Genomic DNA, 144,179 nt, shown 5'->3' with positions numbered 1-144,179 from the left:
ACACAGGAAGATGATACTTATAACTCTTGAGAACTATATCTTTATTATGGCATTTGCAAGGGGTATATATAGACAGAGTGTATGGGAATAAGTTAAATTTGAGGTGATGATAAAATTAATTAATTAATTAAGGGATGAAAAGGCATTGTACTGGGAGAAGAGGAAAGGGGGAGACAGAATTGAGTAAATTACGTCACAAGAAGAGGTGCAGAGAACTATTACAATAGAGGGAAAGGAGGTATGGGGTAGGCATTGTTTGAACCTTACTGTCATTGAATTTGGCTTAAAGAGGAAATAACATACACATTCAGTTGGCTATAGAAACCTGTCACACACTCTAGGGAAGTAGGAGGGGAATGGGGAAAGAAAAGGGAGGGGGTGAATAGAAGGCAGGGAAGAAGGGAAGGAAGAAGTAGTAGGGGAAAGGGAAAAGAAAAGGGAAGGAGTATGATAGAAGGGAGGTGAGATTAAGGGAGACAGTGGTCACAAGCAAAACACTAGTGAGGAGGGAAAGGGTGAAAGAAGAGAAAAAAGTATAAACGGGAAAAATAGGATGGAGAGAAAGACACAGTTAGTAATCATAACTGTGAATGTGAATGGAATGAACTCTTAAAACTTAAAACTCATGGGGCAGCTAGGTGGCACAGTGGACAGAGCACCGGCCCTGGGTTCAGGAGGACCTGAGTTCAAATCCGGCCTCAGACACATAATGCTTACTAGTTGTGTGACTTAACCCCATTGCCTAACCAAACAAAACCAAACAAAAAAAAACAAACCAAACAACTTAAAACTCATAAAACAAGCAGATGGCAGAGTGGATCCTACCGCATGTTGTTTACCAGAAACACATTTGAAGCAGAGATACAGACAGAGTAAAGGTAAAAGACTGTAGCAGGATATATTATGCGTCAGCTGAAGTAAAAAAAAAATAAAGCAGGGGTAGCAATCTTGATCTCAGACAAAGTAAAAACAAAAAATAGATCTAATTAAAACAGATAAAGAAGGAAACTACATCTTGCTAAAAAGTACCATAGACAATGAAGTAATTAATATCAGTACTAAACATATATGCACCAAGTGGTATGGCATCCAAATTCTTGGAGGCGAAGTTTAGTGAGTTGCAGGAAGAAATAGACAGCAGAACTATACTAGTGGGGGACCTTAACCTCCCCCTCTCAGAACTAGATAAGTCTAACCACAAAAATAAATGAGAAGGAAGTTATGGAGGTGAACAGAATTTTAGAAAAATTAGATATGATAGATCTCTGTAGAAAATTGAATGGGGAATATGCCTTTTTCTTGGCAGTACATGGCACCTACAAAAAACTGACCATGTACTAGGGCCTAAAAACCTCACAACCCAATGCAGAAAGACAGAAATATTAAATGCGTCCTTTTCAGACCCATGATGCAATAAAAATTAAATGTGAAAAGGCCCATGGAAAGATAGCCTAAAAATTAATTGAAACTAAATAATCTAATCCTAAAGAATGAGTGGGTCAAACAACAAATCATAGAAACAATCAATAACTTCATCCAAGAGAATGACAATAATGAGACAACATACCAAAGCTTATAGGATGCAGCCAAAGCAGTTCTTAGGGGAAATTTTATATCTCTAAATCCTTACATGAATAAAACAGAGAAAGAAGAGATCCAGGAATTGGGCATGCAGCTACAAAAGCTAGAAAAAAAGAACAAATTAAAAATCCCTAATTAAATACCAAATTAGAAATTCTGAAAATCAAAGGAGAGATTAATAAAATTGAAATTAAGAAAACTATTGAACTAATAAATAAAACTAAGAGCTGATTTTATGAAAAAAACCCCAATAAAATAGAAAGCCTTTGGCTAATTTGATTAAAAAAAAAGAAAGAAAACCAAATCACCAGTATCAAAAAAATGAAAAGAGTGAATTCACCACTAATGAAGAGGAAATTAAAACAATAATTAGGAGCTATTTTACCCAACTGTATGTCAATAAATCTGACAATCTAAGTGAAATGGATGAATATTTACAAAAATATAAATTGCCCAGGTTAACAGAAAAGGAAGTAAAATACTTAAATAAACCTATTTCAGAAAAAAAGAAATTAAACAAGCCATCAATGAACTAACTCCTTAAGAAAAAATCTCTAGGGCCAGATGGATTTACAAGTGAATTTTACCAAACACTTAAAGAGCAATTAATTCCAATACTATATAAACTATTTGTGAAAATAGGCAAATGAGACCTACCAAATTCTTTTTATGATACAAATATGGTGCTGATACTTAAACTGGGAAAAGCCAAAACAGAAAAAGAAAATTTCCCTAATGAATATAGATACAAAAATTTTAAAGAAAACATTAGCCAAGAAATTATAGTCACTTATCATGAGGATAAAACACTATGATCATGTAGGATTTATAAGAGGAATGCAAAGTTGGTTCAATATTAGGAAAATGATCAACATAATTGTCCATAGCAATAACAAAATTAACAGAAATCATGTGATTATCTCAATAGATGCAGAAAAAGCTTTTGAAAAAATATAACACCCATTCCTAATATAAACACTGGAGAGCATAGGAATCAATGGAGTTTTCCTTAAAATGATAAGTAACATCTATCTAAAACCATCAACAAGCATTATATGCAATGGGGATAAGATCTGGGATGAAACAAGCATGCTCATTATCACCATTGTTATTCAATATTGTGCTAGAAATATTAGCTTTAGCTATAAGAGAAGAAAAAGAAATAGAAGGAATTAGAATAAGCAATGAAGAAATGAAATTATCACTCTTTGTAGATGATATGATGGTATACTTAGAGAATCCTAGAGAATTAACTAAAAAACTACTTGAAATAATTAACAACTTTAGCTAAGTTGCAGGCTATAAGATAAATCTACATAAATCATTGGTATTTCTACATATTACTAATAAAGCCAAACAGCAAGAGATAGAAAGAGAAATTACATTTAAAGTTACTGTAGACATTATAAAATATTTGGGAGTCTACCTGCCAAAACAAACTTGGAACTATATGAACACAATTACAAAACAGTTTTCACACAAATAAAGTCATATCTAAACAAATTGAAAAATATCAGTTGCTCATGGGTAGGGTGAGCTAATATAATAAAAATGACAATTCTACCTAGATTAATTTGCTTATTCACTGCTGTACCAATCAAACTACCAAATATTATTTTATAGAACTAGAAAAAATAATAACAAAATTCATCTGGAAGAACAAAAGGTCCAGTATATCCAGGGAATTAATGAAAAGAAATGCAGGGAAAGGTGGTCTAGCAGCACCAGATCTTAAACTGTATTATAAAGCAGCAATCATCAAAACTACTTGGCACTGGCTAAGAAATAGAGGGGTGGATCAGTGGAATAGGTTAGGTACACAAAACACAGTCGTCAATGACTATAGTAATCTCCTGTTTGATAAACCTGAAGACTTCAGCTTCTGGGATAAAAACTCAGTATTTGACAAAAAACTGCTACAAAAATTGGAAAACAGTATGGCAGAAACCAGGCATGGACCAACATCTTACACCATATACCAAAATAAAATCAAAATGAGTACATGATTTAGATATAAAGGCTGATACTATAAGCAAACTGGGAAAGCAAGGAATAATTTACCTGTCAGATTTATGGAGAACAGAAGAATTTATGACAAAACAAGAGACAGAGAACATTATGAAATGCAAAATGGATAATTTTGATTAAATTAAATTAAAAAGATTTTGCACAAATGAAGCCAATGAAACCAAGTTTAGAAGGGAAAAAGAAAGCTGGGAAGCAATTTTTATAGCCATTGTCTCTGAAAAAGGTCTCATTTCTAAAATATAGAGAGAGCTGAGTCAAATTTATAACAATGTAGCCATTTCCCAATTGATAAATGGCCAAAGGATATGAACATGCAGTCTTCAGATGAAGAAATAAAATAAAAATTATAGTCACATAAAAATGCTCTAAATCACAATTGATTAGAGAAATGTAAATTAAAACAACTCTCAGGTACCACCTCATACCTAGCAAATTGGCTACTATGACAGAAAAGGAAAATGATAAATGTTGGAGAAGCTTTGGGAAAATTGGTACACTAATGTATTGTTGGTAGAGTTGTGAACTGATCCAACCATTCTGGAGAACAATTTGGAACTATGCCCAAAAGGCTATAAAACTGTGTATACCCTTTGATCCAGCAATATCACTTCTTGGTCTGTCTCCCAAAGAGATCATAAAAATTATCTATATCCATATCTATATCTATATATTATATCTATATCTATATATTATACATATAATATATACTTTATATATTATACACACACACACACACACACACACACACACACACACGAGATCTATATCCCAAAGAGATTATATGAAAAGGAAAAGGACCTACATGTACAAAAATATTTGTAGTAGCTCTTTCTGTTGTGGCAAAGAATTGGAAATTGAGGGGATGCCCATCAATTGGCTGAATTGGTTGTGGTATATGAATGGCTGAATAAGCTGTGGTGCATGAATGTAATAAAATACTATTGTTCAATAAGAAAGGATGAGCAGGCAGACTTCAGAAAAACCTGGAAAAACTTGCATGAACTGATGGTGCGTGAAGTAAACAGATGCAGGAGAACACTGTACATAGTAACAGCAATGTTGTGTGATGACTGGCCTTGTTAGCCTTAACTCTTTTCAGCAATGTAGTAATTTATGACAATTCCAAAAGACTGAAGAAGGAAACTGCTACCCATATCCAGAGAAAGAACTATGGAATCTGAATGCAGATTGAAGCATACTATTTTCTCTGATTTTTCCTTTGTTTTTTCTCTCTATGGTTTTTCCCTTTTGTTCTGATGCTTGTTTGAAAATATGACTAATGTGGAAATGTTTAATATGATCATACCGTATGACCTATATCAGATTGCATTCCATCTTGGGGAGGCGGGAGTGGAAGGAGATAGGAAATTAGAACTCAAAATCTTATGAAAGTAAATATTGAAAACTAAAATTAAATAAATGAATAAATTTAAAAAGAAAAATAGGCATGCATTTAAGAGAGGACTTACCAATTTTTTTTCTTTCCTGCTACATACTTTAGTCAGGGTTCAGTCCTTAGCCATCATGCTATTATGATGCTTGTAAACTATAATAATCAAAGTCATTTGAATAGAGGAAAGCAGCTGACATGAGGATGTCTAGTTTTAGTCCTATCAGTGGCTAGCTAGTAGATTTATATGTAGGTCAGTTTCTAAGACAAGAAATACCACTACAATGGAAATATCTCTGGGACAAAACAACCTTATCCATTGCTCATTTATCTCAAGCAATAAGGTAAGATTCTAGTAAAACAACAAAACTTGATTATTCCCCTGGAATTGTTACAGAATTTGGCCTGTATCACTATTAAGGACATTCCTTTTTTGTGAATATGCTTTTCTCTTGAAGTTATTTATAGCCCAAGCTGAATAAAGTCTCTTTATCTTTTAAGGGCAAAAAAAAAAATCAATCTGGTAGTTTAATTTTGTCCCTGTTCTTAATATTAAGGTTCTCCCAGTGAGGACAGTGCCTCAGTTACTTATGTGTTCCACTTCTCATCATCACATTATGTTCTAAACACTTTGACAAACAAAATAAAGAAGAAATTTCAAAAGAATTCCCCTTATGCTGTCTCCTCAGCCCTCCATTCAAAAATCTCTTCTTCTATCAATAAAAGCCTGGAATTGGTACAGATGGTAGGAACCCTCCTGGTTGCCAGCATCTGTGGCCTTGGATCCTGTGGGTGAACTAGGAAAACCTTCTTTCCCCATTCTTCTCTCCCTTCTCTTGTCCCCACTTTGCCACTGTTCATACTTCAGCAAAAAGCAGACCCTGGCCTTCAACAGCTGCAATGCTTCTGGAGTCCTGGCCTATACCCAGAGGATGTAGAATTCCATTGTCCACCCTCCTGGCAAACAGTTGTGTACTTCCATGATTCCATTACCTCCCACATGTGCACCATCGACTTTTGCTTTAGAATGAGCACATCAGAGTAAAGAATGGAAAATATACAAAGGTATCTTACTAGGCTGCCTTCTTACTCGAAAGTAAGTCTCATGGAGAGAAATGATTTTTTTTAATTGAAGAGAAATTATATTTAAGGAGATATAATTAGATATATTGTGATGTATTTATTTAAACACAAATACACATATGTGTGTATGTGGTGTATATGTGTATTTATATGTTTATATGTGTATGATACATACATATGTGCATGTACAGGTATATGTATATATGTATTGTATTCTTTCCTATATTCTATTGTTTTCTATATATATGTATACGTGCATTCTATTCTTTCCTTCTCCACTTATGGTAACTTGTGATACCTTGCTTATCTCTACTCTGAACTGTGTGTCTTCCTCAAAAAAAGCAAGGTCAGGACCCTAGGTTTCAGAAATCTTGCCAAGGCTGTCATTGCTAGCCCAACAGAATAACATCTGCTCAGGATCACATAGCTAGTAAGTGTCAGAGGCAAGATTAGTACTCAGATCTTCCCAATGTTATACCAACAGGGTAGGCGAAAACAGAAATAATTATTTTTATTAGTGTATGTTCTCCCTCCACCAGAGCAGGGCACTATTTCTCTTTGCCTGAGTAGCATACTTTGTACCATGGGTAGAGAGGGCAAGGCATAGTGGTCAGAGAACTGTCCTCAGAGTCAGGAAAACCCAGGCACTGTCACATATTGACTGTGTGACCCTGGACAAGTGACCTAATTCTCTAAGACCAAAGGTTGAACAAAAGTTTTGATCATTTTTGGAAGAGAGATGTTCTTCTTTGGAGATCCTTAATAAAATTGCAGTTCTGGTTCCAATATGTACACCAGGGGATTTCAGATTCATAGCCAGAAGAGACTTTCAGGTTCTTTAGTCTAACCCCCTCACATTTTACAAATGAGAATACTGAGGCCCAGAAATTATATGTATCTTACCCAAGTTGAGTCCACAGGAAGTAAGGTTTAGAATTTCAACTCATGTACTCTGATTTCAAATACTAGGAAAGTGTCAGAGGTGGAATTTAAATTAAAATCTTCCCGGCCACACTTTTTCTACTACATTAGGCTGTCATAATGGAAGTAGATAAGAATATTGGCCTAAGAACCAGAATTTAAACCTGGGTTTAATTCTCACATATGTATACATATGCATACACATATACTTATATATTAATGTACATGAATATTTATACATGATACACACTCCAGGGATACACCCAAAACTTGCATTCAGTGATTGGGTCCACGGGTAATTACTACTTCTTGTGATAATCTTCCTAACACTATAGCTCATGAACCCTCACCAGTGTGCTTCTCATTAACAATAAATGAGTAGCCTTAATTAGCTTTCAGTAAAGATAATTAGTAAGATCTTTACTAAGAACAGGGCATCTATATGGCTTAGTGGATAAAATGAGCTGGAGAAGGAAATGGCAAATTACTCTGGTATCTTTGCCAAGAAAACCCCAATTGGGGTCACGTAGAATTGGACATGACTAATCAATAACAACAGAATATTAAAAACAATTGGTATAAAACATTCCACCCCAAAGCCTGAAGTTTACTCTCCCACAAAAAGATGTAGTGTTTGTGGAAAGAGTGGGCTCAAAATTAGAGCACAATGGTAGTGAGATATGAGGAATATGTGTGGCAAAGGGGTGAAATAATTTCTGATGATATTATCTTTTCATAAATCCATAGCTGAAACACCTCTCCACCATTAGGAGTCATACTATCTGAAGAGGTTTCTTTTACCTTCACCTTTCTCACTTTAGGTAATTGCTTCTCTGTATCTATCTTTCATTGGTATACCTCTCTGCTTCCAGCTAGAGGCACTGTTTTCTTCTACTGATCCTATCTCTCCAATAACATCGCCATTGGTGGAGAGGTGGAGGTGAAAGAGAGAAAATAACCTTTTCTCCCAACTCTCTCTCCCAGAATTATTCTCTCTAATGAGCCTCCTTCCTTTATTTCTAGCTCCAACTCCCAAAATAATGAACTTCTAAACTTGGAGTCCTCCACCACTGGCCTAACCACTTCTGAGTTTTTTAGACATTTTTTATACCTAGGCCCAGAGGCCTGATATTTACCTTCTTGTTTCCTTTATTCTCTCAACCAATCACAAGATGTTTCCTGTATGGTGTAAGTTACCTTTTTTCTAATGACTTTTAAAGCTATAGACTGCTTTCAAATTGATTAAGGACTTATTTACATATTATGTTGTGGTTATAGAAAATTCCTTACAACTCTTTACTTGCTTTGTGATTACTTTCTGAAACTTCTGAGAGATTGATAGATTTTTTTTTAACTCAGTCAAAGAAGCTTTTGCACCTGATAAAGGTGATTATTAAAATTTCATCCTTATGTGAATATACATGTATATGTACTTGTATTTATGAAGCAGCCTAATGTAGTAGGGACAATATTAGGCTTGGTGCCATGAAGACTCAGGTCCAGTTACCACCTCTTATACTTCCTGTGTGTGCCTGACAGAATTACTTACACCTTATATACCTGGGCCAGTTTCCTAAGACTTATGCTCTGTTTGGCATTCAAAGTCTTTCATGATCTAGCCCTCTTCTACTTTTCCAGTCTTCTTACACCTTGCTCTCCAACACGTATTCTTCAGTCCAGTGACACTAGCCTCCTAACTGTCCCAAAGAACCAAATGCTCCATTTCTCAGATCTAGGCATTTTCTTTGGCTGTCTCCCATGCCTGGAATGTTTGCCCTCCTCCACTCCAACTACTGACCTCCCTGGCTTCCTTTAAGTTCCAACTAAAATCCTACCCCCTACAGGAAGACTTCACCAAACTTTCTTAATTCCAGTGCCTTCTCTCTATTAATTATTTCCTATTTATCCTGTATATAATTTTCCTGGTATATATTTGTGTGCATGTTGTCTCTTCCCTTAGAATATAAGCTTTTTGAAGGCAGGGACTAGGTTTTTTTTGGCACTTTATGTATTGCCAACACTTAACATACTGCATGGCACATAACAAGCAATTAATAAATGTTTGTTGAATTGAATTGAACTTGTGAGAGGCAGTTTGGCTTAGGGGAGGTAGCACTGTACTTGGAATTAAAATATATGAGTTCAGATTCTAGTCTGCTATTTGTACCTTGAGGGTAGATCACTTTCCCTCTCTGCATCTAAGTTTCCTTATCTGTAAAATGAGGAGAGTCTGGAACATGTGACCTGTAACCTCCCTTTTAGCTCAGATCAGTGATTTTGTGATCATCAAAGTCACAGATAGATTGTAATCCGTATCAGTGGAGGGGATTACCATGCTAGAAGTTCAACATGGTTTTCTCCATATGAGAACAACCATTCTATAATTTAGTAGAAAAGTCCTAGAGAGTTGCCTAAGACCTTTCAAATCTAAATGGCTTTCTCAAGGCAATCATAATATCAAGGCAAGATCTGAAGCCAAGTCTTCCTTTCACCAAGGGTTCTATCTACCGTATGTTGCTACACAAGTTTATCCATATAATACTAGGTGTGCATTTATATCATATGCATGAAGCATCATATCACAATACATCATATAATAAATTATCTTTACCTTTATTGTTGAGGTGACATGGTACATTGGAAATGATACTAGATTTGGACCTGCATTTGAATCCCACTTGTCACTTCCTTAGTAATTCACTTGACATCGTTAAGTCTTGGTTTCTTCAAGTGTAAAATGAGAGAGTTGGATCAAGTGGTACCTTCTAGCTCTCAATCATTGACCTATCTCTTGATCTAATATGTATAGAAAAAAGCCTGATAGTGAGAACTAAAGTGAAGTTGAAAGCATAGACTGCTGTGCTTTAGATGTGGTAAAATGGGGTTCCCTGCTTACACAGGGAACAGACAAGAGGAATCTTTTCCAGTCAATGGCTTTTTGTAATAACATTCAAAAGATGATGAATATAATCATTTTCCTAAAAAAAATCTGAATCACAAAAGGGTCCTATTTAAGTTGGTCATGTGGCATATCTGCAAACACTTTCAGGTGCTTTGATGCCTGAATATAATGATTTTTGAAAACCTGCTGGTATAGGAGATGGAAGATATTGTTTAATAAGCAAGAAAGGTTTGGAAGTGTTCATAATCCAACTGCTCTTTGCCTCTTAAAGTATTATCTACCTCATTTCTGAATAGCCCCAGACAGAGAACCAGAGGAAAAACTGAGATCATTTAAATCTGTCAGACATTAGTGGGGGTGGGGCAGTGAGGGGTGTAGAAGGGGGGTATAATGACTTTGCCTTACACCTTTGGTTCTTAGATAAGGACTAAAGGGAAAAAGTGATTTTTCTAGAACCCACCACATATTTCTCAATCTATTTTCACATTTCTCTCTTAGTTTCAACCTTTAAAAAAACATGCAATGTTGTAAAACTGCCAAATTAACCATTTTTTAAAAGTTTGGGTAGTTTATTTTCCAGTAGGATTCCCAGACATATGAATCATCAGAAAAGAGCCTATTGCATGGAGAATTTCTGGGAGTGGACAGTGTTGCTAAAGTATTGGGTCAGTCACAGTCTAACTTTCATAAAGGCATTTAGGGAGGATTTTATTATAAGTATTCAAATAGTTGAGATGACTATGTAGAGAATAAAAAGCAAGAAGAATCAGTTTGCCTATAGTACCAAGGGAAACATTTAAATATGGAAACCAAACAGGGCTATTCAGTTTTATAGCAATTGATGCCATTTAGAAATGACTAATTGCACATTTAAATCCTTGATGATTTCAAAGACAGACATTGAATAGTCAAATTATTTTTGGCAGCTGAAAAATCATGCCTCCTTAGAAAAAATAAACAAGAAAGCATAGAAGTGATTTTTCCCGTAGCTTTGCTTCCCTTCCCCCTCAAGAGTTTAAAAAAAAAAACAAACCAAAAGCAAAAACTTTGGTCCCCTTTAAGAAAAACATAATATTAGCATTGAAGGTTAGTTGTCTCACTAAGCAGATCTAGGACCTCAGATGTCAATGCAAACAGATCAATTTTTGTGCAGGAAGAAGCAGAGTCAACAAAAATGATGGCAACACTATATGGAATCAATTTATACCTGGCATGGAAACCAAGAGGATAACATTTCTTGCACAAAATTTTTTCCATATTGGTTCCAGCGATTTATATGTCATTAGTAACATCTGTGACAAAAACATCAGTTAAAGCTAGCCAGGAAAAAGAAAGAGAGAGAAAAAAACCCATCTTGGCTAACCTATTTTATTACTTCATCTCCAGGGTTTGCCCTGTGCTGTTTTCCAGTAACATGAAGTAAGAAAGGGAGCTGGCCTAGGACCTGGGACATGCAAAATGTTCATGCTTTGTCTGTAACTTGTAGTTTATTGCAGGCATTCAGATACTCTCTCCTCAGCAGGAGGGGAAGGTGATTTATTGTACGACTTCCTACATAAAAGCAGGTTGACTAAACAAAGCTGTGGTTTGCTTGCCTAGTTCAATCTATCTAGAATTATTTGCAAATGCTAAATATGTAGCAAGAAGTCGTTCTTGCCCATCGGTTGTGAACGGTGTCTAATTGCAACTTAATTCATTCCATCAAAATAAGAACTGCATGTGTGTCACATTAGTTGGAGAGCTGGACCATTATAAAATTTCAATGCAAAGTGTGAGAGCCTTGCTTTGATTTTTTTTTTCCCCTTCTAGACCAAATTAGCCTTTAATTGTTGACACCCAATGTGAACCTGGGCTAGCAGTCCACACGTTGGCAAAAGGTCCATCTCCCATACCCATGAGTGCCTGGATGTTTTCTTTGAAAATATTATTTCAGATTTGACTTTTTTTCATAATACCAATACTTATGCTTCAAGAAATCCTATCTGTCTTCAAGACTTTCACAAGAAGGCCACCAGATAGCCCTTTCAACATCTTGAATCAATAAGACAATAAGTTTCAATGTGCAATTTGAGAGTAAAAAAGTACATCAGCTGACTTTCCCATCTTAGTGGCCTTGGCCTAATGATGCAAACCTGTTGAATGCTGGGCTTACCCTTATCATAACTGTTTGATAGAGTCTATTGTTTTTCACATTTCCTGAAATAGTGTCCCTCAGAATTTCCCAGGAGAAGGGGACACCAAAGGTAATTGTGGAATAGTTAAGGGTTATCAATGGGTCTGTTGTCACTCATCATCTATAAGAAACCAGCAAAAACTTCTTCACTTAATAACACAAAAGTTAAAGGGGAATAATTACCCATACTGGAAGGAGGAGAAATATTCTTCTATAGCCCTAAGTGGGAGAGGATATTCACATTCCCTCATCATTACTCATACATTATTAGATTTTGTTGCTGTTGTTCATTCATTTCAGTCATGTCCAACTCTTCATGACCCCATTTAGAGTTTTCTTGGCAAAGATACTGGAGTGGTTTGCCACTTCCTTTTCCAGCTCATTTTACAGATGAAGAAACTGAGAAAATAGGGTTAAGCGACTTTCACAGGAACACACAGTAGTAAGCATCTGGGGACAGATTTGAACTCAGAGAGATGGGTCTTCCTGATTCCATGCCAGGCACTCTAAACACTCTACTATCTACCGCTCCCCAGGTATCATCATTGCATAGCATAATAGAAACTGCAAACACAGCCAGGAACAAGTGTTTACACACACACAGACACACATGTCAAGCACATATATACAAGCAAATATGTATATATGTTTATAGTCTCATTAACAAGGATCCCTCAGTTTGAGTACAGGTTTCTATAAATTTTGGAAAATTACATAATGTTTCAGTTATGTATGGCTCTAAGCCATGAAGTAGGCATTTCTATTATTTTGGCACCTTATAATTTTGTTAGTGGAGAACAGAAATTATAGCTGATAGATTAATCTAATTCACAAAATGGAAAGTGATCAATTTTCTTCCCTTCATCTATGAATAGGAATTAGCAAGAGTAGAAGCAGGTATGAGGTAGGGAGAAGAGTTCAGTTATTTTCTCCTCTGCTCAATGCTCAAATGCACTTAAATGTAGTATTGCCTATTAAAATGATAGATGTTTGAGTCATTCCCTTACTTGATTGTAAATTCTATGAGGGCAGTGGTGATATTTATTTTAAATTTTGTATTTCCCCTACCATCCCACATGCAGAAGGAGCTTAATAAATGTGACTTTAATGAATGAAGAATGATCAATTTCAGTTTTTGGCTTGTTGATAAGAATTTTTTTTCTGTCACATAGGACTCAAATGTTCTAATAACAACTGAAGACTTAGCCATGTTCTATTTCTACTAAAATCCTTAAAATATGAATATGAAGGCAATTCTTTCAAGGTGAAGAAGCCATAACAATCATCAGAAAAAAAAAGTACAGGGGGAGTATTATAATCCTAAATAACTGTCAGCACTGCCACAGGAAAAATTGACTAACTTGAAACAGATTACGGATCTTGCCAAGATTACCATTCTTGCCAAGAATATTAAACTACAAGAAGTTTGCTAATGTTGAGCCCAGTTGAAAATTATCTTGAAGCTTTCTGTCTATAAGAATAAACTTACCTCCCAACCTACAAATACTTAACTTTGATCTACATTATTTAATTAAGGAAATTCCATTGATATTACAAACATGCAATTAAGATGCTATGCTGGTTAGAACTAAAACCACAGATAAAAGCTGATATTTTAATCTATTATATTTCAAATAATATTATTTTTATCTATTCTTTATTAAAATTGTGAAGTGTACCCATTTTCTTTTTTTGGAATACTGACTAGTAATGATAGTCAGACTTAGAGGAAATGGTGGAAGAAATCTAGCTGCTCAGAGCGAGACATCTGAAAGGGCAATTATAGTAAGTCAGATCCAAGTTTTGACTTATGTATGTTTGTAATTGAAGTTTTTAACATCTACAAATTGAAATAGCATCTTCTACAAACTTTTCCCTCTGAGTAATGGCTATGTACAATCCCTGTGGTTTGAAATTTGTCTGCAGAAAATGGTTCCAGTTAGTAAACCTATCTTTTATAGGGAAAAATTTACAAGGAACAATGCATATGAAAAAAAAAAACCTACCTGCTGAAAAAATAATTGAGATGAGAATGTGTTGTTCTCAGTTTATTTTCTTGATTTCTGTACTGTGGTTTTTAAAATGATGCTCCTGAATATTGATCTGAATAAAAGGCTGTCCTAGAGCTAAAGAACGTCATTTTTATATCCCTCTCTTTTGCTGTGTAATAAGGTAAGGAATAAGAGAAGATATAAGTTGTTTGGTCTGGATATGTATGATAGGAATTTGTATTCTGGTTGTCCACAAATAGAGGAAAACCATGGTGTGTCAGAGCAAGAGATAAGGAAATTCCATCTCCTTCCAGCAGCCACCTCTCCATGACCAAGCTGGAAGATCTGGTTGTCATGTTTGAAAAACAGAACATATCCCTTGGAGAAGACTTGTGCAGCCACAGAGGTAAGCTCATGAAAGTATTTTCTCTTGTAAGGAAAAAATAACTAACATTTATAAAGAAGTTTGAGGTTTGCAAAGTACTTTAAATCCATTATCTCATTTAATCCTCACAAAATGACAGAATTTGTAAGTTTGAAGAGGCCTCAGTAGTCATCTAATTCAACTCATACATGAAAGGAATTCCCAGACTAAGATATTTGACAAATGCTTATCCAACAACCCTGTGAGCTAGGCACATCATTTCCCTCAATTGTGGAAGATGAGAAGAATACTCCACGGACCTTGTAAGAGTGAACTACAGTTATCATCATGATTTTCCCCATTGTGGTTTTGATATCTCATAGGTTGGCATAAGAAATTAAATGGGATTTTCGGGGGAGTTTTGCAGAAGCCACAGATGATAAACAAAGGCCAGCATATAACAGAGAAAAAATTTAGAAACTCAGAAATGTATAAAATATATGTACAGTATTGTATAATATAAACCCAAATTTTACAACAAGGTACTATAAAGATCCCACAAAAGAAAAAGAAAAAATTCAAATTTCTTCTCTAGTATGAAGGACGTATCCAAAAATTTTACATGATTTTCCAGATCTCAGGTGTGCCATACCCCTAACCTCTGCCATGTAGAAAGGATAACTGTGTTTCTTCTAGTGCCACAAGACCATCCATGGGTGTCAGTCTTTGTTCTGATCATAAGAAATGAAGGAACCCATACAATGATCCCAGAAATGTAGATTTGCCCATAAGTCAGCAGTGTTTTGAACTCGGGAAGACAAAGGGAGGTAGAGCCTTTTAAAATGCACCAAGCTATACTACCTCATACATATCAGATTGGCTACTATGACAGAAAAGGAAAATGATGAATGTTAGAGAAGCTGTGGGAAAATTGGGACACTAATGCATTGTTGGTGGAGTTCTGAACTTATCCAATCACTCTGGAGAGCAATTTGGAACTGCCCAAAGGGCAACCAAACTATGCATATCCTTTGATACACTCCATACCACTTTGATCCAGCGTATCCACACTACAAGGTGTGTATCCCAAAGATATGATAAAAAAGAGAAAAGGATCTACATGTGCAAAAATACTTTAACAGCCCTTCATGTGGTGGCAAAATATTAGAAATCTAGGGGATGCCCATCAATTGAGGAATGGCTGAATAAGTTGTGGTATATGAATGTAATGGAATACTATTATGCAATAAGAAATGGCAAACAGGCAGATTTCAGAAAAAACCTGGAAATACTTGTATGAACTGATGCATAGTGAAATAAGCAGAACCGGGAAAACATTGTACACCATATCAACAACATTGTGTGACAATTACCTGCCACTTTAAGAAGAGGAGAAGGTAGGGAAGGAGAAAAATTTGAAACTCAAAATCTTGTAAAAATGAATATTAAAATTGTCTTGACATGTAATTGGGGAAAATGTAATACTATTAAAAAAACAAATGTTAAAAATTGTTTAACGTGTAATTAAGGGAAAAAAATAACATACACTAAAAAAAAAAAAGAAATCTGCTTACCAAGTACTTGTTAGACTATGTCCAGCTTCCCTGTTCTTCTATATCCCATATGTTAAGTTATAGTAGTTACTTCCTCATCATGTTCCAATGCCTTCTACTTCAATAGTCAGCTCTTCCTTGTTGATGAGAGTCAGGTAGAGAATAGTGGTTGGTTCTTTTTACCTTTTGAAGGATGAAATTACCATTAAGGCGAATCAAAATGTTATGGTTTTTTTTGGCACAGATTGCTCCTGCCAATAAATGAAGTTTGGTTAATTGAAGTCCCCATATTTAATCTGTTCCAAAGCCTTCTAGTTGTACTTTTATCCATTCCTATACCTCTGCCTTTTATCCACATGAATATCATGAAAAACATTGTCAAATACTTGCTCGAAATGTAATATGTATGGCCAAAGCATTCCCTGGCACTATTTGTCTAATAACATTAGCAACATTGGAAACAAGTACAGCCTGGCATGATTCATGCTAAATGAGTATGCATTGGTTTATAGCAAACACCTGTTTCCTTTTCTAAATATTCACAAATGATCCTTTTAGTAATCTGTTTTACCTTTACTAGGAATCCAAATCAAGCTCATGCACCTATAATTTGAAGTTTCTGCCTTCTTCCTCTTTTTGTAAACCAGGACAGCTTTTGCCTACATCCAGCTCTGCAGCATTTCTGTTAAGAATCAGGTATCCTGATTCTTCCCACTGAATGCATATTCTTTTTTTTTTTAATTAATTAATTTATTTTTAGTTTTCAACATTCACTTCCACAAGCTTTTGAGTTTTAAATTTTCTCCCCCTCCCTCCCTACTTCCCTCCCCTAGATGGCGTGCAATAGGCTCTACATATACATTCCTATTAAACATATTTTCACATTAGTGATGTTTTAAAGATGAATGAGAACCAATAGGAGGAACCATAAGAAAGAAGAAACAAAACAAAACAGAAGAGAAAAAGAAAAGAACAAATAGTATGCTTTGATCTGTATTCAGACTCCACAATTCTTTCTCTGGATGAGGATAGCATTTTCCACCCTGAGACTTTTTGGATATGTCTTAGATGCTTGCATTGCTGAGAAGAGCTAAGTCTATCAAGGTTAGTCACCGTACAATGTGACTGTTCTGTTTACAAGGGTCTCCTGGTTTCTGCTCACTTCACTCAGCATTGGTCCTTATAAGTCTTTCCAGGTTTTTCTGAATGAATGCATATTCTTTACCCTTGATTATGAGCCCCATGTTTCTGACGCCATTGGATAATAGACCCCAATTTCTGATTGCTTCCTTGGACCGAGTATTTTGATCCTTCAGTGTTCCGTGGGGGAACTCTCTCCTCTCTCAGTTCATGTGGTGGCTAACTGCTGCCAAATACATATATAATACAACACAGAAATTATGGAAGTAAAAACCTAAGTTTTATTATTTATTTATTATACTAAATGTTTTAAGTTTTATTATTTATTATTATACTCAGGCAGAGCCTCAGAGAAAACCCGAACTATTATGAGGATTCTGACAAGGCTTTTTATAGACAAAATTACATTAAAGTGACAGAAAAAAATCATTTACATATATTGAAATCTTGTACGTTCCTCTTTGACCAAAAAAGCTCAAGAGAATATGGGTCCATAACTCCATACTTCCTTTAATGTCATAAAAGTTGCACAAATTTAGTTAAAGAGTAATAATCTCATATACCCCCTAAGAAAACAAACTTTATCAAACAAACTCTAGGCAAACTAAGTCAGGCTACAGATTAAACTACATTTAGAAGATTCACAAATAGACTGATTGAGGAGGAAGATTTACATGTTGTCAAGGAGTTAGGGACAGTTGAAATTCTTCCTTCTTATCTAAGGAATGTTTAAGGCTCTTAAGTAAAATTTTACATCCTCTGGAACAGATTTTGGGCAGGTGAGCTTAATATTAAGAGAAACTTTTAGTCAACCAAAACTTGCAGGAGGAATGTGCCTGACTCCTGAATAATAAAAGGAAAATAAAAATAAAAAATTTCCATAAAATCCCAATTTTGATTGACTAAGCAATATAAGCATAATCCATGCCCCTTCCCCTGATAAATACAATATGTTATGAATCACTCCATAGATATGACAAGAAAACAGCACTGTGCACATTTTAGGCATTTAACAGGCTCTTAACAAACACTGTCTTCACTGACCTGCAGTGGAACAGGCCACAACTGGGGACTTACTTCTGACTTCACTGAAATTCCAGGCTTTAATGTGATCTAAAGCAGGGCTTCTTCCACTGGTGGCCTCTTCAGCACTTCTTAAACTGTAGGTCATCACCCCTTATGGGGTATCTTTAGTCTAAAGAATTGGTAGATGAGGACCCTGGTAAGAGAACCATTTTGAATTATTCAAAATCAACCAAGTGTCAACCCACTTTGTAAGGGGACTGTTAATAACAAATACAGCCATTGTTATAGCTGAATTTAGCTAAACAGAATAGCCAAAATAATGAACTCTTTAGAAGATACATTTGAAATATTCAGCCTTTTAAGCTTTGGCTTTGAAGCCTTTGAAAGGCAGAGAAATAGTTCTTCAAAGGTTGAACTTTAGATTAGCTGGAATGGAGAGCACATAATGTTTTTACATATCTATAATTGTTTCTTCAAAATTAGCAGTCTACTTGGCCCACTTAGGGATTTGTTGTTTTTTATACATGAGATCCAAAATACCTATATTAATACTTACAGAAATATGTTTTTATTGCTAACCTGTGCCCATGTGTCATGCATGCATGTATATATGCATATATATGTCAATAGATAGATATATATATACACAGATCAGCTTATCAGCTCCGTGTTTTGTATTTTGATTTCCTTGCTTCTATATCCATATCCTTCTATTTAAGGAGAGAGCTCAACTCAGACATCTCATTTCTCACCTGGCTGCAGTTTTGGGGACTTTTCTGACTAACTTCACCTTAACTCAGGAAGCTCATTACTGCAATAATCTCATCATCCTGTAACATCTCTGGTACTCCACCTGATCATCTTCTGTTTCTCTGCTTAGAGGGCAGGCCATGACTCCAAACTTTCACTTAAGGAGAAAGCTCAGCTCAGACATCCCATTTCTCACTACTTTAAGACTTCTCTGACTTCTCCTCTTCCTCCTCCCCTCCACCCACTTTTCAGCTTCCTTTTGGATTTTGTCTTCCTCCATGAGGTTATAAGCTCCCTATGAGTAGGGACTGTCTCTTTTCATATCTGTATCCCAGTGCCTAGCATGATCCTTAGCTTATAGTAGGTGATTAATAAATGTTTATTGACTGTTGATTATATCCATATTCCAATTCTTACCCATCTTGTCAGTTTTAAGGCTATCTCTTCTTCCTTTCATGTAAGTACATATCCTGTCCACTGACATCTGACTCACACAGCTGATTGTGATACTCAGAAGCCAGAAAACATTCTCATCTGGTTGGTTCTTCTCTGTATCTTTGACTAGTCCAGTGATATTTCTTTTGTGTTCAATACTGTGTTCTTCTAATCCCTGCTGTAGAATGGTTGTACAGTATCTCTTAGAAACAAGAATTTGGTAGCTAACTTTCCACTGGTACATAGCTTTCTTTTAACAAACACTTTATTTTGATGATGGATGAACATTAATTAGTGGAAAACTATCATAAGCAACAGCAGGGAGCACAGGATCAAAAATGGTGACCTTTGAATTTCCATTCTTAGTACTACAAATTATAAGTTTTTTTGTTGTTGCTGAAAATACAGTCACTCATGGGAGTCTGTGTGGCTGTTAAATTTTTAATATTTTCCAAATTCCTCTATAGCAAAGAATAAAAAGCAGCTCTGTCCCTTTTGGGGAGTTATGAAGTCAGATAGGGCTCTTGGCCAGCAACATGGTATAAGATGCTATTATATTTAACAGCATGCAACCCATTATTCTGGGAAGCAAATGAATGAATCAGAAACCCCTTTAGACAGAAAATGTCAAATGTTATCCTCTAGCATAATAGTTGCCCAAAACATGATACAAAAAAATAGTTGTGTGATCACTGTCAAGCAGTGGTGAACTCACTCAAGAATTCATGTTAAGAATCTGTCAGTTAAAACAAGAAGCATTCTTTTTACTCAGATCACACCTTTAATAAACTCTACTAATACTAGCAGTTCTAAGCTGGTGACAAATAGGGAGAAAGGAGAGGATGAGTAGAAGCTGAGAATTAAATTTCCCTCAGAAATAAAGAAATATGATGATTTCTACAATGATATAAGTTGAGGATATTAACAGCAATTTTTCCTTTCCCCCTTTAAAAACATTTGTGGTTCCTCTTAAACTTACTTTCTCTTCTCTAAGGAAAATTATTTAATTATCCTATGCAATAGAAAGTATAGTACATCTATTAAGCTAATCAAGTAAGAAAATATGTGAAGTATGTTATTGTTATTATTCTTTCACTAAAGTCCTCTTCTGATGCCACATCATGGCGTACAGGTCAAGTAGCTAACCTGACCTTTCAAAGGCAAGCTCTGTCAGAATCCACTGTGCTGAAAGTCTTTGAGTTCTGAAATGTTCATCAACAAGTTGACTGCAGGCAAGATGATGGCATTTTCAGCCATGACAACTCTTGGAACAATATACTAAGACATAGAGGGTTGTGATCTGGGTTGGTTGGGGAAGTAAATCAATTTTAAGTTTTGAAGTATCAAGATACATGTTTTATAGTAATTAAATTTGTGCAAAAAGATTTTCTTCTTCCTGCATGACTATCTTAGGCCAGGTGAATGCTGGTTCCAAATGCAAGGTGTAAATTTAGAATCTGGAGATAAAAACAATGATAATGATAATGATAAAATAACAAAAATGATTATGATAATGATGATGATGGTGATGTTAACATTTTAACAGGAATGAGGAAGATAATAACCATTTATATAGTGCTTACTATGTGTCAGGCACATGGTTTGTCCAGAAACAGTTCTGGAGGAGCCTGACTCTGTTCAAGGGAATTTGAATCCCAAGTCCTCATGTTCATTGGCTCAAAGCCTCCTTCTCAAATTTCCCAAGGAAAATTGCTAACTACAGTTATCTATCTGTCTATCTATCTGTCTGTCTATCTATCTATCTATCTATCTATCTATCTATCTATCTATCTATCTATCTTTCTATCTAATCTATCTTTTATAGGTTGTCCATCCAACTGCTTGTCAGTCTGTATATCATATATTCTTCATCCGCTAAGTTTTTACTGTGTATGTAGTAAGTCCAGCAGAGCACTGGGGTCTATTAATTTCAGAAAGGTTTCAAATATAGGCCCAGCAACAGACTCTGTGTCTCTTGTACAAAGACCAACCTATTACTGGAAAAGCAACTCATTACATTGGCTGTAGGATGAAGGATGTTTTGTTCATAGTTGCTCTTAAAAACTATCCAGTAATTTATAAGGAAATTAATTGTGTGTGTGTGTGTATGTGATATATATATATATATATATATATATATATATACATACATATATGTACATACATATATATACATACATACACATATACACACACATATTTTGTGAACCTTCATTGATGAAATAATCCTTGAAATAGTTAAGTAACCAATATTACTGAACACTCCAGTCACTATATACGGTGTTCCAAAAGTTTTAATGAAGTTTTAAGCTAAAACTTCACTGAGACTGGAGTGTGTATGTGTGTGTGTGTGTATGTGTATGTGTGTGTTTTATGGGGGAGGTGGGACCCTGTATGTATCTACTTGGTATGAATATCTGATTTATTTTGCAAAGACAGAATACTTTTTCTTTTTTAATGATAGAGGCATACAGGTAAAGCTCTACTATAACATATATTATTATATCCCATTCCCTAATTTTTCAAATTGCCACAGTCATTCAACCATCATAGGTATACTTCAGTATCTTTTTTTAAATCTTTGGATCAGTTCAGGTGACTGTTCCTAACATCAATGTAAAGCATTGGTCCTCCATACCTTAGCCAACACTTTTCATGAATTAGTATGGCAAAAAATAATTCTTGCAGTCTTCAATATTCAACAATCTTCATTCATGGCTTATACTGTTGCACCATTTTGAGCGCTGTGGGTACGCATATCCATAAAAGCACAAACTGTGAGCTCGTGTTTTCCACATGAATCATTGTTTTGATTATTTTGTCCTTAAACATATATTCAAACAAAAATTTATTTCCCCTACATTTATGTCATTTCACAGGCTGACAAAGTCCTTCTATGCAATCCTAGGTTAATTCATCTGCTGTTTAATTATATTTAATTACAACTATTCAAATACCAAGCAGAATAGAAGCTCTCCTCACATAAATCAGTTGACAATCATTTATTGTATTAAGCTCTTACTACATGCTAAGTGATGGATGATGCTAATTTTGAATTTTATTTAAAATATAATTTCTGATTGATTGTTTTCCCAAAATAAATGTCAATAAAAGTTTTACAAGAGAAGAGTGATTAATTGATCCTTCTCATAGATTCTACTACCATGAGCAGGACATTAATGACTATTAAATAACAATACCTGTTAACAGCTAATTTTTAGGAGCATTAATATTCTTTCAAATTAGTGTTCCCTGAAGACACAATTCAGCTTCCCTATTTCCCTTAATATCTCACTGAATCCAGTTAAGTATTTTCTAAATTGAGTATTCTCACTGGCTGACTGAATTTATAGTATAGGGTATGAGCATACTCTCCATAAACATAATACTTGGGGGTTTTACCTAGATACTACATTGACAATTCAATTGATACTCTGAAAAGATCTATCATTATAAAACCCATTGACTCAGGTCATATCTTCACTTCTATTCTCAACTTTTTATTAATTTGAAGTCCTTAATTAATTAAGGTTACTTATGCTATGCATAAGCAATAAATAGGTGATAGATAAGAATCTGAGAAGTCATCCAAATTCCTTATTTGACAGTTGAGATAGGAGATAAAGTTGGGGTAGTGAAAAGAATGCTGAATTGGAAGTCAAAAGATCTGTATCCAAATCCCAGCTCTACCACTTACCAGCTTTGCAACATTAGGTGAATCTCTTAACCTTTTGGGTATCAGTTTTTGTAAAGTTGGGGAGGGGACAGATGTGCTGGAACCAGCTCTAACAGGTTTGTCCCTTGATTGAATTTTTACATTTTCATTCTGAGCGCTTATCTCAGTTATAGACAATTGCTCCAAATCAGGGTTTGATTTATTGTTTTGTGGTTTGTCTAAATTTTAAAAAAGTTTTAATAAATCAGATTAAATTTAAAAGTGTCTGCATAAATCCTCCATTTTTCCCTCTTCTCATGCCACTGGCTAAATATTTACCAGCACATACCTATTTTGCACTATAAACATTGATTGAGCTCAGCACAGTGAAGTAGAGGGCTAGGTATGAAGTTGTCACCACAGTGGAGGCCTGGTGACTATAGGTAACAACAATAACAACAACAACAATAACAACAACCATTTATATAGCATTTTAAAGTTTGCAAATCCATTTACATCTATTATCTACTTTGAACTCACAGGACCACTGAGAGGGCTTCCTTGCCACTTGAAATCTATAACCCTATGGAAGAAAGTATGTAAATGGCTTGTCCAGGGTCACATGGGTAATATACGTCAGAGTTGCGATTTGAACTTGGTGGCCCTGATTCCAAACTTAGTGATTTATCCGCTATACCATAAGAACCTCCATGCTTGAATTTCACATGTTCTTAAAAGGGACTAAGGCTTATAGAAAAATTTCATTCACTGACACTGTATATATAATCAAGCTATGCAGTCTTTCTTAAGCTTATAAATAACATTTAGCTATAGAACTAGAACATAACGAATCTGCTCATTTTTCTTCCAACAGAGAGGTAGTTAGGTAGAAGGACTACTGGATTAAGCTTCAAAAGGCCATAAACTATAGGATTTAATGTAGAAGAGACATTAGAATTCATTGAATCCAACACCATCATTTTAAACATGAAGAAACTTAGGTCTGGGGGATGAAGGAATGAATAAATTTTGAAAAATCATTCATTAAAAGGTTTACTATGTGCAAAACAATTGTTCTAACTGGTGGAGCTACAAATGGAGGGGAAAGGAATGAGCACCTACTATGTTCTAGGCACCATGCTAAGCATTTTATACATATCTCATTTTCTTCTCTCAACAACTCTGTGAGGTAGGTGCAGTTATGATCTTTATTTTATAATTGAGAAAACTAAGGCAGACAGAGTTTAAATTGAACAAATTAAACAAAAATCTTTTTTTTAAAGGGATTTGTTTTGTGAAGTTTGGATTCAGATATAGGGCTGCACTTGAGGATCTAGAGAGCCACATGTGGCCTCAAGGCCCCACCACTGCAAGTGATATGTCCAGGGTTACATAGCCAGTAAGTGTTATAGGCTGAGTTTGAACTCAGGTCTTCCTGACTCCAGGCCCCAGGCTCAGCACTCTCTCCACGTGCTATATAGCTACTGAAAATTAAGTTATGCCCAATGCCACATAACAGGTAAATAGTAGATTTGGGATTTGACTAGGTCTGCTGACATGGTAAAAAAAAAGCTGAATCTTTTACCTCTAGCTGTATAATGTTGGAAGAGTCATTTATTTCTCTGGGCCAATGTCCTCATCTATAAAATGGCTAAACTAATACTTGTACTATCTAAGTCAAAGGGTTGCTGTGAGGTTCAAATGAGATAATATGGGTAAAAATGCTTTGTTGAGCAGACAAATGGAAGCTATTGTTACTCTCTGTATACATGTATATGCATATATATATGTGTGTGTGTGTATATATACATACATACATTCATACACACAGAGACACTATATATGTAGATAGATAGATAGATAGATAGATAGATAGATAGATAGATAGATAGATAGATAGATATAGATGTATATAGATATAGTCTCTATACCATAAAAGAACTGGTAAGGAAAAGAAATCAGTTAATTTCTTTGTGCTTATTCCCTCATCTCTAAAATGAGAGAAAGTAGTTCGTCACTTTTTGGATTGCCATAGAATCTTGTTTCTAAAACTACATTATCAACAGATTGCAATCTTGGAATAGTTGATTTGGAGGAAACATTGTACTTATCGTGAGAAATTGAAAAGCAATGTAGTCCCCGTTGACTTGAAGATTTCAATTACTTCATCTCCCAAAGATCCTGGATAGTAGAGAGGACACCCAGCCCAGCTGGATTATTTGCAAGAAATAAAAATGTTTTAAAATATCGAGAAATGAAAGGGTAAGATGAAAAGCTCATCTCTGTTTGAAAATGCTTTATATAGTGTGAACACAAATCTAGAAATGAATAGTTTTACCATATTTGCATGCCTTCTGGCATGTTTTCATTATAGGTTAATTACCTACATTTACTCTTTCAAGAATACCTCTAATTAGTAACCTCCATTATTCAGTGTTTATTCTGCCCTGCCTCTTACAACCTAGATGCTTAAAACACTGAGATTTACTTATTATCATGAGTCATTTTGATTAACATCTCAAATCACTTTTAAGTTAATATCTCTTTTTACTGTTTTTCTCTTACGTTTCCAAATGGTTTCCTTTATAATTAAAATATGAACAATTATTGTTGTGGATATTGTTGGGGGTCCTTTTTCTTCCTTTGGGGGAAAATATAATCAATAACAGTTAATCAACAAACAAATAAACTTCTTTAGCTTATTTAAGTTAGATGAAATCTGAAAAGTTTTTTTTAAAATAAATTGCATGTTGAAAAATAATTTTAAAAAATAATCAAAAAACACTTTCATAGTCAACTTTTGGAACATTTAACTTAAGTTCCTTCTAGATGTAGGAAAAGGTAAACAATTTTTTTCATTTAATAAGCTAAAATACTTTGTATGGTATTTTGATGAATAATTTTAAATTCACGCTTAAAAAGGTAATTTGTAATGAATACTATGTAATTATACTATGTAATTAGATCTGAGAAAGAGATGAGAGAATCCATCTCCTTTCATGAATATGACTCAGTTTATATGGGCAGTTTTGCTAATTTTTTAAGGAATATATTTGAAAATGTAAGTATCAGAAACAAAGCGTATCAAAAATAAATATTTCTGAAGGGAGGAGAAAGGTCTTCATGTAATGGAAAAGTAAGGAGATTTGAAATAAAAAGTCTTGGCATTGACTTTATTGAATGAGTTGTGTTAGTTTGGGAAAGTTGTTTTACTTTTATCAGCCTCAGGTTATGCTTTTGGAAATTAGGGAGTTGGATTAGATAATCACTAAGGTCCTCTTTATTGCTATTATTCTATCAATGAAGGCTTATTAAAAATCAACCATCTACTATAAATTTAGTGAGACATCCTGACATTTCACTTACGTGCTTGGATAGAAATAATAGTATGCTTTGTTTTACTGATGTATGGGTGTATTATTTTAAAAACAACAACAAACACTGCTATACGAAAATTTTTCTATACAAAACAAATTAATTTGAACATCATAATTTTCACTTCTAAAAGGATTTTTAACAAAGCAATCTTTTTTGGTACATTTAAAAATATTTTCATTTGAAAACATATTATCTTTACAGAACCACAGAGTCACAAATGTCATCAGTGGAAGGGACCTCAGAGGTCATCTGGTTTATTCAGGACCTTGACCTTGGACCTCTCTACAGCAGAGCCAGTGAAGGAGAATCATTACCTCTTATGACTACCCATTTCACTTTTGGATAACTAGAATTATCTTAAGTTCTTCCTTATATCCAGCTGAAATTTGCCCCTTTGAGACTATTATCCATTGTTCTAAGTTCAGACCTCTGGAGCTAATCAAAATAAATAATATTGACTTATATTGAGTTGATAGTCTGCTAAATCCCCAAAACAGTTTTCACATAAACTATTGTCTAGCCATGCCTCCCTATTTTATACTCTTGAAAGTGATTTCTTTTAAACCAACCATTAAAAAATTGCATGTTCATAGTCTCAACACATCATTCCAACCAGAGACTTAAGAGGGCAAGTATCATAAAACATGCTTAGGGCAAATATCACAAAATTCACTTGTGCCAATCACCATGGATTGTGCCCTTAGATCAGTTAGGAAAAGCAAAGAGATCTCAGGGAGAGACCTTGGACCTCAAGATTAAGGTCATAGGATCATCAACTTAGAGCTGAATGATGCTTTTTTTTTCTCAGAAGCAAAACATATTTTATTGTTTTCCCCAAATATATATACAAACATTCGATTAAAAAAAAAAACTATGAGTTGCAAATTCCCTCCTTCCTTTCCCTCACTCCACCTTGGGATGGCAAGTAATTTGTTATTGGTTATACATGTGTAGTCATGCAAAACACATTTCCATATTAGTTGTGTTGTGCAAGAAAACACAGACCAAAAAAAAAAATCCCAGGAAAAAATATAGTTTAAAAAAAAGTGTGCTTCAATTTGCATTTAAGACTCCATCAGTTCTTTCTCTGGAGGTGGGTAGCATTCTTCATCATAAGTCCTTCAGAGCTATCCTGGATCTTTGTATTGCTGAGAATAGCTAAGTCATTCACAGTTGATCATCTTACAATCTTGCTGTTACTGTGTACACTGTTCTGGCTCTTCTCACTTCACCTTGCATCAGCTCATATAAGTCTTTTCTGAAAGCATACTGCTTACCATTTCTCATACCACAATAGTATTTCATCACAATTGTACACTGTAACTTGTTTAGCCATTCCTCAATTGATAGGTATCTTTCAATTTCCAATTGCTTGCCAACACAAAAAGAGAGCTGCCATAAATATTTTTGCACATATAGGTCCTTTTCCTTTTTCCTTTTTTTTTTTTAAATCTCTTTGGGATAGAAACCTAGTAGCGGTATTGCTGGATCAATGGGTATGCACAGTTTTATAGCCCTTTTGGTCATAGTTTTAGATTGCTCTCCAGAATGGTCAAATCAGTTCACAACTCTACCAATGATGCATTAGCATCCCAAATGTCCCATGTCCCTCTCCAACATTTATCATTTTCATTTTCTGTCTTATTAGTCAATCTGATAGATGTGAAGTGGTACCTCAGAATTATTTTAATTTGCATTTCTCTAATCAATAGTGATTTAGAGAATTTGTTCGTGATTATAGATAGCTTTAATTTCTTCATATGAAAACTGCCTGTATATATCCTTTGACCATTTATCAATTGGGGAATGACTTGTATTCTTATAAATTAGACTCAGTTCTGTATTTTTTGAGAAATTAGGCCTTTATTAAAAAAAACTTGTTACAACATCCTTCTCCCCTAGTTTCTTGATTTCCTTTTATTTGTGGATGCATTTTGCCTTTGTGCAAAAAAAATTAATTTTGTGCAATCAAAATTATCCATTTTACATCCTATAATACTTTCTATCTCTTATTTATTCATAAATTCTTCCCTTCTCCATAGATTTGACTGGTAAATTATTCTCTGCTCTCCTAATTTGTTCATGGTATCATCCTTTATGTCTAAATCATGTATACATTTTGATCTCGTCTTGGTATATGTTGTGAGATGTTGGTCTATACCTAGTTTCTGCTAAACTGCTTTCCAGTTTTCCCAGCAGTTTTTGTCAAATAGTGAGTTCAGGTCCCAAAAGCTGGAGGCTTTGAGTTTATCAAACACTACATTACTATGATCATTACCTAGAGTGTCTTGTGTGCTTCATCTATTTCGCTGATCCACCACTCTATCTCTTAGCTAGTACAAGACTGTTTTAATGGTTACCACTTTACAATGCAGTTTGACATCTTGTAAGGTTAAGCCATCTTTCTTCTCTTTTTTTGCCATTAATTTCCTTGATGTTCTTGATTGTCTGTTCTTCTAGATGAATTTTATTATTTTTTTAGCTCTATAAAATAATTTTGTGTAGTTTGATTGGCATAATACTGAATAAGTAAATTAATTTAGGTAGAATTATCATTCTTCTTATATTATCTCAGCCTACTTGTAAGCAGTTAATATTTTTCTAATTGTTTTTATTTGTGTGAAAAGTGCTCTGCAATTGTGTTCATATAGTTCCTAGGTTTGTCTTGTAAGATAGCCTCCTGAGTATTTTATATTGTCTACAGTTATTTTAAAAGCAATTTGTAGGGGCAGGTAGGTGGCGCAGTGGGTAGAGCTCCAGCCTTGGAGTCAGGAGAACCTGAGTTCAAATCCAGTCTCAGACACATGACACTGACTAGCTGTGTGACACTGGATAAGTCACTTAACCATGATTGCCTAGCCAAAAAGAAAAAAGCTACTTCTTTTTCCATCTCTTGCTGCTGGATTTTGTTGGTATTATATACAAATGTTGATGATTTGTGTGGGTTTATTTTATATTCTACAACTTTACTAATGTTGTTAGTTGATTTTCTAGGATTGTCCAAGTACACCATCATATCATATGCATGAAAGAGACTTTTGAGTTCCTGTGGTTCAAATTTTACGGTTAGGAAAACTTGCCCAGAATCACCATCCTAGCAAGGGAATACAGATGGGTTTCTAACCCAGGTCTTCACATTCCAAATATTGTGCTCATTCCACTAAAAATCTCATTTTCTACAGGAAGCCTTTCTAAATCCCTCTTAATTCCAGTGCCTAAAAAATCTTTTTTTAATAGATCTTTTATAAGTAATTGTTTGAATATTGTTTCTTCCATTAGATGGGGAACTCCTGTAGGGCAGGGACTGGTTTTTTTTTTTTTTGCTTTTTGGGTTTTTTTGCCTTTCTTTATGCCCAGCACTTAGCACAATATCTGGCACACAGTAGGAACTTAAATAATGCTTTTTGACTGACTATTGACTGACGGATAAGGAATGACTTTCTGAAGTTACAAAGAGACTTTGTATTCAATAGAAAGAAAAAACTTTCTTCCAATTAAAGCTGACCTGAAATTGAAATGTACCATACTATGAGCAAGTGATCCCCTTTCCTAGATGTTTTTAGTCAAATGATCAGTTGGCAAGAATGATATCAAAGAAGGTCAGAATGGAGTGAGTATGAAGGCTGGGCTGGTCTACCATTTAAAGTCCATTCCTATTCTGTGGTTCACAATTTTAATTTTCTAATGCTGGTAAACTGAGGAACTGAGAGGCTATGTAAAATGTATTTGTTTAAAAATCACATAATTCTTCTTTTACTGATCCAGGAAAGCTGAGTCACATTTGGCTGAAAAATCATGGAATGAATGTCTTGAAAATGTACTATATGTTCAGTTTTCATGTCTCCAATTTTATTGCTCTCCCTTAAGGTACAAAATATATTTTCATTCTCCTCCACTAATGTAATTTGCCAAAAAACTGATGGAAAGCTAAAAAATGAGCTTTGCCAAGTTTGCATAATTAGACAAACATTCATGGTAGTACGTGTGTCCTCTTCAGTAGAAAGAGATATATTGTCTACACCTGCCCTCCCTGGTTTGAGCTGAAAAGAGAATATACATTTTAATTTGCAGCAGCTGGTAAGGCATACATACATAGTCTTTAGTTAGACTTCAGAAAGATATTTATCAGTAAAAGAAACTGTGCTTCAAGTTAGGTATAAAAAAATCCTTACTTTTATATACTTACGTTTTTGATCAGGCTTTTGAAGAGAAAGGAAAAATGAAGATGAGCACACTGAGCTTTCATCACCAAACCGAACATAAAGTGTACTAATCTATTGACCAGAGGGAAGCACTAGGGCATTAGGGCCCCTGAAGAAATAAATTAGAACCTAGTGGCATATTAAGATGAAAAGAATAAATAATTATATAAAGTAGGGGGGGAAAGCAAATAAGGTAACCCTCATTTGTCCAGCACTAATGAGGAATGAGTACTTTCACATAATTGAACAATCTAGCCAGATGAAGCTTACCTAGTTCAAGCACCAAGAACCTTTTGTGAAGATTATTTTACCTTCTTTTGATGGAAATCTTTCTAAAGAGCATTATATACTTCCCTACCTTATTACACAGAGGATACTAAACAGAGTTTAACCTTTTTCCTCATGACCCAGAGTTATGATTATGACCATTCATTATTATATTGTACTGAAACATAACTCTGTTCTTTCAACATTTTTCAGTGTCCTTATTGATAGAAAGCTCTTACCTGTCACTATGCCTGCTCACCTAACAGCATTCATCTCCCAAAACCGCAAAAAAACTTTTTCCTGAGAATTCTAGCTGAGAGGCTAGTGACCAATTCCAATCCTTTCATTTTATAGTCAAGGAAACTGAAGCCCAGAGAAGTTAACTTAATGATTAGCGAGGGGCAGCAACAGGACCAGAGCACGGATATTCTGACTTTCAGTCCAGTTACCATGCCACTCTACCACACCTCTTCTCTAAATGTTAGAACGTAAGCACCTCAAGGACAGAGATAATTTTTTTTGTCTTTTTATCCTCAGAACCTCCCACAGGCCCTGACAAATAGGTTGTGCTTAACAAATGCTTCTTGGCTAATTACTTGATGTTAAAATTGTGGCACAAGTAAGATTAAAATCTACATCTCCAGGTTAACCATAAACCTCCATGCAAGTATTCTGATCAAACACATCAACTTCAGCATTGTTTGTTGTTCACATCTCAGCAATATTGGATTTCTTCCATCACACCATGTATAAGATTATAAGTTTGTTTTGAAGCTGTGTCTTCTCATTTTGCCCAGATTGGACGTATAGAGGCCACTACTTATGGACCTAATCCCACTGGTGATCAGCAGAGAAGCTTTGGCTTACTCCATTTCTGACCTAGGCCAGTTCTCTCCCTGCTTAGGCAACCTAGAGGCCTCCTTCTCTCAGGGTTCACCACATTGATGTTGAACTTAACACTGGATCAGTACAGTTTGCTGAAATTCAGAACTTCCAAACTCAAGTGACCCACCAACCTTAGCCTGTCTGGTGGCTGGGATTAAAGGTGGGTATGCACCTCTGTACTGAGAACGTAAGTTTTTTGAAGACAAAAACGTACTTTTTCTATTTCTTTTAGTTTTCCCGGTAGCTAGAGGTTGATGTTGGAAATAATCTAGTACAGAGGCTCAATACAAGGTATGTTATGTGTTTAAAAAATGTTGTTATAAATGTATTAATTTAAACACACGCACATATATACCCACATGTACACACACACACAATAAGGCATCTAGCTTATTTAAGATTGTTAGAAAATAGTCTATTTTATTTTAGTACCTAACCAAAGAAATAGTTCACAGTATGTGATGGCAATTAACAAATTGGACAAATCTGAATAGATTAGCTACCAGCAAGTTATTTTGAATCAGGTTTTTATTAGAATCTGTGACCTTACATAAAAATTCAGGTTTATATATTCACCAGCTTTGACTCATTAGTATGGTACAGACATATCACTTTAAGCCATGATAACATTCCCTGAGCCTTTTCATAAAGCTCAGCATTTAAAAGGTCATGGCTATACCTTGCTTCATCATGGGATCACCTGGAATCCTGGCTCCAAAGTCACCATGGCTTGAACTACCAATGCAATGGCAATCATTTAAATATGAGAAGGACAAATGAAACAGAACAGAAACAAACATCCTCAGGCTCATTTTTCAGAGTATGAGTAAAAGATTAGGGGAGTATTGCCCTCTCCTGTTTTAGTTTATGGTATTCATTCTATGGGTACACTGTGATGTTCACTCTCTGGACACAGCAGGAAAGAGTATGTAGGAAAAGAGAGTGACTATCCCAGTCTGGCACTTTTAAAAGATTGTTCTGGTTATGTAGCTAATTAAGGGAGCATACAGCCATTCATGTAAAAAAAAAAACCAACACAAAAACACCAAAAAATACATAGGATGCAGGATGCCCCCACATTAGGTGATTTGATCATGCTGAGGACGAGACCATTATGGTGGTAAGAACTCTACCACTATTGTAAGGCTTGTTTTCTATTGGAAACTAAGTCATCAAAGACCTAAAGCTCATTCTGAAGGTAGTTCCACAGGCTCAAGAATGAAAGACGGTGACAGCAAGAAAACTGAAAGCACTCTAATAGAACTAAGTTCCGGGGCTTCTTGTTGGAAGAAAAAAAGTATGTCTTCCACTCCATTTGTGGACTTTGTGGCCACAAAATAGCACAAAGAAACAATTAGGAAGGTGACTCTTTTGAAGATCAGAAACAGAAGATTATATGGAGACAGAATTGACAACATTTGGTCACTTATTGGATATGGTGTGTAGTGAGTGAGAGCAGAGTCAAACCTGAGTTACTGGAAGAGAAGGGTGGTGGAGAGGTGAGAAAAGAAGACCCAAGACAGGGTTCTGAGGTATACCCACACATGATAAAGATATATCCCATGTAGGTCCTGCAAAGGACACTGAGAAAAGGGGATCACCCAGTTTAGAGGAAAACCAGGAGCAAGAGATGTCAGAGAAACCTAAACAGAATAAACTATCTAGGAAAAAAGGATGGGCAACAGTCTCAAACTCTACAAAGAAGTAAAGAAAGATAAGGCCTAAGAAAAAACATTTTATATTTAGAAATTAAGATATAATTATTGTTCTTGAGAAAAGCAATTTCAGTTCAGTTCAAGTGATAAAATCAAACTCAGACTGGGAACGGTTGAAAGTAAATTGGAAATGAATAAAGGGTGAGGGGCCAAGAAAGATAGATACTTTTTCTCTAAAACTGTAAAAAGGCAGGTACATATGATCAATTGAGAGGATAGTAAGATCAAATGAAGGTCTTTTAAGATGTAGGAGATCAAGGCATATTTTAGGCAACAGAAAATGAACCTTTAGATAGGGAGAGATTGAAAATTTAGAGAGATTCATGCAAGTAAGCTATTACTCATCTAGGAAGACCATGCATCCCACAAACTAACATAGTAAAGAAATGGCCTCATAACAATCTTTATGAACAAGATACTTATGCCTTAGCAGGCACCTACATATGAAACAATTAGTCTATGAAAAACAACAACAGCGCCCTAAACATTAAGAATCTTATCATAATAGTAGTCTCTCTGATCTTATATAATATGTAGACACACAAAGCTCTATTCAGGCTGATACTTTCTCTATTTTCTGACCCAAATGTTGTGGATTTCAGCCAAAAGATACAAATAGGGAAAAGAAAAGATGGAAGGACACAAATCAAAGAACAAGGGTAGAAATAAAACAGACAAAACCATCTTGTAGTATCATTATAATATAAAAAGCCTCCCAGAGATGCTATTGCTTTCCTAATTTCCACCATTGATTTTCCAGCCACTCCTAACATGCAGGTACTTTGTCATATATTGCCATGTGCCATGTGACGTTGCCTTGACCGGTATCATTTCACCATAATGATACTGATAATGATAATAGAAACCCTGTGATGCTGTTACAAAACCCTACTTGCAATGAATGGCATTGAGTCAATTTCTTGTGAAGTGAATCGAATGGTCAATATTGACTGAAACCAGTACTTGAACTTCATGAGTTTCTGTTCTCTTCAAAACTTTGAGAGATCTCTATTACCTCACCAAAGTGAGTATTCTCTCCAGGGTTGCAAATAACAATTCGTCTTTGCTCTCTTATCCTGTGTGACTCCTACACATTAAAAAAAAAATACAGACGACTAAATTTTATTTTTTCAGTTAACAAGCATTCATTTTCCCTCCTCAAACCTCCCCTCCTTAATGGGGAAGGAGTGAGGAACCTTTTAACAAATATGCCTTGTCAAGCAAAACAAATTCCCACGTTGGTCATATCAACAAATGTGGTTTCATGCTGTTTAGTCTATCTCCTCTCTGGCAGGAGGTTGGTACCATTCTTCATTATCAGTCCTCTGTAATCATGCTTGGTCACTGCATTGATCAGAATTCCTAATTCTTTCAAAACTATTCGTTTTCACAATGTTGTTGGTATAGTATAATCATGAGGCTGAAGGCTTGCTTAAACATTGTGTTGTCTTACCATGTGTTTAGGAGGAGTCTTTTTTCCATAATTTGGAGGAATATTATTAGAAACTTAACCTTCCTCTCCCTACTAATGAATAGGTTGATATGGAAGGAATATTGTTGGAATATTGTTGAATATTGGAATAAAATATGGTGATCATTATATGGCAGCATCTTCTGCAAACTTTTGAAACCAAATTAAAATCTTGCCCTTCAAGCCATATAAATTCAATCAAGCATTTATTAAGTATCTACAATATTTAGAGAACTATTTTAGGTAGTAGGGAAAAATTGAGGTGAGATATGGTCTTTGTCACAGTCTAGTAAGGTGATAAGAAATGTATGTAGACATGTAATGGGGGTCTGGCATGTATACAGACTCCATCAGTTTGCTAAGAAGGCATCATCCACAGAGAGGGTACTGGTCAGCTGCTTCAGGGAGAATTGTGAGGACCACAGTATGAGTGAACATTCTGTGTTAGTCTACCATGTGGTTATAAAGAGCTTTTTTTCAATTTGTTGCAAAGCTCAACTTGTTGGTTTAAAAAATGGCCCACAACAGCATTTTGTAGTGGTTTTTGTTGCATTCATGTCTGAGGGATCAAGGGTGACTCCTTCATTAAGGGTTTCCTGTGAAAGAATCTGTTGTTAAGGAAAAGGCTATGGGACTTCCACCACAGCCCCCTTGAGGCATATAGCCCCTGGGGAAATAGGTCTGGGTCTTTGGTCTTTCAGTTCATTCTTTTTGATTCTAGGTATAGGGAGTACAGTATCCTAACTGGACTAGGAACGTGAACCATGGGGATCTGGAAGTCTAGTAATCTAATCTTCTCCAAGTGTTACCATCTGCCCAGCAACTTGAGGAGCAAGAGTCTAGAATTCCAGCCCAACAGAATCTGACAACAATGCTACTTTTGCACGTGAACTTTGTGGGAACTGCCCTACCTCAAGAGACTAAGGTGATATGGGGGGATTATGGTCCCCAGATGTTGAGGGAAATGTTTATACTTTGTTATAGTTATATCTTTGAAGAAAATATTCCTTTGTAAAAATTCTCCGGTGTTAAGTGGTTAAATGGAATAAGTTTGCTAGTTACTGGATCCCTAAAAAAGGGGCGGGGGTGAAGAACATAGATGGTAGGAAGTCAAACTAATGGCAATAGAGAAAGAGTCACCTCCACCATCTCAGGATACCTGAGAACCCTGAGAGGTTAGATGTAACAGGTCCTGAGAAAGTGAGACCAGAGTTAACCATGATCAACATAGAGCCAGTGGACAAAGAGCCGGACTTGTAGTCAGGCAGAAATTATTTTACAATAACATAGTCCATAACAATAGTACAAAATAACATATGACAAGTACATTAGTTGTGCAAAACAGAGTGTTATATGAGGTTAGTTGTTTAGTTTTTTCAGTCATGTCTGACTCTTTGAGATCCCATTTGGGTTTCTTGGCAAAGATACTGTATTGGTTTGCCATTTCCTTCTCCAGCTCATTTTATAGATGAAGAAACTGAGGAAAATGGGATTAAGTGACTTGCCTAGGGTCACACAGCTAGTCAAGTGTCTCAGGCCAGATTTGAACTCAGGAAGATAATCTTTTTGACTCCAGGTTGGGCATTCTCTTCACATGCACTGCCCAGTTGCTCTGTAAGTTTAGAGAGAGAACTTTATTGCCAAAAAGGGGGTGAAAGGGAAAACATTGTGAAAGAGGGAGCTTTTGAACTGGGTTTTTAAAATGTGAGAAGAAATTCAACAGAGAAAGGGAAGCAAATAGAATAGCATTAACAAAGACACAGGGGTAGGAAAGCTTGAGATAAGTTTAAAGATCAGACAGTCGGTTTGGGCTGGGCTATGAGGATAGTGATACGAGCTAAGGCTAGAAAGGAGAAGTGACACTGTGTTGCAAGGATAAGTTAATTAGTATTTTTCAACATGATATATTGCAAAGATGTCAAACTTATCTGGGTCATGACCTGCAAAACTCCCAAGTGCAGCCTGAACTACATTAAAATATAATTGAGAAATGTTTAAGACAATAAATAAAAATGCCAAACATCATAGATAATGTTAATTTGTGATTTTCTAAGTCAATATGTGACCAGCAGGGATCTACTTCTTTTGAGTTGGACACCACTGGTGAAAAGGATAGAAGCTTAGATTTGGAATCAGAAGCCTACAACCCTAGCTCTGCTATCTGACCTCAAACAAGCTGCTTTACTTCCTGATAGCCTCAGGTTCTACTTCCATAAAATGGGGAAAATAATACTTAAGGTAAAGGATTATTGTAAAGATAAAAGAAAATATAGGTAAAGCACAGTGTAAATAATCAACCACTATTTAAATGTGAATTTCTAGTTCGATGCTTAGAAGACATAAGAGTTAACATGGAGCAAACTCTTTGTTTGATCTAGACCTGTGATTTCCTTGATACGGGAAACTCTTGAACTCCCTCAGAGTAAACCCCTACTGAAAATGAAACTGTTCTTCAACTTCTAGTCGAAGAGAGTTGTCTGGTTCATGGACAAGTAACTTGTCATGGGGGAATGTGGGGTGTGGGTTGCTCACAAAGCCATTAAATATAAAAGGTGGGATGCAAAAATGTCTTCCTGACTCCAAAGCCAACCGTTAGAGCATGAGTTCTCTATGTATTTTACTACCATTTGAAGCCTAGAAGGCTAATTAATGAAAAAGATTGATCACTGATGCATGTTGCATCTTGACTGGCCCATAGTGAGCACTTTATAAATGTTTGTAATTGATTGATTGATTTGCATTTTAAGATCTTATAGAATGATGATGTGGCTATGTTTTTCTCTTAGGAAGAAATATCTTTCCAGAAATCTGCTAAGAAAAGCTGGAGAAAAAAATGGGGTGGGGGCTCATAAGCAAGGCCAGGAAAATGGTGTCAGTAGACTCAAGAGTAAGCAGAATCCCCACCCTTCCAGTTTCTCTAAGATAACTTCATAACTCAATATCCTTTCAAATTCAGTACATTTCTGAAATCTAAGGCTATAGTGCCCCAAGAGAATGAATGACCTCTGTTCAAACTTGTCAAAAGCTGGACTCAGTCTATACTACAGATAAAGGGTATTGGCAAGAGTGCCTTTTAGTTGAAATATTTATATAATATCCATGGCCACTGTGAACAAGGAGTATTCTATTCAGAACAGTGCGATAAAACACTTTACAAAATAGCATACTTTGCAGAAAGCATGGGCTTTCCTAGTACTGTCTGTGGTCTGAACCTGAAGTCCTTTGGGACAAACATACAACAGCAGAATGGGGCCAAAGGGTACTGTAGTAATAGGAAATGTGGAGAACAAATTACGAGCTTCTAAATGTTGGTTTGCAGGGAAAATGACTTGGGCTCCAGAAGGGGAAATGATGCCGATTCCAACCACAGAACTGATTGTCCTGTTCTCATGACTCTACAAAGTATAGCCGCCTCCTTGCTGGATGGTTGGTTTTGTGCATCTGAAATTATTAGATGGTTAAACAGCCACGTCTCACATTTTTCTATCTAACAGCTAGCTCCCTGTCGGCACTTAGTTCATGACAGCTTACATCAGGACTCTTGGCAATAAAAATAAAAAGTGTTGTGTACAGTTTCACTATCCAAGCACTGATTTAGTGTAGATGAGCTGGGCCTACGATGTTTCCAGAAGCTGTCATCTTATGGAAACACAACCGTGCCATGAAACCTTAGGGACACAGGGGTAGGTGCAATAACACAAAAGGAAATATATTAAATTATGGAAGAGAAAGTTGTTTTGGCGGCCTGGCCAAGCAAGCAAACAAAGCATCTTTCTAATTACACACTTTATTCTTGAAAAGGCAAATGTTCATAAGTGTTTGGGGAAAAGTGTGCCATATAACATGCCTCAGCACACAATGAACGTAAGCTTCTTGAAGTCAAAGGATTTCTTCATATTTGTCTTTGTAACCCCACTGCCTAGTGGGTGCTAGGGAGACTTACTATGTTTATGGCATATAGTAAGTCTTTAATAATAAATGCTTGTTGAATTAAATGAAAACATTCAATACTTATCTCAGGAACAAGGAATGAGGCACAGGAAGGATTGGAAAACCTGTGTGTTCCAAAATGAAAATAGCAGATGTAGAAAATTAAAACATAATTAAACAATGGTCCATATTTATTTCTGCTTCCTTGTGAAGCAAAACTTAATTGGAAAGAAATGGGAAAGTTTTATTTCTTGCCAGGCAGATTTTTCCAAGTTTTATGTCTCTTTGGGGTGGAAATTTTAAGTGTTTATCCAGATGCTGAGGGGTAGAAGGTGAGGAATGTATGGATAAATGGAAATACATTTGGGGTTGAAGTGATAAAATGAACTATGTAGAGTTCTATGGATGGAACATGAAAGCTTATATGAGGCTTCATGAGTTAAAAATTAAATTTCTAAGTTTTATAAATTGATAAATAAGAATAAATCATATTGTCTTCTTTCTAGGGGTCATCCTTTAATTAAAAACATAGCAGATGGCATTGTTTTTTTTTTCTCTCTTTTTCTTTTTGCCAAAAACAAACAAGTGAACAACAACAACAATAATAAAAGGAGTTTGAAATATCCAGGGGTCTCTCTGAGGACATGTTAAGAGGCTCAGGAAGAGGAATTCTATTTCCCTTATGAGACAGATGCTGTTGTGAATGATCCTTTCATAAAGTGACGTTTGGATTGGACTGGATGGCCCCCAAGGTTCTTTCCAACTCTCAGATTCTATGTTTCTGTGATTCTGTGATCTCTCCATCCATAGACGGAGAGAATCAATAAAAATTGCAAATCATATTCGTGTAGCATATTAAAGTTTGCAAAATGCAAACCTGTGAATAAGACAGAACACATATACCCATTTTTTTAGATTCAGAAACCGAGACTCACACTGACCAAATGACTTAACCGAGCCTGCCACGTCGTAGGTGGCAGAGTAAGGAAACCAAATTTATTTCTCCTGGCTCCAAGAAGAGTGTACCTTCAACTATAACACACTGCTTCTTAGCTTTTTAGTCTGTTTTCTCTCATATTTTGCTGAAGACCAGCATCCCACATTACGCTGACATCCACAGCATGGAACATTTCAGCACTTCTCAAGGAGGATGGAGACACTAGGCAGGCTATTGCCATGAGATACTATGGATGTTGCTAGAAGACAATTTTCAAAATCGTTGTTCAGTTGTTTTTCAGTCATGTCCTTCTCTTCATGATCCCATTTGGATACTGGCAAGATACTGGAGTGGTTTGCCATTTCTTTTTCCAGCTTATTTTACAGATGAGGAAACTAAGGCAGAGTTAAGTGATTTGAATAGGGTCACACAGCTAGTAAGTGTCTGAGGCCAGACTCCTGACTCTAGACACATCCTTCTCTCCACTGAAATCACCTCACTGCCTAAACATTATAGCTGCTAGGGAGTTCCCATCTTACAATCCTGGCTGCCTTACACTTCTCCCAGAGTCTCTCAGCCCTTGCAGGTAGTTTCCCTAGAGGTCAAGGAGTGAAGGTTGTAGAAATCCTCCAATTCACTCAAACTACCACAGAATTTCAGAAATAGTTGGTGGCCATCTAACCCTATCCATAACTGAAAAGGAACACACAACAAATGATTATCCAGTTTTTGCTTGAAAACTTCCAACAAAGGTGAATAGGCCACCTCCTGTTAGACCATCTCAACTTTGAAGAGATTTGTTATATTTTTCTTCACACCAGGACTAAATTTGTATCCTTGCCACTTCTACCAATTAGTTCTAATTTTGCCTTCAGAGACCAGGTGGAGCAAATCTTATACCCCCTTCCATATGACAGCTCTCCAAATACTTTAAAATAACTCTAATATTCCTCCTAAATTTTCTGATATTTACTGATCCCTGTGTGACTTTGAGCAAGTACCAGCTTCTCAGGATCTCAGTTTTCTTCTCTGGAAAATAACAGGGTCAGATTAGATGGCCTCTGAGTTCCCTTCCATGTCTAGGTCCATAATCTTCTGATCTGCTTTAGACAGTAGATGTACAAAGGCATTCTGGGATCAGGCTTGCAGTAAAGATAGTGTTTCCCATAAACTCTGAAATAGTAGTGGCTACTTTTGGATATGAAGGAAGGATCTCTGAAGGAGCAGCAATTGAAATGCAAATGCTTCAGATCACCTGGACAATCTATGCAATTACTATTTAGGTCAGATCGTTAATCAGTGATTATTTCCCATAGCAACACTATAGAAACTAAGGGGTGGAGCCAAGATGTCCGAGTAAAAGCAGTGACTTGCTTGAGCTGTCCCCCAAACCCCTCCAAATACCTATACAAAATGCCTCTAAACAAATTCTAGAACAGCAGAACCCACAAAAAGACAGAGTGAAATAAATTTCCAGCCCAAGACAACCTCGATGATTGATCGGAAAGGCATATCGCACTAGGCTGGGAGAGGAATGCAATTCGGCATGGAACAGGCCTCAGAGGACTGAATTGCGGGGCAGCTGTGGTGGTTTCCATGAACACCAAAGACAGCTTAGAAGGTCAGTGGGAAAACTCTGTTTCTGCGGTGGTGAGAAAGAAGCATAGTGGGCTTCCAGCCCCAGTCGCCGAGCTTGGCCTCAGGGTGGCAGTGGCCTCCTGAGCTTCTGGCCCACAGACTGAGGGGGAATCAAGTGGCTGATAGAGGGGGATCGCAGGGATCTCTCTGTGAGGCAGGATTCTCTTGGTTTGCCCATGCTTGGATCAGGGTCATGTTTCTGGGTGGCAATCCTGGGGCAAGGAGGAGTGCTGGCATGGTGGAGCTTGTAGTGGCTGTGGACAGGAAATCCTTCTCACAGTTCCAAGAGACAAAAGGGTGCTTATGATCACTCATAGACCACAGCACAGGCCAGAAACAGTGTAAACAACCCACCCTGATCATAGCACCTTGGAAGAACTGAAAATGTACAGGTCCCTAGAGGTATCTCTGAAAATAGCTGCACAAAACCCCTGATGCTAGGGACAGTACATTCTCCACACTGGAAACAGACCGTTACCTTAACAAAGTGTTTATAACTCAAGTAATTGGCCAGGATCATGAGCAAGCAGTGCAAAAAGAGTCAGACTAGATTATCTTATTTTGATGATAAAGAAGATCAAAACACACAACCAGAAGAAGACAATACAGCCAAAGCTCCTATATCCAAAGCCTCCAAGAAAAATATGAATTGATCCCAGGCCATGGAAGAGCTCAAAAAGGATATTGAGAAGCAAGTAAGAGAAGTAGAGGAAAAACTGGGAGTGATGCTAAAGGAGACCCCCCAAAATACTGAAGAAAATAACACCTAAAAAATAACCTAACCCAAATGGCAAAAGAGGCCCAAAAAGCCAATGAGGAGAAGAATGCCCTACAAAGCAAAATTGGCCAAATGGAAAAGGAAGTCCAAAAGATTACTGAAGAAAATACTTCCTTAAAATTGGAATGGAGCAATTAGAAGCTAGGGACAATTTGAGAAATCAAGGCACTACAAAACTAATCCAAAAGAATGAAAAAATAGAAGAAAATGTGAAATATCTCATTGGAAAAACAACTGACCTGGAAAATAGATCCAGGAGAGAAAATTTAAAAATTATTGGACTATCTGAAAGCCATGATCAAAAACAGAGCCTAGACATCATCTTTCAAGAGATTATCAAGGAAAGCTGCCCTGATAATTTAGAACCAGAGGGCAAAATAGAAATGGAAAGAATCTACTGATCACCTCCTGAAAGAGATCCCCAAAGGAAAACTAGGAATATTGTAGCCAAATTTCAGAATTCCCAGGTCAAGGAGAAAATATTGCAGGCAGCCTGAAAGAAACAATTCAAGCATTGTGGAAACACAATCAGGATAACACAAGATTTAGCAGCTTCTACATTATGAGACCAGAGGGTATGGAGTATGATATTCTGCGGGTGCGGGGGGCAAAGGAGATGGGATTGCAACCAAGAATCACTTGCCTAGCAAAACTGAGTATAATCCTTCAGGGTAAAAAATGGTCATTCAATGGAAATGGGGACTTTCAAGCATTCCTGAGGAAAAGACCAGAGCTGAATATAAAATTTGACTTTCAAATACAAGACTCAAGTGAAACATGGAAGAGGTAAACAGGAAAGAGAAATCATAAGAGACTTATTAAGGTTGAACTATTTACCTTCCTGCAGGGAAAATTGATATTTGTAACTCATGAGTCCTTTGTCAATATTAGGGTAGTGGGAGGGAAAAAATTATATGTATGTATAGATAGATAGATAGAGGGCACAGGGTGAGTTGAAAATGAAGGGGTGATATCTGGAAAATAAAATTAAAGGGTGAGAGAGTATTATACTGGAGAAGGAAAGGGAGAAGTAGAATGGGTAAATTATCTCACATGAAACAGACAAGAAAAGGCTTTTACAGTGGAGGGGAAATGGGGGAAGGTGAGAGGGAATGAGAGAATCTTATTCTCCTAGGATTTGGCTTAAGGAGGGAATAACATACACCAATGGGTATGGAAATCTATCTTACCCTACAGGAAAATAAGGGGGGAAGGGGACAAGAGAGCAGGGGGTTGATAGAGGGGAAGGCAGATTGGGGGAGGGGATCATCAGAAACAAACACTTCTGAGGAGGGACAGGATAAAAAGGAAATAGAATAAATGGGGGGTAGGATAGGATGAAGGGAAATATACTTAGTTTTTCACAACATGACTACTGTGGAAGTGTTTTGCATCTATAACATGTATTGAGATGCTTGCCTTTTCAGTGAGGGTGGGTAGAGAGGGAGGAAGGGAGAAAATTTGTAAACCAAAGTTTCAAAAACACATATTAAAAATAAAATAAAATATTTAAAAAACATTTAAAAAATAAATTAATGAATGAAAAAAATACTATAGAAACAACAACCCTGTGAAGTAATATAAAACAAATTGAAAATATGAGTATTAGTGAGAAAAGACTGACAAATCTCGATGAAATGATACGATTTATAAAACAAACAAACTACCCATGCATAAAACTAATGCCAAAGTAATGCATATCATTGTCTTATATCTTTTTTCCTCAAATAGAAATAACATTAACTCATATTTTAATAGCCTTTTTAAAAGTTTACAAATGACTTTCTCATAGTAATCTTATGAATTGGTTAGTATATTATCTCTAGAAATGAAAATCAGAAAGGTTAACTATCATGCCTTGGACCACACAAGTAGTGTCGTAGATAGAGCTCCTGAATCCAGATCCAGAGCTTTTTCCTCCCAAGAGAAAAAAAAAGTTTACATTTATATAATGCTTGAAGTTTATAAAACAACAATTCTGTCATTTTATAAGTTTTATAAGACAGGTAATATGAATGTTGCCTCCATTTTACGGATGGAAAGATTGGTGTATTTGGCAGCTCAGTGTTTTTTGGACTAGGTGTAAAAGTCACAATGACAAGAAAAAAATCTTTTTTTTCTCCAGAATAATTTTTTCTTGCAAAAACAAAACAAAACAACTTTGAGACAATGCAATTCCATTGAATCAGCTACTAACCAACTCCAAGATTATTGAAATAACTTATTCATATGTAATTCGAGCTTGGGGACTTATAAACTGCTTGTGTATTAATTATGTTCTAAAGTTCTCTTTAATAATTAATTTTCTATTTCTACCTAAGTTCATGTTTATCCATTTATATCATTTAAACTGACTGCCATGCAATCTCAACCTGCTAGCTCAGTTGTCTGGAGTATCTATTAATGAGACCAGGATCACAATTAGGATGCATATGTGAACTTGCAAACTATATTTTCTAGATATGACATTCTATTTTCTTACATGCGACCACTATATATCAGTACTTCAGAAAAAAAACACTTTATACAAAATAAAATCTTATTGTATAACTGGAGTCTGTATCATTAACCTAGCCAGTCACACTGAAAGTCTGTCTGTCTTCTATCTATTTCTCGGTCTCTGTCTCTCTGTCTCTGTCTCTGTCTCTGTCTCTGTCTTATCTTTCATCTATCTATTGTTATCCATCTGTTTATAATATAGAGGTATCAATCAATTTATCTATAAATATATATCCATCATCTATCTGGAATTACCTATCTATATCTCTAGATAGGTATATCCATCTTTTATCTATCTTTCATTATGAAGCTGATTGTGTATAAGATCACAAATAAGATCATAAAACACAAGAGGTGAAAAGGTCACTGGATACATCCCTGTATAAAACCTTCACTTTATAAATAAGGAATTGGAAGCTCAGAAAAGCTAAGGAGCTTGCTTTTCTTAGTCTCCATTCCTCATTTGTAGTTAATAGCATAAGCTTATTATCTAAGGTGTTCAATGTAATCATGGAGGAGGTTCAGTACAGGAAGTAAATTCAAGAGTAATTCCCTATATATGGTGAGGTCTTCTAAATTCTCCTATTTTCAGGTGACATTTTGCTAGTTGTATAAAGCCCCCAAACAGGGCAGAGCTTCATGTAACTAATGTCATTTGTTTTTCTTGACTTCTACCCCATCCTTCTTTGCATTAAACCCAACAGAATAGTGCAGAGCTTCACATAACTAATGGCTTTCCAGACTTTTATTCCATCCTTATTTCCACTAAAAGCCCTGGAAGAATGCAGAGCTTCACCTTACTAATGGCACCTGATCCCTAGCTTCTAGTTCATTACTCTTTCCACTGCCTTCTTGAAAAAATTGTGTGCGTGCCATGTTTTAGTTATGTCAGGCAGTTTAATGGTATAGTTAAGTGGTCTAAAGGCAACAGGGGCTCTATTACATATAGGATCAGGGTGATAATCTGTGACTTATTGCCATATCATCTATATTTGCATCCATAGCCATAGCTGTAATAGAGCATTTACTTTCTTTTCAACATTTACTAAGGGACTACCATGTGCAAGTCATGTGAGAGATAGAAAGTGGGATAAGAAATAGACTCTTTTTCAAGCAACTTAGAATATTATACCTTGGAAAGACTGATAAATAAAGATACCAGGGAGAATGAGAAAAATTAAAAGCTGTGATATAGGCAAAGTGTTATGAGAATGATGATAACAAAGAAGTAATTTTCAGTTGAAAGGGTCGGGTAGACCCTTTGAGACTGCAACAGAACTGGTATTTGAGAGAAGCAAGGGTCTTCAAGGTATAGTTATATTGGCTACTCAATATTCTGGCATGGGGGAAGTCATGAAAAAAAGAGGAGAGGGTAAGGTGAGAAGGGGTGAAAGTTGAAGATTAATTTAGTTTATGTGGAACATGTGATATGTAGCCATGGCTAAGTGAAAAAAGAGATGTTTTTAGAGCTTGGAAGACCTGGGTTCAAGTCCTGCTTCTGACATGTCCTAATTGTGTGACCCTGAGTAAGTAATTTACATTTCAGTGTTCTAGGAAACTCCGCAACACTCTCATCTGCAAAGGAGGTCCTAGAACAACATTGGCAGAGATAGGTTCCCACTAGGAAATTTCAATGATATTAATATAAAACTCAATTTCATGAAATAAATATCAAAGAAACTACAGGTCTAGTCTCTACCCTTTTCTGACCTAAAACAAAGTAAAATTAGTTAAGGCTACATAGAGACGTTGGAGTTAGTTTGTGAAACAATTTAAATACCAAGATCAGAAATCCAGACTTTCATGTAGATAATGGGAATCATTCAAGATTATTGAGTCATGAAGTGACATCAGATGATTCTTTATGCAAATTATTTGGGTAGTGCTGTGAAGATTGTATTAAAGAGGAAATAAACTGGAACAATGAAAACTAGTTATGAATCTGTTATAAGAAACTAGTCAAGAAGAAAAGAGGGCTTAAAGTTGGGGTGTTGGAGTGGCCAGGATAAGATGGGTGTGGAAGGTGTGGGGGAAGTAGAATTGACAGAACTTAGCACTGATTGGATATGTAGGTTGGGGGTTAAGAAAGACTCAAAAATAATTCTGAGATTCAAGGTCTGGATGAATGGGGAATTAGGAGTACCATCAACAGAAACAGAGAAGGTGAGAGAAGGCAGGTTGTGGGAGATGAAAAATTCAGCTTGAAAATGTTGATTTTGAAGTATCAGTAGTAGTGTCAGTAGCGACAGAAACATGAAAATAGAACTCTGGTAGAAAATTGAGAATAAAGAAGTATATCTAGGAATCTTGTTCTTATAGGTGATAATTTAACCTAAGGAATGGATGAGATACCTCAAAGGTGGATAGTGTACTGATAGAAAAGGCCTAAAGGACCTTGGGGGAAAACCTATATTCAAATGGTGGAAGAAGGAAAGGAAAGGAAAGGAAGAAGGAAAAGAAAAAGAGGAATGGTCACAATGGTAAAAGTGTAACTAGAAAGACTCATATCAAAGTAATTATGGTCAAAGATGTTATCTAGAAGGAGTGGAGGGTGGTCCATAGTGTTAAAGGAGGAAGCATGGAATAGTAGAAAGAAGGCTTAGACTTGCAGTCTTCATGAATTACTAAATGGATGATCAGAAGCAAATTGCTTACTCTCTCTGACTCTAGATTGCTTCACTTGAAAAATGGGGAGAAAGGTTCATGTTGATGTTCAGTTGCATCAGACCCTTTGTGACCCCACTTGAAATTTTCTTGACAAAAATACTAGAGTGGTTTGTCATTTCCTTCTCTAGCTCATTTTGCAGCTGAGGAAACTAAACCAGGGTCACATAGCTAGTATCTGTGGGTCTGAGGTTGGATTTAAACTCGGGTTTTACTGACTCCAGGTCCAGAGCACTATATAGTGCACCATGCAGCTGGCTCTGAAAAATTGATCGCTGGAGGAAATGGTAGGGGCTAGGAAAGGGTAGGGGCTCAGATACAATGTAGTTTTTGGATTGAGAAGAAAGCTCCATTGGGAGAGTGATTGAAGACATATGAAAGAGAAGAGACAATTGACAATGTAAGATCAGTGAAGACATGGTAGAGGATGGCATCCAAGGTATGAGTCAAGAGTTTGCTTTTCCCCGGGTTATACCCGATGGTAAGAATGTACTTTCTCCTCACCTCTGCTTTTCAGAAAACATAATTTCTTTCAGAAAGCTCAGCTCAAGAGTCACCTCCTTCATGAGGACATTCTTGATCCTCCTAGTGTTTAGTGTCTCTTTATCCCCCCAAATTACCCTTTATTTATTTTTTATAATATTATTTGTATGTTATATGTGTATATATGTATATACATACATACATATGTATATACATACATACATACATATATATATGTATATATATATATATATAATATATATATATATATATATAAAACATTTGACTTCACAGATAGAATATAAGTTCCTTGAGAGCAGTGACTTTTTCATTTTTGCCTTAGCATCTCCAATATCCAGTACAGTAGCCAATACATAACAGGAACTTAATTGACTGAAATTTATTGGAGGAGTGCCAACCTATTCCCCTCAAACTCAGTTTTAAACAGACAGAATGGCTCAGACCATTAAGACATTTAGAGGGGAAATGACGGTGTAAAGTAGGAGATTTAGGAGCCAAAGTTGTGGTACTTTAAGAAGATAGAGGATTATATTACATATTCCATTCCATTCCATTTAATTAAACAAAAATGAATGATCTACTACCTGCAAAGCTCTTAGGTAGGCACTGAGGATAAAAAGACAAAATGGAATGTTCCCTTACTTCTAGGAGCTAACATACATTCTCAGCAATCTGGAACTATCCAGAATAGCATATTCCTCAGGATGTCAGATAGATACGAATTTACAGTTGTCTATTAGAGTCTTTTCTAGCATTCCCTTGATCTGGTATTTAAAGCTTGTATTATTATTTAATGTTTCACTAGCTCATGCCTTGTTTCTGCCACTGAACTGTAAGCTTCCCAAAGAGAGAGATCATGTCCTATCCTTTGTATTGTTTTGCAACATCATATAGCACCTACCAGGTCTGCATTAGCCTTGTGAATGGCTGGATAATTCACAGTTAAGTAAATACATATTCTAAAATTACTTACTTTTGCACTACACATTTCTTTGAAGTCATATATCCATATAATGTCCAGTCAAAACTTAGTAGAATAAGAATTGGTATTGATATGTTTTTTTAGAGCTGAATTATAAAAGTAATAGAAAAATAGATGCTACCCATTCAGAAACCAGTCCCTTGAAGGTTATCTAGCCAGCATCTGAAGGACATTGCTAATAGACAAGATTACCCAAATCCTCAGGTTACATGCTGTTTGATCTCAAATAGAACTTTACCCAACTAGGAGACCTTACCAACAGGATCCAGTCTAACCTCTGTTTTGGAACCTTCTGTTAGAATTTAGGGTGACCTAGGGTGCTTATGAAGGAGAAAACCAACCAGTGAATTCTGGGTGGAGATGGAGTCTTTTGCCCAGATTGCTGGAGGGGTCTAAGTCTAGTGATTAGGTCATACTCTCTGCAGGAGGAACTAAAGACTTTTTGCCCACCCCTCATTGATTGTTAACCAATCACAGTTAATTTCTATCCTCAGGTGCACCCTCTTTTCCAAAGGGTTTTTAAGCAATCAGAGTCCCCCAAGATTCATCTTTGGTTTATAGAGAAAGCCAAATGATCACCCTTTTATTAATCATTTGTTAGTCATAATTAATAAAATGATTAATTACCCAGAAATTATGCTTCTTTGACTTTTCATTTATCACAGTACAAACAAGATAGCAAGTGTTCTGGTTTATTGAATTAGGGTTGGGGAACACAAGATAGCTGATAGATGGATTGTACTGAAGAGATTTGAGGCAGGAAGGCTGACCAGCAGGCTATTGCAGCAGTCCAGGCATGAGGTCATGATGGCCTGGACCAGGATGGTGGCAGTACTAGAGGAAAGAAGGGAACATATAGCAGAGATGTTGATAAAAAACAATTGATAAGACTTAGCAAGAGATTGGATATGGATGGTGAGGGAGTGATGAATAGAGATATTGCCTTGCTTGTGAACCTGAGTAACCAGGAGGATGGTTGTAGCCTTGACTGTAATGGGCAAGTTAGTAAGAGTGCAATGTTTTGGAGGAAAGTTACTTAATTTCATTTTAGAAACATTGAGTTTAAAATGCGCATGATTGGAGCAGGTAGGTGGTGCAGTGCATAGAGCACCGGCCCTGGATTCAGGACAACCTGACTTCAAATCCGGCCTCAGACACATAACACTTACTAGTTGTGTGACCCTGGGCAAGTCACTTAACGCCATTGCCTAACCAAAAAATAATACTAATACTAATACTAATACTAATAATAATAAAATGTGCGTGGTTTGAGATGTCCAATAGACAAATGGATAAGTCAAGGATAGATTTCTTTTAAATAAAAGACAAAATTGGGACAATAAAAATTAGAAGTAGGATAATATAATGGCAAAAAGATAAATTTGGAGTCAGAAAAATCTGACTTTTGATCTTGCTTCTGCTACTCAGTTGCTGTATGGCATTTGCAACATTACTGTCTTCTCTCTGGCCCTCAGTTTTCTTGTCAATAAAATGAAGGAACTAATACAGGTGATCACCAAGGTCTCTTAAAGCTTTAAATTCTTAAAACTTTAAATTAAATGACAAAACATTTGTGACTTCTTTACATTTTTCATGTTGGTCCCTTCCTTTTCATTCCCACAGGGATTTTCTCATTTCAAGGACTTCATTTTAACCTCATCTTGGATTGTTGCCATAACATTCTAGTTGGTCCCCCAACTTTCAGTCTCTCTGTCTCTAGTCCTCCCCCCTTAAGTCCCCACCCAACCTATACCTTGTGGCCACATTAATTTTCCCCAAAAAGGGACTCTGGTTGTGTTATACACAGGTTCACAATTTTTTTCACTAACTTCCCTTCCTTCCCTTCCCATCTGCCTTCATTGTCTATAGAAGGAAATTATTTTATTTTATGTAGTATTTAAGTTCCTCTGCAAACCAGTAGTAGCCCATTATTCCCATTTTATCTATCACTACTTCTATAAAGATATTTTCCACTCCAAGGCCACTGGACTCTTGAAAATGCCATACTTTTCTACTTTTGCATCTTTGCTTGTGCAGACATAGATATTCTTTCATCTGGAGTGTCCTCTGCCCCCAGTTGACCTGAAAATCAAACCTATTTACCTGTCTATAGGCAGCTAAGTAGTTCAGTGCATTGAATGTTAGGACTGCTATCAGGAATTTCTGAATTCAAATTTATCCATAGATACTTTCTCACTCTGTGATTCTGGTCAAGTAATTTAGCTGCTTCCTGCCTCAATTTCTTCAACTGTGAAATGGAGATAATATTCCCTACCTCCCAGGATCAAGGATCAATTGAGGCATTCGTAAAGCACTTAGCATAGTGCCTGGAACATAGTAGGAGCTTCATAAATGCTTGTCCCCTTATTTTCCCTATTCTTCAAAGCCCAGGTCAAAAGCAACCTCTTCCATGAAGTCTTTTTTGTGTCCTCTAGAAACAAAGATAGAGCTAATATATTAAGAGAAGACACTGTTTTATTTCTATTTGTATCTCTCATGACATCCAGTGCAGAATTAATGGAAGAATAAGTTCCTCAGGGAAATTACTTTGTCATGTACTTCTTTTCTTTCCCTCAATATGTATAGCCAAATTTGGGGCACAGAGTAGACATTTAAAAATACTTGTTCAAATTGTGGTACTTGAGACGGAATATTATTTTTCTGTAAGAAATGATGACAGGGTGCTTTCAGAAAAACCTGGGAAGACTTACATGAACTGATGCAAAGGGGAATGAACAGAACCAGGATAGCATTGTACACAGCAACGGCTATATGGTATGATGATCAAGTGTGAATGATCAGCAATACTATCATCCAAGATAAGACCAAAGAACTTGGGACAAAAATTGCTATCTACTTCCAGAGAAAGAACTGGTAGAGTCTGAATGCAGTTTGAAGAGTACTTTAAAAGCTTTCTTTGTTATTCTTGATATTTTGGGGTAGTGTCTGGGGGTTTTTTTGGACAACAAAGCTAATATGGAATTTTTTGTATGACTGCACATGTACAATCTATATAAATTTGCTTGCCTTCTCAAGGAGGGGGAAGGGGAAGGAGGGTGAACTCGAAAACAAAAGAATGTTAAACAATTTTTGATAAATGATTGAGAAAAAACATTTAAAAATACTCGTTCAATTGACTTGAATTGAATTGGCACAGGCTATCAGGTAAAGTAGATTTTCATTTTTTTATAAATAATGTGTTGACTCATTTTGTAGATAGATTATATCATATCTTTGGCATTGTCAAATGCTGCAATCTGCTTCTAGTTAGAAGAAATATATAACTGATTATTTAATATATAATCAGCAGTCTTGAGAAACAGGGAAAAAACCATTCCCATTTAATTATAAACATGAAAGTAATATGTTTTCTGGTATGTCAACCCACTGTGGGCCAGACTGTTGGAAGAACTTAACCAACTAAAGGGGAATTCCATTATTCTGTGGTTGTACTAATATCCTATTCTGGTGATTCCCATCCTTTGGGGAAGTGTGTATGTGCGTGCGTGTGTGTGTGTGTGTGTGTGTGTGTGTGTGCATGTGTGTGTGTGTGTTGCGTGTGTGTGTGTGATACTTTCCTAAAAGTGCTATGGAGAATATATTCATTTTGTTTTATAATTAATGAGGACCTTTTAGGCTGCTATTGAAGTAGCTCAAATGAGTAGTATCTAGGGCCTCTATGAAACCGATGGTATTGGGAATTGAAAGGAAGGAAATAAGGGAGGTACAAGGTATGAGAGTTAAGAGTAAGGGCTATTTCTAGCTGGAGGAATTCAGTATAGAATTCATCAAAGAGATGGCTGCAGAGTTGGGCTTTAGAGTTTGGGCAAGAGTCCAAGAGATAAAACTGAAAGAAGAGCACATCAAGAGTTTAGATAATGAAAAATAGCTAAGTTTACTTGGAATGTAAGTTATGCAAAGAGGAATAAGCAGCATAAGTCTGAAAATGTAAGTTGTGGACAAATTATGGAGGGCTTCCAATTTCAGACTGATGATATTGTATTTCATAGACAATAGAGAGTATTGAAGGATTTTTAATTGAGGACAATAAAATGATCAGAGATGTTCATTAAGAAGAATATTTGGGAAGCAGTATGTAGGCTAGATGAGAGAAACAGAGAGACAGACACAGACAGAGAGACAGACAGAAAGACAAACAGAAAGACAGAAACAGACAGACAGACAGTGAAATAGAGAGAATAAGACAGAGAGGAAGAGAGACACACAGAGACAGACAGAAGACAGAGAGAGTGATAGAAAGAGATAACAAGAAACAAACAATGAGAGAGACAGACACAAATACACAGAGATGAAGACACACACACACACAGAGGGGGAAAGAGAGAGAGAGAGAGAGAGAGAGAGAGAGAGAGAGAGAGAGAGAGAGAGAGAGAGAGAGCGCTTTCAGCAGTGTGATGAAGAAATTTAGACTACCTGGTAAGCAGGTGGTAAGGTAGTAGAGGAAGTATATGCAAACTTCCCTTTCAAGATGGTTAGCACTAAAGAAAGACAGGATGATAGCTATATTCAAATCAAGAAGCATTTATTAAGTCTTTCCTATGTTCCAGGTACTGTTCCAAGTGGTGGGAATATGTGCATTGTATTTTGTCCTTTCCATGATATCAGAATGGTGATGCTATGACTTGCAAGTGAATTGGATTTAAGTGACAGAGGGCTGTGCAAAGTCATCAGCCTCAGTTCTCCTCTGGAGCCATCTAGGTACAGTGGCAAGATATAGATCAGGACTAGTGGAGATAGCTCTAGATGTAGTGTGAGACTTTGGCCTTTTTAAACTAAGGTCTTTCCCAGGTCTCAGTCTAACTGAGGCAAGGCCCATTCAGTGATTAAGGCTAGGTAAGAAATGAGGCAAAGAATTGGCTTTTACCAAGTTAAAAAAAATCAGTCTGGAAGGGGAAGACCCTCAGATGTTCTGGCCAAAACAGAAACAATTGCTATTTACACTCACTCTAAGCCATCAAAACCCAAACAATGACCAAGTGAGGCTTGTGTTGGCCAATCTGTGAAAGCCAAAGAGAGAAAGACAGGATGGTGGCTATAGTCAAGTCAAGAAGCATTTAAATCTTTCCTATGTTCCAGTTGTGGGAATACAAATGCAAGCAGAGAGTCCCTGCCTATGTTCTAATGGGGGAAATAAAAAAAATCTAAAACTAGGGAACAGGAGGGGTTGTGGAAGTACTCAGGTGTGGTGATGGTAGAGATAGTCAAGAGTCGAGAGTGTAGCCTGAAAAGAGATGAAGACATGGCTGGCCTGGACATTTTATTTTAAATAGGGGTTCTAGGAGGAAGCAGCCAATAACAGAATGAGGCTACAGGGGTTGAGGATGTGTCCAATGTGAAAAGTCCAGGGGTAGAGTGAATTTTCTGGCTGAAAAGTTTTCTTTAGGAGGTTACAGGTAGAAAAAAAATTGTAGGCAAAACACAAGCATACATTTAGGTAAATGGGAAAGAATCCATTGAGAACATATAAGAGAAAAGGGGCAATATGATAGAGGAAGGTTCTGGAGGAGATAGGAAGGGATGGGAATAAGGACTTGAATGGAAGGATTAGTTCTGGCAAAAAGTGTTCTTCCTCTGTGCCCGCCTCCCCAAGTGGAGTAAAGAGGAAAAACATTTAGAACAGATACATTTTGAGATAAAAAGCAGGGAAGCTAAGCTAGCTCATGTTTAATAATCTTCTATCTGATCATCTTAATAAAAGTGAAAGGCAAAGTCATCTACAGAGAGGGAAAGGGTCAGAGGTGGGGTTTGGATCTTGAATACAGTATCCTTGGAACAGACCTAGTGTGAAATTCTACAGGAAGCATATAAAAGATAAATAAAGATTTCAAATCATATTGAGGGACTTTTGAGATAAATAAAAGGGTTACTGGGCTGCACTGAGTTTAGATAAAATCTAGTGGAGCCAACTGGCCCCATCTACAACACTTCTCAGCAGCTCAGGACCAGAGAAAGGAGACAGTAAGATTTAACCATATTTTGGGATTGGTTTTGTTGGAGGAAATGGCTAGTATTCCATTGTTTTTAGTTGAATTCAAGTCTTTATGGCACATTTTGGGTTTACTTGGCAAAAATACTGAAATGGTTTGCCATTTCCTTCTCCAGCTCATTTTACAGATGAGGTAACCAAGGCAAATAGGGTTAAGTGACTTGCCCAGGGTCACACAGCTAGTAAGTGGCTAAGGCCAGATTTGAACTCAGGAAGAAAAGTATCCCTGATTCCAAACCTGGCACTCATTCCATTGCATAACATAGATGTCTTATTGGTAAGGTAAGTATGAACATTAAATCATGAACAAGGTAGCTTGCAGCATCAACAGAAATACCATCGAAACGACTAATGAGGCACCTCTTGAGATGTCTATAAACTACCCTTCCTCATCTAATCTTGTAGCACTTTTTATTTCTTTAAATACTTACTCTAATGTTATTACAGCTATCTATACATACATATATACTTATCTACATACATACATACACACACACAGACACATATTCATTTGGCTAAGCATACATAATCACTTCTACAAAATAATTTTTAAAAATCTTCTTTAGGGCAAGAGAGATATCTTATTTATAATTGCTTCAGTACTCAAAGAATCCATAGTTTCCTTGGTGCAGATATCAATCAATAGAGACATAGTCCTTCCGTAACTTCATGTTAGAGAGTAACCATGCACTCTCAGGTCAGCTTAGTGACTATCCTCTCTCAACTTAGCCCACCTGGTTCTCAATCAGCAGGCATATTCTCTGTTATGGAGTCCATACTCAAAACCTTTCCATTTTGGTGTACCTGCCAGAATTTGTGCTGTGTTGGGTAGAGACTTCAGGGTTACCTCTATGTCATAATGTAGTCTTATTCATATTTGTAAATGTTTTTCTAGGCCAAAGTATTGAGCACAGTGGTCTCTTTAAAATGTCCATTGAATGTTAAGTGGATGAATGCTCCAAGTTGGGTGTAGAAGGAGATACTTTGAAATCAATGACTAAAAACCATGGTTGAGAATCTGACCTAACACTCAGCATTATGGTTCCTTAGCAGAACACATATAGCCTACTGATTAGCGATCTTCCAGAGATTAAATGCTTCAGATAATTTTAGTTTTTAGTATATTTGAGCAAGCTTGGAATGGTAAGGGCAAAGTGGTACCAGGTGTATTTGTCATCCTCATGGTCTTATTCCCCTAAGTCACAGTGCATGACCAGGCTGGAGACTCCTTCCAGCTACTAAAGCACAATCCCTGCATTTGACAGATCTGATTAGTTAAGTTTAAATATTCTAGGCAATGGAGTTTCCATCCAAGGAGAATCTATTTTCTTTGCCCAAATGTGCCTTTATTAAAACCAGCATTTAGCTTGAGTGTTTCATTTTTCCTTTGAATTTTACCATAGCATTTGCATAACCCTAAACATTTGCTGTCCTTGTTTTGTGTTCACACCCTTCAGATACTTTTAGACCTCTTTCCTCTTACTCATCAATTGGCCTTGTTGAGAAGATTTAGTTCTTTTCATCTGTTTTCACAAATTAGTCCCAGATTTTCAGTACAGCACTCCCATCTTCATGATATCCTCCTTTTAATTCCCACCACCTTTTGGGGGGAACTTTTTGATATAGAAGTACCTAGAATTATGCTCTGTGTGATTTTTACCAGGGTAATATAGGAGAAACTGTTACTCTAACATTAATTATTCTGAAGTGGTTTCTACTAAATCTTTCATTTTCAGACCACATAATTGAGACAAGTATGTTCTTTATTACTGTACAGAATCTGGCACAGGAAGACTTTGAACTGTGGGCTGAGGAAGGGGAAAGAACTTTGTACAGATAGCTTGCAGATGCACTCCAATTTGGTAGTGTTTACTGAAGTCTTCTGCGAGTAACTCCAAATTTTCTTTCATTTCAAATGTTTTAAGGCACTATTACCATACCTCCACTGCCAACATTTTATAGCAAATGTTTTCTCATTTCCTCATAAGAAAATGGAATATTATCTAGGTCAAACTATATATTCACCTATATCCAAAAATCTTTTATACTTAAATAACTAGAAATTTCAGAAACAAAAATTATCATGGAAAACTATGTTAAATAGCTAGCAATCTGGATTTCAGAGTGGGGCCTGATAATTTGGGTAGAAGTAGGGTGAATTACATTACTTGTTACAGGTCCTACCTACCCATTTTGCAGGCAGAAGTCCTCTATGATTTAGTAATTGATTAGGCTCTTCAGAATTCTCTTCTCTAAGATATAACCTTAGAATTCTAGAGTGAAAGGATCCTTTAAAACCATCCAATTGAACCCCTCACATTGTAGATGGCAAAATTGAGGTGCCCAAAAATTAGGTTCCTTGTCCAAGGTTAAATAGGAAGCTAGTGACTGTCAGCTAGTGGCCTAGCTTTTCTACTCTAAAACAAAGAATGTCTGGTCCAATTGTCTTTTAGCAATGTAAACACATTACATGTATCTTCCATGCATGTAAGGGAAAAAAATAGAAAACATATAATACCTATAAGAGCAAATAAAAAGAGTATAGATATATAAAAATAGAATATTATTTAATAAAACAATTAAAATAGTGTAAAGCAGATAAATAGTACATAAATTGTCTATTGAAGTTAAAGGAGTGTGTAAAGTGTCCAAGGAAGAGTAGCACCTCTGGTGAGGGGGCTTGCTGAGCCTTTTTCATGGTTGAGGGTAACCGACAGGCCACAGACCTGTCAGTGAATTAGGAGGATGTCTGGCCCACAAATATAAAGACTTCCCCCCGTGGAATGGGTGGATGAAAACAATTTGTTCCAATGGTCATGAAGGTGGCTGAAGCAGGAGTTGTAGAGTGCTTAGAGCTTAGTCAGACATCAAAGACATCAAGGTCATCCTGGGCCAAGGGTCTTGACTTTTGTCCTGCCACCGGACATCAATGATTCTGGAAGAGACAGTGGGGCTGACTTTGTCCCACTTTGTCTCACTTAAATCCAATTCATGTGCAAGTCAAGACATCACCCAGCACATCATGATGTCACTGGTGCTCTTCGAAAACAAGAGATAAACAAAATGAAGATGAAAAAACTTCTATATCTCCTATTACACTGGATCATTGTGAGGCAAACTCAAATATTTAACACTCAAATGCACCCTATTATCTTATCCATCCAGAGTATCTTCCAGTGTTAGGGATTGCAACCCATATATTCATTCCCAATCTGTGTAACTCTTGTCCACATCTCCTTTTAGGCCCCTTTCAGTATCAGAAAGTTTGTTTTGCTTGAGACTATGTCATCCACAGTACCTCCCTCTGAACTCTCCAGTGAGTTTGATGTATTTCTTTACCAAAATGTCTATGAATGTATGTGGATATGCACATATTCATTTCTCCTTTGTCCATTTCAGATCAGAGAGAGAACTTTCTGAGGTCCACTCCCCACCTTCTCTATATTTTCATACTCTTCTTCTCAGTTACTCAAATTATGAGAAATAGTAAGTTCTATCCCTTCTTCCTCCTACCTCCTGTTACCATTAGTGTATTCCTCCTCACTTTCCCTTCTCTTTACCCTCTTCAAATCTTTAAAGTAAAAGTAATCCACCCCTATGACCTCTGTTTTCCTTATTTAACACACTCAATACCCTTTGAATACATTAAGGTTTCAAAGGGTGACTTCACTCCTTCCTCTATTAGAACATTTAAATAATAACTATATATAGTGTCTTCCATTTACTCAAATAGGTTTATGGTTTCTAGGTTCTCTGGCTTCTTCCATTTGTATTTCAGAGTTCTGAGTCAGCTCTGGTCTTTTCATCAGAAATATTTTACAATTCTCTATTCCATTAAAGATCTGTTCTTGTTCCTCTGTAGAATTATACACGTCTTTGCAGAGTAAGTTATTCTTGGTTGCAATCCTTTCTCTTTTTTCTTTGGCCACCTGTGCTTTCCTGGACTTCAGTATTTCCAGAAACTCATTATTCTGCAATAGGAAATCAACTCAGAAACTCACAGCACCTCAGATCACTTTGCGCATTACATGACTTCATGACGTCCCCGTATCAGGAAACTTTCCCCTTTCCTTTTCAGCTTTTTTTTTTTTATGTGTTGTCTCTTCCACTAATATATGAACTCCTTCAGGCCAGGGACAGTAATCTACCTTTCTTTATATCCCCAGTGCTTAATACAGTGCCTGACATGTAGTAGGCATTTATTGACTCATTTCTTTTTATATATTGTAGTCCAAGCTCTTCTTTTAAAAGAATACACACACACACACACACACACACACACACACACACACACACATACATATATGTAAACATTTTAAAACTAATTTTATTGATATCTTCTGTTTCTTAAATCATCTTAGTTATCACTAGGATCCTGCTCCCCTCCTCCCAAAAAATTTCCTGCCCCTCCCAGAGATCCAGGCATATAACAAATAGTATATTTTTTAAAGAGGAAAAAATATCAAAGCAATAGATTGTTATGCTGAAAAAGTCTGAAAATATGTGCAATGGGTAACACATGTGGACCTCCCACTGTAACAAAGGGATGAGTTGGGTGTTTATTCTCATATATCTTCATTTCAGCCATGCTTGATCTTTACAATTTTATTACATTCATTTTTAAATTTTTGGTTTGAGGTTGTTCTTTCTATTTTCATTGTTGTAGTTATTGTGCATATTGTTTTCTTGGCTCTGCTTACTTGATTCTGCATCATTTCATGTAGATTTTTCCATATTTCTCTGTATTCATCACTGATACAATTTCCTATAACACAATAATATTCCATTACATACATGTACCACAATTTGTTTAAATTTTCTCAATCAATGGGCATCCTTTTGTATCTAATTATTTGCTAACACAAAAAGTGCTGATATAAATACTTTGGTGTATGTAGGGACTTTCTTCTTATTGATAGCTTCCTTGAGGTATGAGACCAGCAAGAGAATCTCTGGTTCAAAAAGTACAGACAGCATAGTTACTTTATTTGTGTAATTCCAAATTGCTTTCTAAAATGTTTGCACCATTTTACAACTTAACCAACAATGTATTAGTGTTTCTATCATTCCACAGCTCCTTCAACATTGATTATTGCTTTTTTTGTCATCTTTGCCAATTTTTAGGGTATTAAATGAAACCACAGGACTGTTTTGATTTGTATTTCTCTTATTATTAGTAACTTGGAACATTCATTCATGTGTTTGTGAATAATTTGCACCACTTTTGAGAAGTGTTTGTTCACAACCTTTAACCCCTGATATTTTGGGGAATGGCTGTTTGCATATCTTGGATAAAAGAACCTTATCTCTTTTCAGAGAAATTTGATACAAATATTTCCTCCCATTCAAACAATTCCCTTCTCCTAGGTGAATTTTTGTCTGTGCAAAAATTTTTAAGTTTCATGTAATTGATATAAAGTTTCATATCATCATGTAAAATCTCCTCTTTTATATTTATTTTTAGTGCTTAATTTTTAAATGAACATTCTGTTTATCAATCCTCTCTTTTTCTATATATATATTCCTCTAAGGTTATTTTAAAAAAAATAATTATTTTTCCCTCTGCTGCTGTGAACACAAGACTATGGTCATTCAGTTACTCTAGCCTACTCTTTTTTTAAAAGGTATTATTATTCTCACTGGCTCTCTTTCTCTCACCCCTGGTTCCCTGCTCCCATTAATCACTCATTTCCCTTTGGGCTTTTGCTTATTAATTCCTTCATCTTTCCTGCTTTTATCTGGTTATTTAATTTTCTTATACACACACCCCTTCCTTTCACCCTCTCAGTTAGTCAAATAGATTCTCCCTTCCCCCACTCTTCTTCAGCTAGACCTGTTCATTACTTTCACTTTTTTCATTTTACATCTTTTCTTTCTGTCTATTCTAGACCCTCATTCTCTTGACTCTCACTTCTATTCTCTATATTTCCCATGCAATCAACAAAACTTCCAAGGTATCCATTATTGTGAGAGCCTATGTTAGATCCTTGGATCACACGGGGCAACCTTTTTACTATGGGAGTTGAGCTGAATGAGCTCAGTGTAGATATCAGTTTATGATTTTTTAAAAAAATATATTATTAATGACCTCTTCTGCATTCTGAGTAACTTAAATCATGGAAATAGCTAAAATTACTTTCTCTTTCACACATAGTTTCTGTTTTATAAAGGTTTGAGAGGTTAGCAGAATCAGAGAAAATGTTCCTCCATCTTGTTGATTACATGACTGAATTTGGGGGTTGTGGTCTACAAACTCAATAGGAATTAATAGCTGTGATCCTAAGTGTTTTAGGTGGGCAATAATTTATAGGAAGAGTGAGGTAAAATAATCACCATATTCTTTGTCAGTTATCATCTGCAGTATTGTGTTTAGTTCTGGGCATTATTGTGTAAGGACAGTAACAAACTGGAAAGTGTATAGGGGAAAGCAATCAGAGGTGAGTAAATGAGATGTGAGGATTTTTTGAAGGAATTTGACATGTTTAACTTAGAGGACAGAAGACTCAGAGGGAACAGGATAGCTTCCAGAGTTTGAAGGGCTGCATTGTGTAGGAGGGATTAGATATAATATAGTGGGGATTACATTGTGTATAAGTTAATTATATGGTCCTTGAATTTGCTGTCAACTCTTAAATTCTGTTAACCTGTGGTAGAACATTGCTATTTAAAAAAAAAAAAAAGGACTTTTGTTTCTGGGATAAGTTTGAGGTTATTAAAAAAGTTTTACAATTTCCTGTAGACAATCCAGCCTCCTCCTCCTTCTCCTCTTTGTTTTCTTCCTCTTCTTTCTCCTCCTCCTCTTCCTGTTTAATTCTGGTCTCAACTAAGTGTCCATTTTCCATGTCTATCCAAGATACATTTACTCATAGCCAGCCTATAGGGCTGTATGTGAATAAGTATTCTTTAGGGCTAGCAAGAGTTTCAGACCTGGAGTCACAAAGACCTGAGTTCTAGTCCAGCCCAGATACCTACTAGCTGTGTGATCCTGGGCAAGTCTCTTGACCCTGCTTGCCTCAGTTTCCTCATCTGTAAAATGAGCTGGAGAAGTAAATGGCAAACTGCTTCAGTATCTTTGCCAAGAAAACCCCAAATGGGGTCACAAAGAGTCAGACACAACTGAAGGGACTGAACAACGACAACAAGTATTCTTTATCTACTTCATTTTTCCTGCATGAATGGTTGTCAAATTCTTTTGAGTAATTATGGATCTTGTCCAGGATGCTGTTTTACACAATCAGCAGAATGCCGTGTACAAACAGGAGACTCTAGAAGAACTCACTATATTTAGGAAATCCTTCAACTCGAGTTCTGTGGTGAATATCCTTGATGACTACACTAAAAGAGTTTGGCAAACACACATCTTTATGCTTTATACTTTAACAGATATGAATGATCAGATTTTATTTCTATTTTGTATCTTTCAAGGAATCTTGTATAATTTTGATTTATGTGTAGGAGATACTTTGATGGAAGAGGGCCTTTAGAGTGGCATTTTGCTTTTCTGTATAGTCAAAAAACAAAAACAAAAACAAAAAACAACAGTGTGATGAAAGTGCTGTGTAAATCTGAAAGTTCTATGTAAATGTGAGCTATTATCATTGGGATCAAGATGTGATACTGCATACAGCATGAACATGACAAAACCAAGGCCAAGGAGAAGGATTGAAATTTGATTCTCCATTTTAGATTTTTAAAGCAGAGAAATGCTTTTGTTCTGAAGAACATATGATGAAATATAGTTTTAAAAATACAAGTGAGACGTGTAGTATATCACACTCCTCTAGTAAATCTTTCTTTATATAAAGGTAAAGAAGAAGAGAGGTCAAACTAGGTTGGGAAGCTATTCCAAAAAGAATTTACTTCCCTCACAATTTTGCTTAAGATCAGCTAGCATGCCAAACAAGAGATAGACAGCAGAACAAGATGTAAAATGGCGAATTTTCCTTGCACAAAATGTGAAAGATTTTGCACAAAGAAAACCAATGCAGCCCTGATAAAGGCCTCATTTCTCAAATACATAGAGAACTGAGTCAAATTTATAACAATACAATTCATTTTCTGATTGATAAATGGCCAAATGATACAAAGTTTTCAGAAGAAGAAATTAAAGTTATAGAGGGATATAGAGAAATGCCGATTAAAACAACTTTGAGGTATCACCTCATACCTATCAGATCGACTAACATGACAGAAAAAGAAAATAAAAGACTGGAGAGAATGTAAGAAAATTGGGACACATGCACTGTTGGCAGAATCGTGAAGTGATTCAACAATTCTGGAGAGCAATTTGGAACTATGCCCAAAAGACTATAAAACTACCCTTTGATTTAGCAATACCACTACTAGGTCTGTACCCCAAACAGAGCAAGGAAAAAAGAAAAGGACCTATCTGTACAAAACTATTCATAGAAGCTCTTTTTGTGGTGGCAAAGAATTGAAAATTTAGGGGATATCCATCAATTGGGGAATAGCTGAACAAGTTGTGCTATATGATTGTAGTGGAATACTAATGTGCTATAAGAAATGATAAGTAAGATGGTTTCAGAAAAACCTGGAAAGATTTACATGAACTGATATAAAGTGAAGTGAGCAAAACCAAGGAACCACTGTACACAGTAACAGCAATACTCTAAGAATGATCAGCTGTGAAAGATTTAGCTGTGCTGATCAAGGGAATAATCAAAGGACCCATGATGATCTGCATAGATGGAACTTATGAACTTTAAGTGCAAATTGAAACATATTTTTTTTACTTTATTTATATCTCTTGTTTTTTGTGTCTGTGCTTTCTCTTGCAATATGGCTAATAATAAAATGTTTTATTTGAGTGCACATGTATAATCTATATCAAATTGCTTGCCTTCTGAAAGAGGCAGGAAGAAAAAATGGAGGGAAAGAATATGGAACTCAAAATTTTAAAAAATGAATGTTATAAATTTGACTCAGTTCTCTAAATATTTGAGAAATGAGCTCTTTATCAGAGGTACTTGTTGCAAAATTTCCCCCAGTTTTCTGCTTTCCTTATAATTTTGGTTGTATTGGTTTTGTTTATGAAAAACCTTTTAGATGGTATATAATTAAAATTATCTATTTTATATTTTGTAATGCTCTCTGTAGCCTCATTGATCCTAAATTCTTCTCTTATCCATAAATCTGACAGATAAACTATTCCATGGTCTCTTAATTTGCTTATGGTACCACCCTTTATATGTAAACCATGTACCCATTTTGACCTTATCTTGGTATATGGTGTAAGATATTGGTCTATGCCCAGTTTCTGCCACACTTTTCTAGTTTTCCCAGCAGTTTTTGTTCAATAATGGTTTTTTGTTCCAAAAGCTTGGATCTTTGAGATTATCATATATTAGATCACTATGGTCATTTATTATAATTTGTACCTGTATTCATATCAATCTATTTCTTAGCTAATACTAGATTGTTTTGATAATTACTGCTTTATAATACAGTGTGAAATCTAGTATGTCTAGGCCACCTTCTTTTGCATTTTGTTCATTGATGTTCTTGATATCCTTGAACTTTTGTTCTTCCAGATGAATTTTTTTAAATTATTTTTCTAGCTCTATAAATTTGTTTTGATAATTTGATTATTATGGCACTGAATAAATAGATTAATTTAGGTAGAATTGTCATTTTATTATACTGGCTCAGCCTAACCATGAGCAATATTTTTCCAATTGTTTGGACCTGACTTTATTTGTGTGAAAATTGTTTTATAGTCAAATTCATGTAGTTTCTGGATTTGTCTTGGCAAGTAGACTCCCAGTTATTTTATATTGTCTACAATTATTTTAGATGGAATTTCTCTTTCTATCTCTTGTTGCTAGACTTTGTTGGTAATATATAGGAATTGTGATGATTTATGTGGGTTTATTCTGTATCCTGCAACTCTGCTAAAGTTAATAATTTCAAGTAGTTTTTTGGTTGGTTCTCTACTATTTTCTAAGTATAACATTATATCATCCACAGACAGTTATGGTTTAGTTTCCTCATTGCCTATTCTACTTACTTTCTTTTTCTTCTCTTATTGTTATCAATAACATTTCTAGTACAATATTAAATAATAGAGGTGATAATAGGCACCCTTGCTTTGTGACAGAACATATTGGGAAGATTTCTAGTTTATCCCCAGTACAGATAATGTTTGCTGATGGTTTTATGTAAATAATACTTATCATTTTAAGGTAAATGCCATTTATTTCTATGCTCTCTAGTGTGTTTAATAGGAAATGGGTGCTGTATTTGTCAGTCTTTTTCTACATGTTTTGAGATAATCGTATGATTTCTGTTAGTTTTGTTATTGGTATGGTCAATTATGCTGATAGTTTTCCTGACATTGAACCAGCCCTGCATTCCTGGTATAACTCTCACTTGGTCACGGTGTATGATACTTGTGATATATTGCTGTAATCTTTTAGCCAGTATTTTATTTTAAAAAGTTTGCATCAACATTCATTGGGAAAAGTGGTCTAAAATTTTCTTTCTCTGTTTTGGCTCTTTCTGGTTTATGTATCAGTACCATATTTGTGTCATAAAAGGAATTTGGTAGGACTCCTTTTTCAACTATTTTTCCCAAATAGTTTATATAGTAATGGCATTCATTGTTCTTTCCATGTATTGTAGAATTCATTTTTGAATCCATCTGGTCAAATGATATGAACAGGTAGTTTTCAGACAAAGAAATCAAAACTATCTATAGTCATATGAAAAAAATGCAAATTAAAACAAATTCTGAGGGACCACCTCATACTTATCAGTATGGCTATTAAGATAAAAAAGGAAAATATTAGCTGTTGAAGGGAATGTGGGAAAACTGGGACACTAATGCACTATTGGTGGAGTTGTGAAATGATTCAGCCATTCTGGAGAATAATTTGGAACTATGTCCCAAGGGTTATAAAACTGGGTATAGCCTTTGATCCAGCAATGCTACTGCTTATCCTAAAGGCATCCAAAAAAGGGGGAAAGGACCTATTTGTACAAAAATATTTATAGGAGCTTATTTTGTGGTGGCAAAGAAGTGAAAAACAAAGGGATCAATGTATGATTGTAATGGAACATTATCGTGCTATAAGAAATGACAAGTATGATGGTTTCAGAAAACCTTTAAAAAACTTACGTGAACTGATAAATAGTAAAGTGAACAGAACTAGGAGAATGCTGTACACAGTAACAACAATATTGTTTGATGGAAAACTGTGAATGACTTAGCTCTTCCAAGAAATACAATGACCTAAGACAATCCCAAAGGACTAATGATGAAGCATACTATCCACCTCCAGAACTGATATTGATTGAATACAGACTGAAGCATGTGATTTCTCACTTTCTTTCTTTCTTTCATTTTTTTTCTTTTATCTGAGTCTTCTAGAACGAAATGCCTAATGTGGTAATGTTTTACATAATTGCACATTCATAACTTAAATCTGATTGCTTACCATCTCAGGGAGGGGAGAGGTGAGGAAGGGATAGAATTTGGAGCTCAAAACTTTAAATAAAAATATTGAAAATAAAAATAAATGTTAAAAATGTTTGCTTGCATGTAATTGAAAAAAATTAAATTAAATTAAGTATTTAAAAAATCAACTAGTATGAAATAAACAAATATGACAAGAGAAACAAAGCAAAAGTTTACCATCTAGAAAATGTTATGATTTTGTGAACAGCAACAAACAAAATATTGAAATCATCCAGCCAAAGGAACATGAAGTAGTACAGGCACTAAAATGACTGCAAAGAGAAAGAATTCCAATGTCACAAAAACCCAAGCATTTTTATTTTTTTTAATTTTTAATTTTTTTTTTGGTTGGGCAATGGGAGTTAAGTGACTTGTCCAGGGTCACACAGCTAGTAAATGTTATGTGTCTGAGGCCAGATTTGAACTCAGGTCTTCCTGAATCCAGGGCTGGTGCTCTATCCACTGCGCAATCTAGCTGCCCCCAACCCAAGCATTTTTTAAAATGTGCAAATGTTGCTTATTTTAGAGTATTATGAAGTTTATAGTAGTGCTTTAGACAAGATGATGTAAGTCAACTTTTAAAATAATTTTTATGTGGGACTCCTTACTTCAATGTTGAATTCACAGATGCTTATAGAGTCTTATTGAGATTTTAAATCTCAAGATGAGTAATTGCACATTGCTTCCTCTTAGACGATCAATGGTTCAGCTATGTTTGACTTTTTCTTCATATATGACATTCCATTTCCTGATTACGTGTCCTTGCGGAAAGTATTTCCTTGCCTGGGATGCTTTGTCTCCTTATTGTAAACCTCTTGGAATCCTTAGTAGCAATAAATGCTTAGCTCAAGTATTATCTCCTATATAAGACTATTCCAGACCCCCAATTTATTAATGTCTTTCCTCAAAATTACTTAACTTATTTCATATTTATTTATATTTGTATAGTTCCCCCCAATAGAACATAAGCTCCTAGAATAGAAGTACTATTTCATTTTTGTCTTTGTATCCCAAATACCAAGCACAATGGAACATAAGATTATGGGATCACATTGAGAGCCTGTAAAGGCCTTAGAACCCACCCAGTTCAACTTCTTTATTTTACAAGTGAAGAAACTGAGTCTTAGAGAGGTCAGGTGGCTTTCTTAACATCACATAGGTAGAACATAGTGGAGTTGGGGTTTGTCTAGCTGGTTTTCTATTCTTAGTTTTCTTTATTAGCATTTCTACTCCCTTACATAGAAAATCTGGGGTTGTAAGATGAGTCCAAATGTGGAATCTCTACTTGCAGGTTGGTGAAAAGAATATGTTATTAACATTTCCATTGACATTTTACATTTTTCATCTCTTTGTTGACCTCCTTTAGTTTGATCCTTAAATGCCCTCGGAATGATTCTATTTAATTGGGGAACTCTCATTAAGCTTTCATTAAATTTTATTTTATATCCACTGCTTCTAGTTTTATGAGGAAATATTGTTCATTCTATTCCTTCTCTTTAAGACTTTCCAAAAGAGTTTAAGTTCTGAACAAGTGTAACATCTGGCTACTTTTAGACTCTGGTCTATGGGCTCCATCTCCTGTGGAGTAGGTCTGAGGAAAGGTCTAAGTACAACTTCCCCCTCCTGTTGTACCACCTGATCTCCATCCTCCAGCTAAGAGGAGAGGTAAGGTTTGACCTTGCATGTGACCACGCACCTTCCGTCTCATGCTACAAAGAGAAAAATAAAAGACAGCACAATCCAGTGAAATTTCCATTGGCACCAGTTTGAGTTCTATCTCCCACTGTGCAATTCAACTTCCCTCTCCTGACACACCCATCTGAACTGCCACCTGATCTCTGGCGTGACCTTCCATCTGACAATTACTTTCATCTCTTGCTGCCTGTCCCCTGAGGGAAGAGAAAGAAGAGAGTCTGTGGAAAGCAGGAACTTCCACTTCCTGGTATTCCCATCTCTTGATACAGCTATCTCCTGCCTGATCTCTAGCTTTTAGAAGGAATAGATGTGCCTTCCACTTAATAATTAACATATCCCTAGTCATACCCCACAGATTACAGTGATTTTGAAACTCTGTAAATCATCATCCAAACCCTATTCTCCACCCTCCACCACCCAATTCCTTATTTTCATCCCTTTTAACCTCCCCACCCCAAAATCACAAATAATCTAGCCCTTCCACTGCATCCTCTGGAATACCCTTTCCATAGGCAAAAAAACTCACTTTCCTCATAAATCACATCTTCTCCCATTCCTTTCATTTTATGGCACTTTTTCAGACCTGAATCCTCATTGCTAACACAGTTTACTCTGGCCACCCTTTCTAGCACTGGCTGCACTTTCACCCATTCACCTTGTCTCACTTACAATCTGGCTTCCAAGCTCTTTATTCAATTGAAACTCCTTTCTCCAACATTACCAGTGTTCTCCTAATTGCCAAATCCAATGGCTTTTTTTCTCTCAATCCTTATACTTCTTGACTTGTCTGTAGTTTTTAGCACTTTTGATCACCTTCTCCTTAATATTCTTGTCTCTTTAGATTTTTGTGACGCTACTCTCTCCCGGTTCTCCTCCTGCCTGTCTAATTACTTCTTCTAAGGCTCTTTGCTGGTATCCAGGGTTCTGTCCTGGGCCCTTTTGTCTTCTCCCACTCTACTAATTCAGTAGATAGTCTCATCAGCTACCATGTATTTAGTTAGCATTTCTATGCTGATGATTCTTAAGTCTACCTATCCAGCCCTAATCTCTCTGCTGACCTTCAATTTCACATTTCCAATTGTCTTTTAGACATCTAGAACTTAATGCCCACTAGACATCTTAAACTCAACATGTCCAAAACCAAACATATCTTTCCCCGTACTGAGGGCACCACTATCCTCCCAGTACTCCAGGCTCACAACCTAGTCATCTCTCCTATCCAATTTGTTCCAATGTCTTTCTATTTTACCTTTGCAACAACTCTTAAATATGCTTCCTTCTCTCTTCTGAAACTGCCTCTGCTCTTGCACAGGCCCGAATCACCTCACACCTGGATTATTGCAATAGTTTGCTTATTGATTTGCCTGCTACAAGTCTCTCCGTGCTCCAATTCATCCTCCATTCAGTTGTCAAAGTGATCATTTAAAATTGTAGGTCTGACCATGTAACTTACCTCCTGAATAAAATTCAGTGGCTCCTTATCACTTCCTTTGTTTGACATTCAAAACCTTTTGTGACCTGTCCTACCTTTTACCTTTCTCATTACAATTTACACCTCTTTCCTTTCCTGAATTACTTTTTGGTCCACTGGTAGCATCTTCCTTGCTATTCCAGGAGCAAAACACTCCATCCCCATAGCCTTTTCTTGGACTGTGATCCATCCTTAGAATATTCTCTTTCTACATCTCTACCTCCTGGCTTCCCTGGCTTCTTTCAAGTCCCAGTTGAAATCTCATTTTCCATGAGAAGACTTTCCTAACTCCCTCTTGATTCTAAATCCTTCCTTCTGATAATTATTTCCTGTTTACCTTCTATATATTTTGTTTGAACATATTTGTTTTTTTTCCCACTAGGTTGTGAGCTCCTTGAGGGAAGGGATTGCCTCTTATTTCTCTATGTATTCCTAGTGCTTAGTACGGTGCCTGGCATATAATAGACCCTTAATAAATGCTTATTGACTGAGTGACTCCCTGACTTTACCAAGGGTCTGAATATATATAAGTATTTTATTCCTGTTCATTAAAATGTTTCACTTACATTATGTTATTTGGCCAAATGCTAAATGTGTGATACCTTATACCTATTTATCATTAATATTTTCTTTGAGAGGTTTTGGAATTTCCTCATCTGTAAAATTAGCTGGAGAAGGAAATGGCAAACCACACCAGTATCTTTGCTAAGAAAATCCCAAACGAGATCACAAAGAGTCAGACACACCTGAAATGACTCAACAACAAAGCTAAAATATATCAATAAATTTATTAAAATAAATTTTGTTTTGTTTTTATATCACCCAGATTGTATACTGTATTCCTCCATCTAAAGCCATGTATAATAACAAAGAATTATTTTTAAAAACATAAAGAGAAAAGACATAGAAAATTGATCAATATACTGAAAACTTATGAAATCATATAAATGAAATAATATTTGTAAAGCACTTTGCAAATCTTAAGGAACAGCACAAATGTTAGCTATCATCAACATTGTTGTCTTCATCATGGTTATTATATGCCCCTCAGTGGAATCTCTGGGTCAAAAGTTATGGATAATTTAGTTAATCTGTTCACATCATTCTAGATTATATTATTATGTACCTTGGAAGGAAAGTTGCAATAAAGCAGTGGATTTGGAAGCCATGTTGTAAAGGATTCATTGATAAATGAGACAGAGGTGAGGGAATGGAGGCAAGGAGAGCAGATATCCTTTTCTAGGAGTTTTTCTGTGAAAAGAAGAGATTGTATGATAAGTTGAGGGGATAGCAGGGTCAAATGAAGGTTTTTTTTTTTAAGATAGAAGAAACAGATGCATTTTTAGGTGTTGGGGAAGAAGCCAATAGATAAAGAGAAATTGAAGAAGACAGAAAGAAAAAAACTTAAGAGGAAAACTCCCAAAGGATTTAATAAAGGATGATATTAAGAACACAAGGGATTGATCTTGATATAAAAGGACAGACATGGAAAAATTTATAAAGAATGTAGAATTTTTGCTGGATCCTGAGGATGCTAATAGCCAGAAATGCAAAGGATGTATGTGTTTGGGGAAGGGAACAGTCAAAGCTAAATTATAGAGCACATTGCCAAACTAAAAGAAATTGAACTCTATTCAATAGGCATTAAGGAACTGTTAAAGGAATTTATAAAATTAGGTTCAAGTCTTAGTTTTGCTACTAAATTCCTATATGATCTTGTAAAGACACTTCCTCTTCCTGGGCCTCCATTTCCTCATCTATAAAATGAGTGAGGTTGGACTATATGATTTGTTAGGTTACTCCTAGCTCCAAATATATGATCCTAACATTTTCAAGCCATAACATGATCAGGATTGTTTATCAGAAACATTAATCTCATGTCTGCATAAAATAGATTAAGGGGAAGGTCTACCTAATCTACCATTGGCAGGACTCAGGCATAGACAAAAAGTTAAAAACCATAGAAGAGGGGGAAAAGAATGGGAGATAAGGAGAAGAAGCAGGAAACAGAAGAGAAGCAAAAAAAGGAGAGAGAAGCATGCACACAAACACACACACACACACCCCCACACACACAGAGGATGTATCTGGGAAAGGAACACGAGTGGTACATGGTAGAACGCCATCTGATTATGTGAGATGCCATAGATTGCCTGCCCTCAGGAGTAGGGACTCTAGTATTTACTTTGATTTAGTGTGGTGAATGATTGAAGTGGTTAAAGTAAGAAACTAAACCCTAGGGAAGGTGTTAATACCTTAGCACTTGAGTTTGTGTGGGAATGTGAAGTCAACTTATGAAAGAGAGTACTGTCTTATGCACACATATGTTTAATATAAAATGTAAATACCCCAATAGAGTGGGTGGATATTTCAGATGCTTCTCTCTTGGCTCTCTTAGCACCAAATTAAACACAAATATAGGCTTTCCATAGACGTGTATATTATGCTAAGGTATCATATTCTAATAGTTTATTTGGGATTTGTGGTGAGCTTCAACTGGGTGTCAGGTGAAAGGAGGGTAATGCACTGGGGAATCAGAGAGTAAAAAAGAGTGGAAAGAAGTGGTGATATGAGGCAGAAGTCTCAAACACAGAGCCTTACTGCCTACAATACTGAATGTGGTCTAAACCAGATGAAAATATAATTGGGCAATATTTAACAAAACAAATAAAAATACAACAAAATATAGATAACATTACATTTTAAAACTACATCAACACGTGGCTCACAGTATGTGTCCTTGTAGACAGATTAGTGACTTCTGTTTCTATTTGGGTTTGACACAATTCTACTAAACCCTCACCAAAACCCCCCAAACTCAAATGAAATGAATGAATGAATATTTATAAAAATTTTAAATTCTCAAAAAAACCAGGAAATGAAAATCTATATAACTCAATTTGAAAAAGAGAAATAAGCCATAAATGAGCTCCTAAGGAAATAAAACAAAACATCTGGCCTAAATGGATTTACATGTGAATACTATTAAATATTTAAATAAATGATACTACTCATAATAAACAAACTGTTCACAAAAAAAAAATGAAGAAGATTGTCTACCAAACTTCATTTATGAGACCAATATAATCCTTATGTCCAAGCCAGAGAGAAATCAATCAGCAAAATAAAACTATAGACCAAAATCAGTAATCAATATTGATCCAGAAATATTAAATCACATTTTAATGAAATCTTTTAAATAATTTTATCCACTTTCCCTCATGATTATTATTTAACAAATGAGAGAAAGTGAAGCCCTAAGATCCAGGTTCAAATCCTCACTCTATACTTACTCTCTGTGTGAATATGGGCAAATAAATGACTTCATTCCTTAGGGTCTCATTTTCCTAACTGGTGCTATGAGAGGGTGGAACCAGATGACTGCTAAAGTTCTAAATTTATGCTAATTTTAAAATTTTGTGTAATGCTCACTTATATCATTGCATTATATTTGGCTACTAAGGGGAATTCCAAGGAAATTATAAGTGGTAGCCTGCTGGCTTTTTTTTTTTTTGATGCATCCTTTGTTTTCAACTTTTGTCCAGTATTTAGCTGCTAAATGCACTAAATTTTTAGCACATTGCTTGCTACTTAACAAATGTGAGTTGCCTTATAACTGAGAATGAATATCCTTAATGAATGAGCTCATTGTAGAACTACTGGTGCAATTACATTGATATTTTAATGCCTTCCTCTTTCTTCCTTACTAGGATCATTCTTGATTATATCATCTGAATTTGATTTAAAGAACTTTCTACCCTTCTTGTTCTCCAATTTTAATTTTCTGGCTGTGGAATCATGCCCAGGTTTTCTATGAGCTTTTTGAAATCTTCTTTCCTAAATATGTGCAATCCCTCCAAGCTCTGCTATTCTGTGTTGATCATGAACGCAAAAAAAGTGTTTTTATCTTTTTTTCCAAGAATCCCCTAACTCTGTCTTGACAAACTAGTTCTTCCATGTCATTGAGTATTATTCTTTTCCTCTATCTTCTGAGAAATCAAATTGACAGAAAGGAAAATCAAGACTTTTTTAGCACTTAGCTTTTAAGACTGTGACTTTCTACAGATACTGATTAAAGTCAGTCATCACTATTATATCTTACTTCTATTGCAGTTTTGGACTTATATGAAGAGCTCATCATTAATTTTTCCATCTGTATGGGCAGATGGCAGTGGAACATTTTAACCACAGAATTTACTCTTTTTACTTTCTTTCAGATGCATTCCATTGAGTTTCCCAACTCTTCCCAGGATCATCAATTTCTACTCAGAAATGTGTTTCATTACACATGTAAAATAAAACATATCAATAATATCAAGTGTTCCTAATAACAAGAATAATAATGATGAAAATAATAATGCCCTCATAATTCTACTACTTTGATGCTTCATTAAATGGAGTTTACTGGATTCTCAAAGGCAATGTTTGTGTAGTATAAATTCTAGTAAGTTCTAACAATTTGGACATGCTCCAAATATAGTTCCAGCAAGCTAACATGTCTTCTATCCAAGGATAAGACAAATTAAGTACAGAGAGACTCATCATGAGCCAGGTTTCCATTAGTAAATCAATTATTTGGCCAGGACAATCCATAAAACAAAACAAAAAATGCTAAATTGTCTTCAGTCCCATACAATCTTCTGCTTCCTCAGTAATGGTGGTAGAGTGAAAAAAGGGGGCACAGAAGGGCCTAAGAGTCACTATTGTAGGCCATTTGCAAATGTAAATTTAATTTTTGATGCAGTAAATGTAGTATGCCAAAAATTCCTCCAGTAATGTGTATATATGCATATATAAAAATATCTCTCTGCTTCTAGCTCTAGCTCTGTATCATATACATGATCCAAGTCCAACTACCAATATTTTAATACAGTACTGGATTAAATGAACTTCATATTGATGTTCTACTATAAATAAGACTAGAAGATGTAGAGAAGTTCCAGGTAAATTAAAAGTTATTTTCCATGGTCTTTTCAGAGAGGCAACTAAGGAAATTGATGGAAGTGGTGCCATCATACACTCATGAACAATTAGAAATATAATTTCACATAGCTCTGGTCATTTCACCGCATGATGCTCAGAATGTTAGTAGATAAGGGGACCACCTTGATGACAAGGTCAAAATTCACAACAAATTAAAAGAAAAAATAAAAAAGACAAGAAGACATTATGGACATTTCCAATAGCTGTAACCTACTTGTTCAAACAAGCTGTGGACCCTACAAAATGCAAAATTGATCAAAGTAATGAGATTGTGATTATTGCCATTTCTTAGAAAAGTCTAAGAAATATAATACAATGAAGTCAAAGGAACCCACAAACGGAGTCATTCCAGAAACTGTTGGCCTATTTTTCAAGTGAGCAGGATGAAATCTGTCAGATGCAACCACAGTTTAGAATACATAATTCTTAATATATTGCTTTGGAGGAGGAAGGAAGACTGTATGCAGTATTTCCTCCTAAAGCAGTAAAAAGCAGCAGAGAAGAAAATTAGTCTGCAGAAAAGTTGTCATGAGACACTGTTTAACTAGAGCATCTTGAGGACATTTGTAAGGGAAATATGAAGGACTACAAATACAAAATGGGGTCAGGATTAATAGCTTTTCAATAGTGATTGATCTTAGCAGCGGTGATAGTGGAACCATTTTATTTGAACTCCAACACTTAAACAATCAATGTGCTATATGAGGAGAGGGCAACTGCTTAAAATTGGCTGAAATTGGAAGTAGTGGCTAGACCTGACCAAATATATATAAAAGAAATTATATCAAAGGTGTTATTCAGTCATTTGCAGTTGCATCTGACTCTTCCTGACTCCATTTGGTTTTTTTTTTTTTTTAGCAAAAGTACTGGAGAGGTTTGCCATTTCCTTCTCCAAAATTGGAGGAGACAGATTTTGAAAGTCATCTGAGACTGATTTTTAAGATATTTTGAAGAGGTAAAGATGATAAAAGAATGGAAAGCATGACTTACGATATTAGTTTAAGAACTTTTAATGTTGAATCACAGGAACTGAGTTCAAATCCTTGCTTTGCCACTTACTACCTGTGTTATGTTAGATCAATTGCTTAACTGTGTTTCAGTATTCTCATTTATGAGGGAGCTAGATGACTCAGTGGATAGAGCACTGAGTTCAAATCTGGCCTCAGACATTTACTAGCTGAGTGCCTCCAGGCAAGTCACTTAACCTCTGTTTGTCTTATCTACTGGAGAAGGAAATGACAAACCACTCCAGTATCTTTGCCAAGAAAACCCTATGGACTGTATGGTCCATGAACTCATAAAGAATCAGACATGAGTGAAAAATGACAATAACATTCTTATTTGTAAAATTATAGAGTTGACTATTGAAAGGACATTTCATTGGCTTTGTACTACTTAAATTCACATATATGATCTCCTTTGATGCTTGCAACAGCCTGACAGATTAGGTAGAAGGTAGCACAGAAACTGACATAGAAAAGGAATTTAATGAACGTTCATTGGTTTTGAATTTGAATTCCTATAACCATTTGATAGGTTAGGAAACTGTGATCTTGAGAAACTGTCACTCCTCAAAGTTAATAGAATTCATTATTGACACACTTGAGAGCTTTGTCTCCTAATTCCTATTCCAGTGAAGTACCCTACTATGCCACATCTTTTTAGTTATTTCCTAAATTAAACTGGTATATGAATAACAAACTTCCCTGCTCTTTTAATTCCATGGGAGGAAGGCAGAATATTGGTGATGTTTGAACATATGCAGAGACCACTCTCTGAAAACAGCTGCCATTTTGAATTAGGAAATCCATGGGAAAATTATTTTAATCTAGAGTAATTAGTATTTGTCATCATGTTTATTCATTCATTTATAACACAAAGGCCTTTAATTGGCTTTGCCTTTCAGAAATGTTACTCTGCCTCTTAGCTGGCAAATGAGCTTAATGCAGTTGTCTTCAAATGGTCAGGGATCCTGTGAGAATTCAATTCAATAAAGGCTTAATTAATAACTACCTCCCAGATGTAGAACACTTCAATGAATGTGGAGAAGAAATGCAATTTAAAGAAGACCCAGCTGCTGCCCCTGTGGAATCTACTGGGGAGTACAAAATACATACTCAAATAATGATAATACAAAACAATACATGATAAAGTGCAGTAAAGAAATATAATCAGAACATGGAGGTGAGTGGGGGGAACAGTAACTAGTGAATCAAAACGGGCTCGCTATAGCACTGCTCCATAAAAATGAGAACACCTGAGGTGAGTTTTTAACATCTATGAGTATAAATGTTGCACTGAGATTCACAATTTAGAATAATCCAGAAGCAAACTTCTACAAAGTAAATACAATTTTCTGTGGAATTCTTGAGCTTACAAATTGTCATTTCATGAAAATGGATGGCAAAATGCACCACAGCAAATTGTATTCTTAGTTCCTGCAACTTGACTAGGGTCTTCTTAATTTCTCAAACTAATCCATAGGGAATCCATTTTGCTATCTGGAAATAAGAAAAAATATGTTGACTCAAAAAAGTAACATAAATGATTATGTTAGTTGGAGTTAAACAAAAATCCCCAAAAGTGTTAATTAAACTTTTACTACATGAAGAATATTGAGCTAGGTACTAGAAAAACAAAAATTAAAATGATACATTCCTTGCTGTACAGGTGAGTGGGTAGTGCTACATTGTACTGGGTTAGTTAATGGTTAGTGGAGTGGTGATATAGAATGTACACAGGCAAATGTAAGGAAGAGACTGACCATTTGGAGATCCACTGCTGGTAGCATGTGCAGGGAGCTCTGCTGTCAACCAGTGTTGGGGATTGGTATAGCTAGGTAGAGCATTGGATAGACTGCTGGGCCTAGAGTCAGGAAGACTTGAGTTTAAACTCAGCCACAGAATTTGCTAGCTATGTGGTCCTGAGTCTGCTTTACGAAGTATGTGAAGATAAGCATGATGATGTGCAATGAAGTAGCCTTGCCTCCACTTCAGAGGATGCACAGGTACACCCTCTCAAGCAGTAATGGGTCAAAAGTAGATATTCAGATAAAATATCGGTGGAGGGAAAGACTACTACTTTCATCTGAAAAGCATATAGACACACTGTGAGATAGACTTGATATGACTTGGTAACTTGATTGGATGTTAAGGGTGGTGCTGAGAAAGAGGAAAATATCGGGGGCAGAGCCAAGATGGCGGAGTAAAAGCAGTGACTTGCTTGAGCTTTTTTCCAAACCCCTCCAAATACCAGTAAAACATGGCTCTAAGCAAATTCTAAAGCAGCAGAACCCACAAAAAGACACAGTGAAATGAATTTCCAGCCCAAGACAACCTGGATGAGTGACTAGAAAGGTCTGTCATGCAGGGCTGGGAGAGGAACACAATTCAGCATGAGTGTGCAGGCCACAGCAAACCTGGAGCAGGCCTCAGAGGACTGCATCACAGACAGCTATGGTGGTTTAAGGTCAGTAGAAAAAGTCTGTGTCTGCGGTGGTGAGAGAGAAGCAATGGGGTCGCAGCCCCAGTCCCAGCATGGCCCTGGGGTGGCGGCTGCCTCCAGAACTTCCTGCCCACTGACTGAGGGGGAATCCAGTGGTTGATCAGAGAGGGATTGTAGGGATCCCTTTGCTGGTGCTGAGGCAGGATTCTCTTGCTTTGTTTATGCTTGGATCTGGATCACAGTTCTGGGTGGCAGTCCTATGGTAAGAAGGAGCACTGGTGTGGTGGAGCTCGTAGTGGCTGTGGAGAGAGAGAATCCTCCTCATAGTGCCAAAACAGAAAAGAGTGCTTGTGGTCACTCACAGGCCAGGAAAGAAGTAAACACCTCACCCTTGATCATAGCACCTTGGAAGAACTGAAAATTTACAGGTCCCTAGAAATATCTCTGAAAACAGCTGCACAAAACCCCAAAGCTTGGGACACTACATTCTCCACACTGGAAGCAGATCTCTACCTTAACAAAGAGTTAATAACTCAAGTAATTGGCTGGGATCATGAGTGAAATGCACCAAAAAAAATCAGACCATGGAATCTTTCTTTGGTAACAAAAATGATCAAAACATACAACCAGAAGAAGAAAACAAAGTCAAAGCTCCTACATCCAAAGCCTCCAAGAAAAATATGAACCAGTCTCAGGCCATGGAAGAGCTCAAAAAGGATTTAGAGAAGCAGGTAAGAGAAGTAGAGGAAAAACTGGGAAGAGAAATGAGAGTGGTGCAAGAAAATCATGGAAAACAAGTCAACAGCTTGCTAAAGGAGACCCCAAAAATTGCTGAAGAAAATAATACCTTAAAAAATAGCCTAACCCAAATGGCAAAAGAGTTCCAAAAAGCCAATGAGGAGAAGAATGCCCTAAAAAGCAAAATTGGCCAAATGGAAAAGGAAGTCCAAAAGTTCACTGAAGAAAATACTTTCTTAAAAATTAGAATGGAGAAATTGGAATCTAGTGACAATTTGAGAAATCAAGACACTGTAAAACAAATCCAAAAGAATGAAAAAATAGAAAACAATGTAAAATATCTCATTGGAAAAACAACTGACCTGGAAAATAGATGCAGGAGAGACAATTTACAGATTATTGGACTATCTGAAAGCCATGATAAAAAAAAAGAGCCTAGATGTTATCTTTCAAGAAATTATCAAGGAAAACTGCCCTGATATTTTAGAAGCAGAGTGCAAAATAGAAATGGAAAGAATGCACTGATCACCTCCTGAAAGAGATCCCCTAAGCAAAACTCCTGGCAATATTGTAGCCAAATTCCAGAGCTCCCAGGTCAAGGAGAAAATATTGTAAGCAGCCAGAAAGAAACAAGTCAAGTATTGTGGAAACACAATCAGGATAACACAAGATTTAGCAGCTTCTACATTAAGGGACCAGAGGGCATGGAATATAATATTCTGGAAGGCAAAGGAAATAATATTACAACCAAGAATCACCTACCCAGGAAAACTGAGCATAATCCTTCAGGGAAAAAAAATTGATATTCAGTGAAATAGAGGATTTTCAAGCATTCTTGAGGAAAAGACCAGAGCTGAATAGAAAATTTGACTTTCAGATACAAGACTCAAGAGAAATATCAAGAAGTACGCAGGAAAGAGAAATTATAAGAAACTTGTTAATGTTGAACTCTGCATGGAAAGATGATATTTGTAACTCATGAATCCTTTGTCAGTATTAGAGTAGTTGGAGGGAAAAATTATATGTATGTAGATAGATAGATAGATAGATAGATAGATAGATAGATAGATAGATAGATAGATAGATAGATGGCACAGGGTGAGTTGAAGATGAAGGAGTGATATCTGGAGAATAAAATCAAGGGATAAGAGAGGATTATGTGGAGAGAAGGAGAAAGGGAGAGGTAGAATGGGGTAAATTATCTCACATAAAACAGACAAGAAAAGACTTTTACAATGGAGGGAAAATGGGGGAAGGTGAGAGGGAATGAGTGAATCTTATTCTTATCGGATTTGACTTAAGGAGAGACTAACATGCACACTCAATTGGGTATAGAAATCTATCTTACCCTACAGGAAAATAAGGGGGGAAGGGGACAACAGAGCAGGAGGTTAATAGAGGAGAGGGCAGATTGGGCGAGGGGGCAATCAGAAGCAAACACTTCTGAGGAGGGACAGGGTCAAAAGAGAGGATAGAATAAATGGGAGGCAGGATAATATTAAGGGAAATGTACTTAGTTTTTCACAACATGACTACTATGGAAGTGTTTTGCATGACTATACATGTATAACCTGTATTGAGTTGCTTGCCTTCTTAATGAGGGTGGGTGGTGAGGGAGGAAGGGAGAAAATCTGGAACCCAAAGTTTTAAAAACAAAAGTTAAAAAGAATTGTTTTTTCCACACACAACTGGGAAATAAGGAAATGGGGTATAGAAATCTATCCTACCCTACAGGAAAAATTGAAGGGGAAAGGGATAAGAGAAAGGGGGGAGAGATAGAAGGGAGGGCAGATTAGGAGATGGGGTATTCAGAATGCATGCTATCTTGGGGTGGGGGAGGGACAAGATAGGGAGAAAATTTGGAACTCAAAATCTTGTAGAAGTGAATGTTGAAAACTAAAAATAAATAAACTAAATAAATCAAACAAATAAATAAATAAATAAGCAGAAAATAAATAAATACATAAATGAATAAATGAATAAATAAAAGATGAAAATCAAAGATGATGTCAAGATTTTGTACCTGAGTAACTGGGGGAATGGTGTTAGATGCCAACAACAACAAAAAGAAGTTTTGAGGAGAAATGGGCTTAGCAGAGAAGATGGTGAGTTCATTTTTGGACATTTTGAATTTGAGGTATGGCAAGTAGAGATATGCATGAGGTATTTGAGGATATTAGAGAGGAGTTCAGTGAGATAGGACATAGAAGTTGTCTACATAAAAGGGTACATAAAAGAGAAAATTAAATCCTTTTCAGCTGCTGAGATTACAAAGGAGGAGGAGGTAGAGAGCTCAAAGGACTCAGGACAAAGGTGAACCAAACAAGTAGATTAAGAAGGAGCTGTTAGATTAATAGGAGAACCAAGGGAAAGTAGTATCATGGAAGTTAAGGGATGGGAGTATCTAGGAGGCTGGTAAGATCAATAGCATTAAAATGTGGAGAAAGGTCAAGGAAGATTAAAAGTAATAAAAGGCTACTGACTTTAGAATTAAGGGATCATTGGCAACTTTTGAGAGAAACAGTTCAGTGAAATGGTGAGAATAGAAGTCAGTTTGAGAAATGAGGAGGAAGAGGAAGTGGAGACAGAGAAGACTACCCTTTTAGGTGTTCGGCAATGATAGGCAGGAGATCTACATATAAGATAAGATGAAAGATTGAATGGATGGTATTTAAAGGTAAGGAAGACACCCTGATTTAATTAATTAATTTATTAATGGATTCATTTGATATTTTCTATAGTCTTTGTAGTGACCTCTAGTTCATTTTTCCCTATAGTTCAAAGATCTCTTTGGAACTCTACAATGTTGTTGATCTTTCTGAAAAATCTTATTTTTTGCCTTTTCTACTTGACATGTTTGTGATCATCTTTCTGGTTATTAGTAGGAGGCATATTCTGTGAAAAAGAAAAACAATTTTTTTAGCTGTCAGATACTGATATCCACATGAGTAGAGACCATCTGTCATTCATCTATCAGTAAGAGAAGCAGCATAGTAGAGGGGGAGAATTGCTAAATCTGGGTTTAAGTTAGATCCTGATAATGATTAGATGTGAGACCGTGGGTAATTCAAGTCTTCCTGAACCTAAACTTCAAAATGGACATAATACTTCAGTAATCTGCTTCACAGAGTTTGAGGAAAGCGCTTTTTGTTGTTTTCAGTCATGTCTGACTCTTCATGACCCCCTTTGGGATTTTATTAGCAAAGATGCAGGAAGGGTTTGCTATTTCCTTCTCCAGCTCATTTTACAGATGAGGAAACTGAGACAAACAGGTAAGTGACTTACCCAGGGTCACACAGCTAGTAAGTGTCCAAGACTGATTTGAACTCACAAAGATGAGTCTTCCTGACTCTAGGCCCAGCAGTATCCTCTGTATTACCTAGCTACCAATTGAGCCACCTAGCAGTCCAGGAGAACATTTTGTTAACTCTAAATTGCCATTGAAGTATTTTGTTAATTTGCAGGGTTTAGAGCTAGAAGGGACATTAGAGACCATCTAGTATAACTCCTTTATTTTTTTTTTCAGATGAAGAGACTGAGGCCTAGAAAGAGAGAGAGAATTCCTTGAAAGAATTCAGCCTCAGGTCCTAAAGCCCTAAACCTGAATTCTTTGTTCTTTCCAAAGCACTACCAATCCTTGCATTCTCTCAGTACAAGTGGTCAATGAATCACTGTTGAATTGAATTAAATTGAATTTGGAAATCAAGATGACCATGGAACAATCTGGGACTGAGTCAATGGTGGTGCCCATCATTTTTATCATTTATTTCCCAAATTCTCTAAATTGACTGAAATTGTGTTTCTCTTTGCAAATAAACTGAAGTTAAGGTTTCAAACAATCATTTTGGACCTGTCTCAAACACTAAATGTAATTAGTTTGAGTTAACATTTTGTGGGCTCTTTGTATACAAAATCAGTATTACTACCTCTCTTTTAAATGTTGGCTTCACCAACACAGAGGCCCAGAGGATGTCAGTGCAGCTGTTTCATGAAAAAAAGAAAAACAATACTAGAGAAGAATAGCCAAGTCAAAGAACTGTGAGATTTAAGGGAAAAGCAGTGTTCCTTAGCCAAGGGTGGGACAAGCAGGGAGCCCAAAAGAGAGCAAAGGCCAGAATAAAACTGATGCAACTAAGTGCTTTCCTAGCTGGCTTTTATGAACCTATCAGGCTGAAAAAATAAAAATAAAAACACCCCTACATTTCCATTAGTTCACACTCCTTTGATTGGAAGCTAGACAGAATGGTGGGGTTAGTTTGGTCATTAAGAATCCCAGCTAGATCCAGCCATATTTTTTACCTCTCCCACTGCTCGTTTGGCCTAATACAAGAAAGGTCTGAGTCCAGCTGTGGGAACACCAGCTGCTCCTGACTATAGTGATCACATATTACAGATTTCTTGGGATAGCCCCAATTTCAGGAAAGCATACTTCTAACAAGGTTTTAAACCAGATTTGTAAAAGGATTATCTTTTGTTAGAAAATGTGCCTCAAATAAAGATTTTGAAAATGGGATCATCGCTTCGCTGGTCTGAGAACCACTTGTGTTCCTGGTGTCCAATTTGTTTTTCTTTGAGAAAGAAGAGAGGCCATAATGGATATAGAGAAGGTGGGTGTCATGCGACATGCAGCCACTTTTCCATGGCCCCACACTTATACAATTCTTTCTTTTTTAATCTTAAAGATTCTTCTTTAAGATTCTATAAAAGAATCATCCCACCTTCCAGCTAAACAGCCCAATTGAGTTGGTCATAAGTTTGTCATTAGGGTTCCATTCTAATTGGTAGGAAGAAAGCATGATGAGGTGAAATGAATCCTGGGAATGAATCAGGAAACTTGTGTTTTAGTTCTAGGTCTGCAATTTATTAACTATGTCACCTTAGACATTTCACTTAACCTATCACCATCAATTTCTTTATGTGTAAAATAGGGATAATATTATTTGTACCACATATCATATCATAGTATTATTGTGAGGATCAAATGAGATGGTGTATATATGCTGCCATGTAAATGTGAGCTGTTTTTCTAAGATGGAAAATCTGTAAATAAAACTTTTTCTATCAATCATAAATAAGGCTACAATCCCATATGCTAATAAAGGGAGAGTTTTTTATTACCAAATTCTCAAATACAAATGGAGTTTATCTCAAAGCAGGTATGCTAGTATAATTACATGATGTGTTTAGGACTTAGAATAATCAAATTATAGAATCATGAAGCTATAAGGTATTTTATAGATCAGAGTTAATTTTATAGATGTGGAAATAGGAAACTTTGAACTACATCACATCGGTCTTGTTGAGTTTAATCATAAAAAAGAAACCTTTATATCTTCGAGTTTCCTTAGTGCAGATCTATAAGGACTCTTTCCAGTGAAGTATGCTTTCTTGACTGTTTTTACCAAATTATAAATTTTTATGGTTCTACAGTTAACACTTTCCCTTTGACTCAGAAAAGAAATAAAGAAAATGTGTATTGGTTTGTTTCCACTTAATAGCAAAAACAATAGTACATCAGGGTTGTTTAAGGAAATTTAAATTCCCCAACATCCTCTTCTTGTTCTGCATTTTTCAAAAGCAATTTCTTTTGTCTGACCATGGGAGAAATTTCACTGTCCTTTGACTAGACTAAATTGAAGGAGTCTTCCATCTGCAGACATAGAAATGTTTTTCATGCAGCATATTTCTAGCAAAATCCTACTCTTTGTAGTATGTAGGTGATCCTAAGTTCTTCAAGGCCACTCTAGCAGAGCACAGCCTAGAAATAAATACTTCCCATATGGGCCTGACCCACAACTTTCATGGCAGTCATATAAGGCTGCTCTGGATAATTTTGGGAATGCTCATTATCAGAGGATTGGCCATGAGGTAATATACTTTGCAGGTCAGTGGTGTCAAACTCAAATTGAAACAGAGGACATTCAACTATACATAAGGATCTCTGTGGGCCACATATTGACTTAGAAAACTACATATTGATATTAATTTTCTTTTATTGCATTTTTGTTTATTTTGCTAAATATTTCCCAATTACATTTTTGTCTGGTTTGGACTGCACTTGGGAGTGTTGTGGGCCTGGTGGCAACACACTTGATACTTCTGTTGTAGGCTATACCTATTTATGAAAACTGTCCAAAAAAAAAATTTGAAAAAGATGGTGATAAGTGTATGTAGGAATACTACCACATTAATACAATCAGACGTGCTTGACGGGTCAAAGTACTTACATCCTACCAAATTTACTGATAATCATCTTCTAAAATATGTAATAATATCAAGATATCTCCTGAAAGGAATAAAACCAAACATGCTAAATTCCTATATTTAGAAAAATGGGCAAACTTTTATATAGTAAAGGAAACCTTTTCTTTTGTTCACATGTCCATTTATACTAATACAGAGAAACAGATTTCTTTGTCATCAGAATTCAAGCTATACAGAGAAGCTCTTTACCAGAAGATTGGATTCCAGGTGATCTTTTTTTTTTCAGCCATAAGAAGTCACAAAGACCAAAGAATGGAATGGAATGGAATGTGACATATTCTACTAAAGCCTTCTGGAACCCTGAGCTGCATGATTGGACAGAGCACCCATCCTGATGGAATCACTGATCCCTGATGTACTGTGGGGTATTGGGAAATTGGGCTATTTGGTGTTACAAGGACTTGGGGTCAGAACTAGATTCTGTTGTTACTTTAGTCTATGACCTTGTGCAAGTCACTTAACATTTCTAGGTCTTCCATTTCTTCCTCTGTGACAGAAGAGATTGACTTAGATGCCTTTTAAAATCCTTTCTGGTTCTACACCTGTTACGTGTAAGCCCTGTACAGAACTTCAGTCACTGAAACAATTAGAAAACAAAGATCAGACCTTTTAATTTTTACAATATGAAAAGCACTGTTGGGTCATGCAAAGCAGACAATATCATCTTCAAATATTAAGGACAACCATATATTCACTGAAATAGAATAGCACAGAAAGAATTTGTCATGTATTATGCAATTTTATGGAGGAATAACAGTAACTTCTTCATAGGAACCCTGATTCTGTGGTCTTCAGACTGAAAAGAGTGAATGGTCATGGTTATATAACAGAATTACTGATTCTATTAAAGCAAGGTGTGTGGTGTGGGGTGTGTGTGTGTGTGTGTGTGTGTGTGTGTGTGTGTGTGTGTGTGTGTGTGTGTGTGTGAGATAGACCCTACTGGCAGTCTGGAAAACGTAAGGACCCCTTTTCAAAATAATAGTTTTAAATTAAAATGCAGGGAATTAAAAAGATAACTAATTAAATTGAAATGCTTCTATCAAACTACTCAAAAAGCAAGGTTGTAGACCCGACATTGAAAACCTCTATATTAAAGTGATTAACATAATTAAAACCATTTGAAACAACTATCACTATTACTCACAGGTCAAGTTTAGTAGAACTATCATTAAAAATGTAGGATTCATTCCCAAATAAACTTTCAAGAGTTCTCTGTTGGTCTTTTTACTGAGAGTCTACGTGGCATGTCTTCATCCTCAAATTCACTTTTGCCCTTGGCCTCTTTAACTCTTATCCTCTTTAGGGAATGGAGAAATGTGTTGAATGGAACTGTCAGCCAACTGGCTATATTAAACTGCTCTAATCGCATAAGCATGAGTGTGTGTATGATTGTCGGTGTACCTTTATTTTGAATGACAATAAGATATGCTAATCTCTCAAGTTGCAACTTTTTGCAGCCCATTATTACAGATTTCAATCTAGGTGAAGAATCTTGACATTATTTTCAATTTTTTTTGCCACTTATTGCTATTTATTTGCCACTTGTGTTAAATGCTAACCCTAGTTTGATTTGCAATTGTCATATCACCTACTAGTAATTGAAAGATATCAATTTGAGAATCACATGGGCTATTTTTTTTTTGCTTTATTGAAACTTTTGCCCCAAAAAGTGGTTATTGGACAACATAATGACAAAAATAGTGAGAGGTAGTGGAGAGAACACTGGGAAGTCATAAGACTTGTGCTGTGGATCTGATTTTGCCATTAATTAACTAAGCAAATAATTTCCTTTCTCTGGGTCTTAATTTTCTTATCTTTAAAACCTTAGGCACAGACTCAAACTTGAGGAAATTTTCCATATTTCAAACTGTATAATTCAAATAATGGCAACAGTTGGAAACTCAGAGTGATATCTAGAGAGTGAGGAAGTAGAAATGAAAACTGTCTATATGCTACCATGTGCTTATGACATCAAGATTTTATGAACTTTTTAAAATATGCAATCTGAATTTATTGCTTGCATTCATGACACTTAAATTAAGGGAGAAAGGCTTTCTGATCTCGGCAAAGGATTTACTGACTAAGATCTAATCAAAAGAGATTGCTCTCAAGAGTAATTCTTCTCATTGCAATACTATTGCTTTGATCTCATTTAATTAACTACAAATATCAGTATTATTCACCAATAGAAATAATCTGGATCATAATGTTTCATTGAAAAATCAAGTTTGCCTCCTTCTGCTAATGCTGATATTATAAACAGAAGAATTAAAAGATACACTTTTCATCCTTCTCCATCTGCGGAAGGCAGCAAATGGTGACTCATGTTCCTGAGACATGGCCAGCATAGCTGGATAGGCATGAAATGCATGTTACAGTAACAGTGACCAAGAATAAGTCAAAGGGCGAAATTTTTGGTTGTTGTTTGACAGATTCACTCGGTTTTCTCTTCTAAGCATGTTTTAAAAACAATACAAAATTCTTCTCAGAGAACAAGCATTTCCCTAGGTGCCAATGAAATAATAACTTAATAACTTTAAATATGAAGCTCATGTCCATAGAAGAGCATTCCCCTCTGATTGAATGCCAATCTCTAGCATCGAAAGACTCATTCTAGATCATCCACAAATAAGCAAAGAGGCCATGGCACCACATTGGGTTCTATGAGATAACGCAAAAACACATACAGTACTTTTAAGTTCCTTTGAAAATAGAAAGGTAGGTATATTATTTAGAATCATACCATTAAATATTTCACAGTGGGGATGGATTCCTCAGAGATCATCTGGGTTATATCTTAGCCATGTATATGACTGATCTGACAATGTGTATTTTGAAATTAAAAAAATGAACTTAGGTAACTATTATCTGTTGTTAGCTTTGATAATTTGGAGTCCATGAAAAGTGGTTCATGTGTAGTTTTGGAAGGAGGAAATTGATGGTACAATCAATTTTAGAGGAAAATCCCCAACTCCAAAAGACAATATTTGAGGAATTGCTTCTATCTCATTAAGCAGTGGTCAGTTTAATGTATAGTGGAGACTGTCTGTATTTTGGAGGTGGTCTAAGAGTAAGAGTACATTGTTAATTATTTCAGGGGTTGAGTAGAAAAGGGGGAAAAAGTGAGGAACTTAATCTTTGGGGAAACCAATAGAAGCAGATTCAGGTAGGCATAAAGGAGGTTGGTCATGTAGTTAGAAGACATGGATTCAAATTCTGACTCTTGCATCTCTTAGTCCAATCATTTGTAAGTTGTTTAATATACCTGTGCCTTGGTTCCTTCATCTGTAAAATGGGGATAATAACAGTTGTACTGCTTAAGTCATAGAGTTTCTTTGAGGAAATCCCTTTGTGAATTCTAAAACTTATTGGAATTCTAAGCTATTATTATCCTGTCCATCTTAATCCAATCCAACGTGTATTTCATGTCTGGTGGCACCTCAGCATATCTCAATACTATAGACCAATAATAAAATATAGAATCTGTCATTACATAATCATCTCCTAGATCTCCTATGACTCCAAGAAGCTGTAGCATGTGCAGTGGCTAAACCCCAGTAAAATCATCTTGGCAGACCCATATATGACACCACTGAACTGGTTTAGCCCAGGTGGGGTGTAACTGTCAGGCCTTGAACTGTTGGTGAGTTAGAGCACTGTCTACCCCAAACATGTGAAGACTTCCCCTGGTGGAATGGGCAGATAAGAACAATTTATTCCAATGGCCATGAAGGCTGCTGAAGCAAGGCACTGTGGATCACTTAGGGCTTGATCAGACATCAAAAATGCCAAGGTCATCCTCTGCATCCCCAGCCATTGCTAATCATCTTGACTTTTGTCTTGCCATTGGATTTCAATGACTGGAAGATTAAAACTCTGCCTTACTTAAATCCAATTCACATGAAAGTCAAAATATCACCTCATGATGTCATTGGTTCTCTTTGAAAACAAAGACCAAACCACAAAAACAATAACGACAACCACCACCACCTCCTGGGAAACTTGGTTCTAAGGATTTCTGTAGCAATCATTGTGTTAACAGTATCTTTCCTCTATTGCTATACTGCGTAAATGAAGAAATGAAAGAGTAACTCCTGCAGACTTCTAGTTTGAAATTTTTAACTTCTGGCGCTACAAACATGAAATCCCACAAATGAAAGGGAACTTTAATCAAGCAGCAGATACGTTGTCAGGCCTAAAAAGACAAAAAGCCTAGCACAATATATGACCCTGAGTACTCATTCTTCCTCCCTACAGATAATTGTGTGGAATTGATATAGCAAGTTTTCTAATAGTGAATGACATGCCAAAGATACCAAAGTCAGTCCTCAAGAGGAATTACTCTGTCATAAAAAAGAAGGCATACTATGGTTTCTTTAGAATCAATTCCTATAGTGAATTTGTGCAGTTTCAGAGAAGATAAAGCTTCCATCATGGGTCATTTGTATTAAAACAGATAGTATTTGTATTTGCTGTATTGAAGGGGGAAGAAGTATTGCTAGGTACTAATTAGTGTGAATAATGAATCCTCTAAAGTAGTTGAATTATTTGAATTCATACTCTGTGTTTCCATTGAGCTGGAATCAATGACCATATTTTATACAATTATAACTTTGAATAGTATGAATTAAAATACATGCAACCACTTTGGGGGGTTTATGATTCATACTAAATGAAATCAGGCTGTATTTCATATATATTATATCTATATACATATAGTACATATGTAGATATATATATATATATATATATGTATGTGTAGATAAATACATATATGTCAGGACTAATTTCTGAAGTTTGCTGAAACTGTGGTATGCTCTAAGGGTTGGGTTTCATGTCTCACAAAGTGTAGGAGATGGTAATTAATGACTATGTATTCAGCTTTCAGTGCTTTAGGGGTTTCGTTATAGTTATTAGTCATGCAGAGGCTTTGATGTTCTTATTTCCCCTTCTGGCTGACCCAATTTCCATTTTCATTAGGCCTTTGATTGGAGGATAAAGAAAAGAAGTTTAAAGGAGGTGGGGAAGGGAATCCAAACTTCCCTTTACTAGTTGCCAGACATGGAAATATTTGGTTAGGGGAAGTGTTTATAACTTCATCAAAGCAAGATTTTTAGGTTTTCTATGCATTTTATTGGTTCATGTTCATTCCTGTACCTACTCCTATATAATAACAGCTCAAAATTATAAAATAGTATTTGCAAAATGTTTAACATCATTTTTATTTGAATCTCATAATAATCCTGTGGGATAAAATAAGGAATCTCCGTTTTACAAATGAGGAAGTGAGGCTCAGAGATGTTAAGTACCAAGTGTCAAATAGTTAGTAAGGATCTAAAGCGGTATTTGAACACAGATTTTTCTGGATTTATTCCGCATTCTACTCAAGCTCAGTTCAAAGTTCAAGCTATTTCTATATGGTACTATGTAGGTAAATATAAACATTGTTTTAATGTGAATATTTTCAAGCAATGTTATCTTCATGAAATGGCTTTTGTACTTTAATAGTGCTATTTTAAAAAATTCCTAAAGTTCTGAAAGGTTTTAAAATTTTTTTAATCTTTTTTTTTTCAGGCTCCTTTTCTAGCACTGGCTTCCTGTTATGGGTATTTCCCAAAAGTCCATCATCAATTCTTTTACATTTTCTCTTTTATTTTTTCCTTGGCAATTCTGTGCCATTTCTTCAGCATGGTGTTCAGGTTCTTTCACTTGCTTTGATCTTCTGAATGACCTATGGTTCTTTTTTTGTTTGTTTGTTTTTAAGTTTATTTTTTTTCCTTGGCTGTTACAAGTCACAATAATAACTATCAATAATGATAATGGAAAGTTATTTATATAATACTTTAATACTTTTAAAAAATGTTCTTAATTTGTTTTGATTTATCAACAATCACTTCCATAAGCTTTTGAGTGTAAAATTTGTCTCCCCCTCTCTCCACCCCTCTCCCCAAGATGGCATACAATCTGATATAGGCTTTACATATACATTCCTCTTAAACATATTTTCACATTAGACTAATGTGAATTGGGCATTAGAACCAATGGGAGGAACCACAAGAAAGAGGAAACAAAACAAAACAGAAGGGAAAAAATGGCAAATAGTATGCTTCAATCTGCATTCAAACTCCATAGCTCTTTCTTTGGATGTGGATAGCATTTTCCATCATGAGACTTGCAGAGATGTCTTAGATCCTTGCTTAGATCCTGAGAAGGGCTAAGTCTAATCAAAGTTAGTCATCACACAATGTGGCTGTTACTGTGTACAATGTTCTCCTGGTTCTGCTCACTTCACTCAGCATCAGTCCATACAAATGAACTATGATGCTTAAGTTGCCTCTATGTAGCCTATCTTTGAAATTAATGTTTTGCTTTTATAGGAATCATAAGTGTTTTTAAAAACATGACTTTTTTTTCTTTTCTTCTTCTAGATTGTCTTACATTCTGTATATTTATATTCCCATTCAGTTGTTATCTCTTTTATTTCTCTATGGACTGCCAGCCACCATGGACTCAAGTTTTTCAATTCTGCTAATTATTTTTGCTGTGCAGGCCAAAAAATCATCTCTCGTGATTAATTTTTTTTCCGTCTCAAACCATTTGAGAACATCCTGTCATAGTTCCATGCTCCTTTGAGAAACCACACGATCTTCTGCTTCATCAAGCATTGATTTACTTTCTTTTGTTTTTCAATATTGATTCAAAGATGTTTGGATTGCTTTAAATGTCTTAGAGATCATCTTCCTTGTTTTACTAGTATCTTCTTTCTTTCTTTATTTATTGTGCTAAAAAAAATTAACTGAGTCTTCTTATCCTGAGATATTTGTTCATTTGGATCTTTTCCCCTCATATCTGTGTCACCTGATTTCTGATTCCTTCTCCTTTGATAGTGATTTCCCTGAAGGCTGTACCTAATAGTTGTCTGAATGCTAGAGAACTCCCTTTTCACCGGCCTCATTCCCTGTTCCAAGTGTCTTCTGAGTGACAGAACTGGTCTCAGCTGGATTCCAATTCTCTTTTGTTCAGGCCTGGTACGACCTCTGCCTCTGACCCATATAAGAGTCCTACCCTAGTTCTTGCTGCTCACTGCTACTGTGCAGCACTGCATTTTGCAACTCCAGGCACAGCATGCTTCTACTTTCCTAAACTTCTACCTACTCCACGGGGTAGCTAGGTGGTGCAGTGGATAGAGTGTTGGATTTGAAGTCAGCAAGACTCACCTTCTAGAGTTCATATTTGGCCTGTATGACCCTGGGCAAGTCACTTAACTCTGTTTGCCTCAGTTTCCTCCTCCATAAAATGAGCTAGAGGAAGAAATAGCAAACTACTCCAGTATCTTTGCCAATAAAATCACAAGTGGGGTCACAAAGAATTTAACACAACTGAAATGACTGAAAAATAACAAAACCTCCTCCACACAGGGAGTTGGGAGGGCAGAGCTAAGTTCTATTGCTTGTTGCCACAGAATAATTGGGCAAAGTCAGGGGCAGAGGAATGTTTTGACTGAAACTTCTTCAGCAGCAAGGAAATAGCTGAGTAAATCCTATAGCACAAGCCTATGAGTCCCATTGTGCAGCCCTGCCAGATAATGAGGGTTGTTGCAGAAAAGTATGCTGAGTGAAAATGTTGCAGAATGGTCTTCTCTTCTGTTAATTCATCACTTTGTTTCGTCATCAAGGTTTTTGGTGTCTTAACCTGTTGGGACAGCTGTAACTGCTTTATGTCTTGTGCATTAATCTTACTTTGGAGAGTTTTGAGAGGTTGTGCGCATTAGAAAAAAAATGTCTAGTCTTCCATTTTGTTGACCATATGAACTGGAAATCTCTCTTGATAACTTAGTCTGCTCCTTCAGCCACAGCTGTCATTTCTATGCACATTGGATTCAATTCAACAAACATTTATTAAGTGCCTTCTCTGTTCAAAGTATGATTCTAGGCTTTAGGAATACAAGGATGAACAGCAATATGTTCTCTATTCCCTAGGAGCTTACAAACAAATGGAAAGATAAGACATATACACATAATGATACAAGGTAGAATATGATCAGCACAAAGAAGAGGTTGAGACAAAATATGTTTAGCCGTTTGAGGAAATGAGATCTCTCTTAAATGGGAAGGCTTCATGGAAGAAGCAATACTTGATCTGGGCCTTCTCTTGCTGAGAAGTATTTCAATATGACAGATGTAGTGGTTATACATAACCCCTGAACATTGTAAAACCTCTTTAAAAAGTAGCATTTTATTTTTTCTCCATTGCATGTAAAGAAAATTTTTAATATTTGTTTTTTTAAAAAAATTTAGTTCCAAATTTTCTCTCTCCTCCCTCAACTCTCTCCTCCCCAAGATGGGAAGCAATTTGATATAGGTTATATATGTGCAATTAGGTAAAACATAGTCCCATATTAATCATGTTGTGAAAGAAAAAACAGACCAAAATTGAAAAAAAATTTTAAAAGTAAAGTGAAAAATATTATGTCCTCATTGGCATTCAGACTCCATCACTTCTTTCTCGGGATGGGGAGAGCATTTTGGAATTGTCTTGGATTATCGTATTGCTGACAATAGCTCAGTTACTAGCAGTTGATCAGTTTACAATATTGTTGTTACTGTGCAGGGTTTTCTTGGTTCTGTTCCCTTCACTTTGCATCAGTTTGTGTCTTTCCGGGTTTTCCTAAAATCAGCCTGCTCATAACTTCTCATTTTCAGCCATTCCCCCATTCATGGATATCTCCTCAATGTCCAGTTCTTTGCCACCACAAAAAAAGCTGCTATAAATATTTTTCTACAAATAGATCCTTTTCACTTTTACACACATAGTAGTGGCACCATTGGATCAAAGAGTACACACAATGTGATTGCCCTTTGGGCACAGTTCCAAATTGCTCTCCAGAATGGTGGAATCATCACCAACAGTTGCATTAGTGTCCTAGTTTTCCCATATTTCCTCCAACATTTATCATTTTCCTTTGCTGTCATATTAGCCAATCAATAGGTGTGAAATGGTACCTCAGAGTTGTTTTAATTTGCATTTCTCTAATCCGTAGTCACTTAAAGCATTTTTTCATATGACTATAAGATAGTTTTGATTTCTTCATTTGAAAATTGCCTGTTTGACCATTTATCAATTGGGGAATGATTTATATTCTCATGTATTTGACTCAGTTCTCTATATAGTTGAGAAATGCAGCCTTTATCAGAAACACTGGCTGTAAAAATTGTTTCCCAACTGTCTACTTTCCCTCTAATCTTTAGCTGCATGGGTCTTGTTTGTGCAAAACTTCTTAATTTAATATGATGAAAAATACCAATTTTACATCTCATAGTGCTTTCTATCTCTTGTTTGTTCATGAATTCTTCCCTTCTCCATAGATCTGACAGGTAAACTATTCCTTGGTCTCCTAATTTACTTGTGGTATCATCCTTTATGTTTAAATCATGTACCCATTTTAAATTTATCTTGGTATATTGTATAAGATATTAGTCTATACCTAGTTTCTACCATATGATTTTATAGTTTTCACAGATGTTTTTGTTGAATAGTGAGTTCTGGTCCCAAAAGCTGGAGTCTTTCAGTTTATCATATACTAGATTACTATGATTATTTACTACTGTGTCTTGTATACCTAATCTGTTCCACTGATCCGTTACTCTGTTTCTTATCTGGTACCAGACAGCTTTGATGATTACTACTTTATAGTGTAATTTGATATCTGGTATGGCTAGATCACCTAACTTCACATTTTAAAAATTTCATTAATTCCCTAGATATTCTTGACCTTTTGTTCTTTCAGATGACTTTTATTTTTTTTCTAGCTCTATAAAATAATTTATGTAGTGTGATTGGTATGGCACTGAATAAGTTAATTAACTTAGGTAGAATTCTCATTTTTATAATATTGGCTTGGCCTACCCATGATATAAACCCTCTTAAACCAGATCCATAAACACTCAAGAGTTCAGCCTTACTAGACTACAGCTGAAGAATGCTTATCATCCCTCGTGAAACACATTTGGAGCTGGTGCATTAGTACATATATCTTAGACAATGCAAATGGAAACTCAATAGGGCCCATGAATGAATATGAGGAAGAGAACAGATTGGATTATTTTCAATGACCCCAGTTCTCCTTGAAAGAAAGGGCCATATTTTAACATCAATATTCTCCTAGTGGTGTTATGTAGCTGTAAAGCTATACTGCAGAGCTCAAGTGAGAATGAGCATAGTACAAGAAAAGTGAAGTAGTATATGTCATCAAAGAAATGTATTACTAGGAAAGGAGAAGGTGCCGGTCCTAGAAAGAACGCAAGAAACAAATGGATAGCTTTTAAATTGGTAGCTGTATCAGGGTAAAAGGAGTACAGGAAGGCTTTCAGTATGTTGATAGGCTTTCTTGTGGAGGCTTGGCAAAAAAAAAATATGAACATGACTCTCAGAGGAGTCATGAGTGAATTATGGATGAGTGAATTATGATCTGTCCAAGTAATGATATAACAAAAAAGAGGAGTAAATGCTTTCTAGGTATGAGAGATGATTTGGATAAATGCATGGAGATGGGAGAGGGCAGAATAAACCAAGGGGAATAACCAGTTGTCCATTTCAATAGGAATCGAAGATCATAGATTTGGAACTTGAGGGATCTTAGAAGCCACTACACCGACACCTTCATTTTACAGATGAGGGAACTGACACCTAGGGAGGTGAAGTGATTTGCTTATGGCCAATAGACAGAGTAAATACAATATGATTTCTTAGTCTATGCAATAAGTGGTAGGTTATTATATTTCACATGATATGTCACTTCTACATGCATACTCCTCTACTACTACCACATGGCATCACCAGATGATTAGCACTGGTTTGCATTACTTTGCAGATTATATCTTTAAATCTTAGACCAGAAATTCTTAACCTGATGTCCATGAACTTGTTTTTAAAATATATTCTGATAACTATTTCATTATAATTAATTTCTTTTGTATATTATGTATCTTACTTTATGTATGTGTAGTTTATGTAGTTATGTAAAAAAGTATTTTGCCTTGTTTTTAAAAATATTACTTTCAGGAGTCTATAGATGTCGTCTTGCTAAAGGGACCTATGACATAGAAAATGGTTGGGAACACTTGTCTTACTTCGATAACTGGCTTATACCTCCCGCTCACTGGCAACCACCTCTTGTAGATCTAGATGGTTTACATTCATTCAATCTTATATTCCAGATGGTAAACAGCTATATCAGGTGTATAAAATCACAGTAAAATCAAGAAACATCAGATGTTTATGATGTCATAGAATACAAAATTTCACTTTCTTTTTAGTTGTAGCACCCAAGGCAGTAGTTGTTCAGTCACGTCCAACTCTTTGTGACCCTGTCAGCCATAGAGCATACTGAGGCAGTCCATGGGGTTTTCTTGGTAAAGACACTAGAGTGGTTTGTCATCTCCTTCTCCAGTGGGATTAAGCCAGAGGGTTGAATGACTTGCCCAAAATCACATAGCTAGTAAATATCTGAAGCTGGATTTGAACTTAGGTCTTCCTGACTCCAGGTCCAAAGCTGTATTCACTGGGTGATCTAGCCACCTCCCCCCAAGGCAATATTCTCTTTTAGTCCACAGTCCATTTCCATTTCTTCAGCCTCTTGAGTTGCATGAGAATCAACTCAAAAATTCAACAAATCAACATCTCCCATTTGAGAAGGACAGTCACTTAAGTTTACAATGGCTTTCCACACTGGAACTGGGTAATGCTGCAAAAGCTTTTGATAATTTCTCTGACTCAGATTTGTGGGGAAATACCACAGCAGAGTCACCAGCTCCATTATCCCATAAACTCTGCAGCACAGAGGTATAGTTTACATACCACTTGATCCTAGGAACTACAGAATTGAAAAGGGGCACTGCTTAAAAATGGCTAAATCTAATGTCTCAGGAAAACTACTGGTCTCAAATCTAGCATCAGGTGGCCTAGGCAAGCAAAGTAACTTCTCAATATCACAGGAAATTTTCTAAGACCATCAATTTCAGAATAGTTAGGAAGCTTCATTGGTAGAGGGAGTTTCTCCTTTATTGGTAAGGGTACCTTATACCAATTAAATAAAAAAAGTCTGCAGGAAAAGTCAGGAAAAAAGTAAAATTAAAAATGACAAAATGTATTAAATATCAAGAAGTTGATTGACCAAAACACCAACAGTACTTTTTTGAAACAGGGAAATATGAAATGATCTTTACAGAAATTAAGAAATAGTTAGATGATTAGAAAATATATTAAATGTGCTTGGTTAGGGTGAGCCATCAAAATTGTGAATGTACTACCTCAATTAATATATAAATTAAATTTCACACTGATCAAAATATCAACTGTTTAATTTATAAAATTATATAATGTAACAATAACATTAATCTAGAAGAGCAAAAAGTTGAGAACCAAAGGAAATTATGAAAAATAAAAAATAAGTAAGGAGGACTTTCATGCCCATATCTCAAATTATAATATATAATATTAATTAACAAGATTACTTCAAATGCAAAAGAATAGGTGAGTGGAGTAAATTAGATAAGTTAGAACTAGCATATACAGCATTCTAGTGTTCAATGAACCTAAGATCACAAAATACTAGGTCATGTATTCATTATTTAGCAACTTTTTTGGGGGGGAGAAATGTATAGTAGTTTGATGGAAAATGAGAATTTATTAACATTAGCAATATCCCATACAATAGATTCCAAATAATACAGTTGCTTAAATATGGGCAAAATCCCATTTGAAAAAACAAAACAAAACACTGAAGGGCAAAAAAAATCTAAACCTTTTACAACCATGGAGAGCAGATGCATTCTTACCACACCACAATAGAGCAAAGGATAAGAACAGGCAGTTTTCAGAAGAAGAAATCAAAGATACTAATAGTCATATAAAAATGCTTGAAATGCAAACTAAAACAACTCTTAGGCAACACCTTATACTTATCAGACAGGCTAACATGACAGAAAAGGAAAATGACAATTGCTGGAGGACACATGGAAAAATAGAGAGGCTCAGGCACTGTAGGTAGAATTGTGAACTGATCCAATCACTCTGGAAAACAATTTGGAACTATGTCCAAAAGGCTATAAAACTGCATACCTTTCAACCCAGTAATACTACTACTGGGTCTGTATCTCAAAGAAGTAAAAGGAAGAGGAAAAGGACTCACGTGCGCAAAAATATTTATAGCAGCTGTTTTGTGGTGGCAAAGAATCAGAAATTGATGGGATGCCCATCAGGGAATGGCTGAAGAACTTATGGTAAATCACTGTGATGGAATACTGTTATGCTCTAAGAAATGATGAGTAGGATGGCTTCAGAAAAGCTTAGGAAGAACCATATGAACTGATACAAAATGATGTGAGCAGAACCAGGAGAATATTGTACAGACTAGCAGCAATATTGTAAAAATGATCAACTGTGAAAGCTATTCTGATCAACACAACAATCTAAGACAATTCTAATGGACACATGATGAAAAATGCTCTTCATAATAACATTTTCTCCCCAGGTAGGTGCTGATGGGGTGTAGGCCCAAGCTGAGATCTTCGCCCCTTGCCCCAAAGGGAATCTGACCCCCATTTGTCTACAGGCCCCAGCCCCTCATCTCCCTTTGAAAGCCTTAGCCCTACCTTTTAATCTTATTCGGATGCTCCTTTGCCCCTTGCCCTAAAAAGAATCTGGCTCCCATTTTAGGTTCCTTATCGACTCCCCTTGTCCACTCCCCTTATCTTCCTTTGAAAGCCCTAGCCCCACCTTTTTGACCTTATTCAGATGCCTTCCAGTTCCCTTCATTATCTATTCCCATTGTCTATTCAATCTTGCAGACCTTCCAATCGGAATTCTTACCTAGACCCTTTTCCCAGCTCCCTCCTCTGGCCACCCAAAGTTATTTTATTGTATATAAGATCTACCCTGACCCCCATTCTGATGCTGAGAATGTCATGCCCAAGAGGCTGAGACTTTCTCATGCCCACTCATCCTTTATGGGTGTCACCTGGCCTATATGTTTTATCGCTAATAAACTTTTTCTCTGGCTGGAAGAAGATCTGAGTTGAATTCAGACAAGGCCCGGCATCACAATTTTGGGGGTTCCCAGCAGCACCCCACAAACCTCTAGACCTCTTCAGGTGCTATTATTATTCTCATTTGGAAGGCGATAAAATAGAAGCAGACAAAGGTTAAGTGACTTGACCAGGTTTACACAGCTAGTAAACGTTTTAGGTTGGATATGAACTCTGGGACCAGAGTTCTATCCACTATGCCCGCTTAGATGTACTTTATACAGAGTCTCCTCAGGTAGATTCACTTTTGATTTTAAATCACCTTCTTTGGTGGTGGTGGTGTGTATTCTGAATACTTTATCCAAGAATAACTCTGTAAAAACAACAAAAAGTCTAAAGTCTTAGCATCTTAGCTCTAAGTTCCATCTTAAGAAACTCACTTGACTAGCAAGATCCAAATAAGTAGATATGCAATCCAGCTGGGAGCCAGAAAAAATAGAGACGGTATAAAAAACAGTGATGGATTTATTATAAATATTTGTCTTCATCATTGGCCAGTAACTGAAAACATCTAGACAAAGGAAATGCAGGCCATACTTTGGGGAACTTTGATTTGCATTTTTATTTGGACAAAAAGAAAACCACTCTGGTGGTCTTAGCTTTAAGCATTGAAAAAAATCTGAAGTGGGAAGTCCCTTTCTGTGGATATTTTGAACTATTTTCCATCTAATGCCGTAAAGCTGTTAATTTTACTTTATATCTCTAGGTTTCAGTTTCCTCATCTGTACAATAAGAAGGTTGGATTAAGGCCCTTTTAACTCTAAGGACCCTTTCTAACTCTTTATTTATGAGCCAACAAAATGTTGGATTATATAATGTAGAGTGTGAAACACTGTGCTCTCAAACACTTCTGAGTACACCTGAACCAGATAAAATGTAATTGGGAAATATTTAAGAAGATAAACTAAAATAGAACATAGATAATGTTAATGTATGGTTTCTTAAGTCAATATGTAGCCAGCAGGGATTCTTATGTATGGTTCAGTGGCCCCTTTCTTCTATCTGAGTTTGACACTAGTGATATAGATAATAAGTGCATTTGAAATTGATGGTCAATGTGGTCTTGCCTATCTAAGCCAGGGATATTGTGAGGCTCAAGCAAATAATGGATGTAAAGTTTCTTGTAAATCTTGTTAGTTAGCCTACAATTCCCATGCCTCCAGTTTGGTGATGATTTCCCTGAGCTTTCAATTGTATTATTGTTGAACTCAAGCAATGGTTACAGACCAATACCAGAGTATTCTGGTAAATATTTAAGAATCAGAATAGGGATTGGGGGAGGGAAATGAATTCACACATTTTAAGTTTAATCTGCATTAGTAATACTTTCTTAAGTCTAGACAGCCAACGAAAGAACAATTCAAGTCTTGATTAATAGCAGTGGCCCATTTTGAGAAGTAAATGCTCACACTAAAAATTTAACAATGGTCTTTCACTAGCTGTTTAGAGCTGGATCCAGGACTCCCTTGTACTAAGTCCCAACTACTTCACCTCTTAATACTATCAGTGATTTTTGAGGGTGGGGAGGGCTAAATGGGGAAAGGACTGAAACTTCTACATTTTCATGAGAAATGCTCTGCGCATTTTGAATATACCACAAGTTCATGTATCAGCATGTCTTTTAATCTGTTCTTTCTGCCAAGGAATTTTCCCTAAAGGGAATATATTTGATTCTATATACCTTAAGTGAATCACCTGGTTCTTTTAGTAGAATGCTGTAAAATAATGTTCAAAAGACAAGTACATTTTCTGTTTCATAAATACAGATTTTCCATAGACTAGTTATGATGTTGTAGTTGGGGGAGGTAGTATCATGAAAGGGTTCCTGTTGCCTCCTAGGGTAAAAGGAAGAAGAAAAGGAAGAAGGATGAGGAGGAGAGGGAGGAGAAATTAAACTGAAAGCACAGAGAACTGTCATTTTTGAAGTCGTGGTCTATTTTCATGCCAGTATGTTGTCATATATGAAATACCTCTTCTGACAAGATTCAAGCAATGTTTAATAACAGTGATTGAATAAAAGCCACAGTACAGTAACATAGAATGTGCGTGCAAAAGAAATTAAGAACATCTGCTTTCTCTGAGAAGCAATTAGATATCAGGTTATAAGGTCCATGAATGTGCAGCTTACTGGGAAATGCCATTCTCTCTGCTGAATATTCCTTTGGTTGGGAGAGGGAACTAGCCTATAGACAGAAACACAAGCCAAAGTAACTGAAATTCTATAGTGCTTAATATTAGAGATCCTGAAAAATATGTTTTGCAATTATAGCAAAAGTCACTCTGTAAATTTCAGAACATACCAGGAAATATGACTATGAATATAATTTAATTTCATTTGTAATGAATTCAGACCTATGGATTTCTTGGTTCAACTTCATAAAATTTTCTACTAATAGGACTTTTAAATTTGTGGTTTGACTGAAGGAAAGATTTTCAATGTTCTCCGAACACCCTTTATTCATCCTAAAGTGTTAACCTGAGTAGACAATTGTGTAATTAGGTTCCAGACACATCCTGAGAACACTCACAGGATGAATTAATAAATTTATGAACAGTAATACTTCAATTGCCCTTACCTACAGCACAGCAAATTGATTGAGGTGGAGCCATTTTAGGACACCTACTATAACTCTGTGGGTGGCTTTTGAAAATGCACTACTTATTTAGCTCAGTTATAATAAAAAGGAAATGGATGTTGGGAAATGTAGTTTTGGAAGGCACCCTGAGGAAAGGAAGTCCAATAATTCTACTGTAACCTAGAGAAGATCCAAAAGAAGAGGGCCATTCATCACTCATTCTAATTTGTAACAACAAACTAAAAGTTCCAACAAATTACTGCTCTCTTCTCCTCCTTCCACCCAATACATATTGCTGAAAGTCATTACTACTGTTAGGACTGTAAAAATAGCCACATTTGGTTTCTTTTTTTAAACTGTTGGTATGCCTCATTTTAAGAAAACTTGCTGATCATTTAAAAAATAATCTACTTTTTGAATTTATATAAATTGGAGGTGATTGTTCACTTTAGAAAATAATTTTTAAAAAAAGAAAATAATTCAGGACAAGGTTCCTTCAAATATCATCACTTAAAAATGCCTTTTGAATAATGAACACCTTTTTTAGGATTGCAATCTATTTAGTGAAGTTAAGTGCTATTTCATTACCAGAATGGATGTCTGGAACACTCCACTTGAAATGTCCTTGCCATTAGACACTGAGCCCCAAATGACTACTCTCTGCGTCTGGTCACACAATTAAGTTAAAACCAACCTAGCTGTATTTTCACCTAATTCACAATTCTCCATCATGTCTTTAAGGAGAGCATGAAAGACATTGTCAAATGCTTTGTCAGAACCTGCAGAATTCTCCTACTTTACTCTTCTATTTACCTTGCTGAAAAAAGGAAATCATATCAGTCAATCTCTTCTTTTAAAAGTGTTAAATTTTCTTCTTTTATTATTAACAACTATCAACAATTTTGAGCATCTCAATATACAGGCAATGGGAGGGGGGAAGGATTGTATATAGAACCCCAAACTTTGATTGTATATTGCTCAGTTTCTCTGTCCTTCTGAACTACTTTATTCTGTGTGTAAATTACAGTAGCCCTTTAAGATAAGCATAAAAATGTGATGCTGTGTTTGTCCTTTTAAAATTTTTTATCAACACTTTTTTTGTATCAATAGGTAAATGCATTCCCACTTCCTAACCCTCTATCTTTCAAAAACAAATCCTACCATATAACACATAAAAAGAGTCATCAAGCAAAACACTTCTATACACTGGTTGTATCTGAAAATTCTGTACCACTAGTTTGTGACCTCACTGCCAAGGTGTGGGAAGCATGTTTCTTCATCAGTTTCCTGAAGTCAGGATCAGTTATTGCAATGAACAAGGTTTTAAGTCTTTCAAAGTTGTTTTGCTTTACATTATGGTAGTCATTCTACAAATGGTTTTCCTGGTTCTGCTCACTTCATTCTCCATTCATTCAGACAAGTCATCCCAGGTTTCTCTGAACTCATCAAATGTCTCATTTCTGATAGCACAAAAGCCACTCCCCAAATAATGGGCATTTGTATTATTTCCAATTCTTTGATACAACCAAAAGTGCTGCTATAATTATTTTGGTACATATGGGTCCCTTTCAAGAACTCTGTTCATATTCTTTCAGGTACATTACTTGATATGTTATCCTTCTGAGTCGCTTTTCAGAATGATTGGACAAATCAAAACTCCACCACCAGTGAATTAGTGAGCCTATCCTTGCATACCTCCTCCAACTATTGTCACTTGCCCTTTTGGGTCACTTTGGCAATCTAATAGGAGTGCATGATGACCTAGATTTGATGAAGTCATGAGAATTGTAGTGGTCACTGTTTCCCTTTCTCAGTGCTTAGAAACTATCTCTTATGTTCTAAAGCTTTGCCAAGAATAATAATAAAATACATTTGTCTATAGCTTGCATACTCTGCCCTAAAATGAAAAATCAGAGTAATGTCTGCCCTTTCCTCATTCTACAATACATCTCACCTTCTCTGAGACCTCTCATGGAGCACCAATAGTAGCTCAGGCAGAATCATAACTTGTGTGGGCCAGTGGGGCTTTGGCCAGGTGCTGACATGGGAGAGGTCCTTTTTTTTGCAGGGAAGGGTATGGATATACTTTATTTCCCTTGGCAGGTGGACCTTGAGAGAGAGTGAGGGTGAAAGGCAGGCCAGGAATGGACAAAGTGGAGGGAAAGATAGGACTCCCTCTCTGCCAGAGTATCTGTTCCCGGAGGACTAGTAATTAGCACAGATACCATGCCCTAGGGTTCTTATTCTGCCTGATCACGTCCTGATCAATTGAAACCAATCACTGTTATGAACCAGTGAACGTCTCATCCCTGATGTTCCAAGTTAGCAGAGATGAGGTTGGAGGGGTGAAGAGGACTGTTTTTTGTGGGCAATGACCCTGACCAAGAGCATTTCCTCCTCCCTAGATAGGTATGGCTTATATTTATAGATTCCCAGAGATGTTAGAGCTCCCAGGACCAAGGTCCATAGAAGCACACCTCATCCCTAAAGAAGGACACTTTTGTTCGTAAGTATCTAGATCATTAATTTCTCCCTCTGTGGTGGCTCCTAATTTATAGAAGCACTCCAACCTCCCTTTGCCTCCACTATTTACTCCCTCCCTCTAGCTTTCTCTTTTTAGTTTAAATTTCTCTTAATCAGATTTTTAAGATGCCAGACAAATAGGATAATAAAAACAGCCCTGGATTCTGGAACCTGAGGACCCTACTATGTAATTTGGGGCTGGTCAGTTTCCTCATCCATAAAATGAGGGACTTGGCCTAGGTGATCTCTAAGCTCTCTTCCAGCTCTAAATTGTATGATCCCCTATGTTTTAACCAGCCCTTGTTAGGTAAAAATATCATACCCTAAAGCGCCACATTCCTGTATTTTAAGTCATGCTCCAGAAATCCAGATTGCTTTCTCAGACATTTTCTTTTTGGCCAGCTATTCACTTCCCAAATATACCTTTCTTCTAAATCTACTCCATTCAATCAGCAAGTAGTTATGAAAATATCATGTGGGAATACAGTCCTTTAGCTCTTTGTCTAGGATTTCATAATCCTTAGCAATCTTTTCTAGGTTCCTTCTGATGGTATCATTTGTTCCTGATGAATCATAAGAAATGAATAGTGGGCATGGGATTGGATAAATATAAGGTGTGTTTGACTCTCTTTGACAGGGTAAGGCAGGTTACATTCTGCTTAGGCTTCAAGGGTATTCTGAGGGGTTTGTGGCTGATTTTTTTTCTCTATTGCCAATGGCTTTAGCCCTTGTTTACTGTGTTCCTTTGTTGTGTAGTGTTTAGAGTGCTGAACCTGGAGTCAGAGAGACCTGAGTTCAAATCTGACCTCAGGTATTTATTAGCTGTGTGACCCTGGCAAAGTCACTTGACCTCTTCCTGGCTCAGTTTTGTCATCTGTAAAATTAGGATAATAATAGCACCTATCTTCCAGAGCTGTTGTTGAGGATCAAGTGTGATAATAATTATAAAGCACTTAGCACAGTTACTGGCACATAGTAGGTGCTATATAAATGTTAGTTAATGGTAGCAGTAGTAAGTAGTAGTGGTAGTAAGACCTCAATACATGCAAACATCTCAGTTCCTACATAGAATGTGTCCCACAAAGGTCATGTCCAGATGTAGCATGAATGACAGATGAATCCAAATCTCCACTACTTCTGGGCTAGGGTGCTTTAGGTCACTTTCAAAGGTTGCTCCTTTCTTCTCATGCCATCCATGCTGCACTTGCTATGAAGACCAAACTCTGAACAATGGATTACTTAGGCATCCTCTAGACCTGACTCCATTCCCTTTACTGGCTGCCAAGATCTCTTGTCTTTTAATAGGGACAAGAGAGTATAAGTAAAGCAAACAAACCTTTTAGAATGCTTCCTCATCTAATCAACCAGCTTCATTTTCAACACTTGGCTAGCTAATCAGAACAAGTTATAGGATATCTACACGTGTTTCATAGTCTGCCTTTCCCAAGTATTTGTTACATATTATCACAATGCTCATGAAAGCAAATCTCTACTATCTTCCGTGCAGAGAAACGTCATATTTTCCCTAGCATCCTTGTTTTAGAGGCATCATCTTAGGTACTCTGGGCATGTGCTAATCCCCCATTGCATAAATTTTATGAGTTTCTCTACTGTATCCAAGATATATATCCAAAGGAAAAGAGCAGTTTACATCAGGTCTACAAATATTTTCCTAAGTAATATTCAGAGAGTTGCCAACTGACATTACTCCTCTTCCTCTGACTACTGCTGGAGGAGCTCTCATTTGAGAGACCTAGTTGGTCCATATCATCATTCCTGATTAATTGATTGGTTGAGTGATTGACCCGAAGCAAAATAAGTTGTTTCCTCCAGAGATGGCTCATTTGCCCCCTCTATAGGAAGAACTATATGCTTATTACTTAGAACTAAATGTTCCGTTTCTCCTTCTCTTTCTCCAGGGTCATCCTTCTAACCTTCATAGCTCCTGATCTAGGTAAAAATTCATATCTTGTCTTCACATCTATTTCTTCTTTGTTTCCAATTTAAAACACTTCTGTTCTTTCATGACTTCATTTCTTCTGACAACCTGACCAGTAGAGATGTATTTCTCTTGCCTTTCTTTTCACTTCACCCCAAAGTTCTGCTTATATTGTGTGCATCTGAAGGTTTTGTTTTGTATGACAGAAACACAATAGACTACTTTCAGAAGTTTCAAGATTTTCCTTGGATCCCTAAGCTCCACCTACTTAAACCAAGATTCGTGATTCTTTATCTTCTTTTGGGTAGCTTTCTTGATTAACTCTTATGATTAACAAGTATAACCTGTGCATATTGTCTCAACTATTAGAACATAAAGTCTTTGAGGGCAAGAACTGTTTCATTTTTGCTTTGCATTCCCAGTACTTAGCACAATACCTAGCACATTTCAAATGCTTAATTAGTGATGGTTTATTGATTGCCTATTCCTTGCTTTGAGGTCCCAGTCTCTGGGATGTTCATGGTCAAGGCTTACTTTAATTTCAATACAATATGTTCAGTTAATTTTAATTGGCAGTTGGCATATTCCTATTCCATCACACCTTAATATGGAAACAAGCAATCTAATTTCCAGGGAGAAATATAACCAGCCAGTGAGATTTATTCACTTTCTTATTATTATTAGTTTTGGGTTTTTTGCTTTTGAACTCCTGATATCTCCCTATATTTTTCCATTCATTAGAGTATTTCTCTGACACTCTACATGGCTGAGGATGGGGATAAGAGTGAATTAATTTAGCAGAGAATTTATGTAATCCAAATGCATATAATGTACAAGACACAAGCATACAGAAACAAAAGAATCTGGTTCCCAAGTATAAATCTAATGTCTAAAGTCAAAGGTTCCTAATGTTTTGGGTGGCTATGACTGAAAATTATATTCCAGCTTCAAGCAGGGGTGCTGTTAGATGTTTAATAATTGGTTCTCCAGAAAAAAACATGTATACCCAAAACACTTTTAAATATTGGTCTGCATAATTATTATCATTTTTCCATCACTTTTTAAAGTCTAGACAATTGACAAAACAATAAATCAAGTCCTGATTTTCAGTGTTTGCTCAGGTGTAAATACACTGAAAATTTAACAATCAACTCTTCTGAGGCAAGTTGACTCCACCACACCTGCTGACTGCAAGTCAGGGAGCTCAATTTAAGGCTTATTTGTCAGAAGAAGCTCCAAGGTGTGTATTCAGTTCTCTCTCAGTGACAGGGTGGATCATATATTCTCTGAGAAGTAACATTCTCATGATATTTCCTCCTAATTACTGAGTATAATGACATGTACAGACAAATCAATTGCTCAGCTCCTATGCATACATGGCTAGTTATGCTCTGAGAAATATACCACCCTGAATTACTTCTAATGGAACTCTACTGTGGTTTCATACAGCAAAGAGAATTCTGGGAACATATGAAGAAAAGTTCCCAAGAGAGCTTATTCAGTATGCTCAATTATGTGGGGTTTTAAATAAATGATACCCATGTCTGCCATGTCTCTAAATGTTTGTTTAGAATGCCAACTCATTTGTAAATCATTAATTTGTAGGACGGCAGAACATTATGAAGTATTGTCTCATAAAACAGTGAAAAGCCACATAGTTTAAAAAATAAAGTCTGAAGGAAGCTTGGTTTGCAATACAGAGAAGCCATATCATGCCAAGAGTATTTATAATTAAAACTGGCAAGAGAACAACAGAAAATGAAAGATTTGTCGGAGCTTCTGGTTTCATCTATTATCCTTGTGTCAATGGCAGTGGAGTCACCATACCAGCGTGAGAACATCTCAGTCCTCATATGAGAATGTAGAAATTTAAAAATATGAAATTGGGAAAACTGGCTAGATTCAACAAACAGTGTTGAAAATGTTAAGTGATTATTTTGCAAGATATGAGCAGATTCCAAAATATTAGGAAAGACCACTACTGACTGATATGTGTACTCTATTTAGACAACATCAATTCTTACTGATCTATATTCCCTTTTTTTTTTTAATCAAGACCATGGCATATTGGATCAATCTATAAACAAATATTTAAGTGCCTACTATGTACCAGGCATGGTGCTAAGTATTAGAGATACAAAAAGAGACAAAAGACAGTCCCTGCCCTTGACAAGTTTACAATCCAATAGGGGGGACAACATGAAAACAAATATATACAAAGCAAACTATATATATAGGATAAATAGGAGATAATTAATAGAAAGAAGGCATTGGGATTAAGAAAGGTTAGGGAAGGCTTCCTTTAGGAGGTGGGATTTTAGGGGGACTTAAAGGAAGCCAGGGAAGTCAGTAGTCAGAGTAGAGGGCATTGCAAGCATTGGGAACAGCTCAAGAGAATGCCCAGAGCCAAGAGATGGCAAGTGTCTTGTTCATGGAACATCCAGGAGGTCAGCATCACTGGACAGAAGAGTATGTGCTGGGGAGGAAGGTGTAAGAAGATTAGATAAGTAGGAGGTGACTAGGTTATGAAGAGCTTTTAATGCTAAACAGAACATTTTGTGTTTGCTCCTGGAGGCAATAGAAAGCCACTGGAGTTTATTGAGTAGGAACATGATTAGACCTGTGTTTTAGAAAAATCACTTTAGTGGTTGAATGGAAGATTGTATTGGAGTGGGGAAAGACTTGAGGCAGGTAGACCCACTAGCAGGCCATTGCAACAATTCAGGCATGAGATGATTAGGGCCTATAGTAGATGGTGGCAGTGGATAGAGGGGTGAACTTAGAAGGAAGTCCTTTATTCTAGTATGACCTATGTAATATTCTAAGTTGCATAATAGCTGCTCACATGCATTGGTAGAAAAAATTTCTTCATTAGGAGTTTCCAATATGCATCAAATCAGAGGTCCAGACAAAATTAATTAAAGCTTTATGTGAAGGTTCTATATATGTATTCAAGGGTATCTTTTATAGAAGTGTGAAAAGAGAACAGATATATTTTCACAAAGGATTTTCTACAGAAGGCCACAAAATCATATATCTGACTGAGAGATGTTTATCCCGCAATCTTTCTTTTTTATTTGTTACAAAAAAGAAATTAGTATTTGACTTAGTAGAACAAAACATAACGTGATTGCTCTCCTATAAAAGGGCATGTATTTAAGATCATATAGTATTCCTTAAGAAATTCACATGGATAACTTTGTTCAATGATCCTTTGATCATTAACATAAAACTAGATATGAAACAGAAAATTATATCTTCATCAAATATATGCACAGCCAACATAGAAGGACTGCTTGAGGTCCAAATGGAAATAGGCTTGGCTATAGATGATGAAATCCTCAAGATGAATTCCTTTCTTTTGTATGGAACGTGCTGATTTCATCAAAAGCCTTACAGCGTCTCCTCAGTGAAATCCTATTTAGCCTGGCATGGTGGCCCACCCAAAGTCTCAGCTACTAGAGAGGCTGGGGCTGATGGACCACTTGAGTTTGGATTTTCTGAGCTACAGTAGGGATAAAGCCTACGTACTATGTCTGGCACCAATGTGATTAGTCTCCAAGAGAAAAGGGTCACCTAAGGAAAGGCTTACTGTGTCAGAAACTATACAGTTCAAGGCTTCCATACTGATCAATAGTGGGTTTAATTCTGTGAATGGCCACTGCCCTTTTAGCTTGGCCAACATAAGGAGACCTACTCTCTCCCCTCCCCACAAAAGTACCTAATTATTCAAACAATTAGCTTAATGATACATAAAGGGTTAAAAAAAGGACTAAAAACATCTATTGTCCAAACTATGCAGGATGATGGCCAACCCATCATTATCTACAACTGTAGACGGATAATGAATTAGACCCAGAATTGGAGTGTATGAAGAGAGTGAGATGACCCACATTTATAAAATTGTAGAGTTTTTTTAAGCACTCTCAAATTGCTAGTCAATGCAAAAGGTTAATTTTTAAAGTCACTGCTTTTGCAGTGATGCTGTCTGACCCTAATCTTGAAACATAACAACCTCACCCCCCTCAACTCCAGGCTCATCGCTATTTCCTCTTATTTAATATAACAATGGTGAGATAATTGTACACACATGCACATATAGATGCACATATATTTGGTGTGTGAATACACATATACACACATTTGCATCACTACATTTACTTCAATACATCAAAAGATGCATGATTTCATTTGTTTGGTTACTCCTTCCACCAAAGCAAATCATTATCTCTTCATGCTTTGGTTCTATGAGTTCCTATGCATATGCACACAAGGGCACACATATGCATATCATTATTTAGTGACAAAATAGTGACATCACTCTAGTATAACTAAAATTCTACCAGAATTTACTAGTGTGACAGCATGATTTGGTTGAAGACAGCTTAGTTTTGGAGTCAGGATTTCTGGTCTTCCATTCCTAGTCTAAATCTTGTTTCTTTGTTCTTGGGCCTTAGCTTTCTGATCTGTAAAATTCTGATAATCCATCAAAACCTGATTCTGGTAGCTCATGGTAACATAGACATGACCCTGAGTTATTTAAAGTTATGCCAGTGGATCACATGTTCTGTTGGTTGTCTGAAGTTAGGAAGGTATAATGTATTCTTGGAGATAGACTACATATGATGATTAAGGACCAGCCCCACTAAGTACAGAGATATTTATCATCAGTAAGGTGGCTGTTAGGTGATAAATTATTTAATCATAGCAAGCTACTTGCACTGCTACACCAATAGCCTTTCTCAGAGGGCTGTTGTGATGAAAGAAAGCAGTTTGTAAGCCTTGAGATGAATATAAATGTGAGCTATTATGACTGGACTCTGGATGGAACTTAATGGAACTTAATTCCTTTCACCAAGTACACATTTAAGAATAATTACATTTGGCAAATCACTGTAGCCACATATCTTCTTAGAAGTGTTTTCAGTTCTTCCTTTGAATTTTCCTAAAACTAGATTTCTCAAAAGTTTTATCATTATTTTCTTCCTACATACCATGTTCAAAAGACTGTATTGATTCTTCTTGACTGTACTTCTATCTGTCTGTCATTGCATCTGGGCAAGCAGAAAGATGGACCAGTTTGCATTCTACTAGAATGATACAAATTATATTCAAGTAACTACAGTACTATTAATGTTAGGGTGAGGGTTCTCTGTTACTTGCCATTCTAAAGCCATAGACCAGTTTCATCCCACCAATACTCAGTGATCCCTGTAAAGTCATATTTACCTCCTTATGTTAGAATCTTGAGTTCCTCTTGTTCTTTACCTAACCTTTGGACATTCACATAGAGACATTTAAGGCTGTGGGTTTACCTCTGCTTCTTTCTTGAATTTGGTTTCCTTTCATTTTCTACTCTATATTGTTTTTAAATTATAGACAATCTTCTCCTTTTCCTATCGTTTTTTGTTTAAAGACTGTTTGATTAGATTCGCAAGATGCCTGGCAAACATATCCTTACAAACATTTTATAGTTGTACATCATCTCCAGGGTTTGTCAATCCCATATTGTAACCTGTGATCCAAATATCTTAATCATATTCTAAGACAACATCATCTTAGATAGCTGTTAACTCCCCAGATTATTATTTTTTCTTTTCTGACATTAGTCTTTAATGAATAACAATGTGAAAAACATAGCCCACATGATATTTAATTCTTTGTTTATGAGTTTATTAACATTGGTTATACTTTTTAGGTCCGTCCTGGAAGTGTCATTTTACTTGCATAAATCACTGAAGTGGGTAGTTGTTGTCTTTTGAGGTTCCTTTGTGTCTTGGACACTCTCAGCAACAAGAAAGAGCTCTTTAGGTTTGCTTTGAGGTCCACAAATAATTGCCTCAGTATATCTTAGGAGGGACAGGGAATCAGTAACAGCAACTGCTATTCTGTCTCTTCACTGTAATGGATAATCTCTCATCTGATAACTACTGTGGTTCTACCAAATCATTCTTGGAAAGACTTGTACCATTGTCCTCTTTCTTCCCTTTGCCTTATTGTAAAGTCTATCCCCTCTCCATCATGCTGACTAGACTTTTGTAAACCTCAGATTGATTTCTTTCCCATTAAAGCCACATGTCAGTCCTCTTTAAGGGCCTTTCATTCTCCCTAAGAACTTAGAGTGCAGAGAGCCATTCTTTGAGTCCCTCTGCCTTCTGCGGGGGAAAGATTAGCCTACACTTCACAACATACATAAGAGTTAGTACTTAGCTCTGGCAGAAATACAAACATCGAATTATATCCCTTTGCAATTATCCCGCCACCTTCAACATGCCAACTTGTTATTGATTTTTCTATTGTCCATTAACCCCCATTATTCAGATCAGTGACCTTGAGACAGTAGTTTCACTACCAGCAGCATTTTATATTTGGTACCCAACCACCTCTTCTGTCAGTTTCCCTTTCACGTTTCTTATTACCATCTCTCTGATGTCCCTTAGGCTCTGATTCCTGCATTTTATTTTTGTTCTAAACTTTAAGCCACTTCATCCACATTAAACTGTTAATGGAAATTAAGTGTTAACTAATAATGGTTTAAGTGACACCTCTTCCCAGGTGTAATTACATTCAAAAAGAAGAGTTAAAAACAAAAGAGGAAAAAAAATCTCTCTGTCCCAGAGAGAATGAATAAATGAAGACTGGGTATGCCAGTTCTGAGGTTTACCAATCTCTACTCCAGGATCTGTCTAATCTTTGAAGCTGGAGCTTTGATCAAGGATTTTCTTACTAACTTTAGTCATTGTTAGGAAATATTTCCTTTCTTAATTTCCATTTCTTTTGTGTGACACATACCCTCTTTATCACTTAAACATCTTCATATACTTTCTGACCCATATTTGTCACTTGTAATAAGCAGATAATCCTTGTAGAACAAAACTGTAGCAGTACCTTAGCTGGTAGTGATGGGGTGTGGCTCAAGCTGAGGTCTTTGACCCTTGAACCAAGGGGAATCTGGCTCCCATTTGTCTACAGACCCCAGCCCCTCATCTTCCTTTGAAAGCCTTAGCCTTACCTTTTGATCTTATTCAGATGGGCCTTTGCCCCTTGCCCTAAAAAGAATCTGGCTCCCGTTTGTCTACAGGACCCAGAAAACCCTTAAACTTTCAAGTTCCTTATCGACTCTCCTTATCTCCCTTTGAAAGCCTTGCCCCTACCATTTGATCTCAATCAGCTTCCAGTTCCTCTCATTATCTATTCCCATTGTCTATTCAATCTCTCAGATCTTCCAATCAGAATTCTCACCTAGACCCTTTTCCCAGCCCCCTTCTCTGGCCACTCAAAGTTCCTTCAGTGTACAAAAATTCCACCCCAGCCCCCATTCAGGGCCTGAGAATCTCTCAAGTCCAAAAGGCTCAGTCTTTCTCATGCCTGCTCATCCTTACAGGTGTCATCTGGCCTATGTGATTTATCACTAATAAACTTTTCCTCTGGCTGAAAGAAGATTTGAGTTGAATTCATTCAGGCAGGGCCTGGTACTGTGATCTTGGGGTGTCCCCCAGCAGCACCCCAAAGTCCTAGGCCTCTTCAGCAGGTTCATACATTTGTTTCCAGTAGGCTATGTCACTCCACAGGAAGGATGTTTGCAAATTCACTGGGGAGAAATTAAGAAATAGAACTATCATAGACATCTGGCTCAATTGAAGATGTGTGAGGCCAGCTGTATATCATAAGCAGCAGATGGAACAGATATGCCTAGGAAAGTGGAACCTTGATTCCCTTGGGTCACCAATTGATGACAAATTAAACAGAATGCACTCCACCTGGTAATGCATTTAAAATTCATCATCATTGGTTTTCTCAAAAATGTATGAAATTATAGTAGTGGGATAGCGCAATACTAATGACAAAAGTATATATGTGTATATGTATATGTGTATATATATATTTCAGGTCCTTTGTGAAGAATTTTTTCAAAAGGTTGGGAGGCAGAGTAGAACAGGGGAAAGATCTGAACCCTAAGTCTGGTGCTCTGCTACCCTACATGACCCAAAATTTGTGATTCAAATTAATTCTTTTCACATAAAAACAAGTGGTCTTTTAACTTGCCCTTCACTCAGCGTCCTCAAGTATACCACATCTCCTTGATAACAATGACATTGTTAGGAAGAATACTGAAAGTATCCATGGTTTCCCTGAAGTGAGATATAAGAGGCATTCTGGAGTCAACTGGTACCTGTTCTTGAGAATTGATTGTTATATTTTCAGTGTGAGATGCCTTGGAAATTGACAAATACTACTTCTCAGGAAGGGCAGCTAGGTGGTGCAATGAATAGAGTGCTGCACCTGGTGTTAGAAGATTCAATTTTGTGAATTTAAATCTGGCTTCAGATACTTTTACTAGCTGTGCATCTTGGGCAAGTCACTTAACCCTTTTTTTCTCAGTTTCCTCATCTGTAAAATGAGCTGGAAAAAGAAATGACAAACCACTCCAGTATCTTTGCCCAAGAAAACCCCAAATTGGGTCATGGAGAGTCAGACATGACTGAAAAATGACTAAACATATTAGGATTTGACTTATTGCTAAAATGATCATCCAGAAATAAGAAAATGATGGAGAAAATATTAATAATGCAGTTTAAACTGGTGTGTCATGCATACTTCACTTCACCCCTGGAGAGCCAATTGTTAAACATTTGTAAGTACATTCCAGATACATCTGTCCACCACTGCAGATCCAAACCCTTCTATTAGTTGACATTCTTTGTCAAATGCTAGCTTCAGAAATATTTAATACCTGTCAAGTCAGCCTGAACCATGGGCCTCTCATAACTTCACTGGATTCTTCCTTGGATGATAGCTGAAGAGACCCTCACAAGAGCCCAGTCAGAGCAAGTGTTCCATTTGTATAATCTTGGAGAACCCAAGGCTGTCTTCATGCCACGATGAGAAATTGGAGGAGTCCAATGCAAGAATACTGAAAACATGCGAACACCCCTCACACCAGCATAATCTTTTTTTTTTTAGCTTTTCAATATGTCTCCAACCTACAGAGTTCCCCTTAAAGTAAAATGACTTTATTATTCCTATTTAAGAGATGATAGAATAGAGGCTCAGCAAGGTTGGGAATTATCCTACTTCACATGGTCAGCTGACAGCAGAGCTGGGACCAGATTCTGCATTTTGAGAGCGAATACCCAATACCTGAGTGGGGCAAAAAGTGAGCTGATTTTTCGGTTGAGGAAACTGAGGTCTAAAGAACAAAATAATTTACACAAGGTAGTAAATGGAAGGGTCAGGATTTGAATCTGGGACCTCTGATTCTATATCCAGTGTTCTTTCAACTGTACCACAAACCCTAAATATCTGTCATCATTAAATGTATTTAATAACAATTGTTGTTCCGCCATCCTCTAAATATTACTAATCTCCCTCATTGACAAAATACATGATACTGTCTTTGTGAATTTGACTGTCATATAATTTCACCACTAATTAAATTTTGGTTTTAGATGTCATGGGTATAAGGAACACCTTCCATTTGACTGCATTTACTGAAGACTTTATAGTGGGGCCAGGGTGAGGACCATAGCAGTTTTTCATGGTAGAGATGTCCAAGGTTCTGACTGAACCTCCCTGGTTTTGAGAGCAGGGTAGAAATGGGTCTGTGGCTGAGAAATCATTGCTCAGTTCAGGGTCAGACTTTCAGTGTGAAAAAAAGCTAAGTCTAAGAGTTAGACAGTAATGGAGCTAAAAGGAGAGGATGTGGCTGGGTGGGTAGAGTCTGGAGAAGTTGGTTCAAATCAAAAAATCAAAACAAAATTCAAGACAATGGTGGTAAAAAATTGTATCAGGTTTAAGTTTCAGTAGTTCAGTACCTGTGGCTTCAAGAAATTATGGCACGTGCAGTGGCCACACTCCAATAAAACCATCTTGGCAGATGGGCTAAACCAGGGTTGAGGGTAATCATAGGTGAGTTAGGGGGGTGTCTACCCCAAGTATGTGAAGACTACCCCTGGTGGAATGGGCAGATGAGAACAATTCATTCCAATAGCTGTGAAAGAGGCTGAAGCAGGTGCCTTGGAATGCTTAGAGCTATATCCAAGGCCATTGCCAGTTGTCTTTACTTTTGTTTTGCCACTTGACTTCTATGACTCTGGAAGAGAGAGTGAGTCTGATGACAGTGCAACTCTGCCTCGCTTAAATCCAACTCATAAGGGAGTCAAAATATTACCCCATGATGTCACTGGTCCTCTTCAAAAATGTAGGACCAACAACTGGTACCAAGTAATTACCTGGATGTTGAATTAGGCAAAGAATTATCTCCTTTTTTTCTCTTCTTTCTTGTGGGTCCTCTCATTGGTTCTAATTCTTCTTTGCAACATGACTAATGTGAAAATATGTTTAATATGAATGTATATGTTGGACTTGTTTGGCTTATATGAGTATTTGTTTTGTGATCAGTTGGTCTATCCTGTAGTTGCTTTTTTTCCCCCTTAGGTTCCTTCAGTTGGAGAGTTCCTGATGCTCCCTACCCTTCTTGTTCTCCATAGCACAGGCTAACACTATAAAGGTGCTTGATGTCTGACTTCTTCCATTAGAATGTGAGCTCCCTGAAAGCAGGGATCATGTTTTTGCCTTTGATTCCTCATTACTTAGCAAGAAGCATGAAACATAGTAAGTGCTTAATAAATTGCTTATTGATAGACCCTGTGCACATTTGGTATAATTCTGTGAATTTAGAGTGAATGGAATAAGAAATGACACATTACTACCACATTAACATCTTGTCCCTAAGGTATTTTTTCATGTCAATGCCCTGCTCATGGACTTTTAACAGGTCCCCAGTGTCAGAAAATATAATCTAAAGGTCTTAGCTTGGAGCTCAGTGTTCTAGAAAGAACAGAGAGTGGACATCTGAAGACTTAGATTTGAACCTTAACTCTGCCACTTACTAGATATGTACACCTTAGCAATTAATATAACCTCTCTGTGCCTCAGTCTCCTCATCTGTAAAATTGGGGATATGATACTTGTACTACCTACTTAAAAAGACTGTTATAACAAAAATGTTTTTTAAACTTCTGAGCACTATCTAAACCTAGCTTTTGGTTATTTATTACCACCTTGCCTCAACTCACATGCCTAATCTTATTTTCTACTAATACCAAATCTAAACTCTCTGCTCTCTAGAGATTACTCTCCTTACTGTTCCCAGCATATTTTATGCTTATTTGTGCTTTGAAGCCTTTGTTTATGCTGTTCTTTGCTCTCTCAGAGTGTCTTCTCCCTCTCTCCTCTCTCCTTTACTGATCTAGACCCAACTTATCCTTCACATTTAACTTGAGTCTCACTTTCACCATGAGGTTTTCTGGATTATTTCAGCCTATGCTATTCTCCCTCTTCTTTTTTTTTTCTTTTCTTTTTTAAAAATTTTATTTATTTATTTTTAGTTTTCAACATTCACTTCCAATTTGAGTTCCAAATTTTCTCCCCCTCCTTCCCCTTCCCCACCCGAAGACATCATGCAATCTGATATAGGTTGTCTACATATACATTCATATTAAACATATTTTCACATTAGTCATGTTGTAAAGAAGAATTAGAACCAATGAGAGGACCCACAAGAAAGAAGAGGAAAAAAAAGCAAATAGAATGCTTCAATCTGCATTCAAACTCTTTTTCTTTTTTGTTTTCAGTTCTTTTTCTGGATGTGGACAGCATTTTCCATCATAAGTCTTTTGTAGTTGTCTTAGATCCTTGCATTGCTAAGAAGAAGTTAAATCTATCAAAGTTAGTCACTGCACAATGTTGCTGTTATTGTGTATGATGTTCTTCTGGTTCTGCTCACTTCACTCAGCATCACTTCATGTAAGTCTTTCCATATTTTTTCTGAAGTCCTCCTGCTCATCATTTCTTATGAGACAGTAATATTCCATTACATTCATATACCACAACTTGTTCAACCATTCCCTACTTGATGGGCATCCTTTCAATTTCCAATTCTTGGCCACCACAAAAAGAGCTGCTATAAATATTTTTGTACATATGGATCCTTTTCCCATTTTTATGATCTCTTTGGGATGCAGACCTAGAAGTGGTATTGCTAGGTCAAAGGGTATGTACAGTTTTATAGCTCTTTGGGCATAGTTTCAAATTGCTCTCCAGAATGTTTGGATTACTTTACAACTCCACCAATAACGCATTAGTGTTCCAATTTTCCCACAGATTCTCCAACATTTATTATTTTCCTGTTTTGTCGTGTTAGCCAGTCTGATAATTGATTGAGTAGAGTTGTTTTGATTTGTGTTTCTGTAATCAATAGTGATTCAGAGCATTTTTACATATGACTATAGACAGCTTTAATGACTATAGACAGCTTTAATCTCTTACTCTGAAAACTGCCTGTTCATATCCTTTGACCATTTATCAATTGGGGAATGACTTGTATTCTTATGTGACTCAGTTCCTTATATTTTTAGAAATGAAGCCTTTATCACAGACGGTTATAAAAATTGTTTCCCAGTTTTCTGCTTCCTTCTAATTTTGGTTGCATTGGCTTTGTTTGTGCAGGAGCCAGATCTTTTTTTCTTTTTTGATTGGTGCTGGGTACAGAGTGGGTGCTGAATGATTATTTGTTAAATGAATGAATGAAGATTTTACAGTTCTGAAAAGTTCTGACCACAGAGATTTCCAGCAAAGCAAGTAACAAAACCAGGAATGTCTCAGACTTTAAGATAAGTAAATTTGTTATTTAATCCTTTTGGGGTTCAAAAAATGGTGGATCCAATTTCATATTATTCCCATATAGATAGAGACAAAGGCCTAGGGAGCTGTGAGGGGAAAGATGGAGGCTGTTATAGAAAAGCCAAAATAGAATGTATTATCTTTGCAGGAATACCCTCAGTGGGGATCAAGGTAAAAGTGCTGGGGAAAGAAAGGAGGGGGGAAGGGGGAAGAGAGGAGAAAAAGAAAGGAAGGAAGGAAGAAAAAGAAAGAAAGAAATCCCATTTGTCTCATGCCACAGAAGAGAAGAGCACCCTCTTGCTCCATCTCTGATATTGTGATCTGTGCCCTGGAGAACCTCAATGTTGTTATCTGAAGTCCCTGTGTTGTTCTTAACAGGAGCTCAGAAAATTTGTGATGTCAGGCTCATTTGAGCCTTCTAGATGGACAAATAAGCCAACATCAGGTTCTCTTAGACTGATATCAATTCTTTTATTTTGGTTCCTTTATCTCTTTAGCCTGGAAAGCTTGGTCTGGCTATTTCAGTTCAGGTTGCTCCTGTTAGAACTGTGCTTGTATTTTGTATAGCACTTCCCACTTTGCCAAACATTTGCATGAAAAGCTCCTAAGAAGGGGCATCCAGTGCCTGGTGGGAGCTGGGAAATGGGAGCTAGCATTGAGGAAGAAAAGGGATCCCTGAAGCAGATGCTTGTTGGGCTCTTTGACACTCTGTAATATGTGAGGGGTAAGTGGGCTGGTGAGAAGAGGAAGGGGACCAGCTCCTGGTAGGAACCCTTCTTGCTTTGCCCTTGGGCTACTGCTTGTTTTCATACATCCTCCCATTTGGTCCTTATGATAACCCATGATGTAGGTAATTTTGAGGGGGAATGAAAGGAATATCTGTGATTTTATTCATGTAGGGATCTCCTGATTAAAAAAAAAAAACCCTTTGCCAATGCAAGTCTGCAAAACTGACCTTTCTGTTGTTCATTCATTTCAGTAGTGTCTGATTCTTCCTGACTCTGTTTGGAGTTTTCTTGGTAAAGAAACTGGAGTGGTTTGCCATTTCCTTCTCCAGCACATTTTACAGATGGGGAAACTGAGGCAAACAGAGTTAAGTGATTTTCCTAGGGTCACATAGCTAGTATGTCAGAGGTTTTGAACTCAGTTCTTTCTCACTCTGAAGTCAGTAGTATATCCACTATAATACCATGCTGCCTCATAGATAATAACAATAATTGAAATGTACATAGTACTTTAAAGTTTGCAAGTCACTTGATATACTAAACATACAACCCTGTGAAGTAGATTCCATGGGTACAATTATGTCCATTTTTCAGATGAGAAATCGAGACTTAGAGACATAGCTAGGAAGTGTCAGAGGCAGGAGATGAAGCCAGGTCTTCCTACCTGCAAGTTCAGCATGTTCTCTACTGTGTCCACCCTGCCTCTCTAGGTAGCATGAATTTATTACTTCTCTCTTAAAGATGAAGGACTAGGGCCCAGATTGGAGAAATATTTTTACCAAAAGTTGCTTAGCTACTAAGACTTGAATTCAGATCATCTTATTCTAAGTAAGGCTACCAAGATCAAACTTTTTTTTAAGTCCAACATGATATGCCAATAAGAGACAAGCAGCTACTGTGGTAAAATATTAACCAAGCTAGTGAAGTACTGTCTGGCTGTCAAATCTAGTGCTGTTTCCACCACATTTTGCTGCTTCTTAATGCTATGGGATCTCTTTTTGTTGGTTTTGGTGCAGTACATAGAGAACCTTGGTTCTAATTCCAACTTGACCATTTACCTCTGTGACTTAGGCAAGTTACTTTACCTTTGCGCCTCAGTTTCCTCATATGTAAAAAGACAAAGTTAGGCTGACTGATCCTTTATAGACCCTTCTAGATCCAAATCTGTGACTCCTTGAGCCAATCACATCATTTGATTTTCACCATTGCTTGGGAAATACTGATGAGGCTGTGCAGGGAGCCAGATGTGAAATTCACAGGCAGTTGGTACTGCTACATTCCAATGAGTGCTAATAATGAATCCCATGAGGTAGTCCTATGTATTTGAAATTATATTATTATTATTATATTATATTTTATATATTATAATATAAATATATATACTATATGTAACTATGTTGTAATATAGTTATTTATTCAATATAATTATGTGAAATATGATCATTAGTTCTAGTCCAAAGGAAACATGTAGTTCAAATAAAATAACCACTCCACTGTCACAGGATTCATTTTTTTTTTGTCCGTCAGGACCTTGCTGTTATCTCATAGTTTAGAGAGGTCTGGATGCTTTCACTGCTATGTAGTACTTCACTTTAGTCCAAATTTGACCCTGTGTTGGTTTTTCTCTTAGTATGCCCATCTGCCAAAGGTCGTCTTCACTTAATTATCTTAATTCCTGTCCTGACTTGCAAGTCAGGACATCACCCTCCCGATGACACTGGACCTCTATGAGAACAAAGGACAAAAAACAACAAATTGTGTTGTGAAAAATGATGAAGGGGATGGTTTCAGAAAAACAACAACAACAACAACAACTGGGGAGACTTATGTGAGCTGATGAAAGTGAAGTGAGCAGAACTGGGAGTATGTTGTACACAGGTAAAAGCAATACTGTCACAATGATCAACTGTGAAAGACAGTAAATGATCAACGTAATGATCCACAATTTGAAAGGATTCACAATGAAATAAATGATCCTCCTCCAGAGAGAGGACTGATGAACTCTGAGTGTATATTGAAACATATTTTTTCACTTTTTTTTTGCTTTTTTCCCACAACATGGCTAATGTGAAAATGTTTTATATGACTCCATATATAACATAGATATCATATTTCTTGCATTCTCAATGGGTGGGGGAGGGACTGGAGGACTGGAGAGAGGGAAAGATTTCAGAACTAAAAATAAAAATTTAGAAATAAAAAAGCATCAAAATCACAAATTTCCCCAAAATGAATGGAAAGATATATGGTAGCTATAAATAGAATGAAGCTTGTCAATAAGGATGCATAATGCACAATAAGTAGCATAAACTATCATCAGAGACGTCTAACTAAAAAAAAAAAGAAGAAATGAATACCAAGATATGAGGGATAGACAATGGATAGGCCCTCTCAGAGAAACTTAGCATTACCCAGGGAAATAATATTAAGAGACCTAGAGGAAATAAGCCAGCACATTAGATGGATCTAGAAACCCAAATCAGCATTAACAATCATTAAGCAACTACTACTTGCTAAGCACGGTGGATACAAGACCAAATGACAAAAAAACAGTTTCCATGCAAAATGAGTTTAAATTCTCCTGGGAGAGATTGAGCATGCACACATCTAATTAAATATCACATAATCTGAGGCTAAAGAGAGACCACTAAAAAGTGAGAGGATGAGGAAAGTTTCCATATAGCCTGAGATAAGGGATGAAAGAAGGATTCTAAGAAAGAGAAGAAAGCGGGGTATCTACTTCAGGTATGAAAGCAGCTTCCTTCTAGACTCAAAGACAGAAGATGAAATGTCGAGTTCTAGAACTAGTAGTATTCCACTTTGTGTGGAACCTAAACCCTGTGAAAGGTAATGAGTCAGTCAACAAACACTTACTAACCATTAATACACTGTGCTAAGTGCTATGGATACAAAGTAAGGAAAAAAAAACCATTGTCCTTGCCTTTGACAAGCTCATATTCTGATAGGGAGATAACAGGCAATTAACTCAATTCAATGCAATAAACTGATTAAATGCTTTCTATGGTTTCAGGCACTGCTATGTATATACAAGATAAACAATGTAATCTCAGAAAAGACATTAGCAGTGAGAGTGATCTGGAAAAAGGCCTCTGCAAAAGGTGGGATGTGAGCTGAATCTTGAAGGAAACCAAAGAGGCCAGGAGGTGGAGGTAAGGAAGACCATCATGGGCATAGGAGAAAGTCAGTGAAAAGACCAATATCGTTCAATCATATAGTGCATGGAGGGGATTTTCATTCTGCATTCTGCCTCTCTATCAAGAGGTAGGTAACATAAAAATAATCATTATTGTTAGTCCTCAGAAATCCTGGTTAGTCATGATGATGATAAAAGTTCATTGCAATAGTAATCTTTTTATTACAAATACCTGAAAGCCTATCAGTTCATAAAATGTCCATTTTTTTTCCATTCAGGATTATACCCAACTTTTCTGGATAAGTTATTTTTTGGTGCAACCCCAACTCTTTTACTCTTCAAAACATAATGTTCCAAGACCTATGTCTTTGAGTGTAGAAGCTGCAAGGTCTTGTGAAATCCTGATTGTTTTTCCACAGTTTTTTTTTTCTTGTTGCTTGCAATATTTTCTCTTTAACCTGGTAGTTTTGAAACTTGGCTATGACATTCTTGTAAATTTTCTTCCTCGGATTTCTTTCAGGTGGCGATTAGGGAATTCTTTCTATTTCTGCTTTACTTTCTTGTGCTAGAACTTCAGGGAAATTTTCCTTAATAATTTTTTGTAATATTGTATCCAGATTCTTTTTTTTTTAATCATAACTTTCAGGTTGTCTGACAATTCTTATATTGTCTCTCCTCGATCTGTTATCCAGATCAGTTGTTTTTCTAATGAGGTATTTCAGATTTTCTTCTATTTTTTCTAGTTTTATTCTATCTCGGTGTCTTATAATTTGATTCTACTTGCCCAATTCTAGTTTTCAAGAAGGTATTTTCCTCCTTAAGATTTTGTATCTCGTACTATAAGCAAACTAGAAGAGCAAGCAATAGTTTACCTTTCACATCTATGGAGAAGGGAAGAATTTATAACCAAACAAGAGATAGAGAACATTATGAAATGCAAAATGAACAATTTTGATCACATCAAATTGAAAAGTTTTTGCACAAATAAAGCCAATGTATCCAAGATTAGGAGGGAAGCAGAAAACTGGCAAAGAATATTTAAAACCAGTGTCTCTGTTAAAGGCCTCATTTCTAAAATATATAGAGAACTAAGTCAAATTTATAAGAATACAAGTCATTCCCCAATTGATAAATGGTCAAAGGATATGAATAGGCAGTTCTCAGAGGAAGAAACTAAAGCTATCCGTAGTCATATGGAAAAAAAAATGTTCTAAATCACTGTTGATTAGAGAAATGCAAATCAAAATGACTCTGAGGTACCACATCACACCTATCAGATTGGTTAACTTGACAAAATAGGACAATGATAAATGTTGGAGAAGATGTGAGAAAGTTGTAACATTAATACATTGTTGGTGGAGTTGTGAAATGATCCAACCATTTTGGAGAGCAGTTTGGAACCATACCCTAAGGGCTATAAAATTGTGCACACCCTTTCACCCAGCAATACTGCTTCTATGTCTGTATTCCAAAGAGATTATAAAAATGGGAAAATGAGGGACAGCCAGGTGGTACAGTGGTTAGAGCACCAGCTCTGAAGTCAGGAGGACCTGAGTTCAAATCCGACCTCAGACCAAACACTTGACACTTACTAGCTATGTAACCCTGGGCAAATCACTTAACCCCAACTGCCTACAAAAAAAATGGGAAAAGGATCCACACATACAAAAATATTCATAGCAGCTCTTTTTGTGGTAGCAAAGAATTGGAAATTCAGGGCATGCCCATCAATTGGGGAATAGCTCAACAAGTTGTGGTACATGAATATAATGGAATAGTATTGTGCTATCAGAAATGATGAGCAGTCAGAATTCAAAAGAACTTGGAAAGACTTACATGAACTGATGCAGAGTGAAATGAGAAGAACCAGGAGAACATTGTACACATTAACAGCCACATTATGGTATGATTGACTTTGATAGACTTGGCTCTTCACAGCAATGCAAGAATCTAAGACAACTCCAGAGGAGTCATGATGGAAATTGCTATCCACACCCGGTGAAAGAAATATTGAATCTGAATGCAGATGGAAGCATACTATTTGCTCTCCTTTTCCTTTGTTCTTTTGTTTGTTGATTCATCCTCATGGTTCCTCCTGTTAGTTCTAATTGTTCTTTACATCATGACTAATGGGAAAATATGCTTAACATGAATGTATATGTAGACCCTATATGGGATTGTATGCTGTCTCAGGGTTGGGGGGGAAGAAATGGGAGAGGAAGAAAATTTAAAACTCAAAATCTTATGGAAGTAAATGTTGAAAACTAAAACTAAGTAAATGTAAATTAAAATTTTTTTTGTATCTCATTTCCAATCCATTAACTATCTTTTCATAATTTTCTTGAATTGCTTTTTTTCCCTCATTTTTCTTCATTCTCTCTTACTTTATTTTTTAATTCCTTTGTAAGGTCTTCCAAGATTCCTTTTTGGGCTTGGAACCATTTGATGGTCACACTCTTTAGGGTAGGAGTGGCTTTTTTTGTTTTTACCCCACTATCTTCTGAATATTAACTCAGATCTTCTTTTACACCAAAGTAGCTATCAATGGTTGGGTTCTTTTTCCTTTGTTTACTCATTTTTATTTTTAATTTGTCTTATTTTACTTTTAGCAGCTTAATATTACTATCAAATTTTAATGCTGAGATGTGGGTAATTTTGCTGTAGGATTAAGAGATTGGGATAAATAGATAAGGGAGGGATTTTTAGAGGGGAGGGAAAATAAGGAATAAGAGGGTAAGAGGAGAAGATAAGATAACAGAGTGAGTGAAAAGAGAGGCTGACAAAGAAAATAGTAAAAATAAGATGGAGGGAAATTCACAAGTAGCAATTATAACTTTGAATGTGAATGGGAAATAAATTGGGGAATGGCTGAACATGTTGTAGTATATGATTGTGATCGAATATTACTGTGCTATAAGAAATGATGAGGTCAATGATTTTAGAGAAAACATGGAAAGATTTTCATGAAATAATGAAAAGTAAAATGAAGAAAACCAAGAAAACTTTCCATATTGTAACAGCAATCATTGGGGGGTTTTTTGTTTTTTGTTTTTTGGGTTTTTTTAGGCAATTGGGGTTAAATGACTTGCCCAGGGTCACACAGCTAGTAAGTGTTAAGTGTTTGGTCCGAGACCAGATTTGAATTCAGGTCCTCCTGATTTCAGGGCCGGTGCTCTATCCATTGCACCACCTATCTGCCCCAGCAATTATTGTTTTAAGAATGACTGAGCAAATAAGTTATTTTTTCTATTATAAATATCAAAATTAAATGCAAAAGACATATGAAGACACTATCTGCATCCAGAGAAAGAATCGATAGATAAAAGTATGTATAGAATAATTTTACACACACACACACACACACACACACACATTTATGTCTACTGGTAGTCATCTCCTGGGAGGAAGGCAAAAAAGAAATTTACATGATAATTTTGTTTAATTTTGGAAGAAATAGCAAGTTATGCATAGTAGATTTGCAGTTTCATGTACAATTATCTTTTTTATTGTTCTATGTTATGGAAATGCTCATTTTGTTTCATAAATTAAAAAGAAAAAAGAATATTCTATCATGTTTATTTGCCATAATTTATCTATCCATTCCCCATTTTATGGGAACTGCCTCAGAGTCCCCTTCTTTGTCACTTTAAAGGAGCTATAAATACTTTATACATACTTAGAATTTGTTTTGCTTACAACTAATCCATCAACTGAGTATTTGTATATTCTTCTTTCTTTTGAACACTTCATAAATGAATGGGAATTTCTGACTCAAGGCCCAATACTCTATCTACTGTGCTACCTAGCTGACCAGGAAAACCATGTAGGTACTACCATTTAATCTGGAACATAGACCTAGCCTGGTGAACCAGCTCTCTACCAATGCTGAATAGACCATAGAGACAGAGCAGGTAACAGAGTTCAAGTGAGTGGATGGTATAAAAAACTCAATGTTGGACATGTTTCTGGGTAAGTAGGTGACACAGTGGAGAGTGCTGGACCTAAAAGTCAGGAAGGCCTGAGTTCAAATCTAGCCTGAGACATTTAATGTGATCCTGAGTAAGTCACTAAATCTTGTTCACCTAAGTTTCCTCATCTGTAAAATGAGTTGGAGAAGAAATCCCCAGTATCTTTCCCAAGAAAACCCCAAATAGAGTCACAAAGAGTTGGACATGACTGAATCAACAGAAGGACAATATAGAATTAGGGAATAGATAAATGCATATATGTATATAATCTATATGTATACACACACACACACACACACACACACGAGCTTGGTCCCAAAAAGAGAAATGAAAATATACTTTCTTCTGTTCTTTGCATGTACTGTGGAACTTGGTTGATGCATTGGTTAGTTTAGCTAATTTCTCTCTCTCTCTCTCTCTCTCTCTCACACACACACACACACACACACACACACACACACACACATCTGGGTGATGGAGAGGGAGGAATCCGTTTGAAAATTATGACAGTAGAAAAAACAAAAAGTATAGATAAGAATTTTTTTAAAACTGTTGAATAAATGGCTTACAGAGACTTTTCAGTAAAGACATGGTGCCTGGCACTTAACAGGTGCTTAATCAGTGTTTATTGATTGATTCATTGATTGGTAGAGTCCTCTATTAAAATGTTAATACCATTTGGAAGGGTAAAATCTTAAACCCTTTCTAGCTAACATCTCAATGGATGATTAGTAGGAAACTAGATGAAAGCAGATGTGGCCTAGGGCAACATAATATAAGCACTCTGTGACTCAGTTTCCTTATCTGTAAAGCAGGGTAATAATCCTCACAGAATTTTTGTGAGGAGAGTAGTCCTATCAAAATGTGAGCAATGACCAAGACAATGATTGCATCTTCCCCAATATCATTATCATTAGGGATGGGACAAGGGAAAACCTTCTGACAACAGGGTCTCTAAGAAGGGCCACTGAAAGTGGGAATGAGAGTTCCAAAGTCGCTGTTATTTTAGGATTTAGCCTCAGGCCAGCCCTGGGTGTAGGATTAGCTGGAGCCCCATTCTGTCTGTTTGGTGGCTATCAGTGAAAAGGATTTACATGCTCCCAAGTGAAGGGTGTGTCCCACAAAATTGCCTGCAAGCATGCTTTCTGCTTTTCCCGTGTCAAATAGCATACCAAAAGCTCTGCAGAGTTGTACTGCAGTATTATACCCTAGGGAAGGCATCATCCCATTTCACGTACAAGTTCAAATTTTGCCTTACTTGCTTTTTCCAAGCTTCTTTGGGAAGATAGTTTTCATTCATATCTAAAGAGAATCAATGAATTTACAATCATTTATTAAGCACCCACTATGTTGCTGACACTTTGCTAGCTGTTTGAGATTCAAAAATAAAATGATATGGTCCCTGCCTTCAGGTGACTTCATTCTTCTTGAGGAATATATGTTCACAGATAAGTAAACAAAGGATACATGCAAAATAATTTTCCACATTACAATAATTTATTTTTATATACTCTTTACTTAAGTATACGGGAGGCCATATTAAATTGTACTGTGGGTATTCATTTTACTTAATCTTGTATTGATACATACGATTAATCACCTATGTTTCAAATACTTTTTATTATGTCCTATTTTTTCATAACCAGAAGAAAATGAATGGATTTTGAAGAAGAAATGAAATATAACTATACAACTTATTTTTAGGTCTACATTTACTTTCAGGGAGGCGTTGTGGAAAGATCGTTCCACTGGAAGACATGAGTTTGATGTAGATCACAGCTGTCTCTAAACCTTAATAAGTGGCTTCATACTTTAGCCAGAAAATTTCATCATGAAGTGGCCAAGCTGCTTGTGAAATGCCTCTCTAACTTAGGTGGATAGATTCTTAGGCAATATTCTATTTGCAGGCCCACATTTAAAGTCTTTCCAATTTGATTGGGCCTGTCAGAACTGGGGTTTCCAATCTCATTATCTTTGAGAATCTGTGGTGAGTTTCATATGCAACAAGATGTTGAAGTTGGTCTATGATAGAGGTTCCTCCTTACCTTCCAAAGCTTGCCTCCCTGTACATTTCACTAAGTGATGCTAGTTCTCTCCTCGGTAGCCAAACAGAACAAATGTAATTCCTATTTCCTGTGACAGACTTTCAACTACTTAGAATAATTAATCATCACCATCTTATTTAAAGTCATCTTCCAAGGAAAAAATGGACTTCTCATGGCAAATCATGCTTTAAGTAAGATTTCTTCAGATAGTAGACTTCGCGTCCCTGTGTATTAGAGCATGTTTTTAATCCCCTGAAGTTTGGTCTCATGAAAAAACCTAAATCTAAATGTATGCAACATATAAAGCTTAAATATCAAAATGTTATTAGACATTTTAAAGCCACATTTTTCTTTCATAGTGAGGAAAGTATTTTGGGTGACTAACTGTGGTTCTCTTCTCTGGGCATTAACCATCTTTATTCATTGTCTGAGCCAATCTCCTTGAATAAGTTTAATTAGCTTTGAGGTTCCACTTAATGTGGCAAGTAAGTGGCTAACATTTGTTTTTCCAGCACTCTGTGGGGAGTTGTAATGTCTCATTTAAGAGTTTCCTAATGGCTGAAATGTCCTCCCTGAATCCCAGTGACTCAGCTCCAGTTTGGCTCATACTTTGAAAATGGGGCTTTAGAAAGCATTTCCCAAAGAAGCATATTTACTTAATGAGTATTTCAGTGTAAATGGCATAGTAAAGATTGCCTGAGGCTTACTGATTCCATCTGTCTCAGTACTTTGGGTATATATAATAACTGTTCAGTCAGGAAAGTTCACCTGACCAAATGACTGAGGTGCGATTATTATTTTTTTTTAAATTGAAGCCAGGAGACACTTTTGAAATGACTGAACTAAGGGCTATGGAATAGAAATGTGTGTGATGTGAGGTTGGACTTAGTCCTGGCCCAAGACTGGGAAAAGTCAGAGTCACCCTGTTCCTCTGCTTACTGGGTCTTGTCCAACACTGACTGAAAGCAGGAAGTATGCGTGATGATGGCTCTGGGTCAGATTGAGTTGGGCCAGAGCTGAACAGCAGCAGAAAAAGAATTTAGGACTTTAGAACTCCAACTGGTAAATTTACTCCTAAGTTTCCTTTCCTGACACCTGGCAGAATAGGAGCTGTCTCTTTAGATATGTTAAAATGCCAATATATTGTATGGTGTACTTTGGCTTTGGGAAATTAGAATAACAGAGGTCTTCTGAAAGTGCCATCTCTTCTTGAATACTAGATTACAGTGACATCATAGCTTTGTGAAGCTCTATTAATCACATGGGACAGACTCAACAAATCAGAGATGGAGATTCTTTTCCCCCATAGTGAAATCCAGATTGAATGTGAAACTGAAGGAAACAGTCCTTGGAATGTACCAAAAGAAAATTTATTTTAACAAAAGATTCTGACAACCATTTTTGAAAGCTCTAAATGTTTTGCCTGCCTTTTTGATACTTCTAAATGTATACTACATTGTAAATAAGGGTGTGCTTTTTGTGGAGAAAAAGAAAAACTAAAACATTTTGTGTTTATGATAAACAAGACATTTCCATCATTGTGCAAATCCACAAATATTAGGTATCATTTCAGTTCATGACTATGGGTGGGGAAATTAAATAAAAGGAAGATAGAGGATGTCGTTCTCCCAGATCCCTATTACCCCAAGGATCAAATATAAAATGATCTCTTTGGCTTTGAAAGTTCTTCATAACCTGGCTTCTTCCTATCTCTAGTTTTCTCATGCTTCCTTCAATGTATTCTGGGATCCAGTGGCTTCCTTGCTATATATCACATAAAACACTTCATTTCCATTTCACTGACTATTCCCCATTTCTGGAATTTTCTCTATCCTCATCTTTGCCTCCTGGCTTCTCTAACTTCCTTCAGACATTATGTAAGACCTGACCTTCTTTAGGAAATCTTTCCTGATTCCTTCTGAAGTTATCTTCACTTTATCTTGTCTATTTTTTTTTTTGCATATGGTTAATTTCATGTTGTTTCCCCCCCTTAGGCTGTGAACTCCTTGAAAGCAGGGACTGGCTTTATTTTTTTCTTTCCTTGTATCTCTAGCAACTTAGCCTGCTACCTAGAACATTTTGTTGTTGTTCAGACATTTCAGTCATTTCCTATTCATGACCCCATCTGGGATTTTCTTGGGATGGAGTGATTTGCCATTTCCTTCTCTAGCTCATTTTACAGATGAGGAAACTGAGGCAAACAGAGTTAAGTGACTTGCCCAGGATCACACACCTAGTAAGTGTCTGAGGCCACATTCGAACTCAGGTCTTCCTGACTCCAGGCCTGGCATTCTATCCACTTGCCATCTAGCTGCCTAGTACATAGTAGATAATAAATGGTCACTGACCTGTTAATCATTTGTATTATTTTATACTTATGCTACATATATATTTGTATATGTGCTCATGACCTCCTCCATTAGAATGTAAGCTCATTGAAAGTAGGGATTGTTCTGTTTTTTATACCTACAACCCTAACACTTAGCACAGTTCCTGATACGTAGTAAATAATTAATAAATATTTGTTGATTGATTAATTGTAATAAAACCATGCCCATTATTTTAAGATAATACCAAAACAAATGAGGGTGTTTATATTTTTAAAAATAGGAAAACATTTCAAGGTATACATAACAGAGTATATTATTTTTTAAGTTAACAGTAATTTTTGTTAATTTTTATCACTATAACAATTGAGAAATTTAAAAAAATCTGAAAAATAAAATTAAAAAAAGCTGTGAAATCCAACAAAACAAATTACTACACTATCCATATCCAAAAATCTATGTGTCTATCTATATTTTAAGTTCATCACCTCTCTAACAGGAGGCAAATGACATATTTTGTTTCCATTCTTTTGGACTTATGGATTATAATTGCATTGATTAGAGCACGAAAATCTTTCAAAGTTATTTTTCTCTATAATGTTATCACTATGCTAATTGTTTTTCTAGGAATTTGTGCTCCATCTATTCAAACAGATCTTTCCAGGAATTCTAAAACTGTCCATTTCATATTTTTTTTCCTTTCTGATTCAATAATTTATTTATTTTTAGTTTTCAACATTCACTTCCACAAGATTTTGAGTACCAAATTTTCTCCACATCTTGTCCCTCCCCCAACCCCAAGACAGCTTGCATTCTGAATACCCTTTCTCTTGATCTGCCCTCCCTTCTATCTCTCCCCCCCCTTCTCCTATCCCCTTCCCCTTCTATTTTCCTGTAGGGCAGGATAGATTTCTGTACCCCATTGCCTGTATATCTTATCTCCTGGTTGCATGGGAAAATACTTGTTTTTAAAACTTTGGATTCCCTTTTCTCTTTTGCAGTGGCCTGTGATGTACCTTCCCAACTAAGGAAGGCACAGAAGCTTCGCAGGCATGTCAGCCAAGGCCACGGGTGCATTGGCAAGCACCAGAAGCACCCTGGAGGCTGTGGCAATGCAGGAGGACTGCACCATCACCGGATCAACTTCAACAAATATCATTCAGGTTACTTTGGGAAAGTGGGTATGAGGCATTACCACTTGAAGAAGAACCAAAGCTACTGCCCAACTCTCAACCTTGATAAGCTGTGGACACTGGTCAGTGAGCAGACCAGGATTAATGCTGCCAAAAACAAGGAGGGGTTTGCCCTTATCAATGACATTGTACGTCCGGGTACTACAAAGTCCTAGGAAAAGGGAAACTCCCCAAGCAACCAGTAGTCATGAAGGCAAAGTTCTTCAGCAGAAGAGGAGAGGAAAAAATCAAGGGTGTTGATGGAGCCTGTGTCCTCGCGGCATAAAAATCCAATGTTATCAAATAAAACAAATGTTTTTATTAAAAATAAAATAAAACAAAAAAACTTTGAGTTCCAAATTTTCTCCCTTCCTCCCTCCCAACCCAACCTCATTGAGAAGGCAAGCAATTCGATACAGGTTACACTTTTATAATCACACAAAACATTTCCATAGTAGTCATGCTGTGGAAAACTAACTGTATTTCCCTTCATCCTATCCTGCCCCCCATTTATTCTTTTCTCTCTTTTGACCCTGTCCTTTCTCAGATATGTTTCCTTCTGATTACCCCCTCCCCCAATCTTCCCTCCCCACCTGCTCTCTTATCCCCTTTCCCCCTATTTTCCTGTAGGGTGAGATAGTGTTCCATACCCAATTGAGTGTGTAAGTTATTTCCTTCTTAAGCCAAATCCAATGAAAATAAGATTCACTCATTCTCTCTCACCTTCGCCCACTTCCCTTCTTGTCTGTTTCATGTGAGATAATTTACCCCATTCTACCTCTCCCTTTCTCCTTCTCCCAGTATGATCCTCTCTTACCCCTTAATTTTATTCCCCAGATATCACCCCTTCATCTTCAACTCACTCTGTGCCCTCTATCTATCAATCTATCTATACATATAATTTTTTCCCCATCCAACTACCCTAATACTTACAAAGGTCTCATGAGTTACAAATATCATCTTTCCATGTAGGAATGTAAACAGTGCAACCTTAAAAAGTCCCTTATGATTTCTCTCCTGTTTACCTTTTCATGCTTCTCTGGAGTCTTGTATTTGAAAGTCAAATTTTCTATTCAGCTCTGGTCTTTTCATCAAGAATGTTTGGAAGTCCTCTATTTCACTGAATACCCATTTTTTCCCTGGAAGGATTATACTCAGTTTTGCTGGGTTGGTGATTCTTGGCTGCAATCCTATTTCATTTGCCCTCCAGAATATCATATTCCAAGCCCCCTGGTCCCTTAATGAAGAAGCTGCTAAATCCTGTTATCATGATTGTGTTTCCACAATACTTGAATTGTTTCTTTCTGGCTGCTTGTAATATTTTCTCCTTGACCTGGGAACTCTAGAATTTGTCTGCAATATTCCTAGTAGTTTTCCTTTGGGGATCTCTTTCAGGAGGTCATCAGTGGATTCTTTCCATTTCTATTTTACCCTCTGGTTCTAGAATATCAGGGCAGTTTTCCTCGATAATTTCTTGAAGGATGATGTCTAGGCTCTTTTTTTGATCATCACTTTCAGAGAGTCCAATAATTTTTAAATTCTCCTGGATCTATTTTCCAGGTCAGTTGTTTTTCCAATGAAATATTTCATATTGTTTTCTGTTTTTTTCATTCTTTTGGTTTTGTTTTACAATGTCTTGATTTCACATGAACACACTAGTTTCCAATTGCTCTATTCTAATTTTTAAGTAAGTATTTTCTTCAGTAAGCTTTTGGACTTTCTTTTCGATTTGAGCAATGCTGGCTTTTTAAGGCATTCTTCTCCTCATTAGCTTTTTGGACTTCTTTTTCAATTTGCATTAGGCTATTTTTCAAGGTGTTATTTTCTTCAGTATTTTTGGGGGTCTCTTTTAGCAAGCTGTTGACTTGTTTTTCATGATTTTCTTGCATCACTCTCATTTCTCTTCTCAGTTTTTCCTCTGTTTCTCTTACTTGCTTCTCAAAGTCCTTTTTGAGCTCTTTCATGGCCTGGAATTGATCTATATTTTTCTTGGAGGCTTTGGATGTAGGAGCTTTGACTTCATTGTCTTCTTCTGGCTGTATGTTTCGATCTTCTTTGTCACCAAAGAAAGACTTTATGGTCTGACCTTTTTTGTGCATTTTGCTGATGACCCCAGCCAATTACTTCAGTTATAAACTCTTTGTTAAGTTAAGGGTCTGCTTCCTGTGTGAAGAATGTACTGTCCCAAGCTTCAGGGGTTTTGTGCAGCTGTTTTTAGAGATACTTCTAGGGACCTGTAATTTTTCAGTTCTTCCAAGGTGTTATGATAAAGGTCGAGGTGTTTACTCCTTTCCTGGCCTGTGCTGTGGTCTATGAGTGACCACAAGCACTGTTTTCTGCCTTGAAACTGTGAGGAGTATTCTCTTTCTACCGCCACTACTAGCTCCACTATGCCAGCACTTCTCCTCATCTCAGGATAGCTACCCAGAACTGTGACCCAGATCCAAGCACAGGCAAAGCCTGAGAGTCCTGCTTCAGCACCAGCAAAGAGATCCCTACAATCCTCCTCCAATCAGCCACTAGATTCCCCCTCAGTCAGTGGGCCAGAAGCTTAAGAAGCAGCTACCACCCCAGGGTTGTGCCTGGACTGGGGCTGGGACCCAGCACTTCTCTCTCACCACCACAGACACAGACTTTCCTACTGACCTTCTAAGTTGTCTTTGACCTTTGTGGGGCTGGAAACTGCCACAGCTGCCCTTGATTGAGTCCCTTGAGTCCTGCTGCAGGTTGGCTGAGGCCTGGTCTTTGCCTGCATGCTCGCATTGAACTGCATTTCTCTCCCAACCTGGTGTGATAGCCCTTTCTAATCAACCATCCAGGTTGTCTTGGGCTGGAAATTTGTTTCACTCTGTTTTTTTGCGGCTTCTGCTGCTCTAGAATTTGTTTAGAGCCATTTTTTACAAATATTTGGAGGGGTTTGAGGGAGAGCTGAAGCAAATCACTGCTTTTACTCCACTGTCTTGGCTCCGCCACCATTTCATAATTTCTATGACATAATAATATGCCATTATACTCATATTCCACAGTTTCTTTAGCCCTTCCCTAAAAGGAGGATAACAGTTTAGTTTCTGACTCTTTTGGCTATCATGAAAAGAGACGCTATGTTGGACAAGTAATCTAATTACCTAAGTTAATAAAACTGATATAAAGATCTGCAGACTATCTGGGATGTTTCTGACCACATCTTTTGGTCAAACCTGATAGTTCTTGCTTATGTAGGGTCAGGTTGGTTGGCACAGTGGTTAGCGTGCCAGGCTTGGAGTCAGGAAGACCCGAGTTCAAATCTTCAGATACTTATTAGCTGGGTGACCCTGGGCAAGTCACTTAACCCTGTTTGTCTCAGTGTTGTCATCTATAAAATGAGCTGGAGAAGAACATACCAAACCACTATAAGTATCTCTGCCAAGAAAACTCCCCAAAGGGGTCACAAAGTATCAGATACAACTGAAAACAACTAAACAACAACTTGCATACATATACAAAAATGTAATTAGTTTGACTAATGATTCTAAATTTCTACCCATTATTCTATCATTGCAGATGGATGACAGTTGTTTGTCTTGGTCAAATATTGGAACTATTTTATAGCAACAGAACAAAATGGGGAAAAAAAGGAAGAATGGCTAACTAAGTACAAGTAGAGTTGAGTGAAGGTCATAAGGGCCTACAGATTGAGGACGGATAGCTAAACAATTCAGTTTCTTTTTAAAAGACATGATGACAAGTATGACAAGTACCCAAAAAACCCCCTCGTTTTTTAAAATGCTCAAAATTAGTTTGGCATATTGAAATATCATCCCCAGTTTTGGTCTCTATGGTTTAAGGAGGATGTGGAGACATTACATAGATGTAAAAAACAATAATCAGAAGGATTAAGGTAATAGAAAATAAATGTCAGGGTAAAATACAGGAAGCTTTTATCCTAAGAAAGTGAACAGCATTGTCTAATGATAATCTAGCATTTAACTGTCTACTACATGCCTATTCTGTGTTAGGTTCAGAGGCTACAAAGATAAAAATCAAACAGTACCTCCCCCCAAGTAGTTTACTATAAGAAGAATATGTGTTACATTTATGTGTAAGATATATGCATATATACATACAAGGTAAATACAAGGCATTTTGTGAGGAGAAACTAACTTATGAGGTTTCATGTGGGATTTGACCTTTGAACTGAGGTTTGAAGGAAAGTACATCCCAGGCATAGGGGACTGTGACAGAGCCACTATGATTTATTGCTGCAATACTCTTCCATAATGTCTTATCTCTGGACCTTAGAGATAGAAGTTGGGCATCTTTGGAAGATGGTTTAGAAAGAGACTTGAGTCAGGGAGGCCAATTAGGAGACTTTTGAAATAACCCACACAAGGGGTCATAAGTGATTGGAGTAGAGTGGTAGCTGTACGAGTGAAAAGAAGACAGTAGAATTGACATGATTTGGAAACTGCACATATGAGATGAGGGAGAGTGAGGTGGAAAGGCTGATTGAGATTTTGAACCTAGGTAATGGGAAGGAATATGGTATCCTCTAGATAAGAGCACATTATTAGAAGTTAGGAACTCAACAATATGAGAACATTAGGAAAAGTGAAAGATGTTATAGCAATGTAAGGCATTATTATATTATCATTACTTTAAGTGCAACACAATATGATCTTTTATAATGTTATAAAGATGGTGGGAAACAGCTATTATAAATCTATATAATGGGCAATCAGAGAAAAATGATCAATCATCTGTCTCTCTGTATTTCACTGTCATCATCTAATGATGAGGGAGAGTAGTTACAAGGGTTCAATGGGATGAATACATGAAAGAAGGCTGAGACAATAGGAATGGTTTAAGTCAAATTCTTCTTAAGTGTATGGGTTAGAAGCTCAGAGGTGGGAGGTGGTAGAGCCTATATTCCAGGCCGAGTCATTTTTCTTCCATATGACTGGTTTTGTTGCAATGTTTTATTTCCTGTTTGTGATGTTTGGAAAGCCTATTCCAGGAAATGGGAGATACAAAGCTTTAAATGTGAACAATTCACTAGACTCACCCCAAAGTAAGGCTGGTTACAACTCCACTTTTAGCATTGCCAAAGGTACCCCTGAAGTGTTCGGGAAGTCTTTCACTGATGCTATTAACTGGAGTCCCCATTCTGATATGTTTCCTCCATTGTGATTAGCATGCCAGTTTCATTTAATCAATGAACATCAGTAATTTTTACAAAAGACTATTTATTTTTCAAGAACAAATATTGCAAAATACTTCTACCCAAGTCCTAGGTGCATGCTCTTCCCTATACTACCTTGGTCCCTGGAAAGAGTTGGCTGATATTTAAAGGAATATCTACATATTATTGGCCCCTCCAGATTCACTTCAAAATGAGGCAGAGCAATTGGAAACATCTTCATCTTGCCTACATCTTGACTGGGTCCATCAAGTTAATCCAAAGGACCTTGATGCTAAACTGATGGACTACAAAACTTGACATGGACTCTTTCTTCCCAGACCTCTCACCATTTTGATCTTTCAAAGCTCACAAGGTTGTAGCCTTCTCTAATTTCCTTATTTAAAAGTACAAAATAATAGAAACAACAGAAACAGTAGTGACAGCAGGGTTATACACTCTTGGCTTCATATGGCAGCCTTAGTGTGGAGATAAATATCTAAGGCTTCTCTTCCCACCAAGTGCTTAGACCTTATTTTCTTCCTGAAACATTCCAGGTGGTTCAGTTAATTAGATTAGTGCCTTTTTAATGCACCCTCGTTCTAGCCTTACTTCATATCAAGGTGCCCACTACCTGCTCAAGTGATCCCATTCATTCCTAACTCCTTCAACAAATTGTTTCCCCTATTATCTATACTCTATCATTTATTTTCCCTCTCTGTCTACTGGCTCATTCACTACTGCCTATCAATGTGCCTATGTCTCCCTTACCCTGAAAAAACCTCTCATTTGATTCTTTCATCCCCACTAACTATCATCCTATATCTCTTCTGCCCTTTGTGGCTAAAGTCCTTGAAAAGGACATTTAAAATAGATTCATTCACTATCTTGCCTCTCACTCTCTTCTTTCCCTCTCACAATATGGTTTCCAACTTTATCATTCCTCTGAAACTGATCTCTCCAGTTACCAGTGATCTCTTTGTTGTCAAATTCAATGATCTTTTTTCAATTCTCATTCTTCTTGACTCCCCCAAAGCCTTTGAGACTGTTGATCACCTTCTCCAACTTGATAATCTCTTCTCTCTAGGTTTTCAGGATACCACACTTCCTCTTACTTATCCAACCTCTTCTTCTTGTTCTCCTTTGCATATTTCTCATCCAGATCATACCCTCTAACTGTAAGTGTCCTACAAAAATCTACCAAGGATCTTCTCTTTTCCCTCTTTACTACTTCACTTGGTAATCTCACCAGTTTCCATGAGATAAATTACCATCTCTTTGCTGACAAGTCTCAGATCTACCTATCTTTCCCTAACCTCTCTGCTGACCTCCAGTCTCACATTTCCAACTGCCCTTCAGACATCTAAATGTGGATATCCAGTAGACATCTTAAAGTCAACATATCCAAAACAGAACTCATTATCTTTCCCCCTACTCCCTTTCTGCTCATACCTTCCTTATTACTACAGAGAGCATCACAATCCTCCCAATCCCTGAGACTTATAACCTTGGAGTCATCATCGACTACTGACTATCTCTTATACCCCAAATCCAATCTATTGCCTAGGCCCATCAATTTCATCTTTGCAAAATATCTTGACTATACCTCCTTCTCTCTCTGACATTGTCAACATTAAGGTGCAGGCTCTTATTACCTCACACCTGGACTATTGTAATAACCTGCTGGTGGGTCTGGTTGCTTTAATTCTCTCTTCACTCCAGTCCATTCTTCATTCAGCCACAAAAAGGATTTTCCAAAAGCTTAAGTCTATGTCACTCCCCTATCCAATAAATTGCAATGGCTCCCTATCACTTCCAGAATCAAACACATCATCTGCTTGAATGCAAAGCTCTTGATAAACTAACTTCTTTCTACCTTTCCAGTCTTCTTAAAACTCACTTGCTGCCATGTACTCTTCAATCCAATGGCACCAGCTTCCTTGCTGTCCCACAAACAAGACACTCTTAGTGGGGAGATGAATGCTTTCCCCCCTCATCTCTGCCTGCTAGCTTAACTGGTTTCCCTCAAGTGCCAACTAAAATACCATCTTTTACAGGAAGCCTTTCCCAACCTCTCTTAATTCTAGTGCCTTCCCTTTGTGATTTCCCATTTGACTTGTATATAGCTTGTTTGTATTTATTTATTTGCTTATCATCTTCCCCATGAGAATGTGAGCTCCTTGAGGCCAGAGATTGTCTTTTGCTTCCCTTTGTATTCCCAGCACTTTGCACAGTTCCTGGCACACAACAGGAACTTAATAAATATTTACTGAACATTGATTATTCTCATCTTCTGTCACTTTGCCAATTTGCAAGGTGTGAGGTGAAACCTCAGGGTAATTTTGATTTACCTTTCTTTTATTATTAGTTATTTGGATCATTCTTTCACTTGGTTGTTAATCATTTGCAATTATTCTTTTGAGAATTATTGATTCATAAGCTTTGGCCAGTTATCTATTGTGGAATGACTTTCGGTGTATATGTGTGTGTGCATATATGTGTATGTGTGTTTATACATCTATACACATGTATAAACATATATTGATATTCAAGATATATAAACTAATAACATGTATACATACATATATGTGTGTACATATATACTAATATTTATACATATCATATATATTTATACAAATATACAGGTTATTGGTTTATATATTCCAGATACCAAATTTATCAGAAAAAATTGATTCAAAAATTTTCCCCCCATTTAACTGCTTCACTTCTTCTCTTAGATACATTAATTTTGTTTGCGCTGAAGTTTTTCAGTTTCTTGTAATCAAAAGCATCTATTTAATCTTTTAAGTTTTCTCTTTCTTTTTTCTGGCTAAGAATATGACTATAGTTGTGAGAGGTATATTATCTGCTTCATTTCGAATTTTATCATAGCATCATCTTTCATATTAAGGTCAGATATCTATTTAGAATATATTGTGGAATGTGGCATAAGGTATAGGTCTCAGCCCAGTTTCTTCCAGATAGGTTTCAATTTTCCCTAGGAGTTTCTATCTAATAGAGAATTCCTTCCTAATTAATTTATATTTCTGATTTATTGAACACTTGGTTATTTAATTTCATTGTTTCTGATTCTCCTTTGCACAATGTGTTCTACTGACATACCCCACTATTTTAAAAATAGTACCAGATGGTTTGGATGACTGCTGCTTTATAATATAATTTGAGGTCTGGCAGTGATATTCTCCTTTTGTCTTCATTTCTTTACATAATTTTCTTTGATACTCTATATCTTTTATTTTTTGCAAATTAACTTATTATTTTATTGAGTTATGTAAAGCATGCTTTTAGTAATTTGATTATATAGCATCAAAAGTACAAATTAATTTTGGTAGTATTGTCATTTTTATTCTTTTGGCATGGCCCATCCATGAACATTGAATAGTCCTCTAACTATTTAAGCTGTTCTTTCAGAGGTACATGATTATTGAATCTATACAACTATTTTATGTGCTTTCGTAAAATGATCTCCAGATAAGTAATGCATATTGTAGTGATTTACAATGGGATTTCCCTTTCTCTTTCTATTATTACCTCTAGTATTTTGTTATTATTCTATAGAAATGCTATTGATTTTTAAGGGTTGATTTTATAGCCTGTAACTTTGCTGATGCTATTGTCTCAATTAGCATATTTGCTGATTCATTAGGATTTACTAAGTAAATCATCATATCATATGTTTTTAATTTTTTCCTCTGGTCTTATTGCTATTGCAGCATTTCTAGAACTAAACAAAACAATGACAGAGTCTGCAGGGATTCTTGCTTTACTCCCACATATATTAGGATAGGTTCTAATGGATCCCTGTTGCATATAGCGCTTCCTCTGGTTTTAGATAGATATATTTATGATATTAAAAAGGTCCTTCGATTACTGTGCTTTGTAGGGTTTTCAGCACAAATGAGTGTTGCACTTTTGTTAAATGCTTTTCTTGCATTTATTATGATAATCATGTGGTTTTGAATATTGTTTTTTAATATGCTTAATTTTATTTATTGACTTCTTAATTTTGACCCATACTTGCAAATATGGTACAAATATAACTTGGTCATAATAAATTATTTCATGAATGAATTTCTGTAATCTATTTAATAGAACTTAAATAATTTTTAATCAATATTCATTAGTGATATAGTTCTCCTGAGCTTTATCCTTTCATGCTTTAGAAATTATGACTATATTTGTCTCATAAAAGGATTCTGGTAGGGTGCTTTCCCCTCCTCAATTTCTGAGAATAATTTGTGGAATATGGGAGATTATTTTTCTTGAAACTTTTAACAAAATTCTTGTGGGAATCTATTAGGACTAAGAGTTTTTGTTTCTCCCATTGGTTAATCCTTTATAGATATTTCTATTTACTTTCTGTGAGATTGGGTTATTTAAAATCTCTAATTTATTTCCATTAGTTAGGGTGTTTTACTTTTTGAAGTTATTCCTTTATTTCTTTTGTTGTTCTCGGTTTTGTTAGAATATATTTGTATAGTAAGTTTTGATAATTACTTTTATTTCTTATTTTGTTGTTATTTTACCATGTGTTGTTGCTATTTTGTTGATTTGACTTTCTGCCTTCTTTTTAATCATATTGGATAAAGTCATCAGTTTTATTAGTCTTTTCAAAGAACTAGCTTTTGGCTTTATTAATCATTTCTATGGGGTTTTTTTTGTTTCCTATTTATTTCTCATTTGATTTTTTTGTATCTCCCTTTTGTACTTATTTTATGTTTATTTTTATTTTCTAATTTTTTTTAAAAAAATGCATGTTCAGATCATTAATCTTCTCCTTTTCCATTTTGTTAACATATTTTTGTAGGGATATAATTTTCCTCATGAGAACTACTTTAGCTGCATCCCAGAAATTTTGGTATGTTGGTTTTTTATTGTCTTTTTCTTTCATGTAAGTATTGTTTCTATGATCTGTTCTTTGACCCACTCATTATTTATGATTTATTAATTAAGTGCCAATTTGGATTTGTGTGAAATGATTACTAATTTTATTGCATTGTGGTCTATAAAGAATGTGTTTACTATCTCATTTTTAAATATTTCTTTGAAATATCTCTGTGCCCTAGTACATAGTCAATCTTTGTAAAAAATTCCATGCAGTGCTGAAAAATACATATATTCTTTAGCAGTCTTCTTCTTAAACACTGACTGTATCTCTTCAGTTATTTTAGTTTAATCTATTTTAAGGCAATTATTCCCATTGGCACTCTCCCCCTCACCATCAAGCCTCATTTCTCCCATTTGTTACCCCTTTCCCTAGTTTTAGTGTTTTGTTTATCTTATTAATTCCTTTTTATTTCTTGCTTTTACCAAGTTATTTAATTCTTTTCCTCTTTTTTTCCCCCTCTTAGTTAAGCACACAAATAAAATCCCCCCTTTTCCCCTTCTCTCACATCTGGTTTTGTTTATTAGTTTTTAAAATTTTATTTTCTGTCTTTTTCTAAAGTTGATTTTCCCCTCATTTTCTTCATTTTTAAAAATCTTAAAATTCATTCTCTGTGACTTTAACTGTCAAAAAATCAATATGATCTTAACATATACTTGGGAGATACCTTATTGGAGGAGATACTTTAATGCAGAAATTTATTCCAACGAACCAGATGTTTTCTCATAGTCAAAAAACAGTAAGGAAAATGTAATATGTAGTCTATTATAGAATATGATTTACAAAAGCCTTTCTATTTCTATGTCATGTTTTCCTCAAAGAGAAAACCCTGATATATGTGTAGACATAAAGATTTTATAAAGATGAGAAAAAGGCATATGCACAAAGGCACATGTATATATAGTGCACACATGTATATATATATATATATATATATATATATATATATATATATATATATATATATATATATATATATATATATGCACATATTTTTATCCATTCATTATGTATATGCACATGTGTGTATACTTGAACCACTAACTACTGTCTTAGGAGCAGACCAGTAGAAGATATGGTGGTTGAACAATCCCATCTACCAGATCTTTCAGTATTCTTCAACATAATTTGTCTAGACCAGATGACCTGAATTTATCAAGGGTGCAGACACTGTCTTACATTCTCCAAAAATCATTTCCCTTGGCAAGGAAAATAGGGTTAAATTAAGAATTGAGCATCTTCTTTTCTTTTTAAACTAGTTATTATCATCTGCATCTAAGGAGGCAACTTGGTGTAGTAGACAGAGTGCTAGACGTAGTCAGGAAGACTTGAGTTTGAAACTCATCTTATACATGTCATTAGCTGGGTGAACATAGGCTCTGAGACTCAGTTTGCTCATCTGTGAAATAGGAATACTAGCAATGCCCACTTTTCAGGGTTGTTATGATAATGAAAGGAGCTAACATTTATAAATCATTTTACAAAACTCAGAAAACTATATAAACTTTAATTTTGACCATCCTGCCTATTGCAAGCAGTGATTTTATCCTTTCTTTCATCTTTTATCTTTTCAAGGAGATAGCTAAGAAGAAAAATGAAACGAAGTCAAATCCACCTTCCTATTATCCTTACTTTTCTTTAAAAGCCTCATCTCATTGTCACCTTTTACATTTCTTCTGGATGAAGAATGATGTCAACTTATTTTAAACAATTCAGTGACAATTTCAAGATACCTTCATACTTACATTATAGCTAAAGAAATGATTATTACCTTGCTATATTACATCTTTTAACAGTTGGCTTTGAGTAATATGTTAACAATTTAATAATGGAAGAAAATCCAATATTTGTTATTTTGTACATATGGTAAAAAGTTCTTCAAATAATGTTGGTGCATCCTTTGTGGGTGGGACTTTCTCTCTGTTTTGCAATTACTGAATAGAATCCTGTTTACTACTGATTTTAGAGTTCCTTCTTCTGCCATACAACATGAAACAAAAA

General features: G+C 36.2%; 1 pseudogene; it reads left to right on the top strand.

Moving 5' to 3' along the window:
* The first annotated feature begins 77,868 nt into the window (after nucleotides 1-77,868).
* On the top strand, nucleotides 77,869-132,403 carry LOC110213327 (large ribosomal subunit protein uL15 pseudogene; annotated as a pseudogene).
* Nucleotides 132,404-144,179: the final 11,776 nt, after the last annotated feature.

Source organism: Phascolarctos cinereus, unplaced genomic scaffold (assembly GCF_003287225.1).
Source record: "Phascolarctos cinereus isolate Bilbo 61053 unplaced genomic scaffold, phaCin_HiC Scaffold_726;HRSCAF=1367, whole genome shotgun sequence".
Taxonomy (NCBI): domain Eukaryota; kingdom Metazoa; phylum Chordata; class Mammalia; order Diprotodontia; family Phascolarctidae; genus Phascolarctos; species Phascolarctos cinereus.
This window is presented reverse-complemented; position numbering and strand designations above follow the sequence as displayed.